A 144,179-nucleotide genomic window follows, 5' to 3' on the forward strand; every position below is an offset into this window, starting at 1 on the left:
TGTGTGATCGAGTCTAAATCATCAGCTGGGCAAGGATATGTAGAGTCTCTGTTGGACTCTGCACTGAATGTCCCATTTGCATGAAGCGCAGACTGAACTAAGCAAGCACCAAGTCTTTTTATTTCTGTATTCTTCCCACCAGCCTCATCAGATTTTTTGGCTGTTCTTCATCCATAGACCGATCTTATCTAGATGACCGGCATTACTAATAAATTGTATAACTTGAAGGAATAGAAGAATGATGTGTGGATATGGATGGCAGTGGAGTTTCAGTCTGTGTATCTCATCTGATGGCTAAATGTAAGTGCTGAAAGAGCAGGAAGAGGTTTGATTCTGGTGTGATCAGTAAGTGCATTTCCCAGTGGAGGGTGTGCATCCTTTTCACAGGGAGGAATCTCTCTCTAGAAGGGCTAGAACCATTTTGGTACATTCCCCTAAAGCCCTGCCACTTTTATGTCGGGCAAACACACAGCAAGTTCTCACTTTTCCTGCTGCTGGATAGTGCAGCAGCAGCACAGAAGATGATGATGAGTGCCTGTCTTCCCTCTTCTGACAACACATACTGCCGGAGTGATATTAGTGTATTTTCAATTCTATGTCTCAGCCTAATTCCAGACAGTGGCAGACCTAAAGTATAAGCTTTAGAGGAACTTGTGGCTGTGTTTGGCAAGATCATTTATGAGGTTTCTCAAGAAGGGAAATCTTGGTAGCGGTGAGCAACTGGGGAGGTCTCTGTGACTGGTCCATCTACCAAAACTGTCAGTAGAAGGGAAGGAAGGGCTTTTCTCTGAATGCTTAAATCACATGATTTAACTTCACTGATGGTATTGGAGTATCTAGCTGCCTTTGCCATTTTATCTAGTCACCACAGACAAATTATTCATCATATATTTTTACATCAGTAAGTGTTTGCTTGTGTGAGGTTTGCCTGTGGTAAACTGGTATTGCTGGACCGTGAGGTCATATTCTCCAAATATATGTGTTTTCATGTGTATTATCTAAAGGGTATGCTGACCACATTTCAATCTAAATTAATCTCATTTATGTTTGTTTTGAAAACATTAGCTATCCTGCCTTTCCTTCTTCCCAGTGGTTGATTTCCTATATTTATTCCTGTCGGCTGATGAATGTCTCTGTGCTGGTTGTTTTAATTGGCAGTTGGGTTCATTTAAGTTGATAGAAGACCTAACTCGGAAGGGGAGCATGTTATCAAAATGCACAGAGTAATCTTATTAGGTGAAAGCATTTTTGTTTAAATAGAAAATTATTAGACTGTATCTTCAGTATCTCTTCAAGAGTGGCTATAGCTGATTGCTGTTCCTGGAGGCTCATATGGTATTTCCTGAGTCATGTAACTGTAAACAGAGAGGCAAAGGAAATTGGTTTCCCCTAATTTTAAGTGGTGAACTGGTTCTTGCTTCCCATGATGAAATCGCTGTATTGTGGTGTTGTCAAATATCACTGGAATAAACAATATGATCTGGTGCACGTTGAGAAGTATATTAAATACCCCCCCTCCTTGTTGTTTTTTTTTTTTAATCCTCCCCCTAACTGAATCCACTCTGTTTTATTCCTGGCTGTGCCTGCAGCTGAAGTCATGTGGTAGGACATCTGCTTTACACCAACAGGACCATTTTACATAATTCATTATGTGCAACCACAATATCAGCTGCTAATCCAGGCTAATCCAGCACTTTCCTGAAGAGCTGCATTAACAAATCTTGCTTCAGTATTTTCAGCTCGGCCCTTAACGGCCAGCAGTCCACTGGATGGCATGTGGTGCACAGAGCTTGGAGGAGGTCAAGCCAGGCTGTGCAGAGCCACCAGTCTCCCCGTTCATCCCTGATGCTGGCAGCCCTCCAGGGCAAGGCTGCAGCAGAAAGCCGTGAGGTGCACTGCTGAACTTGCTCCTCAGCCCTCTGTCTGCAGAGGCTACAGCGACACAAATAGATGTAGTGCCTGGGAGAGCCAGCACTGAAAGCAAAGAGCTGATGTGCCAAGACAGGCAGGATTCCTAGTTTGCATCAGTGACCCTAAAACAAGTCCTGACGAGTGCATCTCTGGGGGAGCGCAGATGGTGCTGTGCAGTATATCCTTGCATCCCTGCCTGGCCAAATCCAATGCTGTTCCAGAGTTTCTATGTTTCCCCTAGCTGAGCAGGGTGTCACAGTAATTTCTGCAAATTGGAAAGCCTTAGTTTGGGGGTGTGTGTGTGAAGGTTGAGAGTGTTTTTGTTTGCTTTTTGGGTTTTTTTTTTATACCTGTGCTGTTAGGAGATTCCTCCTGGTATTTGGGGAAAGGGAGCTCTCTTAAATGGCAGTGAACACCTGAACATATGCTCCTCAAGTGGAGCTAGCAAGAGCTAAGAGCTCCAGCTGTATTCCCACAGAAATTGTTGAATTTCAGGCTGCTGCTTCAGAGCCGCTTCTTTCACAATTACAGGTCTTAGGACCTCTTGAAAATGACAGATTTGAAGCTGTTTCTTCTTAATTTACCTTTAAGTCCTTATTTCTGACTGAATTTTTCTTTTCATATTCTTTTCACCACCCTGCTTTCCTGGCAGAGGCTTTGTATATTTTGGCCTTGTCTGAAAAGAAAAATGGAGCTTATTACTTTTAATTTTTCTTTTGTTTTTGGCAAATACAGACATTTAGGTCTAATTTTCTCCTGACGCTGCTCTGATGGAGATGATGGCATAATCTTATGTCTCCAGAGTCAAGAGCACACAGCTCAGCATAAAGCTGTGCCACGGGTATGGACGTGCAGGAGCAATCACAACCCTATACTGTCTGCTGTCAGGAGCAACTCCAGGTCAATTTGGTGCATTTGTGAATAGGATTTGGCCCAGAGTTGCAGGGGATGTCCTGAAGGTGTCCCCTGTCCAGGCACCCAATTCCCTTGGAGCAAAACTGGATGGAATATCCCTACATGTTTTCTCAGTGTTGCTCTTAGCTATACTTACATCCATATGGTTGTGATGTGCTGTAGCATGTCAGGGTCAACATCAGAAACCCATTGACAGCCAAAGAGTGTGTGTTCTGTTTAGCACTTAATACGGCTTGTACAGCCATGCCGATTTTAGTGTGGCTGCTTGAGGCTGGGAGAAATGTTCTCTCCTCTTCTGAAGTGTTTGTTCAAAAAACAGCAACAACGAACAACCCCAACCACAAGCTGTGGAAGCATGACTTCATCATCTCAGTTTTCTCCATGCTGTGCTGGGCAGAAGAGCAGCTAAGGCATTTGCAGATGCAAAAATACATTTCTGGGACTTCTCCCTGTGGGAAACCATTGCTTCACAGAGGAATGATTTAAACAGCTGTAGTTTGTCTTGATGGCGTATTTTCTTTACTCTGAGCTGCAAAATAACCTTTTTGCCAAAGTTACTCTCAGCTGTGAAAATCAGATGCTGCAGTATATGCCTTTGCAGGTGTTGCATGTTCCTTGAAAAGAGACAAAGATGGTTGAAAAATGGAGAGATGCTTTGAAAAAAAAGTATTCTTTTCCAGCCCAAAAAAAATAATATTGAATTTAAAAGGAAAAAAAAAAAAAAAAGTGTAGTTCATCTAGAAACCAAGATACAATTTGAAGGGGAGAAAAAAACCCCAGCAACAGTATAGGAAATTCTGCTGCTTTGTTTCATGGAAGTTGCTGTCTGGGTCTTCTGTGTACTTTTTGGTTTTGGGGTTTTGTTGGGTTTTGTTTTGGAGATTAGTTTGGTGAGTTTGGAGGGATTTGGGTTAGATTTGTTGGTTTTGGGGTTTTTTTTATTCCTCACATCACCACCACTTTCCCACCCACCCACACCCTTTCTCCCCCCTCCCTGGGGATAATCTTACTTGTCCCACAGTACTTCATATTACTTATGATTGCACCAACACTGTGTTATATCCCGTCAGCACTGAAATTTAGCCCAGACAAGAACAAGAACCAGTGGTGTTACTTTGAAGTTTTGAAATCACTAGACTTTGGTTTAGGCTTGCCTTTGTTTTTTTAATAGAACAATGATGATTTTTTGTGGGGAAACACTTCTTATAAGAAAAAAAAAGGGCTAAAAAAACTTTATTTCTTTACTGTAAAAATAAATTTAATGTGGCTGGTCATTTAAGTAAGTAGAAAGAGATGCTATAAAAGGTATCACTCATAGGGGGGTGGGGAAATATCTGCAAGGATATTCTGTAAGAGATGGGTCAAAACCAAAGGTTATACCAGACCTAAGAGGTGTGGGGTTTTTGTGTTGTCTCTTAAGTGTTCAATTCAGACTGAAGTTCTGCCACCCATTCGTTAGTGAAAGGATAGACAGAGCTTGTTTAGAGCTGTCTGTTCCTCACCTTGCTTTCTGCCTTTTTTTCTTTTTTTTTTTTTTTTTTTTTTTTTTTGCCTTGCCTCAGTTGTTAACATTTTCTGTGTTTGTGTGACTCACTGGCAGAAGTCAGTGTCCTTGTGTATCATGGAACCATTTATTTGCATGCTTCCATCATATTTAATTCATGTAACTTCCATATGTTGATTTTTGGGTGCTTTGTGAATCACTAACTTCATAAAAAGCTGATCATATTGCAGTGTTGTACAATACACAAAGTGGATTCTTAATCCTAGAGAGTTTTTACAGGACAGTGACAGTTCAGAGTATTTTTATTTGAGAGATGCATGTGTTGTTTAGAGCATGCATCTATTTAGTTGGACCTGTGCCTTTTTTGTTTTTCAGATTAATTTTACTATTACCTGTGTCTCTTCATTGACTGAAGTCACATGTCCTAGTTAGTTTCTCTTTAAGTAAAATAGCATTGAGAAATCCAGTTTCAGACTTAATATTGAAACTAGCTAGTTTGCTGTGCTGCCTCAGGATTGAATACTTAACTAGCAGTCACTGTCTGAAGACTTGGGAAATAAAGGAGAACAAATGTTCTGCTTGGCATTTTGTCACTATTTCATAAAAACCATAAAATCTTTAGTCCTGTCACCTTCATCTTACACTTTATCTATATTCAAAAGATTTTCTGTATTTCAAAGGATTTGTGGAAATAACTTCGAATTTATGTTAAAATGTTTCCTATGCCTCATGGTATTCAGAGCTTCAGGAGTTTGTCTTAGGCAAGACCTATTGAACTAAGTATTTCCAGGAAGTACTGTACTGGAGCCAGCAAGAGGTAAAGTACACCTTAGAGATTTCCATGGTGGCTGCAACCCCACTCACCATTTCTTAGGGTTTCCTTAGTATTTTTTGGGGCTGGAGCTCTAAATGACTAATAACGTGATTAGTTGTTCTGGACAGTTAAATGAGGGATGAAAATCAAAGCTGGTACACAGTGATGTATATTTTTTATATGTGTTACTCCTTTAATAATGAGCTCAATTCTTAGCAGCCATTCTCACTTTTAAAACTGCAGAAACATGCTCTATGTGTTGGACCATAAATAGGAGGTGGATTTTGATTAGCGTGGGATGACTTGCATCATTGCAGAGTCTGTAGATAGCCATGAAAAAAAGGAACTGTGTTCACTCAGACTTCTGCACTGTCAACACATTTGCCAGCCAGACTCAACTAAGATGAACCTTTATTGGTAGAGATGACAAAGAAGATAGCACTGTGCCAGTTCAGTTTCTCCCTCAGACGTATGGATGCTGGCTTTGGAGCAAACTGCCTACCTACAGTTCCTTTTCTATAACTATACTTTTGCCTGTCTTGTCTGCTTAGGCTGTAAGCTTGTTAGGGCAGTGATGGGCTCTGTGTGCCTGTACCAAAGGGATGCTGACACCTCAGTAAGAGCCTGGAGGTGCTGCTGTGACACAAGTGCTGTTGGTGCAGAGAATTTGATGAGCAGCGAGAACATCCGGCTGGCACCTAACACCTAACAAGTCAGACCCTTTCCTGCAATAAACTGCTGCTGACTAAAGTTGAATTAAGGCTTTTTAGTTCTTCTGAATGCCTCTAAACAGAAATATTTTAAAGGGAATTATCAGTAAATATTTTGAGTAGTTACCAATAGGGTTTGGTCAAGTTTTCTCCCTCCCCCAGATTGCTTTTCTTGGTTTAACCTTCACTATTGAGCATAATCGGAACTATTCTGGATTAATTTCATAATAGAGTAATATGCAATCTGTAGGTTTCCAACTTAGTATCAGCTGAGCCCCTGATCTTACTCAAGTCTTTGCTCATTCATGTAAATGTCTGTTTCCAATGGCCTGTACGTTTCCAGTGGCCTGTACTATCAAGTCCTTACTGTCTGTACTCTTCTTGTGTCTTTAAATGAGGTCACTGCGGACCAGAACACAATTGCAGGGCTGTGGCTTGAGTTCCAGTTCCCACTGTGTCCTCACATCCACTGCAGCAGCTCTGCTTTGCAGCATGTGTTTTATTGTGTCTGTTTTCAGCTTTGATTTCTTGTCCTCTGCACCCTTCTCTGGCCTCAGCCCTTTCCCCTTCTCCAGCTGCCTGACTTACCAGTGCTTCTGGTGTACGTTTAGGGGTTTAAAACCTAATTATACTTTTGTTTAAAGGCACATAGGCTTTCTTTCTTTCTTTTTTTTTTTAATTTTTTTTCCACCTCATGGCCCAGCAAGAGTCAGTGAATATGGGTTGACTTCTGGGGGTAAAGCTGTAAGGATCGCACAAAAGAAGCAGCAGCTCATTAAATTTTATGTTTCTGGTTAGTTTCCCTTCGTATTCTAATTTAATCCAAGAAACAGAAATGTGAAGTGGACACTGAAAATATGTTTTAAGATAAGGGCTTGGGGCTGAATGTCAGAATTATAGCTGTTCTTTCTTTAAAATTAACTTTTCAGCATGTGTTTTCATGGAGTTCATAAATTAACTCTAGAGCCACATAGGCTTTTAGGGGTCCTGCAGAGCATCAAAAGTAGTTAATAAAATACAATCATCAGCTGGGTATATTATTGTTGATACAGTAAAGTCTGGGAGTAATGTACAGTAAAGTCAAGATAGGTAAGGTTTCTGAAATATATTTTGCTCACATTTGCATACTGTTGCTTTTGATACCCAAGAATACCCTTAGTGCAGTGGGATTTATGCATATTCATGCTTTGGAGGTCTAATCAACCCCCCATGAATGTGGAATAGAGTCATTTTGTTTCTTTTCATGAACTTTTGATCAGAATTTAGATGGAAAACGTACTGTGCTGTAAGTGGAACTTACAGCTGCTTGTATTTAAGTTAACACTTAGCAAATTAACTTAGGACTGCCTATAGCAAAGTTTACTAAACCATTCCTGATATAATATTTAATTTTGACTTTCTTATGCCAACTTGAGCTGTTACGGATTTTGGATTAAATATCCCAGCACTGGATAGTTATCCTGAGTGGGGTGAGGGAAATCTGCTTCCTCTATCTGCTTTTTAAAAGCTTCAGTAAAAAATAAAAATAAAAATAATAATAATAAAAAACCCACCAAAACTCCAAACCCAAAATCTTGGTAGTTTTAATGAATGAAATTTGTGGAAGAAGGGAAGGAGAGTTGTTGTGCCTGTATTAGAAAAGAATCTCCAGCTGTCTCATGGAGAAAGCACTACGAGACACTAGTACTGCAGACCAGAGATGCAACATTTTGCAGGCTGGAGGGTCTTTCAGTTATCACCTTCCTGTGAAATAGCTATCCAGTGCTTGTCTGTCTGTCCTCAGCTGTCCAAACATCTTTGTTTGCATCAACCTACAGAGACATTTTAGATCTGTTTGGCTAGCCTATCCAAAAAATTCCCCTGGCAACATGCATACTGCTTTCTGGGGCTTCAGGGCTGAGCAAGACTTTCTTGCAGGTGTCCTTCCAGGTGACACTGACGTGGTGCTCAGCTGTGGATTGGAAAGCAGAAGGCTGGCTGTTTCTTAAATGCTTCTCCTGCTGAGGATGAGGAGAGAGCCTGACTGAAAGCCCAGGGGTGAAAAACGTGCAGGTGGAGGGTTGTGAAGCAAGTGAAATGAGGGACAGGACTGAAGGCATGCTAACTCAGCCCAAGAAAAATGGGAAGGGAACAAACAAATTGGGTAGGTGGTGGGGAATGTAGGAGGGAATGTGGAGAGCTGAGAGAAGCTGGGAAGAAGGGGATAGGGGTGCAGGGTGGACTGGAGTAGGAGCTGTGTGGAGGGAGCTGTACTTTTCTAGATGGTGGGGAAGACTGCTCAAGGCTGGGACTCATCCATGAAAGACCGTCCACAGCATTGTGTTTAACCGAGGCAGTAACTGAGCCCTGATACCCTAGTTGTTAGTTTTCACTTTCAGCAAGCAGCTGTGAAGCCTACCAGGCAAATGAGCCCCCTGCCACCTCTTACCCACTGCCTGACCACATTGTTTTCCCCATTACATGTAGTTTTTGCATGGGTAGCGGTGATCTCAGAATAAATGCCAAATGTGGGACCATGCTGATTCCCACACGTGATTTATTTTCATTTCCTTCACTGCCATCTTCTGTGGGTTTTGGGGTGATTTTTTTTGTCACTTGATTGTTCAGTTTTTGCATTTGGTCATGGTTTGGGGTTTTTTTCGGGGCAGGGGTGGTGGTGTTTGTTAATTGCAAAACAACATTCAAAACCACTTGGTATTTTACAACACATAATCCCTCTGAATGCTATTACAGAGAGGATCCAACATTATGTGGCAAGTGCTTTGCAAAATAAATCAGCTAGAACATGCCCCCCTCACCCCCACCAAACCAGTCCAATGCCCTAACTTCTCAGTAGGGTTTATCTCCCATGTCTGCATTTCTTGTAGTTATTTGCAGGTTTAAAAATACTTTATGTTCTGCTCACTTGCAAACAGTCCTCATCTCTCTCTAGAAAGGCAACAAAATGGCTCAGAAGACAGCAGTCAAATCCTGCACACCTACGCCCACAGGCACACACAGCAGCAGTGCATATACTTAAGCTGTCTCTAACACACATAATTTTCCTTATTACTAAGTACTCTTCCCTTTTCAATGCCTCTAAAATAAAAGATTTATATGTGCATATATACACACAGGAGAAGAAATAGGAAAAAAGTGCAGGAATTGATTTGTCTGCCTCTGGGTCCCTCAAATAAGTCTTCAGTGATCTCTCCAGATTCAGGTCCATATCCAAATTTTGTGGAGGTTATCAGTCACTAGTGTGGTACACAGAATATTTTAGAGAATAATTATCTTATTTCTAGACTTGAAAGTATCTGTAAAAAGTGTGTCATGTGGCACAGACATCTCTCTAAGGGAGTGCTTTGCAGTTTGCCATGTAAACTGGCATACTTAATTTGCTTCAGAAATGAAGGTTGCTTTGTTATTTAACCCATGTAAGCTAACAAAATTCACATTTCTTAAAAAAAAAATAAACCAGCCAACAGCTCATCAGAGGTTTTTTGAGTTATCATTTTCTGTTATATACAGTAATACCACCAAGTCTTCAAGGAATATTAATCAATTATTGTTGACTCTGTACCTTTACATCAGGTCGATCTGCTTTTCCTAAGATGTGCTCTATCATACTACAAGGTGCTGTTTATTTCCATAGTTTCTTTTCTTGTATTTGTGTCAATCTGGAAAGCTGTGACATTTCTTTTGAGTTTAGAAGCTGTGTGTTTATGCTAAGGTTGGGAATCATTAACATCCTAAAAGTGTAAAGGTTTCTTTGAGGTAAGCCACCCTGATTTTTACTTAGCTTTTCCAGTTTTCTTAGTTTCTTACTGGTGAAATCAGGCCAGGTATTTAATGAAGGTGAATTTTTTTATATTTATTATTTTGTGCAAGAGATATTACACTACTTCTAAATTTTGTTCTGTTGAGAAATAACATTCGAATATCCTTCCTTGGGATTATTTTGATATTTCCATTTCGAGCACAGACTAGGAAAGGAGAATGCATGACATGAAAGAAATCATTAGTTGTGGATTTGTAGAACTCAACAGAAGTTTGTCTTTTAGTTGGACTTCATTTTTTAAGCAAAATTCAGAATAATCTAGCTAGGTAGTTCATTCAGCTATGGCACTTGAGAATATGAAAAAAACATTTCCCTATGACCACCTCAAAACAACACCAATGTGAGGATCTTGCTATGTTACAAACTTGGTGAAATTGCATTGAAAGTCAAGAAATAAGTGCTATTTCATGAAGCTTTGAGCACTGTCTTTTTTTTTTTTATCTCAAACTTGGATTTCCAGATGGCACTGGTACAGAGACAAAAGAAATTACTGATTGGAAAATATGATGTGGTCAAAAGGAAATTTCTTATCAGGAGAAGAAGGCTTTGCCTTCAGAAAAACCTAGATATTTTTTTGTTTCCACAGTCAATGTGACCATTTTATCTTGTAGGAGTTGTAATTCCAGCTCCTTGCTGTGTCCCCTTCCTTCTAGTGAGCCTTGCCTCTCAAGCAGGTAACTGTGCTTGTTCAGCCTCAGGGAAAGCCTGCAGCATATCATGGGATAAAACAGTAGACCAGAGGGGGAAAGGGGAAAAAAAAGGAAATCATAGAATCATTTGGGTTGGGAAAGACCTTCAAGATCATCCAGTCCAACCATTAAGCCAGCACTGCCATGTCCACCACTAAACCATGTCCCTAAGCACCACATCTGCACATCTTTAAGATACCTCCAGAGATAACTCTTTCAGTGAAGAATTTTTTCCTAATATCCAATCTAAACCTCCCCTGGTGCAACTTGAGGCCGTTTCCTCTTGTCCTATCACCTGTTACTTGGGAGAAGAGACCAACCCCCACCTTATTAAAACCTCATTTCGGGTAGTTGTAGAAAGCAATAAGGTCTCTCTTGAGCCTTCTTTTCTCCAAGCTAAAATGCCACTTTTAAGGCAATGTTCTGTTCAAAATGTGCCTTTCCTCTCCCCCCCCGCCCGACTCTGTTGTATCAGAGGCTGCATCAGGGATTTGGTTTGCACGAAACTTGAACAGAAATGGATTGTTTTAAAAAGAAAATGCATGAGATCAAGCCTTTCTTTGAATTATTTCAAGAATAATTAATCCTTCAAAAGTCAATTTCCAAAAACATCAGAGAAATGCAATATATTAAACTTATTTACTTGAGTAATTTTCAGCCAGCTCCTAAGAGACCCTGCATACAGTGGAGGAGGATGCAAAGACAAATGCAATGAAACATTTCAATATTTCTATCCTTTAAACTTTCCATTTGGCAAAAAGTTCCAATAATTTGGGTTTTGATCTTTGTTCAAGACAAAAACAGATGTCAAAACATATTGACTTCCTTCACAGCAAGAGCTTATATTTTTTCATCATCTTTAATGGTTTTTGGAAGTATGATCTTCTTCAGATAGGGTGCATTCTTGTCAAACAGATGAATGCTTCCATTAATATCTTCATTATTTGTTTATGTATTTCTTGCCCTTCTCAAATATCCTTGTATATGTTTGGTCCCATACTGGTGCATTTTCCAGTACAATTATTGCACTCCTTCAGTAGGCTTTGACACTGCAGAATGATAGTGCTGTCACAAATACTACAATCCCTGAATGAACAGGTTTGGAAATGGTCAGCAGATTAGAAATGTTTGCTTCAAGTTTACTCTTTGGTTTGAAGTAGAGGGGCAAAATATTTGCATAAATGAATTTTTAATAGATACTAAAAATAAAAAGCTGCTAAGGAAAACGTAACTTGTCTACATTATCATGCGATTTTAATTATGCAAGCATTTATGTTCTTTGTGCATTTTGACTTAGAGCCATGTGAGACACATGAGTGAACTGTCACTCATGCAGAGTTAATTATAATTTGTCCATACAGTGGAAAAAAACCCTGGGAAAATATGATAACACTTTTCATTGGCAGTAAAGACTAGTTGTTGTTAGTCACTTGAGAAAATTATTCTTAGCAGATCATACAAACTCTGTAGCTCAAAGTGTGCCCTGAAAAGAGGTGTACTAGCACGTGGCTAGATCCCCTACAGCAATAGATTTTATTGACTAAGGAACTGTATCCTTTTGTACTGTAAGATTTATTTTATTTTTTCTTTCCCTTGAATAAGAGAATATAATTTGATTCAGCGTTTGGCAATCTAAGCCAGGTTATTGAAAATAATATTCACTTGGAATGTACTGAGCATAAAATGCTATTTTTAGAGTAGTTACTTTTATACAGTACTGCAAACAGAAATGTTTTAGTTTCTTATGTGTGATACAGAACTAGTGTGTAAGGAGTCTTCAGGCTTTGCACTTCTCCTTTTCCCAGGTTAGAGGCAAATAACTAGTTGTCACTGACACATAGGGCACAAATGGATAAAGCAAGCATGGATTCTGAGATCTAGAATTTTTAATAATTTTTAAACTAGCTACAAAATGTCAATCACTTCACAAACTGACAGGAGACATAAGGAATTTCATATTACATGCTGTAAATGATATTTATCTCACAGTTTATCTAGAGTTCATTCATTTAGGTTTTTTTATTATTTTTTAATTAAGTCAGCTACTAAACATCTCAGCGATTTGGTGTGCATAGCTCTAGGTAAGCAACAGAGAACTGTACTGATAACAAACCACATGGGGATAGCGACTAGTAAGAGAGAGCCTTATAAAAATTACATTTCTTTGCACCATTTCATATGGTAGTCGTTTCCTCCAAAAGATAGTCTTCAAAAGCAGCAGACAAACCCAATATATTACACTTATTTCTTTTTGTCTTTGACATATTTTCAGCCAAGCTTTTATTTTGCTGGCAATGGCTAAATGGTGAGTGCCAAATCCCTCTTTTTTTCATAATTAAAAAAAATTATCATGATTAATAACTATATATATATATATCAACAAGAAAAAAGTGGCACAACTGCGAACTTGCTGGTATAACATATTCCCAAAAGAGTCCGAATACTGAGCATGCTTTTGTTGTCATTGTTGGTGTGCTACTGCCATGGGAAAATTCTTGTTTAAGTAGGAGTCTAAAAGTCTATTTATTCCTCATGCATAAATGCATAAATCACATCACTTTTTAGTGCAATGCTTGTTATAGTAATATAATTCCACATTGTCTAATTATGAAATCATAACAACAGATAATGGCTATGAAGAACTGAAGACAGCAGGTTCAAGTGCTTAAACATCATGATACCCAAAGACAGGAGCATGGCAGTAGCTCTGTGGAATGTCACAGTTTTACAAGAACAATACTGTATATTTAAAGGTTAACAGCACGTTTAGCATTCCAACAGTGTTGTCATTCAGCAAACATGATTAAAAAAAAAAAAAGAGAGGAGAGGGAAAAAAGGAAAGGAACCCAAAACAGAAACAAGGAAAGAAAAAATCCCAAAAATCATCATAGTGAGCTATAGCCATCAAATCAGCACTATGTACAACCTTTGGAAAGAAAGATATCTAGAAAAAAATAATTACAAGTATCATTTTTGGAGAGCTGACGAACTACACAGGACAACATTTACAATGGGGCTGATATGTGCATGTGTGCAAACCTAGTAGATAAATACCATGATAAAAGCATGAAGGTACTGCCCTGTCGGACAGTGATAAAAGGAAATGCACTTTGCTGCATTTAACCACTGCCCAGCATCTTTGTTGCACGCTGGTTGGCTTCATCAATCCTGGTTTTGTTGGAATCAGCCTAGGGAAACACAAAGGAAAAAAACAGATGAATACAGGGCAGAAAGAGAACACCTACAGTGCTTTATGGACAATTCTCTAGTTTTGGCTAGGTCAGGGAAAAGAAGCAGCTTGAAAGTTCCGGAGAGCTGTTTTTTGTACTGGCATTAGGGACCCAAAAGGAAATTGCACCTCTGCTGGTTTTGTGACACTTCAGGTAGCCTTTGAGCAGAGCTTTTATGTTTGTATTCAGCTTCACTGAACTCTCGTAAATGCTGTGCCAGATCTGTAGCTGGTGCTATTGATAGTGCTAGCAGTATTGGTGGTAGTGGATGGCAGGATAAGAACGGATGAGGTACGTGTGGATTTCACTGGTGAAAAGCTTCAGTGCTCTGTCAGATTCAGTGGATCTGGGCGTGTTCTAATTTAGATCATGAGGCATGCAGTCAAAATTAAATAGACTTTTGAGAATTGCTGAAGCAGCAAAGCTAGATGATCTGATGTAGGGAATGCTGGCAAAGATAAATTTATTGCAAAATACATCAGTCTGGATTTCTTTGCTCTGCACATGAAAGGAAGGGAATAAGGTAGGAGTGATGCCATTATTCCTTTCTCTCAACAAAGTTCAACGGTGTAGTTGGAAGGGAAGAGTAACCTCTCTTATTGGGCAGCAGCATAAACAGGAATTAAGAAAAAGCAGGGTTTCTACTGTTATTTGAATCAACCAAAATGGAATTTAGTCCAGCATAGGCTCAACTGTTAACTTCACTGTCTTCCATGGGGTAACACTTGCTGTGAATATAAAATTCCATTAATAAAACACCACCACTTGGGAGGTTTAGGAGCTCTCTTTGGGTGGGAAAAAACTTTGACCATGGGTTTCTGTAGCTCTGCAGAAGTTAGTTTTGGAGACTAAAGATGCTGACAAAGAACTGACAAAGCTCCATTCAAGCCCGTGTTGCTATGCCAACTTATGCTAGCAGAGGGACTAGATAGAAAATGGTTTCAATTTCTAAAGTCAGACCTGTGGGAAAGGTGAGAGATGTGTTACTGCTTTAAAAGCATGAACTCAAATAGTAAACTCTTTTCAGTGGTTGATGTCTCTGTTTTGTTATTTTGTTAGCTTCGATGATTGTTCCCACATCTCTGGGGTGTATCCAAATTGTACAGATTTATTTTAAATCTCCAATTTGCAAAGACAGAATGGTGAAGTGACTTTCCCACATACATTTAAAAATCTTTTAAAATTTGTTTTACTGATGTGCAATAAATCATTCTTAAATATCTTGGGCTTTTCTCCATAATTGTTTTGGCAAATGCTATGTAGACATGTATTTTTAGTACAGTAGCATGTGCCAGATCCTCAACAAGCGTGGATCAGTATAACCACTCATTATAAGCCATACGTCTTTATTTTAGCTATAAGTTTGACTTTGTCTACCACATTATGGTTTCATGTGCTTTTACCTAATGAAGACTACCTAAAAGATAAGATCATGGTTTTGGAAGAAGTTACATTTGCCATGAAATACACGAATATTCATTGAATATTGATGAAACATTATGTTCCTAAATAGAAATACTAAGGTCTAATGATGGTGGATGACATTGCATCAAAGTCAAGGGGAGTCTTTGTGCAGATCTTCCCACTTAGATCAAGACAGAACACTTTGAACTACTTTCTTCCCAGCCTCCTATTTATGGCTCATTTTGGGGCCAGGGTCTTCTGGTGGTGATGTCCGGACCATGTAACCCACTCATCCCATCATTATTTTACTTTTTGTTCCTTTCTCTCTGATCTGAGGGAAGGATACAGGCTTTTATTCATTGCTGTCCTGATTACTATGCCTAGATCAGCTTACACCTCTGCACTGTAGAATTGCTCCAGTTTAACATATATGCTTTAGAAGCACTTTGGTTACCTTTGTGATGCACCCCCTCTTTCACAAAGTGTGCCAGCCAAGGGTCATTCTAATGACCATAATGGAGCAAAAGTACAGTGCTCCAGCTGGTCAGGAAAAGTAAGCAACTCCAGCAATGCTGTATGCCCACCGCCAGCTAGGGACAATGGTCTGTTGGCATATTTCATTGTAAAATGGATGTGCATGCATTTGTGGTTTCAGTACTATCTGGCTAACCATCATTTCTGTCTTTTATAGACGGTTTTTCTAATATATTGAGTTTTTTTCTAGTATCTCATTACTATGTGCCCTTACTCTGAGAAATTTGGCAGATTTTCACCAAGACTGAAGACTGTCTTTTATGCTGCTTTCATGATGATTCCTCTGACTACACTGCAAGTCCATCTTTCAGGAATGTGTCACTGTTCCTTAGCCAGGAGCTTTGCCTGACAAGGCCTTCCTGTGAGGCTGGATTTAATGAATCACATTAGCTTGCGATGTTGTTTTTCCATTGCTGTATGAAATGCCTAACTCCATAAGAGGACTGCATAGATGTGGAAGGCCAGTCCCTCAGTTAGCCAGCTACTCTCCACATGCACTGCCTAGAGATTTGGCCCACGTGCCTCAAAACCCAGAGTTTGCAAGCCTGAACAGATAGGAGGACAGTGACTTGTTAGGCTTGCTGTAGTCTGTGATAGTATCCTGCAGGCACAGGTAGGACACAGCTCATTTCCATCCACATCCACAGTGTCTGCTGCCACTGTGTTATGTCATCTGTAGGGTGACTGGTAACATGTAATAGTGCATGTCCTCATACTTTCTCTGAGAAAATAGTGCATGTCCTAGACTTCTTATTTACAAGTAGTTATGATGTAGGCTGTATAATCTCCCAGTCCCTTCTCACGATGTAGATAGATATGCTGCTTTCTAGTGCCTTTCATATAAATAACAGCAGTAACCCCCACCCACCCCACTCCTATTTTTCCCAGAAATATGAAATGCTGCAGAATGGCATCACAGTAATATTGTGCATTTTTCAATACAGTCAAACTAACAGATGCAGCTTTATAAACCAAAACTTTTGACAGATGCAGAGCCATGTGTTCTGCTGTGTTATGTAACTGTCTGTCTGTCAGAGATGAACTTCCCACCTTGAAGACAATGTATACTCTGCTCAGTTCTCTCTGTAATCAAACTCCAATAAGGAAAGCTATCTGAGTGAGTCCCTCAGTGCAGTATTTTCTTTATTTTTTTCACTAGGCTCTGATGTAGTTAATTGACGTGAAAAATAGGCGTGGGCATCGTGCTTGTGTGAGAAGGCTTGCACGTGTAAGAAGGCTCAAGAGTACAAGCTCTACCACTTAAGGTCAGAATTAACTCTAAGTAGCACATGTAAGTCCTTGGGTTAGATCCTCAGGTTGTGTAAATCTCAGCGGAAGTCGAGTGTTGTATTGATTTTACACCAGATGAAGATCTAGCCTCTTATGTCACTTCAGCCTGGCTGTGCCTGTGCCTGGAGCTCTGCCAGTACAAATGCAGATGGCTTGCAGATCTTGGGATCTGAGGATGGCAGTGAGTTCCCAGCCAGGTTTGAAGGATGCTGCTGTCTGCTTGAGAAATCTGCAATGCAGGTCTGGCACTGGAATGGTGCTCTCTTGCCTTTTTAAATGGTGGTTTTGTAGTACTGCTGAGTTTTTGTATTTCACAGGGGCCATGTAGAGCCTAGGATTTTATATAGATATATATGCACATATCTCTCTTTCTCTCTCTGTCCCCCACCTCCCATTCTCCGCACACACACACACACACCCCCCCCCAAGATTGCTGGCAGATCTCTGTCCTAATGTGATTATAAGCAGGCAGTATGACAAGACTGGCTGAACTGTTACCATATGGCAAAGTCTTGCTTAATAAATCCCCATCCTCTTTTGGGGACTGGTCCTCCAAACAGGTGATCCAATTCTGAATTGCTTATGGAGTTTCCAAGGGAAGGGAAAGTCCAGGAAAGTTTAAAACTTGCCAGGAAGTGTGGGGGTGTTCAGACCCAGGCCCCACAGTTCTGCCTAGCTCAGGGCACTTCTCCTTTCACAAAGCTGTTGCAGAAGGAGCCTCAATTCATGCTAAGAGGTCCCTTTGCCAGCTGTTATCTGGCAAGCACAACATTGTGGTTTCACTGGAGGTTACTGAAGATCCACAGCAGAGAGCTCTGCTTTGGCCCAAGGATTTAGAGGGAGAAGAGAGAAGAGCTCTAGCAGCTATTTCTGTCCCTTGTCCTTCTCCAAACTGAAGACAAACAGCAGCGTGCACAGCCTGTGCCTGCAGAAGAGGAAAAACAGCCCCTTTTTGGTCCTCTTAGAAATGTCAGTTCTTACCTTCTCCATGATCCTGTCAATCTGGCGGTTCTGTGTGTCGATCTCGTTGCCCATGTCCAGGGCCATGTGACGTAAGTTGCCAATGATGCCACTGACCTGCTCGAGGTTCTCATCCATTTCATTTTCCCGGGCATCATTTGTTACCCTGGGAGCAAAAAACCAGTTCTTTTAAGCAGACACAAAGGAGGTTCCCCCTGAAAATCTGATTCACCCAAAACCTCCTCTGCATCCTCCTTCACTTGTCATCTGAGGAGCATGCTGCTGTGCTCGGCTTAGAAGAAAAGGGATTAATAAGTAGCTAGCCTGAAAAACATAGACTTAATTTTTTGATTTGGGGCTTAATTGTCTAGGTTCATCACCACTTCATTTGTACTGCTCATGTCTGCTTCTCCTAGAAGTGTTGCTGTCTGAGCTTGTCTGTACCACATAGTACACCTCTCTGCTAGTGATGGTCCTTCTCAAACAAAGACTGAAAGGGTGCTCCTTTGGGACCTGTGTGTGGTTAGAGTGTGTGGGAAGTGCTGGACGGTGGTGGAATTGGAGCTATACCAGCTCCCCTCCTTGAACTACACATAGCTATGGATACTGTCCAGTCCTCGTACATTTGGGGCTCACTGAAATATTGGGGAAGAGCTGCTTCAGCTGTAAAAATCCTGACTTAACATCCTACTTAATTAAATGTATTTCTGGTAAATGACAGAAGCAGCTTCTCTCAGATTTACTGGCTTTAGTAAAGAACCTTTGTCTCTCATTCTTAGCACTGTCTTTTTCAGTTGTTTGGTTTTTAGTAGAAAAAAATTGTGCTTAGGCCAAGGCCTAGTTCAACTCTTCAGTGACTAGAGAGGCATGTGATGACTGACACTGGGAAAGGCAAGGTCCATGGGTTCCACTCGGAAGATCGCTACTTGAGCTTTATGCGATTTGTGTTTCTGTAGGTGCCAAAAGAGTGCTACAGGCTATTTGCAGAATGATTATGGTGTAGCATAACTTCCTTTGCTGCTATTCTGTTATCGTGCCCCAGCCTTCATGTTGGTGGGGCTGCCATCCAGAAAGAAAGGAAAAAAGTGAATGGCAGACCCAGCAAACTTAAATGGCAACTCCATCCCACGCTCCAGATTGCATGACAGCATTGTTTCTATCACACTGATTTCCCTTTATCACAGCAGCCAAAAAAATAAGTGGATAATAGTTTTGGGAAAGATAATTACTTATTAATCTGGTGTCCTTAATCTTCAGAGATCAAAGCTTTGCCTACTGGTATGCCTTTATCCATTCAGCTGATAGCATTGTCATCTAAATACATGCTCTATAAGCACTGTAATCAGTATGTACTTATTGCAGGATCCCTATGTATTGCTGAAAGTTTGCAGTTTGGTTGTCATTAATATAGCTGTGTGATTCAAACTGGCTTTCATCTGAGTGCGCAGGGGTTGCCACTAAAGCATCAGTGTTTCTCTGTAATTGTGGCTTTACAGCAGCTAGGGAATGGGGCGTCATTTCTCACTTAGTGAGGTTTTTTTGATAGTCACAAGCAGGGAAGTGGTGCACCTCTAGTTAAAAGTGTGCTTCAAGTTCTGCAATTGGCTCAGTGCTTTGGCAAGGAGCCTGAGGCTTTTTTTCTTTTTGAAAAGAAAGGAAGGGGTGCTGGATGCTTTGGTACATCTTCTAGCAAGGATGGATAATGAGCACTACATATCTTGAGACATAATAACAATAAACTAGTATTTATCTGACAATTAATTTCTGAAGTATTTGACAACTGTCATTAATAAGGCCCATAATAATGCCCCCAGGAAAAGTGCAGGCAGTTGGAGTGCAGAAGACAGTGCTTACTGGCAGTGACAGTCTGCAACCTCACATTGCTGCTGTGAAGTAAATAAACGGATACTATTTCTATTTTATTATTGCCCAAATCTGGTCAGTCTCAAGGAGGAAGGTTTAGGGCAAGGTTTTCAAGCATCTTCTCGTTCTCAGAGCTAAGACCCTTTCTTCCAGGATTTCCAGCCACGTAACCATCCTTTGCAGTAGCTCAGGGAAGCACCCACAGGGCCCGGGAAGTCAGTGGATGCGGTAAGCCTTTAGTGCCTGTCTTAATCACTGACAACCTGAATCTGAGCACAAACCACTTGGTGAAAAACACTGGCTCCACTGCATTACTCAGCACCACCGAAGGAGTTAATGAGCGTCACAGAACTCATGACCATATGGAAGAAATCTAAATATATCAGTGACCAGGAGAAAGAGAGAAAACAGTAGATAAAAGGCTCACCTGCGGATAAAGCCACCACTGATGGCCATCTGCTCCCGTTCATCTACAACACGTGCAGGCTGGCTGGCTACAACACCGTCCTGATTATTGCCCCAGGCTTTTTTGTAAGCATCACTTGATTTAAGCCTATGCAAAAAAGATGATGAGTAACAGAGCATCAAGTGGACAAGGACAAACACGAAACTTTACTTCTCCAAGCTAAAAGCTGAATCAAGCAAATGAGTTTTCAGATAAGAGGGTCATTGATTGTATACCGATATATCATAACCCTGGATAAAAGGAGGGGTTTGGTTTTTTGTTTTTTTACTTTACTGCCACAACAACTGTGATGGTCAGAGGGTTTGTCTCCAATAGGATGAATTGCAGTTGTCAAGTCTACAACACCGCACACAGGTTTTTGGATGTTGACTTAGTTTCCAGAAAGAAGATTAAAAAAAAATATAATAAAATAAAAAGGAAAAAGAAAAAAGAAGAGAAGAAATACAGATAAGTAGAAAACATTGTTTCATTTCAGTGACACATACATTTTGACATCAAACACAGAGAACGTACTGGCAGACAAACATAAAAACAGAACTGCCAAGTATAGTGTGTACATCACATCACAGCAACACACCCTCCTAGAGAAAAATGGATTTGGCTAGATTTTAACATTTTACCATGCAGAAGATTGGGCTCCTGTTGATATTATTTTAACATGTATGTGGCATAACAGGCATTTAAAGCCACTACCCTTTCCCAAGGTGATTTGGGATGATTTTATCATAAAATTCATAGGGTTCATTAGATTTTTCAAATAATATATCGGTACTTGAAAATAGTAATCATACATCGACAGTTGATGTACAAACCTTTGTCCACAGAGACAAAAAGTAAAATAGGCAGAAGTGAAATGAGTGCAGGAGAAAAGAAAAGATACGAGCAATCTAGCATCAGAAAGGGAAATTTTTCTACATTTTTCTTCATGCACCAGCTACAGGCATGAATAAGAAGTGAAGCATTCTCACTAAGCACAGTTGCCCCAATAGTTCATCATACTCTTAATGCATCAGCGGTAACAGCCTTCACAATAAGCAAGACACAGGCAAAAATGGATCATCACTTCCTTCAGGAGTTTTAAACCACAGGACTTTAAAATAGCCTAGCAACTTGTTATAGTTGTTGGTTATGACAGTTACATTAGCTTTCAGAGAGCCATTTTTGACTGAGCTGCCATGGATAGAAAATTAAAATCCAGGCATACCTTCAGTGGCAGATTAGCATGTGCAACATATTTAGGGTTGCTGTCATTTGGGTTGTCAGATGAAATGGAACACTTTAATAGGAGAGTGTGAATGTTTGGGGTCTGTAGGTGTAAGTTCTTGATTTTATTCTGGAAATGGAGCAGTTTCCAACAAACCTGTTGGGAACTGCAAATCTCCATGGTTTCCCTGTTCTTTGGTCAGCTCCAGTCAGTCGTATAAACAGCCCTGTGGCTTGGATTTATGGGGATAAACTGAATGTGCTTCTGGAGGATTTGGGAATGGACACAACAAACCCATAATCCTCTGGTGTTATGTTCTCTCCATGCCCTTCGAAGCAGCTCAGCTTCTGTTGAGCCTGAAGATGTGTTGTATGCTCCAATATACAATTAAAATGTAGGTGAAAAGAGGATCTTTCTTACTTATCTATTTTGTTGCTTATTTCTTTTAAACTTTTTGAAGACTTAAAAAGATGATGGTTGGCTTGTTTGTTCTTAGTTCTCTGAAACTATACATCAGCTTTGGCATTTCTAAAAATGAGTGGAAGTAATTCTCATTGCACATACATTTACAGGTTTCTGTCTGTTCTTTAGGCCTGTGCAACTTTGAGAGAGTCAGTCTCTGTTTTTGAGGTGAATGACTTTACACACCCAGAACTTGATGTCCATTTTTTTGTGGACTTCCCATTAAAGTCAACAGATGGAGTCTGGGTCTCCTCATGGTCAATAGCAATTGTCCTTATGAATGCAGTCTGGTCAAAGTCTCATCCCATGGGCATTTTCAATCTCCTAAGAATGTAGGATCAAGCCTTACATTTTGGTAAGGCTTACAGAGTTCTATTTGCTCTGTAAATCGAAGTATAGTTATGTGTGAAATGGTCAATCTTTTTTTCAATATATGCCATTAATCTACCACCAGCCAGAAGAGCATTAGGGGATCACGGTGATACTGATGCCCAGAACTGTATGGATTTCTCTCCTTTCTTGAGTCCTGGCATAGTGATTCAAGGAACAGTCTCAAAAAGCATTGCTCATTCATTCTCTGTTACTGAACACACTGACTGATTAGCAGTGCTGGTTTATGAAATCTGGCTGCAGACTGCAAAGGTCAAAATACTGCTTCAAAGCAGGAAAGAGACACCTCTAAAAATTAATGTCCCCCACATCAAATGCATGCAGTATCTTTCTGTTCTTGCATCTATTGATTTCATGATACTGCAATCACAGTGAAGTGGTAAATGTTTTAAGGCTACATGTCAGGTGCTAGCCCCATACATGCCACAGGTCTGGCTGTCAGTTCTGAGCAGCCTTTCCTACAGTACGGAATATTAAAGCTGCTCTAAAAAATGACAATTCCTGCAAAATACATTGGAATCTTTTGTATTTTGAGGGTGAACTTTTGATGTAGGCATTATGCCAGATTTCTCCAGGAAAAGCAAGCCAGAACAGTGTTCCTTTTTACCCTGCAACAGCTTCTGGAGTGTGAGAGATGTGAAGTTTCTGCTGCATGCTCTTGTGCCTGCAGCTTTTCTGCACTGGGTTCTCTGGTGCAGGACAGCAGGGCTAAAGCCTGTAGCACAGCTGATATCAGTTGCAGGTAGTCCCACTGACTAAGGCTCTGTGTGTGTGTGTAGCTCTTTCTGTTCCTCCTTGCCTCTCTCCCATTGTGCATACCAAGGCAATAGTACTCATATTCTAGGCAAAATGTTTACCCCAGCAAAGTATTTGTGGCTTGGTACAGGAGCAAAATTAATTTTATTTTTTTTTTAATCTAAGGTTGTATCTGTATTGTGTCCCAAGGGAATTAACTTCAAAATAAATGGTGACTGATAAGGCAGAAACCCAGTCCTACTGTGTTGATTTTTGACAAAAGATCCACTGAGCTCCATGACAGCTGTCTTCCCTTTGGTCTTGATAATCATGGTAGGGTCAGGCCCTGGCAGTGAACTAAATATCTGTGCCACTCACTAAGGGAGCACAATACTACCGAACAACTGCACTCTGCTTTGTTTCCTGCCCAATCTCTGGCCAACCATTTATGAATGTTTTCACTGTAGCCTGGTTGCATGCCTACTCACTGTGTGCTGGATTTGCTATTCCTCAAGGACTTCTGGTTGGTCCACTTTGTCCCCAATTTCCTACACCCACATAACCGCACATCACATTTTCATTTGGCATTTAAAACAAGCTTTGCATTACTGGGAGGACAATTTCGCTCAAGTCTGATGGCATGCAAGCAAATTCGATGCATTTCAACATTTCTGTTTAGTGTACGTGCTACCCAAATGAGAGAAATTTGGCATGTTCAGGATTTCTCAAATTTGTTGCCTATGGCAGGATGAAAACCATTTCAAGTTGTGTTCCAATTGTGAAACATCATGTCTCTTCCAAGAGCTCATCAAGGGCTATTTCAGTTGAACAATGAAAAAACATGCGATTTTCATCCAAAATTTTGAGTAATGTTTATTACGTCCTCTTCTGAATTTTTTCAGCTGTTTTTTTGGTTTTGTTTTGTTTTTTTTTTCTCATTAAACTTGTATGTAAATATATGTTTCAAAATTTAGGCTCTCCAGGAATAAGGTAGCCCCAGTGTTTTTGTTTGCTGGAAAATGGAACCACTCAGTACACTTTGTGTAAAATGTTGAAACTTTTACCATTAAAAGGTGTCAACAGTGAAGCTTTCACTGCAGTATGCCTGATTTTAATGCAACTACAGTAATTCCCAGTCAGTTGTCTATGCTATGAGATGAATGCATTTGAACCAGAATCGTTCTTTCTGCATGCCACATGCTCATCCTGTCCATGTGCCTAGCAAGGATGAGCTTCACAAGGCCTTTGGGATCAGCCTTAAGTGCTCAAAGAGATGAGGCAGGCAGCACCTACTTGTTACATGGACAGACACAAAGACCACAGAATTTTCCTAGGTCCGTCAAATTCTTTTCTGCTTCTTTCATGTCCTTATTGATTTGGTCCATTCCCTCTTCGATGCGTTCCAGTTGTTCTGATTAAACACAAGTATTTTATCCCCACAGAATGAAGCAGATGGAAAAGGACAAAGAAAAAAAAGACAAAAACTTCAGACATTCACTGTGACAAAAAAAACTGGACACCACATAGCAGAGCCGGTACCCAGTACCTACTTGTTACAAGGACATATGAAAAGGCCACAGCATTTCCCTAAATCTTTTAAATTTTTCTCGGCCTCCTTCATGTCTTGGTTGATATGGTTCATGCCTTCTTCAACACGATCGAGTTGTTCTGGTCAGGACAAAGGGATGACAGTGTGGAATGAATTGTATTTTTGTTTGTTTGCTTTTGTCTTCAACAGAACATGAAAAATGACCATGTAGAACTGAATTAATAATGACATTACAATGCATTAATCTGAGGTGATGCATTGCTGAAAGGATGTATGCTGCAATGGATGCCAAAGATGTTTTTTTACTAATATGGGAAGAGCAAAACAAAGGAGGAGTTTGTTTGAAATATATTAATTAAAACAAGATGTAATGATGTAGAAAGGAAGGGTTATAAAGTTCAAGGTCCAGAAACATAATACAATACATCCACTTACTAAGACACCAATGACATCCAAGAGAAAGAAAGATAGTGTTATTATTTTGCATTTATGTATGTTAATACAAGAGAAAAGGTGTCCTTCCATGGAAAATACTTCAGTTACTTATGCTTACAAATGCCTTGGAATTAGGTGGTTTGGGGCAGCATGATTGCTTTGATTAGTGAGTGAGAGAGCTGGTAGTAACAGTACCAGAGATGGAGCGAGCTGTTAAGATCCGTGTCCAAGTACTTGTTTTTCCAGAGGCTGAGGAAACTGAGACCTGCCACTTTGATTTGCATTGGATATTAATCTCTAATCCGAGTATGGCTTCAGGGCTGCTTTTTTTTCTGGTATGGATGCTGAAGATCAGGAGTAACCCCAGTGAACACAGAGCAATTGCAACCACTCCAGGAGCCTGATGCTCAGTGAAAGAGGACCACTGGCTGTGACGGTTTTTGCCTCTGTCCCCAAGGGATCTTACAAAAACAAGCATTGGGTGAAGACTCAAGTCTTCAGTGGGGTCACTTCTGCTTTGCTCCAGGGCAAGTTATGAAGCACCAAGCCCAGTAACCAGCCATATAGAGACACTGTCTCTCCACTGGCATCAAATAGAATTTGGCTTATTTCCACCTAAGGCTGACAATGATGTAGGGTTTTCTACTGACTTGGTAGTTCAGAATAATTTGATGTGTTAATTTCTTCACTATTAAAGCTGGGGAAAATGGCCTAGAAGAACAAAATGCCACAATGTAAAATTGTAGGAATGGATCCTCCTCTGATGTAAGTTAATATAGATCCAGTGGGGTCAGGAGTCTTATGTGGAGTCAGCGGTAGCAACAGCATTTTACGGGGGTGGAAAGCCTCACCATTTGTTTCAGGAAGGATATACCCAAATAAGTATTACACAGGATGAGAAAATTACTCCGAGTGTATTTCAGTTCATTAAAATTCATTTAATTTCAATTCAATTCATTCATTTCAATCCATTAAAATTTGTAACTGTTCCTAAAGAGGCAAAGTAAAGCAATCCCAGTAAAAACCAAATACACCCCTATTCCCTGTATTGAATAGAAAATATACAATCACAGAATTAGACCTGACGAAAGGACCTAAGAGAGCACTGGTTATAGGAGGCATTTAATGTCATCTCTGATGTTGACTGAGTCTTATCCAGAAGAAGAAAAAAAAAAGCGTTTTAGAAAAAAAAATCATGTGCATATTGACGTCAGTATAAAACTCCTCTTGACTAATTTGGAAACATGAATAGGCCTACTTTCTTACTTGGGTTTCTAATAACAATTGAAATTTAGATTTTCAAAGCTTTCTGGGGAATTTGGATACCAAATTCCTATTAAAATTAATTAAACAAAATAATTTTAATGGGAAATGGGCATCTCACCCCTAGAGGGCCGTGAAAATCCTGGCCTAAATTATTCAAGCTGAAATAATTCAAATATTGAACTTGTGCTCTTTGTTTAATTCTTGCATGAGGCTGGGCTTTGAGGAGAGCTGCCATGTCAGTATTGCGAGATTCATCTGCTTTTCAGCTGTCAGTTCTCATTCTCCTCAGCTGGATGTGCCTGCCTCCTGATACCACAGGAGTTTTTGATACATTTAGAGGATCAGAGTTACTTGGTACTGTCCTTTACAAGGGGCACATATGATGTGAGCAAAGGATTGAGAAACTAATAAGGAAACCTGAGAGACGCTGCACGAGTTCTGCCAGTTACACTGCTGAGCCAAGAAACTGAAATACAATGTTGGATTGGTTTAATGCACGTTGTGATTTTACATTTCAGTTGGGAGGCTTTAGTAGAAGCTTTGGTTCATGTTTGTAGCCTCAGTTGCCAATATCATCAGAAATGTGAGCATGTGGTAGAAGGTGATACTTCTCTAAATGCTCCTGCTCCTCACTAACTCAGGAGTGCCTGCTCCTGTGTAATTGGGCGCGTGCTCTTGCTCTGGGAAGCAGCTGTGGGAGTGTGAGTTGGTTTTTATGCTGGTTCATGCAGCATGATGGCAACTGCTAAATTTCTGTCATAGATTCCCACCATCTTCTTGTGAGAGCCATGTTGGCAGAGCAGAGCCCAGCTGGTTTTCAGGGCTGTCAGTTAAGGCTATTTCCACGTGTATTTTGGCACTGGGAGGGACAAGAGGTACTGACTTTTCTTCCACTGATTTTGCAGCTAGTATTTCTCTATCTTGGCTGGCCAGTAGAAAAAGCCAGGTAAGACTGCAGGGATCAGTCCTAGATCTGATACCATTGATGGCTTTCAGTCTAAGCATGTTTCCTTGCTTAGATGCACATTCTCTGGAGCCAAGCATGTAGTAGGGCCTTTTGAACTTTCCTTGCCTGTTTCCTATTCTGTCTGAATAGATGAATGCTAATTGAAGAGTATATTTGACATGACTCAAAGAGTTTCATTTAAATTATAGCTCTCTCCAGGAACCTGACTTAATTTATCTGCTTCAGGATTTGTGTGTGATGCCTATGCTATTTCTGAATAGAAAAGCAACCCACAACTAATTTATCTTCCATTAAAGGAAACCTCATCAGTGTAAAAAACCTATGTCATATTTGTAGTCCAGAAGTCTGGACAGCTGGCTGCTGGTCCTGAAACCATTTACTAGTAGTTAATGTCATAGGCTGGATTGTTGACTGGTTTAAATTGGTGTAGTTATGCTGGCTTCATCGGCAACACCAATTTATACCTGTCAAAGATCTGGTCCCACCGGCACGGAAATAGATTTATAAGTCTAACCACAATTATTGAGGCATAAATATTATAGAGGAATTGACTTAATGGGGTCATTCTGGATTTGTTTTGGTATAACTGATATTAAAATCTGGCCCAGAATTAATCACTGCCCATAAGAAATCAGATGGCTATCAGAAGGTTAATTTAATGTCTGTTTTCATCGATCTTTCCTATTCCAAATTTTGTATTTTATTGAAAGTTTTAGGGAAGACAGTCTGCGAGCATATACTGCCATGAACCTGTGAAAATTCACACCTAGAAAAGATCATGTTTTTTATGCCCCATTTAGAGAAGCACTTCAAGGTCAGAGTTTAAACATCTTTTGATAGTTTGTTGCAGTATGGTTTGAATATACTACATCTATATATATGTTTATATCTTATATACGATACATAAGAGAATTAGTGTTGTCTGGAAGCAGACAACCACCAGTGGTATGTTTTATTGAGATTTCCTTCTTTTTTTTTTTTTTTTTTTCCCTGGAAGCTCTGCTAATTATTAGGCCTTTTGGCATATTGATACCCTTTTTTGTCTGAGAATGTAACTTTGATTCAAATGTAGTGGCCATATATCTTCTTCCAGATCTTACAGCAAACTAATGGCATGTCTTAGGATACAAACAAGAATTATTTTTTTACCTGTATAGTTATACTTATGAATTACTTCTGTGCTAAAACTGTAGGCAACTGAGGGACCATAAGCTAGTCCTGTTAGTTATACTGTAGCATTGTAGCCCCTTGCCGGTGGGTCTTTGCCAGGATCTTCCATAACATCCAGCCTGGCAAATCCCCACTCTGTGACTGATCTGAGGAAGTGGCTGGGAGAGGAAAGCTGTAGCAAAGACATCCCTCAGCTGCTCCTGTGGTGTCTCAAGCAAACACAGCTGCAAAAGCATCTTGCACAGCATTGAATGCAGGACCAGGACAGGGCAAGTGTGGTGTTGCTCCACCTTTGCAGCTCCATCTGTAATTTATAACAAAAGTTTCTTGACTAGTGTCTGGGATCTGAGTCCTGTGCTTGAATGTCAGTTAAATGCCTGTGGAGAAGGGAACTGGCTCCTTGGCCTGGAGTATTGTGCAATGAAGCAATTTCCACGAAGGACAATTTTAATTAGAGAAGAAAAAAAAAAAAAAAGGACACCTAAGAACACATTGTAATCGTAATTGCATACAAGAGGGCTGAATCTGAAAGAGAGTCAAAAGATTAACTATTTGCGATGGTACTCCATGATCGCATTTTCCATAAAGGAGAATCATATTGGAGCACAGTACATTTCTAGCACAGCCTTTTCAGAAATCCTGAGTCTTGACCTCGCTTTGCTGTGAAAGGGATTGCTGAGCCCAGGTACAAATGGAAGAAAGCTGGCGGGGAGTGCTTGTGAGCCCACATGTAGCTGGGCTAAAAATAACAGTAGACAAGGCACAACCTCCTTTTGTGGGGGGTTCATTTGTCTTTTGTTCTGCACTACATTTTGAACATAATTAATACTATTTTCCCTGTAGAACCTGGAATAGTTGATAGATACCTTTTTTTTCCCCACTAATTAGCAAACCATTTCTGACTGTGATCAGCTCAGCTTATAGGTGTTTTTGGAGCACCTCTAGCAACTCTGCTTTTAGCATCTGGCTGGCTGTCTATCAATTTTCATGGTAGCTGTTGAATAGGAGATAAGCTGGAGAAGGGGCCTGTGCAAGGGGCCATGATTTTGCTCTCTGAGGGAAAGGAATGGTAATTATCTTTGTATTTACTGCAGTTGTTTCTCCAGTGCCATAGAAGCAGATCAGCCATAACTCATACAAAACCGTAAAACTCACAACTCCTGCAAAACAGCAGAAGTCAGCTAGCTTGGGTACCATCACATGGTGACAACACTTTTGCTTGTGGAGTTGCCCAGTTATTCCAAGTTTTATCTCCATACTTCAATTTGATCTAGAGTGCAGATCAACTGGGTAGATTAAACTGCTCCCTATGTTTGCTGGTATTGCGGGTTGTGCATTTGCTGTTGCCATGGTGCAGGGAGAAAAATTCAGTTGCATTGACATTTTCTTTGTGGCTTATCAAAGTTGTGGCTATTCCTGTATCTTGTTTTAGATGAAAAATGGCTGTGCTGCTACTGTTATTATTGGAAAAGTTTCTCTCCTCCACCCTGTTTGGAATACAAACACAACATTCTTTTGTAATAAGCTGCATGAGGACATCATCAGACAAAAAAATGTCCTTCAAGGCCCAAATTTCTCTGCCTGCTAACACTCCCATGTGATGGGAGTTTCCTTTGGAGGAAGAGAGCTACCACTCTGAGACCCCTCCTATATCAGCAGTTCAGGTTTATCTTCATGTTCCTACTTGGTACTATCAGTTTAATTTCTGCAGTCTGCTTTTAACCAACATACATCCAAGTATTGGTATTTTTCTAAGTTAGCATGTTTCAAATACCTATTTAATGAAGCAGAGTTATTGCCACTGCTCAATAATCTTTTGTAGCATGACATTTTTAGTGTGAAAAGCAAATATTTTAATTTAAAGTGTTATGTACATATTTATATTTAAATAATTAAGGGAGCTGGACTCAAGGCCAGATTTAAAGAAATGTAAACATTATGGATGCACATAGGGTCTGGCAAAGACTTTTTCACTAATGGAAAAAAATCTCAACAAGGAGAATCTAACCTCTTAGCTCTTTCCTGTGGGCTCCCCAGGGGAAGAACTGTGTTGAACTGGTTTGGGTGACAATATCTGGCTCAAAAATTAGTAACTCTTGGTATTGCAAAGGGCCTACTCCAAAAGCCAATTCAAATTCCCAGTGACTTAAAAGGGCGCTAGAGGAGGTCTCTAGTTTTTATGGCAGTCCTATTCTCTGTGGAACAGGAGTAATGAAAGCTCTTGTGAAGGGTTATAACAGACTCTGTGGTCTGCTATGTGGCCAGCTGCGCTAAACAGTTCAGGCAACAGGAGCTAGCCACATTGGCTTTATCGTATAAATACCTAGTACTGTAAAATTATATTGACTTATTTCCTTTTATGATCCCAAAGACTTCTGCTTATTGATGTCAGAAAATGAGTTCTGCTTTGCATTATTTAGATTGAGATCGGATCAAAGAAGTTTTCCTTGTAAAGTCTATTCGACTTCAAAGCAAGCAATTTTGTAAGGAAACTTAGAAATAGAGCTTCAAGCAACTGCGGAGATTAGATATTCTGCTTGCCTCCCACTGGAAAGATCAATGTCATGTTTTTTGTATATTTTAACACCTAATAATCTTAAGTGACTTGTGCAGTCAGCTGAAAAGAGATCACATGGCAGTGTTAACAAATTATTTGCTTAATCTGATTATCTGCTGAGACACCCATCAGTTGCACACATTGCACTAATTACAGAGGGTTCAAAGTCATCATTAGCGTATTTTGCCCAATACTATAATTCCTTTATTGCTAAAATTAAAAAAATAATAATATCAGGAATTATTACAGCTACATATGGCTAAAATGGACAAAACTTAATTAAACATTTAGCGTAGTACAATGGTTACAATATACCCACGGTTTGTAGCATTGTTGTTTCCTTGAGAAACCCATACTGTATAGTCACAGGCTAAATTTGCTGAATCACTTAAAGCATGACCATAACCAATTTAAAGAGGCTCTCAAATTGTCTGATTCTTCTCTGTAATTATTGACTAACTCCATCTCTGGCCATACAATATACATCTCAGGTTTCACTGTCAATAAGAGTTTAATACTGAGTTCCCTGGACTTCAGCGAGGTCAGTGGGTCCAGTCTCAGCTCCTTGGCTCACACAGACGACTGTCCCTCCTAGCACGACTAGAGAGCTGGTTGGACAATTTTTGCATACAGAGGTTTAGCAATAGTAGAACTCCAAAATAAAAAATGAAATTCAGGGTTAAAAACAATATAAAACCCACTAGCAATCTGTGGAAAAAGAGCAGTTAAAGAACAGAAACATATTTTCCCAAGACTAAACACAAGGGAAGTTATCGGAACCACTAAAGTTTCTGCTTATCTACTTGTGAATTACATTGCAAGACGCAACTGGGTATTTATGGACTTTCTTTGACAATATTTGTGATTTATGTTAACAGTATAATTCACTTCTGAAACAAAACACATTATTTAGACAGGTGCCATATTTGTTTCAACATAAGTAACTTCTGGTTTTCTGTATTCAGTGATAGTTCTTTTACGGTTCAGAAAAAAAATATATTTGAAGACAACCAAATATTCTCTGTAATATTTTTCTTGTCAAGATAAATTGATGTGACAAGATTTGGTTAGATTAAATTCTTTTCCCTAAAGGGGGAGGTGGGGGGGAAGGAATGAGACATACATAGAAAAAGCAAATAGGAGAAAATACTTTCTGTTTAGGTCTTGTTACTACTTTCCATTCATTTCAGCACCAGTGAGGTAGAGACATTACAGATGAAAAGGGCCTGTCAGGTTCTTCAGTCCATTTCCCAACAATGTCATACCATTGCTTATAATTATTGCCTGGGCTTGATGAGTAATACAGCATTACCTCTGTAGAAAACATTTCCTAATGCAGATTTGTATCATGCCACATAGTAGATAATAACAAGGACTTTATGAGGAGTGGTTTGATATAGAGTAGCAAAAATTAAGACTCTGTTGATTTAACTCCTCTTTGGAGACACCATTTTGCTGATGCTGTGGATCTGCAGCAAACAAAGACTTATTAGCTTAGGGGGGGCAGGGAAGAGGGGGAGCTCCATACTTCTTTGTAATATTATGAAGGGCAAAAATGTAATTTCCTGGAACGTATTGGATATATCTAGCTCTGCCTTTGTCACTGTCATCCACAGACAGGAACTTGTCTAGGCTTGAAAGATCCTATATGGTCAATTCTAATGAGCTGATCATGTCATAGCTTTTAATCTTAAATTCCCGTTATCCTTACTGACATTTCTATTCAAAAAGCAACTGAATTTTGCACAGACTAAGCCTGTTTTGCCTTCTCTTGGGATGTATTTCTTGCATGCCTTTCATTTGTGGCTAAAACAAGTGAGAAAATTACATAGCACCTGCGTAAATAATGTTGGATTTTACACTTATGTAGGCAAATCTTCTCATCATGCAGCTGGATCTTGACCCCAAGCTTGCTGAAAAAAATGATGATTTGGATGAGTTCAGCCTGCGGCTCTTTTTGACATTAACGGGAAACAGATCAAAAGTAGTACAGACTCTTACACAGCTATTGTACATTCCTCTGTCAGACAATGAAGCTAAAGGCAAAGAGGTTTTGGGGTTCTCATGCACAACCACACCTCTTTTGTGGCCCTCATTTTCAGGATTGCACACAGTCAGTACAGTACTTTGAGAATGGTTATACTTCCTTACTGAAGCAATCTGAACTTACCTCCTTGCTCATCCAACATAACCAAAGTCCTGATACCAGCATCTTTACTCTACATCCCAATAGTGGTAGCAAGGTAAGGAGGGGGGCGGGGAGAAGAAAGAGAGAGAGAGAGAAAGAGAGATCAGTGAGGGAACACTCAGCCCTAGGTACGGGACATAGGAAGACAAAAGAAAAACAGTGAAAGGAATGGCAAGGTCATAAGGGGCTGGTGGCACAGTCCAAAGACCTTATGTGCCTGGATAATGTATAAGGAGCCAAGTACTCTCAATTGTACCATCATTCCTTCAGGATTCACTGGGATACTGAACTGCCACAGAAAACACGAAGTCCTGGACCTTGAGATTAAAATAATCATTTTACATGAGTAGTTTCTAAAAAGAGTGGGTTCATCTCCAAGTTCTCTGAAGCAGAAGAAGGGAAGAAGGGGGTGTTGACATTGCATGTGTATGTTCATCCCACAGGAGAAACTCCCAAGGAAAACAGATATGACACAAACATGTTTGGGAAGGAGATATAGTGGTTTGTACATAGCCCTTGCAACACAGAAGTCAGAAAGCTTACCTACTTAGGAAATCCATTTTAAATCGGGCTAAAATTTAATAAGATTAAGCCACACTTTTTGGCTCAGAGATCTAATAGATATGGGTTTGAGCCAAGTTTTACTTCAGCCAACAGACACCTTTAGCAACACTGAACTTTGGATTAAGCTTGAAGGTCAGGTTTTTAAAACACCTACATGCTGAATCTGCCCCTGCTCCCACAGGTTAGTGGGAGTCTTACGATCAGCATTGCTAGATACAGGGTTTGAGCAAAGCCTAGCAATTCTGAGCTCCCACCTGCCTGAACTAGCAGCAGGGCACCTTTCACAAGAACAGTTTTTGCATGCATTATCATCACTCTAGGGTGTGATCAGGTGTCTCAGGTTTCTGGGATGCTGTGATACTAAGCTACATCACAGATCAGATTAGCTCCTTTTTAATTACAAAGGGGAAACTAGTTGCATTCTGCTTGGAGTAGTGATAACATCTGTGAATAATTAATGGCATGAACAATCTCCTGGCTGTTGCATGTCAATAACAGGTGAAGTAAGCACTCTGTAACCTGACAGTTTGCAAACATGGAGTTACCTGGACATGTGCAGCAGTAATTTAGCTTTATTGAACTGTAATGAACACAGAGCCATCCATACCCCTGTGAAGCAGATAAAGTTGGTGGTGTTGATTTTGCAGAGGGCAGGGGAGATGCCCACAGTTGCAAAGGAATGTGAGGAACAGAAACCTGGGGTCCTGACCGTCCCTCTTGCTTTTCAGGCCATCCTCCCTCTCCTTGAGGCAAATTAAGGACTTAATATTATCCTTCCTTCCAACTGCCCTGCAGACTGCCATCACTTGTCTCTTTTTCTGGGAGCAGTGGAGCCTCTGGCCATCAGCTGCCCAGTCCATGCTGGCAGGGTGCTCCCAGGCAGGCTGGCAGCAGGCTGCCCACATTGGCTCAGCTGCAAGCCTGACTCTGCCACACTTGAGGGCTGTCTGGCCAGTGCAGCTGGTGCTTCTCTGCTTTGCTTCAAGAGGATTGTGCTCAATTCAAGACACATATGAGATGCCTCTTGTTGCGCTCTCCTCATCTGCCTCTCTTTGCCTGCACTGCCATTCTTGTCTTTACTGTCTACATCGCTGTAGAAACTGGGAAAAATGTCAGATGTGTGCAGCCAGGTTTTCTCCCTCGTTTTAAAAAAACCCTGTGTGAGTTGCCAGGTGGAGACAAAAAGCCTCCTGCCTCTCCCCACGGTCTGTTGCACCCTACTGCCCTTGGGTCAGCTATCTGCCAGGTACCCAACTGCTGCTCTCTCTCCCTTCAAGCTCATACTGCATTTACTCGAATCCCAGCCAGCTTTGCAACCTTTAGAAACTCAAGGTCTAAGATCTTAGATTTGCCTATTTAAAGTAAGTAAACTGCCTTTAATTATCTTACATTTTCTGTGGGGCAGGTGTCAGATCTGCTAAGCACTGGATGTGCAATAGCTTTTTATTGTGCTCTTTCTATGCTCTTGGTACCCAGGGATGTCTTACCCCCAAAGGTGTGCATGGATTTTAAAAACACATACCTCATGCAAACATAAGAAGGCTTCTTGGGTCCTGAGTCATCTTGTGTTTGACTAAATACAGTGCAGTCTGACACGGGACCCTTCTAAATACTGGAATCAGAAACCTGCAATTGGTGGTGTGATAGTTGTTGGCTCTCAGTGAATCAAACATAGTAGGGTGAAAAATGTTTACTGCTCCTTAACCCTCTGACCTTGTTTTCCTGCAGTTTTTAACATCTGAGCAAACTGCTTTTATGCAGCTAAGATGTCCAGTGACCTGAGTAAGACCTATGCTGAGAGATGAACTCAGCAATCAGACTTTATGGGTTGTATCTTATATTAAATCTTTGCACAGAGGGAAAGAGGTACAGTTTTCTTTTACTTACCTGACTATCGGTGCCATTTACTTTTATCAGCCAATACTCTATCTCTTAAGAGCAGCCTGCCACAGTGTTAATACTAATGTGAAAATACTAAAGGGTGTGCATTGAATATACTTGTGTGCATCTGAGGTCTAATCATATTGAAGCTAATAAAAAGATGCTGACTGACAGAGATGAGAGGTGATTCAGACATCAAGTGACAATCTCCTCCTATTCCAAGCTTCTTTCAAGCATTGATTTTCAGCTTTTTCACAAAAAATTAACCATGTAAAGCCAATTTTAAAAAAATAATCACATTTGTGCATTTGAAACAGTCTAGACTTTCCTAGAAGTTCAGTATTTCCATTGTGACTGATGTTTTAGATAGCTCAAAACCAAACATGTCTATAAGAACTGTTCTAAAAATGTGCTCACCATCCAGATGTCTGAGTAGGAGAGAAACACTCAGTAACTGACCCTCAGTGACAACAGACTGAGCCATCTCCGGGAACTACAAACCCTCTTCATTTAAAGGAATAGAGAGGAAGATATGTGCCACACAAGCGGGGCCTGAACACAGACAATGTTGGCATTTTCTGCACTGAAAGTATCACAGGACACTTAATCTCAGTGGGAGCAGACACACTCAAACTGGTTGCTTAGTAAGTGTGTAAGAGAAGGTGACGAAGACTGTGTTTGCAAAATGCCAGCCCAGAAGAATATGTTTTACAACTACCAGTCATAAAACCTTGATAACAGGCTCCCAGAAAAGCCATGGTCAGGGCAGGGACCTGATGACCATGCTTTGATTTGCCTTGTCCTGAGGGCCCAGGAAGGCTTCCCACCCACATCCAGTGCTCACCTACATCAGTGAGATCCTACCTGGGAAACCACAAACAGGTAGAACTAAGAAGGTCTGTCTTGTTATGGAAATGTGTGCTGATGGTACACTGTCACCAGGATTAGTCTGTCTTTCTTTCTTTCTTTCTTTCTTTCTTTCTTTCTTTCTTTCTTTCTTCCTTTCTTTCTTTCTTTCTTTCTTTCTTTCTTTCTTTCTTTCTTTCTTTCTTTCTTTCTTTCTTTCTTTCTTTCTTTCTCTTTCTTTTTCTTTCTTTCTTCTTGTGCAAGGGAGGAATTTCTTAAGACCTACCAGCCCTTGCACAGGTGATCATCTGTTTAATTTGCAGCAAAATAAGGATTCTTTAAAAATGGGCTGCTTAGGGTAGTTCAGGCCAGAAAGAAGAAAAATGCCTCTTTCATAGGACTCTACAGAGTTCATGCAGTACATGCCATTCTAATCCAGGTCTTAAAACTATAACAGCCTTCTCTCTACAGAATTACTTCTTATTCCCCTTGTCTTCTTGTTGCACTTGAGAGAATTTGGACCACTGGATTTTTCTGTGGTACAGCAAACATCTCACACTCTTGTCCTTTAGAAGAAAATAGCACAGCATGAATTGCTTTTGTTGAGGCATTAAATTGACAGCTCTGGAGTTCCTCTGTTTATCCAGGAAACAGATACACTGTAGATGGTAAAATATATAATCTTTCCCATGCAGCCCTTGAACATACTCAGCCCTGACTCTAGGAATAAGCAGGTCAGCCAATGTGTCCTCCTAGACTTTGATTTCCATGGAGACTGCTGTGGGTCGCCAACCATTTTTCTGCAAAGATCTGCCCAACTTCGCACACAAGATAACCACTCAGAGCAGGAGACCATCACTTTCAACTTAAAAATGAATCACATTAGATGAAACAGCACCATGAATATAGACCCCCTAAAGTTTATGGAAGCTGATGCCCTTCAACTTTTCAGTAGCATTAAGCTCTAGTGTTTAGGTAAACCAACAAGGCGTACTGGTTTGGGTTCAATGTACTTTCTATGAACCACGTGCCCAGGTTCCCCACTGGATCACTAGCTAAGCTACTGATCAGAAAGACGGAATACATGATTTTAAAACTCTGGGCTTAATTCAGCTCTTGTATAACCTAAGTCTGTCAATGCTTCAGTGAAACCAGTTTAAGAGCATAACTGGGAACCCGTTTGGAGGCTTTAATTTACCTTATCCTCAATCTTCTGTAACAGCTTTTTAAACCCTTTTTTTTGTGAGGGTTTCACTCAGAGCAAGTCAGCAATGAAACATTCCCAGCGCTTTGGAGGGGAAATGCATTGCTATATCATTTCTTCTTATTGTTGTTATGTCACTTAATTTCCCAAGGTGGGAATAAATCTAGGAAGAAAATTGGAATGACTTCTCAAAGGGCCCATCAGTCCCTCTAGGAACACAGTTTGTTGCATCCTATCCATGCCTGCTACAAAAGCCAGCTACTCCAACTTTAGGTTAGCCCAAGGGGTGATCTTCCTAACAGTATAAGGGAATAATGTATCTGATAGAGAATCCAAATTCTAGAAATCGCTTTTTCTGCATTTCAGAAGATACCCTGAAAAACAGATCTACACTCTCAGTTATGTGAAGAACACATAAACTTCCACTTTGCTAAAAAGTTTTGCTTTAATCGATATGGATTATAGAGTTTGTTCTGAATAAATTAATATGGACAATTATGTACCAGGACAGGCTGACATTGCTAACAGTTCCCAGAGACATTAAAGAGAAGTGTCAACACCCTAAAGACAAACATGTGATCAAAGAAACATTTTTTAGTCATCCATAGTAATGCATTTCCTCAGCTCCCACTCCAAATTCACTGTCAACTTGTTAATGCTTCAGTGTCTCTCCGTAGCTGATTTAAAAGCCATGTTACTTCTCAGCCTCTTAATTCACCCTGTGGTTCAGATCCTCAGCTGATACAAATCTGTGACCCTGCCATTGAATCCTGTTTGCCTGGTGGTCATCTACTGCAATGACCCTCCAGTGCTACTCCACTGGTTTACATAGACAAAGGGGTCTAATCCTTGAGACCAAAATTATGAATTGCATCCTCCTGTGCCAGATGTGTATTTCTTTCTGAGCAGAACTGTTCCGATGGCTAATGGTGTCAAAGAGATTTTTCAAATTAGCTTTGACAAGCTTTGGACCAAACTCTAAAGTAATAGAATATTTTTTCTTTTATTCTTCAGACTAAAGGACATTTGACTATGATAATAATGTTGGGATAAACTCACTTCCCAATCACAAATGAAGGAAGTTAGTAAAATGGCATACTGTGTGTTCAGTGTCCTGCGTAGAGCAGCATCATGAGGTTATAAAACATTTTATAGCTTACTATTTCAGCTTTGATATGTTAGTAAATTTGACTGTCACCCCCAGCACATGAGAGGACAAAACAGTCCTGTCTGGATTTAAATGTACAAACCAGACCATTTGTCTGTATGTGTCGCTGAGTGCTTTCTTGCTGGGCTTTCTGCAGTACTGATCTAGTTGTCATTTTTTCCCTTGCTGCCTCATATCTATAAATCATCTATTTTTCCATCCTACAGTGACTGATTTTACTTAAAGACCATGGTGGTTCCACTGGAAGATGGTAGTAGACTCATGTCTTTTCCTTTTCATGTGTTACTCTGCATTTCATGAAGTCAGCTCAGAGGTAAAAAGCTTGAACAAGAAGGTCAGCTGCAAACTGTGTATTTAGTTTCACTTCTCCTGCCTCAGTTCATTTCTATTTTATGTTTTGGCCCAAACATTGCACAGCATCACCATAAAATATAGGTATTTACAGCACTGAGTAACCTGAGTAGCTCAAGTAAGCATTGGTCAGTGTAGATGTAACTGTGTTGCATGGGTATGTTGCGCACCACAGAGCAAACTGAGTTTTGTAGTCTACCATCCCAGTATACAGCTGCCTTGGCACAAAGCAGTGGCTACTTTACAACAGCCACTCACTGCTTCTTCTTGCTTCCGCTATTGGTCTAGGACTAACAAAATCAACTTCTTGCAAAGCTGGTTTATAAAAACAAGAAACAGTAACAGATTTGGTTTTCCTTGCCAACGTTCCCTGGGAATAACACCAGGGCTTAGTCTCCAAGCTCAACCTAGTCCTCTCGAGCAAGGAAGCCACAGTCCTTTGGGGACATTGATTTTGTCTCCCAGGCTATGACCTACATTTCAGCATTAAGGATGACTTGTACAGCTATAGGGTTTCCCTGCAGCACTCTTCTGTCTCTAGAGTTGAGCCAAGTCAGTCTGTTTACTCTGTATTTTCCTAATATCTAACAGAGTGGAGCCAACCATGACAGGAATCCATAAATATGTATGTAGTAATAATGCTTAAACATGGAGGCATTCTTTTCCTAAGTAAGGAATAACAGATTTGTGGTATCAAGAGAACAGAATAAAAAACACTCTTTCACTGAGGAAGAATATTTTCTATCTCTACAGACTAGACAGGTTCTGCTAAGCAAGAGAGTCTAATTGGATTTTTGGGGTCTATTAAATCAGAGCAGTGCGAGTTCGATTTCAAAGACACCATTTGTCCTTTCAGTATAACATCTCTCACTCCCTAAATGCTGCATTCTTTTAAAACTAGCTAGGAAATGGGATCGGAGCAATCAACCAGCTGTTTAGACCACAGAAGAATTTTAAAGGTCTTTTGTAGTCACGTTAGGAAAAATAATATTCAGCTCATTTTAGAATTCCCATGACTACTCAGTGCCAGTTTTAGAAACTTCTCTATTTAGACAGGAAGATATTGTAGCATCTGAATAAAAGCCAGGTCCAGAGAGATGCCGAGCCCTTCCAAGAAGCGCCACAGTCCTACATAAATTAATTGGTAAATTCAGCAGTCCCAGTTCTCTTCCCACTTTGCCATTTGCTGTGATTTAATACTGAAATTCCAGTGGCATTCACAATATGCTGGTTCAATATGTTAGGAGGACTCAAGCACTACATAGGTCACACAAATACGACTCAGGAGAGACAGGGCTGATATTTACTGATGGCTTGGCCCTGAGCAAACCACTTCCCTTTCCTGCACCTCTCTTTCTTCCCACTCATCATCTGCCTTGTCTATTTAGATCACAGGCATTTTGGGGCAGCAGGCTCTCCTGCCTTGTGTTTGTGAAGGCACCCGTATGAGACTCTCTTCCATGTCATTGAATTGATTTCAGCAGGAGCTGCATCACATAAAGTGATGGTCAGAAATGGCATGTCCAGGGAATTGAGCATCAAAAAGGAAACAGATTGTACTCATGAGACAAGAGCAGGTTTCCGTTGCAGGGGGCTCAGATCTGAAGTGTTTGTGGAGGAGAAGTGATGCTGACTATGCTCAATGACCCATCTCTCTGTCTCTCTGTACACAGAAATTTAATTTTGTTTCCACTGGATTCCATTGATCCTCACCATTGTGATTGATTTCAGGACCATGGAGCCTACGGCTCAGCTTGTGTTTGTTCCTGAACGTGGGACCTGATATAATTTTCTTCCCGTTGTCTCTGCTGGAGACTCCTCTGGTTGTCAGGAGTACTGGGACTGTCAGTGCTGATGACCCTGATTAAAAATGTCACCAGCTCCAGAGCCAAGGCTCACATGGTGTTTGAAAATAATGTGTCCTGTCAGGCAGGAGCAAAGTTTTCCACCACCTGATGGCTGAACACTCTGAACTAAACCGAGTTTGGGAATCTCCAACTTTTAAAACCCTTTATTATGAAGAGGGTGAAATGCCACCTGACTGAATTGTTTTTTCCCTTCTGGGAGTGACCCCTCCAGGCAGGTATAAGCTGTATTAATTGTGAGGACCAAGTCCAGGTCCCCTTCCTTGGCACTGTGGAAAATCAGCTAACTTCCTCTTCCAAAGCTGTCAATCTAGGATATCTCATGAGCCTTGAAATACTAATGTTTCAGAGATACATAAAGAAGTGGCATTTAAATGCTATGGTGACCAATAGCTGCAAGTGTTTATAGAGAAGAAAGTATTTAGGGATAACAGGGCAAACAGATCAAGGGCCTTTCTCAGCTTCCCCACTCACAGTGTTATGGGAAGGATGTCAGAGCAGTGCCAGCATGAGGTTTCAGGAGCTCTGCAGCAAACTCAGCTACTTGTCCCTGACTACATGTCACCTTCAGAGGCTGTTCCCTTGGTTTATCTCGAGTAGCCTGTCTCAATGGGTGCTCAGACAGGGGCAAAACAGTGCCTCAGCAGCCCGTCTGCCGTGTGACATTTGCAACTAGGGCACAGTGTCTTGAATGATCCTTGTGAGGGGTGAGGATAAGGGGGGATGGAGCGGCACATAAAGCCATGACCATGCTCTAGCAATGTGAGTTAAAAAAATGCCACTTCCAGTGTCAGTCTCCATCACTTTTGCTCACAACAGATGTGCAAACGAAATGCAAGTCCTTACCTCTTCAACAAGCTGCAGCATTCGACGGGTGCTCTCCAGGGACTGAAAAAAAACAGAGGAAAAAACACTTAGATTTGGCAAGATACACCTTCCAACACTAATGTTCAGGCTCATGCTGGCAGTATTTTTTTCCTGCACTCTTTGCCTTCCCTCAGAATCAGGCCATCAGCAGGGTACTGGTGATCTCTTCATCTTCAGCTCTGCATTACAGCTTGCTAATGCAGCAGTTCCCACCACATCTCGAGGCAGCTGCAGTCTCTAAGGTTTGCACTCCCCTTGCTCACGCGCTGCGGCAGTACTGCTTGGAACAGCTGGTGTTCCACTTTAAAAATAAAGTCTGTGGTTTTCAGCTAAGACGGACTTTTAACATTTAATAGGTTTGGCAAATTGAAGGAATCCTCAGAAAATATTAAATTGATGCTTTTTTTGCTCTGAGGACAGTCAAACTGATGCAGACTCTAATACCTAAACCAAACTCAAGATCAATAAATGCCTTAATCTAGACTAAACATGACATTAAATTTTACCCCAGCTCATTTAATTTCCAATTCTGCATTCAGTGTAAAGCTGATGGAAAACAGAATCAGCTCTAGAAATCCTTTGCCGGATCAGCTCCTATTTCTGGATGTGCCTCTCACGCCAAACCCAACCCCAAGTTTCCTGTTTAGCTATCGGTCTCACTTCATCAGCAAGCTGGTCGGCACGCCGCTGCATTTCTTCCAACTCATTGCGCATATCAGCGTCTTCCGCCATTTTAGCTGTGGGTGTGTTTGTGGAAGCTGCAGATCAAGGATTTGCGCTCAGCTGCTTGTGAGCCTGGAAGACAGCAAAAAGGAAAAGAAACAGTGTGGTTAGGCTCCCTGACTAAGTGAATTGTGCTTAAATGTCAGTCCCACAAAAGTGCTTTTATTACACTAGTATGCTCACCCAAGTTCTTTTATTCTAGATAGCAATTCCTACATAGTAGAGACCACACAGGATTGTTCAAGGTGGTGCTTTATTCCTGTATTATTAATCACTCTCAAAAAACGTGATGTATCCTTGTCAGGCTCTTTGGGAAAATCCTTCCTTTTTTCTTAATCTTTCAAATGCTATTCATAGCAAAACTGGAGACACAGGAGGTGTTACTTGCTACCAGAAACAGTCTTGAGACCCATTCATTCTTCTCTAGAACTAAAAGCCTTAATGTGAAGGAGGTCAAGGTCAAGGCTACATGTCAACCCCTCGCGTCCTGTTTCAGCTGCATTGCTTGGAGGGCTGGATGCCTAGCTAATACATGTGCAATGAAATTAAAGACAATGAAACTTTGCGGATTTTTGTTGGCTAATGATTTGTCCACCATGCTATAGTTCAAACTCTGTAATAATATTTACAACTAGACTGCAAGAAGTCGTCTACTGGGAGAATCCTTCATTTCAGGGGAAGTGATGGCAGGACCTAACTGGTATTTTCAACTTCTCTCCAAAGCAGGTCAGATTCTGGTCTTTGTTATCCCTCTCAATACAGAACAACGCCACTGAGCTCATCCTAACCAGAGATCAGGATGTAGCCCATTAATCCTCATTTGGGTAGGTTTCTTTTTGTTATAAATTTGAGCTAGCTCTGATTACTAAGCATGACTTGATTAAGAAAGGCGGGTCCTCCTACCATCTGTCAGGTCTTTATAACAACAACACTGGTTTATTTCTTTACTTGATTCAAGCATGGCACATTGCAAATTACTGCACACTGAATGTTAGATCTGTTCATTGCAGGAAAACCTAATCCCAGGTGCAGAGGAGGTGGGGAAGCTGTGGGGGACTGCAAATAAACAGCCATAAAGCACATGCCATCATGCTCAATTACAGAAAGAGGACAAAAGCAGCCCCTTTCACCAAAGCTGCTCTAAGAAGGCAAAATCCCAGGGGCTATTTTCTGTCCTGTCTTTGCGATACATGTAGACTTTATGAAAAAAGATAAGTCAGGGCAGAGCTTGGCTTTAAAATTTTAGCAATAATAGCTCTGTTTAAATGGAAGTTATAATCCTTCAGAGATTAATCTGTTCCTCACTTTGACAGTGCTCTCCATCAGAAGTATGGGCTGGACAGGTACAGCTGTGTGGCAGGGATATTTCCTGGATCATGCCCTGTTTGCTTAGAAATGTATAAGGAAAGCAGACAGCTCCTTGCTTTTTCTCTGCAGCTTCAGCAATGGATTTGCTTTTTTTTCTTATCTAAGAGGGAATATGTGACCTTCATGCTTTCACATTAGCTGTGCCCTCACTCATGGTTGCTTTTCCTCTTTGAAGCTACAGCAGAAAGAAATCCATCTCGAAGAGTCAGCCCCGCAGCTACTGGCACAGCATCCTACTTTCATCACTGAGCACATTGCCACATCCTTGTCAAAGGGAAACTGACATTTTGTGATGGGTCATACAATGTTTAGGAACCCAAATGTACACTGGAGAAGCCCACCCAGTTCTGCCAGCTGCATGGTCACAGCGGTGCAAAGGACCAAGCTTAAGAAACTCATCTGCAGCCCCAGCTGGTGCAAACAGAGCTTAATTTCATGGCTAATATTCAGACTGATATCAGACACTTCAAGGATGCTCACAAACAGCAGTAAATAAGCTTTACAAAAAATGGCACACTATGAGGTTTAGAATGAAAAGATGACCCAGGAATTGGTCTCCTCCTGAAGGGCATGTAGAAATGTGGGGATACTCTCAAGGCCACCCCAACCTTCCCACCATGCTGCTGCACTTGTGTTGCCCTTTCACAGCTCCAGGAAGACACTGCTCCTGATCAGTAATGGAGCATGCTCAGCTGGAATAAAAAGAAGTTATTTTGGTAAAGAACTGCTCTCCGAACTCCTGTCCCACTTGGCAGGCTGGCAGTAGCACTGGTCACTGCTTCACAAACTGTGGTTTTTAGCAGATCAAGGCAAAACTCAGCATTTAAATATTTCTGGCAGAGCCTCTGTGACAGAATACCAGGATTAAGTCTGTGGACCTAAGAATATCTGGCTAAAATATTCTCCACTGCCTGGATCCCTTGCTACACTTGTGCTGGCAGAAAAGCAGCACTGAGCTTTAGCAAAAATCAGGAAAATTTAGACATGACTTTGGGACTGACCTAATTGGTAAATACATATAGCTGTGAGGGGCAGGAAACCGGTTCGATGTTGTGTCTATCTAGTAGCATTTTACTAGCTGTGAAGTGGGAGGTGATGCATCAGTGAGAGGATGGGATGCTAACAGGGGATTTGGTTCAGTCTCTAGGCATATCCAATGTGAGCTGAAGGATTACAGACCTGAAAGCGAATGAAGGTGAGGTGAGTGCTTCTACTGACAATAATGAATAATAACAGTCTGTTTGTCAGTCACTGCAGATAATAAAAATTGCACAGATCATTCAGTTCTCAAGTAGATTCCAGCCTGACCTTTGATCTTTTACTTATGAATTTACGATCATGAACCAGTGGTGGCATTGTGTCATTCGAAAAAGAAACAAAGTGGAGAAACTTCGTTATTTTTCTTTAGCGCTATCCTTCTTGGTTAGTTAGAACCATCAGTTGGCATCCTAGTGACAGATGCATCCTATTTTGCATCAAGCTAAAAAAATGTCAGAGGTTGTAACCAGAAAGATGTTTTGTAGCAAGTGACCAAACTTGACAGGTTTATTGAGATTGTTTGGTATTTGTAAAGTACTTAGAATGAATTGAGAAACAGCAAAAAGCATTCTTCCGTACAAGTCATTTTACATCAAGTTTTAGTCATAAACGAAAGTGCCCTGCAGCAGTGCTGATTCAACCTTATTTAATAGAAAACTGTGCACAAGAATCAATAAAGGTTACTGATTTGCACACAGTATGATAAACATTTTGCAGATGGCTGGGAATGGGTTTATTTTTTTTGCAGATTTTGCAGTTTAAAATGTGGAATAGGGCAGATTAGAGATAGGATTTTCCTTGCAAAGTCCCATTTAGGCTGAAATTCCATTCCAGTATCATGAATTTTCAACAACAAGCCCTCTTGTCAATAAAATCCTGTAGGAAGCAGATTTGTTTTAAAGGGAATGATTTCTCTGCAGTACCAATTAACAGCTTTCCCCCTATGGTGTTTCTTAGGAACACCTATATATAGTCCTCTTGATGTACTAAAACATTGAAACTGAATGATTACAGGAATGGCCAAGACAAGGTAAACCATAACAGATTTCATCTCACTTATTACTGGACAGACTTTCACAAGCAGAAGGTATTGGTTTGTCATGGACCCACTGAAACCTGTTCTTGTTTTATTAGAATGAGTACAGGCCAAAGATACTATATAAGAACTCTGGATAATAAATTCCTTGTGGAATTTCTATTTTTGATAGTAGCTAATAGTTTTCATTCTGTTCTCATTCAAGCTAATTTGAACCAAGGATCAAAATTCTGTAATTGCCTTAGGAACCTCTAACCTAACTGGAAATAAACTCTCCAAAATGTGCTCTGTACTTTCAACATAAACTACATTTTGTTTTGTCTATAGTCACTGCAGAGATGACAGATCAGAAAACTAAAATTGTGATGCAATATGTTAAGCTCTTTAGAACTAAAACTTTGATTAAAAAAAAAAGTTGCTACAGAAGCTATAGCCACTAGCACACACTCAGTCAATTTGTGTTTACGCTTGCAGTAATTGTATATACAAATGCAAGCTCAAATTTTCACAAGGACCTTGGGTTTTCCATTTCAGAAAAGGGAAAGGAAATCCTCTGCGTTCACACATAAACATACACGGTGCTCTCTTAAAAGGAGACAGAAGCCCAAATGTTGCTACCAAAAACTGTGTATGTCATGTACCAAGATGTGCTCTGCGTCTTCTAGTTTTGCAAGGAACTTCAGGGACTTGGGCAACTTACATCAAATTCCTTTTGAGCCAGTCTTATATGTTATGCCAGCGCTTGTACAAAAGTACAACAGACTAGGAGTTAAAGAAAAATACAAAGAAAGACTGGCTAATGGAAATGCGTAGCCTATTATACTTTGAATTCTACATCTGCTGTTTTAGTAGTGCTCAGATGCAATAAAGAATCTCATAGCAAGAACATTATATATCCTTATGGGGTTATAGTGAAGTCTAAGAGAGACCTGCATATCTCCCCAGAGGAAGAGAGATACAATGAGTGACCTTTGAAAGCAAATATTTGCTTCACAGTGATATAAACACTTCAATGAAATAAATACAGGAAAATAAAAATGCTGCAATTTACTGTGGTGAAGGCAACAGTGCAATAAAATGTTCTTTTTTAAGCACTCTCTCTGTTATTAAAGGACACATCTATTCTTCCCATGGATATTTGTAGCCAGAGGATGACTGCATTGGCGTATTCTACTTAAAAAGTCAGAGCTGGTCAATACCACACAATGCTTCTTTCTTGTAGGATAGGAAGAGCACTACCGCAGTGGTGTGGCATTAGTAGAAGTGCAGAAAACCTAGAGAGAAACTTGGATCAAGCATCTCAGGATGGATGTTGAGCCATTTAAAGCTGGAAGTTGCATTGCAGCTCTTTTCCTTTCATTTTTTAGTCTGGTTGTAGGTAGAAAGAAAACATATGCTGTTAAAGGGGGAGGTGAAGTTCAGCTACAGATGAAGGGGGTCATCTTTGCTCCCCAGTTTGCCTTGCGGCCATTCAGTTGGCTCCCTGAGTGCTGTGCAAGGCATGTTCAGCCACAATGGGGCCAGGCATGAGGCAGTTCTGGAGCTTCCAACAAGGATCTTTCCGTCAATAAATCCCTTTTTCCTGATGCACAGCCTTTTCCCTGCTGCACCTTTCTGACAGCTATCACTACCCCCTGGAGGTGTTATCAAGAGCTCAGCTGCCCAGCACACTGGCCATGTCTTTCACCACCTTCACCAGCCTTCTCTAAACAAGGTTTTTGCAGCTAGGTTATAAGAACTGCACTGGCATTAACTGCAAAGCTCAGTCTAGACCAGAAACTGCCTACTAACATCAGTAGGGAATGGAATGACATCAGCAGTGATAGCCTGCTGCAAACGGGTGCTTAGATACCAATACCTCTGTGTGTGCTGCTGACACCAGCCGGGTCCCCCTGAAACTGTGTTGAGCATGTAAGTTCAAAGGCAGATCCAAACAGAAAGCCAAGAAAGGCATGTGTGTGCTGCCCACAGTCAGTGTGACAAACAACAGCAGGTGAGAAATTAAAAGGAGTTGGGAGCATAGTTTTTATAGATTGTGGGCTCTCAGCAATGTCCCTCACAAGCTCTTAACTCTTCTGAGTTTCGACTTCTGTCATCTCCATTTCACCCAGAGCTCACCACAATTAATACTGTCTATAACAGAAACAATTCCTGCTTTTGCTCTTATTGTATTTTAATTGATCTGAAAGCACTTGGAGAACAAAACAGCTAATTTTGTAATGAAGAATCCTATTTAAAGATTTTTTGCTATTGCATAAAATGTAACAATGAAAAATTACGCAAAGTTGTTATTTAGATTTAAATTTTAAATAGCTCTGAAATAAAATCTTGAGGAAAGTCTTCTTTTTATATCATTCTGCAGCACAGCCTATTGCTTGGATGTAATTTATTCAGAAGATTTATTTTCAGCAAAGTTCTCATTTCTAATGAAACACCTTTGTTATGTTTGTGTTACTGATTAAGCCAAACAGCTGCCTCTTTGTTTCCGTAGGGTATGTTAGCATTAACCTGTGGCACAGACACCTCAGCTTTCTTCTGTTGCTGTCCTACAGAGTGCTGCTTGCAAGCCTTTGGGCCCAGCTCCAGAGCGCAGGCTAGCAGAGTACAGTGATAACTGATTTCACTCTCGTTTTTGCTTGCTATTCAGTAAAGAAAAATGCCTACTGATGAGGGCTTGTCTGGGAGTGGCTTCAGAAAAGACAAGCACTGAGGTCTTGCAAATCTGAATTCAGGAGAAGCAAGTAATTCCTAGTTTGTCACTGTCTTCTTGCATTGCCTTAGACAACTTATTTTACTCTCAGGGCTTGCTTGCGTTGCCTGAAGATAGGTCTCTAGAGCTATGTGAGATGCTGTAGGTATTTGGTATCCTGCTGCTGGCTGTATCTGTCAGCGTCGTGCAGATGTCTTGGATACCCTCTGATGGGACTGCTTGTCCATGTTTAACAACTGAATCTGTCTCCCACCTATGCAATACAGATAAAAATTTTCTTTTCCTTCCTATTTTCTTTTTTGGGGGTTTGGGTTTTTTTTCCCTGCTTAAATTGCAGGTGTTGCAGGGCATGGACTAGCACTTGGTTTGGAGATGTTTGTGGTGCAAGACAACAGGGACTTTTGGATAAACGCTAGTGAGCATGGTGTCATATTCTCACTCTGCATCTCTGTGTCAGAACCCATACCTACCTGGAATGAGAACTCCAGTCAGAGGCCAAAAGGAAGATGTTAGAGTATAATTAAACAAAATTATGACTCCTGACTATTTGCTGAATGTGTTGGAAAAATAATTGGAAAGCAGTTTTCATATGGCTTGTGTTGCTATAATAACAAAAAGTGCAATAAAATGAATCTTAGTGTGAATGCAATCAGGCAACGTAAATGTGCTGCCAGGGGGAATTACTTCTTTTTGTAGATGTGGGCATCTCTACCCCTGGCGAACCCCTGATCATTAGCGAGTAAACGAGTGTGATCATGCATATACACAGTTGCAGTGCAGCAGACAAGTTGTGTTGATGCAACCGCTCCACGCCTCTGGTTTCTGCAAGTAGTGAGGTTATGAGCAATACATCCCACACATCCCCCCAGGCGCTGCAGCCAGGGGCGATGGCAGGTGGAAAAAGTTGCCGTTGAGATCTCAGAGAATAACAGGCAGTCATAAAAGAAATGCCTGGAGCCACCCCGTCCCAACACAAAGCAAGTCATTGTTGTCCTGTCAGTTGTCAGACAACACTGCTGTTTTATGAGGCTCCAACATGTGCATGTCACTTTATCAGGCTCCTGCACTGGAAAAAATAAAAGCACAGAGGAGCCATTTTGTAACAATTTCACTTCAGAGTAATAACAACTTGGCTTTCTATCCATTTTACTGCTAACAAAACTGCTTTCAAAAATAAACCTTTCAATGTGTTATCTCTTTGCAGTCGCTTCTACAGCTATGTACCCACACATTTTTCCTTTTTTTTATTTTATTCCCCAAACAGCAACTGAAAAACATTTCAGGCAAAAATGTTTGTTTTGTCTGTCTGGGAGAGCAACTAGCCAGTGTGGTGGAGGGTGAAGAAAGAAACCCTCTTACCAGGAGCGGGCACCTCATCTGGAGGGACCTGCTGGCAGTGCAGAGAGCACCGAACAGAAACCTGGACCAGTCTAATTCCCTGTTATTACAGGTAGCTGCCTCATACAGCTTCATTTATAATCCAGCAGGCTATGTCCTATGATTCCCCAAGTTCATTGCATTCCCACTAGGTCTGAGTCCAGACCCTTACTTTTTCAGTAAGCAGAAAATATTTCACTTCTAGCACAAATTAATTCACAGCTGGAAGATAGCAGCTTGTTCCTGTGCCACTCTTGTCCTGTGACAAAAAATTTCTCTCCTTCCTTACTCTCTCCTTCTCTCTCTCTGAGGTACGTAAACAGCAGTCATAACTTTTCTTAGCACTTCTTATGATGTGAAAGATCAGACTCTGTTAGTCCTTTCTTGGTAGATTGACTCTTTACTACCCTCATCATCCTAGCAGCAGTTGGTTATGCCAGTTCCAGTTTGAATTAGTCTTCTCTGGAAAAGAGTGGCTGGCACATCACAAGGTATTTTAAATGAGGATACAGGCTTTGCTCGAAGGGCTTAGTGCTTCCCCGTCCCTTCAGGAGATACCTGCTCAAAAATATCCCACAACCTCACTTGCCATTTGCATAGCTGGATCTTGGTGGGTCAGGACAAGAAATCCAGGTATTAGTAGAGAGGATTAAAGAAAATGTCTTGACTCATGACAAAGCTATTTACATTCTATGGCCAGAATCTTGAAGAAAAACAAAAGGTATCTGCTTAGCTGGAGGATGAGATTTCTGACTATGTCATGATTTCCAGTGAAACTCACACCCTGAATTCAATCAGATCTTCCTCAAAATATTCACTCACCGTCACTGCAGCACTGACAAGCAGTCAGCCTCTCTTCTCTTTGATTATATTCCAACCTGAGTTTCTTTATGTTGCTCCTAAGCCACTAAATCTGATTAATGGTCAGTTTTAGAAGCTAGGGGTGAATGTCATGCCCCATTTCCAGTTGGAGGAAGTTTCCCTGCTGCCATTATCAGAGTGAGGCTTGCAGGTGGGGCTACCAGCCAGCAACATCCTAGTAGGTACCAGCAGTGTGCGAAGGGTGAACAGCAGAGCATGTGTGTGTGAATCTGTGAAAAAACATAAACCAGGAGTGCTTGGCATCTTAAATGATTTCTTGCCAGGTTTTCCTGAGGCTACCTGCCCCCTTCTGTTTCTCTTAGATGAATAGATGGATGGATGGATGGATGCATAGATAGATAGATGGAATATAAATATAAAATGGAATTATTGAAACATTTACGAAAGGATTCAGGAGACAGCAAAGTATAAGAAAACTGTGTGTAAGATTTTCCTGGGGAGCATACAGGGCATTTCCACCAGGCTGCATGAAGCCTGTTGTATTTGTTATTCCTAGGTTAGTAGAAGGAAACTGTTTACTCTGCACAGTCTTCTCAAGACTGCACAGAGCTCCTGGTCCAGCTCCCTGCCTCCATATACATATCCAAGCCTCTTCCACATCTGGTTTAAATTAATTGTCACCTCTTCTGAGTGTCCCAAGCCAAAATGATCTTATGGGGTTAGGGCAGAAGTCAAACCTGGGCAATGTTTGGGAAACCGGTGTGGGGCAAAGGCAAGCACAGATTTCCTGGGAAGCAGAATGGGACCTGCATCCCCTCTTGGCTCATAGAACCAAAGATGTTCAGCACCCATCTGCAGCAAAGAGATATTGCTCCTTTTCCTTACTGTTTAGAGTTGCTCATGGACCACAGCTATGAGGTGCTGAAGTTTTGCAGGTAGTATGAGACATCTACTTTCAGTGGGCTGCAGGAAAGGGGTTGGTTATAGCCTGGGAAGTCAGTGGGCAGTTAGCAACAGCCTGTTTGCTCACGTCTGTCACACAGAGACTGAATCAATCTGATTCAGCTTTATAAAGTCACTGTAATACAGAAGATGAACTGTGTCTGCGCCTATTAACTACCCCCTAGTGCTGCAATTAGTGTCTGTGAGTCAGGAGCGCTTCAGCTACGTAACAGGTAATGCAGCATGAGAAAATTACAGTAAATCAGCACTGTCTGCTCATTCTTTTGCTCTTAGTCCTGCCAGTGCGGATGCCTTATACATCGGTGTGGTGGCAACCAACTGGCTGCTGTTGGTTTGTGTTTGTGGGTGAAGGGTCTCCCCTCTGTACCTGCATAAATCAAGAGGAGCCAACCCGATAGCAACAGAGAAAGCAAACTGAGCTTCTGCAAGAGAGAATTAAACATGAGTAGTTGTTCACTCCACAGTGCCTCAACCCTTTCTAAGTCTTCTCTGCCTTTGCAAAGTCAGTGCAAAATGGCATTGTGTCAGAAGTTACACACACGTGACATGCAGATCAAATCATGGCAGAAAATGCAAGCCAGTAGAGATCACCCTCAAATTTCTTGTAATGATCCAAGAAGGCAGACAAGTGAAGACAGATTTTTGTAGGCTAAATGGATGATGAAAAGGAAACCCACAAACTGGAGAAAGACTTTTTTTAGGCTAAATGGATGATAAAAAAGAAACCCACAAGAATTAGAGGAAGAAAAGAGAGCACATTTGCATTGGCATCTGTCACAAAGTGGAGCTAATTTCTGCTGCATTCTGTGGAAGTCTGCAAGTCAGGGGGAAATTTTGTGGTAACTTTTTTTCAATTTGAAAGTTGTTTTTTTTAATTATTGTTATTATTAATGGAATGGAACAATGAATAACTCAGTCATTAAAACAGCAGTGAAATTTTTCATTTCTATGTTAAAAATTGGTGCTATTCCTTCTTTACTATTCCTGATGCTCTTAGGACTGGGTGAGGCAAGCTGTGAATATAACAAGCACTTTTACAAGTTGAGTATGGAATGGCTGATGATTTTGGCACACAGGAAAATATGGAAGAAGATTTTTGTGGTGAAAGAACAGTAACTCAGTATTTTATTTTAAAAGATTGGCAGTGGCATAATTAACACCATCAGCATCAATATTGTCATAGCTGTCATTTCAAAGCAATAGACAGGAATAAGGTGTTCCCCTGATGGTGTTTGTTATGGGCTGCCAGCAGACTCAGGCAGACAATTCACTTCTTTCTGCATGGTTTGTATTTGCAAGATTCCTTTGCAGTCCACTTACACCTACTCCTTCCCTTGAGCTCTATTACTCCAGTAAGGACTTACTTTTCCTATGCTGAACAGGACTTGATAACTGTATTTGTTGAGCTGAGTGCTGCACAAGCCCCACTCCTTCACTTCTTCTCAGCATTCAGTCTTAGTTTTATGCTCTTTTTACCCTCATGGTACCGCTGACACCTTGTAAGTGCTTTGCCAGTGAAGCATGCACATGCTTGGCTGCTGGGCCAAAGGGCTGTGACTTCACTGTGGCTTTTGCGGGCAGTTTTCACTGGCTTTCAGTGCATCTCTGCGGGCACCGAGGCAAATGCATGATGCCAAAGAACAGCTTCTTCTAGCAAGAGTTGGTTAGTGTAGATTCTGGCCTATGCAGCTATGACCTTAATAGAAATGAATGAAAAACAATTAATGTAGGTATTGCTACATGTAAACATATTAATAGGAGAGTAAAATTCTATATGCTGCAATCATGAGGGTATTAGGAATGTAAATAGTAAACTTTGCCCTATTAACACGTATTTGTGGTAAACAAAGCAGTTCATTGTGTTTATAATTTTCATCTTTTCCTTTCATTTCTACCTGATGGTAAAAGTGTGGCTATGTTTCAACCAATAGACTGATAGATTTTTAGCAGAAATCTTCTTTAACTTAGTCACCAGAGTCAAATCAGCAGCTGACAAAATATAAGCATTATGAAACTGGGCTGATGGTGTTATTCGTAGAATGGAATTTTAGCTGAAGAAGGGCAATTTTTTCAGCTATGAGGGACAGCAAAAAATTTGTTAAAGGGAAGATGTCATTGTCTTTGAGAGTCGTGGTTATCACTCATTATTTATGTTCTTTTCTTTTTCAAGTAAAGAGCCTTATCTTTAAAGAAACCATTTCGTTATCCATAAATCCATGTATCAGCCTGTCTGTCTGTCCATCCTTCTGTTCATTATATCACACAGCAGGAAGCAAGAAGGAAGGGAGCTTGCCAACTTGAGGTTTTTTTGTGTGTGCAGCCATTTCTGGTGAGGGCACTATCATGTGGAAATGCAACACCATAAGTAAAATAGAAAGGGCACGAGAGATCATAGGCCTGAGTCAAAGCCCCATCAGCTCAAAGAACTGCTATCCAAAATGTGTCTGAAGAGTTCAGGAGACCATCTGCACCTCCCCACTACTACAAATGGATTTTCTCTAGGGCAGAAGAGCTTTAATAATGAGTAAGCAAAGAACAAAAAATAAGGTTGACATTTCTGAGGGTGCTGCGTTACCCCCAAGGACATCTTGTGTTTTGCAGATCAACAGCAACCCTTGTAGCTCGGGGTTTATTTTCTGCTACATCCAGGACAGCCCGGCCCTACCCCTGGCTCCACTCTCCTTTGTGCTGTAGTCTCCACTGGGAACTTAAATTCTGGAAGCAGAAGTTAAAGCTGAAGAAAGTCCATGAGCTTTGAAAATTTTAATTCCCTTCAAGAAAGAAAAAGAAATAGCTACAGCCACATTATAAAAAGAAAGGACCCTACTTAGTTTTTAAGTACCCTCATTCCCTGTTTGTATGTAGGTGATACACAGATAGACACGAGTACGTAAAATGCAGCTGGCACAATATAAAGACACAGCAGAATATATTTTTTAAATGCAGTTTGTATGCTAAAAGGCCTGGGAACCCAATTTTAAATCAATAAACCTTTTACAGATCTAAATTTTATTATTTCAAGGCTCTTCTATAGAGTCAATGACAAAAAATTCTGCTGCTGTTAAACAGCTCATCCCCTTGAAGTGAAGCTGGACCCTTGAGCAGCCCAGACCCACTCCCAAAAAGCTGCAGTATTGCAGATGCCATTCAGATGAGGGAGGGGATCTGGCTGCTCCCTTCACTGGGCACAACTGGGAGATTAAATGGGAAGGTCCTAGTGTCATATCTACTATTTATTACTGGTGAATATTTATACCAAAACCAATAAACTGGGAATGACTGTTTAAGATGTATGCATACAAGTCAAAAACTGAAAACATCTGATGTTTCTAGGCTAAGTAAATTATATTAGCCACAGGAATGCATAATAGCACCCCACAGATATGCAAAACTTATTCACTCATTTTCAAAGGCCACTGCTGCTTTCTGACTCACACCTACAACTAATTCCTGGCTGCTACTCATTTCCCAGGAATCAGTAATATGAATTCGAAGAGGCCAAGGGCACACATGCACACTGGCTTTCCCTGGTGCAGGGTATGAGAACTCCTCATTATTTATTACAGGCTCATGAGGCTGATTTAGAAACCTTTCTTCCTTCTGAAGTCCGTTTCAGCCTTCATAGGCTGATGAAAAAAAAACCCAGCATGCTCCTCCAGTAAAGATTACCCAGACTTGCAGGCGAGGATTTAGCTGTACTAATATAAGAGCACAACTTCTATTTTTTTTCCTCCTTTCTTTTTTTGTTGACCAATCAATTCAACAACAGGCTAGATAGTGCCCCAAGGGCATCACTTTCAACCATGTGATCAGCAGATTAACAGAGAGGCTGCAAAATCCTTTCCGCTCAAACTGTTTTAACAGAGGATCAAAATCTTTCTCTCTGTGTGGGGATTTTTATTTAGCTAGTTCTTTTTATTCAGTTTGCACATGCTTTTGAAGGAATTAAGGCCTGCAAGGGCTCACAAGATGGTCTGGTTTGGCTTCTAACCTTTTCCTTTCAATTTGTGCTTGAGAGTAGCAAGTTTTCCAGTTCCTTGTGGGAATGTTGCCCCTTCCCTGGGTCTTACAGTTGCATCATTACTGGCTGAATCTCATCAACCCACAGGTGATGGCTCTGAAAGGTCAGAACTTAAAACATTTTGCAAAAGCTCTCCCTTTTCCCTGCTGCAGTTCATGTTCTCATTAAGGGAGATGGACATATCGAAATAGGCTGTGATACAATCTGTAGGCGAAAGGTTTGGGAAAGACGAGCTGGGTAAGTCCAGTGGGGTTACATGCAGTTTACAGAGCTCTGCTGTACAATAAAACATGAGATTAAATTTGATCATGTACATAAAATAAATGACAATTGACTATTCTTGGCCTCAGCTACCGGGAAGCTGATGTGCTTTTTGCAACACAGAGGTGCATGGGTGCTTTTTGCAACACAGAGGTGCATGGGGGATTCCTGTTGAAACCCTTTATATTTAATGCACAGATCTCTAAGGTATGCAGGTACAACTACTGCTGGTGGGAAGAGGGTACATTTACTGTTGTAGCACAGGAGATTTTTTACTGGAGAAAACAGGACTCAAAAAACCAAAAACAAAAGTAGAAAACTAGACTGCCTTATATTCATCTAAAGCACAAAAGCACACCGGGAGCTAAGTAGACTGAGGATCACATGTGAAGGTCTACGTACAGCACGGCCAAGAGGTTTCTTTGGCTACGGAATGTGTTGAAAGAAAACTAACCCACTTGCTCAGCTGCTGGATGATGAGTGAGCTGCAACAAGAGCATTTCATGTACTACCAACAGAAATGGCAAGAATAAACTCAGGAAAAAAAATTAATAGCTGACATTTAAAAGCAATCACAGGTTGGTCATCAGCAAGTCAAAGCATTCAGCAAACAGAGGATTTCCCTGGAATTGTGCTTGGATGTTCCCACAGTCTCCCTGTCAATATCCTACAGCTCCAGATTTCAAGCAGGGAGCAAACCATTACATGGCTGAGGGCAGAAGGATTTTGCCTCACTGCCTAACAATGAAAGCTCCAGTTCTTTTTTTCATTTAAATCCCTAAACCTATTTCTGCCATTGCTGGGACCTACATGGGCTGGCTTTGAGCCTTTCAGACTAGAGGCTTTATAAAGAACCATACCAAAGTGAAGGAATAAAATATTCGTTGCAGTGGATGAATAGTGACAGCCAACCTGATTCTTCTAAACATTAAAATATACATATTTTACATAATAAAAAACCAGCATTTTCCTTCCAACTACCATCATAAGACTCTCATTTCTTTAGGCAGATCTGCATTTATTCACCTGAGCATAAATCCAGAGAAATTCTGGGTTTCAGATGAGACAATCTGCTTTTCCAGTCCTCTATATGAGAGCACAGCTTGTCCCAAGGACAAGCAACTATCAGCAGTGCTGCCTCCAGAGCATCACAGAGATGACTCACTCAGACTCAGCTCTCAGCAGACCAGGAGCAAGAGGCACTGTTGCTTACGAAGCTGCAGCATGACAAGGACCACAGGGCAAAGCCCGTGATAAAACTGAGCTGGGGCTGTACAAGTCAAAACGCTGAGCACATCTGGCCCAGCAGGGTTTATAACACAGTGGCAATGCCAGATTAAGAGGGACAGTCCTCCCAAAAGGCATGTTCAGCAGTGGTAGGTGGCTTCTGGTGATGCCTCCGGTGGGGAGTTAGGAGTTGGTGCATTGTAAAGCCTCTGAGATTAGGCATTGTAAAATAAGGAAACTCTACCCACAAGGAACTTTTACACTTTTGTGTAAATGGTATGTCCAAGTGGTCAGTGTTCAAAGCTAGATGTCTCAGGCAGATGGTGTACCCAAGCATTTTGTAGAGCTGTTCAGGAAACAGGCATTGTGTCTGTCCTCTGAGACCCACTAGTAGAGAGCTACCTTTTCAGGTTTTGGTAGACATGCTCTGGTCTTTCAATATCAGCCAAAACCCCTTTATTTTTTCAGCTGGTTTTAGTTCGGAGAGCTCTCCCTCCACTTCTATCCCTCCTGCAAATGTATGCTTGAGGATTTTTAGCAATGGGAATATTTTGAAGACACGAACAATACTTGCTAATGAAGTCATTTGTTAGTAAAATAAGTTCCAATCAAGAATATTGACATGCTTTACTATATATTTATAAATACTATTCCTGTAAGTAAAGACAGCAGGATGGGGCATGAACTTCTCTTGAATGTAATCCAATTTAAATTTAAAGCAATCATTTTTTTCTTGTGTGTTTTACGTAATCTAAATTCCTGTATGAAGAACCAGAGAGTCTTCATTCTTGACCTAAGAATAATGTGGGAACAATTCTATGCTACAAAATTTGTTTTCTGTAAGCAACATTGCCCAGGTCGGTTATTTCAGACTGAACTGCTTTCACAGTGCTGACACTTATTTCTCAGTAAATGAATAAAAAGAGAGAGTTGAATCCTTCCTTCATGAAATCCCAATGACACTTACAGCAGAAAATCCATGTAATGTAAGAGATCTTGTAGTGCAGCTGCTGCCTTCATGCTTAACCCAAGGATAAATTGAAGACCAGAGATTTAAATAAAGTTACCGTCTTAAGCTTTGAAAGTGCATCTAAAGAACATCTCAAGGACATATAGCCTGGACCCATCTGGTAGACTAAAAGCCCCTTGTTCAAGCAAAAAATAATTTAAAAAAAGCCATTGTTGAGAAAAAAAAAAGGGATATTTATGTCACTTAAATCAGTTAATGGCTTAAGAGAGCTTCGGAACTGTATTTCATCCCCTGTAAGCACAGAGCCCTGTGGCTGACAGCCAAACTGTGGTCTGAAATGCCCCAGGCTTAGCCCAGATACAAGATGCGATGGCCAAAGACAGCAAGACAGCAAGCATGTCTGTAGTCACAGCCCTCAGGCTCCCTGGTCTCCTCCCTCATGTGGTGAAATACCGTAGCGCTAGTGAAAAAGCTGCACTTCCAGGTGACCTTGAGCTAAAAAGAATAGGGGCAAGAGATTTATTTAAGGAGCTTGTGGGAGGGGCATGCTCTATTTTTAAAGAAAAATAATCCATTTTGGAGGTTTATTGCACTTTGGATCTGGGTGGCTGCCAGAGGAAAAGGAATGCCCTCCTCAGATGGATGTATTGCAAACCCACCATTAGCCTTCATGTCTTCTGCAGCACCTGCCTGTCCTCACTGGGCTCTTCTGCTCCAGAACAGCCCCATCAGCAGTGGGATGCCTTTTGCCCTCTCCCACCACTCACAGCCAGACCCACAAATCCTTCTTTCCCAGTATGTCACCTCCTTGCCCTCAGCAACATCCCCTGGTTCCTGCAAACCAGAGGGCACTGCAGTCTCTGCAGTGAGTGACTGCTGCAAGTGTTGCTTCCAAGGTTGCAGTGGAGAGGCTGAGAAGGAGGATTCCTAGGTGTTAAGTTCAGGCAGGAATAAAACAGGGAGGGCATGCTGCAATATCCATTTTAATATTTGATGCAATGAAGCTCTTTGCCTCAGGGATTTGCTGTCAGCTGCTGCAGCATGTGTAGTCTGCTTCAGGATCCAGCGCTGGTGCCCTGCAGGAACCAGAGCTGAGCGCATGTGCCCAGGGTGTAGCAAGCGGTGGGTAAACAGAGGAGTCAGGTGGGTAAACAGAGGAGTCAGGTTCGGCAATCTCCTTCCCCTCAGGTGGAGGGAGCTATGCAGCTGTTAGGAGGCTTTGTGATCTGTCCTGCTTATTTTTTCACGACCCAGGTGAAGGAGGCACGATGACAAGCTGACAAATTATTTATTTTCTTCCCTTTTCCCTACATTCTCTGGTCTTCACCTTGAAACCAGGTTAAGTACTACAGGATAGCACAGTCACAAAAAAGACGAATTACTTCGTCAGGTTTCATTAGACGTTAAGGGTAATCACTGTCTGAAACTTCAGACAGGCGCTGGATGAACATGAACCATCATCAATGCTCAGCAGACAGATGGCAGCAGTCTCTGAAGCAAACTTAACTACAATCTGAATTTCAGGCAACCCAAAAATACAGGCCATGATTTAAAACTTTGTCCTGGCATATGGAAATAATTGTAGCTGTGGCTGAAACTGGCAAAGGTGGAAAATTAATTTTAGATTAATTCTGTATTTAAGAAAAAAGCACCAGCTTGTGAGGAAGGGCTCTGCATGCCTCTTTTTCTTCACTGCTGGAAAGCAGTGAAGTGCCTTGGGCTGAGTGAACTGAAGTATCGCTGGGTTCATTGGGGGAAAGAATTTAAAATCTGTCTCTTCTGAGGACTTGGCCTAAGAGCTTGGAACAGGTCAGTCTCTTTAATGAAACACAATAAAGATCCCTCTCCCTGTCAGACTAAGGTGAGAAAGAAAGGCCTGCATAATTTTTCTCAGTGGAGTTCACCTCACTTCTACTGAAGCAATGAAGTCTTCCTTATGAGCCCAGTGGTAGAAAATTTTAGCTCATAAGGCTAATGTCATAGTAGCTCATATTGACTACCTTGTCTAACTATAGATATTTCTTATTAATGAAAAATCAAAGTTTATTCATATTTAATAACCATTTGTTGAAAGCAGAGATTTCCCCTGCTTATGAATATCAAGTAATGTCCCCCTTTGGTCAAAGAAAGTTCTCTGCTTCTGAAATGTGGCACTTGCTATGCTGCATCGCAGTATGAGTTCACTCAGTCCAGTCACCTGTCTCCATAATAACCTGTGCCATCTTCTTCTGAGAAGCCTATAAAATTCCTTGAGATGGTAAGTACTAGACTAATCCATTATTCCTCAGTTAGAAGTTGATTAATTTCAGGAATGATCATCCACTAGGAAATTTCTCCCAGTTATTTTATGTGTCTGAGCCAGGTTAGTGACACAGTTGACATAGGAATCCTAGTTCTTTGGCAAGACTTGCTGCTTCAAACCTCCTCTGACTTAAAACAGGAACAAGAATTAAAAAATCTACCCCAAAGCTTAATGAGGCTGTTGTATTTCCAGGATATTTCAATAGGTCTTAAACTAAGCACTAATACAAGCTCACAAATAATACAGGCACAGCAGATGCTGTGTTTTATGGCACAGATACGGAGAACAGAATAGAAGCCACATATCTTCACCTCGTTGTGTCTCATTGCAACCATAAAATTCATATGAAAGCTCATTCCCAGAATTAATAAACATATTGAACTGCAGCGCTGGGAGCATTAGGTCAGGAGCAAATTAATGTCATTGAGCCAGTGAAGCTTGACTAGGTAAGGCATGTGCCACATTTGGGTTGCTGGGAAGGCTCCTTTGTTCCACTGCTGGTTAACACTTACCCTTGGTTAGCAGGTGTAGTAATGGTAAAATGTGAAGATGGCCTGTCAAACAGTCTTCCTCCTGAGTCGGCACATGAAATTGTTAAGAGACACTTTAGGGGTCCCTGCCCAAGAAGTTACCAAATCCAAAACAAAATCCAAAATTAGTGTTGTCACATACTCATTTAAGAGGAAAAGCAATGAGTCCTAATGTATACTTACTCCTTCCCCCTACCTTGCAGTAGAGGTTTGACCACTAGGATTTACTGCCTTAGCTCTTCTGGATGTAAAGACCATAACGATGGTATCAGTCACACACTAAAGGCCTGTGGACAAATTACCAGAAGTTCACGGCATGAGCAACTACTCACAGTCACCCAGGAATGAAAGTGGATACCTGTCCTCTGACCCTCAGTAGTTTTCCACTCCCAGGGTAAGGGCAACCTCTAAACACAAACAATTCAAAAGCTAGACAGAAGGAGATCACAAACTATGAGCCTTTCAGCTACCCCCAAAATCACCTCCCAGCAAGTGCCTTGGCAACCTTCCCTGACTGATACATAGCCCCAGACAGTTGCTGGCCCCATCCAGGGCCACTAAAGAATAGCAGGGCCTATCAGCTTGTTTTCTTTTAAGACAGCCCAAGGCCCACAGGCAGAAAAGGAACGGAGTGTGTAGCAAGCCCTGGGAAGGAGAACTGTGTTAAGCTTTTCCAGCTGTTGTGGTGGGTGATTTTGTCCCATGAGAACCTCAGACTTGAGCAGGTGCCCAGAAGGCACCATAAGGGATCAATTTCAAGTGTATGCTGTGATGCAAGTGAAGTACAGAACTCAGTAGGACACCACTATTAAAATATGATTTCTCCAGCTATTTGTTTTTTTAAAAAGATGCTTCTTTCTGAAGCATGGCATAGCATTTGCTATTCCAGACAATAAAAGTTTCAATGCCATACATTTGTGCTTAATGCTAGTTCCAGAAGAGACAAGAACCTGCATTAGAGGCTGCCAACCACAGCTTCCATATTATCCCAGACATCTGATGTATCATCTCCAGAAATGGCTCAGCCACGGGAAGCCCAGTCAGTCTTTATCTGCTTCATCTCATACAAAAAAGAGATACAAACATTTCCCACTTCCACTACATTTCTGTCGCCAAAGTTATGAGGCTAGAAAAGCTTTTTTGACATCTCCAAAGCACAAACAAAAAAACTTTGTCCCCTTCCCTTTCCAGTTCTGATTGTGTATCAGTATTTCTTGGCTCTGAAGTATATAATCAGTCTAAATGCGTTAGGGGATTTTGGACTAAACAACAGTACAAATGTCATTCATCAGTATAGACTCTGGCAGGAGTTGAACTAGACTCATGCCAGACACAGATAGACACAAGTAAGCAAAGAAACAGAAAAAAGTTTGCCATTTCATTAGAAATGGGCAATATACTGATTTTATAAGCTAATCACACAATGATCAAAAAGCTTACTAAGAAGATTAAAACTCTTCATTTCTTACATAAATGGAAGCTTTGCAGCAAATGAAAAATGTGCAAGTATTTATTTCTAAAAAATACTTTTATGCTTTTCAAAGCTTTGACAAAAATGATTTATTTTCTTTCCACTAGCAAATCAAAATCCATTTTCACTGCCTAGGGATCTGACTACCTTATCACGTGTTCTGTACCCGTACTTAGTTAACCAGCTACTAAAATAAATGCAATAGGTTATGTTATTTCTGGAGGGAAGTACTGTTCTCTTTGGTATTGAAACAGGTAGAAAATGGGTAACCTCTTATTTAAAATACTGAATTTCCCCCAATATTTCACATTCTGAGCTTTCAGATTTTACGACTAAATAGTTTAAGCAGTACTGGAGACATTTATACAGAGCAAGGTGGTTGAATTCTGAAATAAATTAATTTCAACAGCATTGATTAAACAATATTTCTATATTCTTTGATGATCTGATTTATTAAGCAAACAATTTATCTCTCAGTAACCTATAGTTAACACCCACACCAGGATATCATCACGACACAACAACAGCATAGATGAATAAACTTTACTGGCAGTTTACTCAAAAATCTAATTAATCACAAACAATAATAATTGTATCTACTAGAACAAATATTTACACTTTTACATACCCAAAACTGGTAATATTGGTTTTCATAGTGACAGCAAATAGTTGCAATTCTTTTCTTCAGTTTCTCTTTTTAATTGAGTACTAGAGAACCTCATCCTTTAACAACTTCCTTAGTTCGTTAACTTCTATAAAGTTAATTCTTCACGTGGTTTTACAATGTGCTTCCCATAAAAATGGTACTTGTCCTTTGCTTTTTTATGAGTTCTAGACAGAAAACTTCAAGAAAAGTCAGAGATATTTGCAGTAATGGCCAACTAAGCTGTCATCTGACCTAGAAATGGAACTTCGTGAATCGCAAGCACAAGTGAATGGCTTAATTTCCTATGACATCTGCAGTTACATCTGGACATTTCCCTTCGGTCCACCTGTATCTGGCCGTCCTGCAGTGTGTATAATTTGCTCAGAGAATGCCAGATTGCTTCTGACCCTTACAAGTCCACATGCATACGTCTTCTCTGCCTTTGAAGAGAGGTCCTGGCAGTTCTGTTAGAAATTTTAAATAGTGGATCACATGTCTCTGTCTCAGCTCAAAGTAATACACTCCAGGTTTGAGATGGACACGTTTTTGATCTCATGTGTCTTGTTTGCTACATGCCATCTCAGAGCGACCATTCGGCCATGAGTTTGGGAAAATGAGACTGTCACCCAGGCAATAAAAACATTTTACACCTCACTGGTTCAAAGCCAGTTTTGTGGCTCTTCCCCATGTTACAACATATGGCAGCACAGAAAAGGATTTTCTAAAATTCAGATTGAATGTTCTTGTTCCAGCATTCCCAGCAACTTGCCTAGAATTTTTCATGTAACTGTATCATACTGTATTAGCCTTCCTGCAATTGCTATTTATTCCTCTATTTTACTCATGGCAGACCTGAACAAGCTGTTTCCTTCCTTTAGGAGGCCTTTTAACAATTGCAAAGCATCTATGAGAAACATTATAATCCAGACAAGCTAAATCGCTGTCCTAGATATTTTTCTTTGCTCAGTGTGATTCTCTGCAGGCTGCATCTCTTGCGACTGTTGCTAGTGACAGTTGCTATTTCTTCAGAGGTGAACATGATAGCCTAGCTGAAGAAATGTGACCAACATATATCCAGCTGCAATTCAGCATTTTTAATAGCATCCTCCTGGTGCCTCAAAACAGTATTATTTCACATGACTCTGTTAAGACTCCTATCAAAAATCTAGTGAACAAAATTACTGGAATAATGCTTGCCAAACCATCCATTTTTGAAATGTTTATTTAAGAATAATCATGGACAGCGAATTCTGGATTTGAAACACAAGCCTTTCACTCTTCCCACATCTGTAGCCCTTGCACACTCAGTAAGGGAGCAGAAAGCCCTCAGTACAAAATGGAAGGAATGCAGCACAGGTGGAGCTTTGAATGTGTGCAATGAGCAGTCTGAAGATCATTATTTTCTGAGAAAAGATTCGACAAATCATTTCAGATGAAGAGGAAGTCAAGAAAAATCAAACTTTGTGGTGAGCATTCTGAAAACAGAAAAAATATGGGGATTTCACTATATGATTGATTTGCTGTGAACTGTTCTTTCTTCTTCTACTCAATCACCTGGAGGGTATCTCAGCCAAGTGATTGCTGAGGTGCCGATGAGCCATTTTTCTCAGTCTTGCCCTGCTTTGGACTTGAGCTGATTCAGATGAGTCAGTGCTGCTCTGCCATGCTGGACACAGGATCTGACCAAGTTCTCCTTTAGATATATGATGATTCATAGCAAAATTCCTATTATGCTCAACTGATTAAGGGTTTTATAGAATAGGCTATGTTCCTGCCTTGTATAAACCACTATATGCTTGTATTTATGTAACTTTCTACCTAGTTTCTCAGTCAATGAATTAAATTGTTAACTCTGAGACTTAGGCAGGGGCTATGTTGTTAGTTCTTTGTAGCGTGCAGAAGACCACAAGTGCAGCCCCTGTTTCCTTAGGGCACATGAGGAATGGTGTTCAATGCTTCCTGAGCCTCCATCCTATACTGTGCACTCCAGTTGCAAGCTGCACTTCCCTTGGAAAGGAGAGGCAGCTCCACAGCTTGTCTTTTGTGTAATGCAGCTATGCATTATTAAGTGTTTGCACTTAAGGCATTTGCTTTTTGAATAGGTTCCTTTGTTACTGTGTCCAGAGAGTTAAAAAGTGCTTAATTACTGCCAAAAAGACCTGTCTCTTCCTCTTAAAGTGTATTTTTAAGTCACTTGTTGTTAGGATCTCCACAAGCTGCCACTCGGGCTTGCTCTTCTGATTGCAGTGGTGCCGTACTGACTTACCCCAGCTAAGCATCTGGGACTAAATACTCAGTTGAACTGGGAAGCATTCTGCCACTGAAACAACTTCCTTTTCTTGTAGCTATTGGTCTGATTATTTCAACACTGTAGGTTGTCTTGTTACTGGCATGATATGTCAGCTGAAGAAGGGCTGTCTCTGGCTGGTAGGACCTACCCATGGCATGTTCTTAGCCATCCTGTTGCTACAAGTCTACACAAGTGTTTTTGGCACATACCTATAGCTCTTTATGCATCAGGACACCCCTAGTCCAAGTGCTGGTCTAAAAGACTTTTCAAAACTGTTCTTACTCAGTTTTTTGAAATGTCCCATTTTTGCTGAAGACTTGACATTTGAACATTTTTCTATAATCCTTCCTCATTTTTTCCTTGCCCTATTCATAATTAGCAAAAAAAGAGTTTTTACTTTCTCTTTACCCACTGGAAGTGGAGATGAGATAGGAAGAAACATTCTTCCTACCCAAGTGAAACATAACTGAAATGTTTTGAGAAATATCTGTATTAAAGAATTGCTTTCTTAATGTAATAACTGTCATTTTTCAGCAACAACACCCTTAAACCTGGAATTTTTCTGACAAAGCTCCCTGTTGCTCCAGAAGCTGACCCAGTTAGCGCTGTCTCAGCTCAACAGCCTGCGGTGGGTTGACCCTGGCTGAATGCCAGGTGCCCACCAAAGCTGCTCTGTCACTTTCCTCCTTAAATGGACAGGAGAGAGAAAATACAACAAAAGCCTTGTGGGTCGAGGTAAGGACAGGGAGAGATCACTCACCAATTACTGTCGTGGGCAAAACAGACTCGACTTGGGGAAATTAGTTTAATTTATTACCAATAAAATCAGAGTAGAGTAATGAGAAATAAACCCCTAAATCTTACATCATCTTCCCCCAACCCCTCCCTTCTTTCCAGGCTCGACTTTACTTCTGATTTTCTCTGCCTCCTCTCCCTGAGATGCACAGGGAGACAGGGAATGGGGCTGAGGTCAGCTGTGCTGTCACACATGTTGCCTCTGCCGCTCCTTCCTCCTCAGGGGGAGTGGTCCTCACACTGTCCCCCTGCTCCAGCATGGGGTCCCTCCCACGGGGCAGAGTCCCCCACAACTTCTCCAACATGAGTCCTTCCCATGGGCTGCAGCTCTTCACAAACTGCTCCCCGTGGGTCCCTCCCACGGAGTGCAGATCCACAGGCACAACCGGCTCCAGCCTGGGTCCCCTGCAGGGTCCCCGCAGGCGGGGTCCCCAGCCCTGTCCCAGCTCGGGCCCCTCTCTCCATGGGGCCACAGGCCCTGCCCAGAGCTGCTCCAGCACAGGCTGACCATGGGTCACAGCCTCCTTTGGGCACCCCCTGCCCTGGTGTGGAGCCCTCCCTGGGCTGCAGGTAGGGTTCTGCTCCTCTGTGGGCTCCATGGGCTGGGGGCACAGCCTGCCTTGCCATGGGCTTCACCATGGGCTGCTGGGGAACCTCTGCTCTGGCACCTGGAGCTCCTCTTCCCACTCATTTTTGAAGGCCCTTGGCATCTGCAGAGTTGTTCCTCTCACATAGTCTCACTTCTCTCTCTGGCTGCAGTTACACAGGGTTTTTTTCCCCCCTTCTTAAGTACATTATCCCAGAGGTGCTGCCACCATCACTGATGGGCTTGGCCTTGACCAGCAGCAGGTCTGTCTTCGAGTCAGTGGGCATTGGCTCCATTAGACACAGGGGAAGCTTCTAGCATCTTCTCACAGAAGTCACCCCTGTAGGCCCCCTGCCACCGAAACCTTGCCACACAAACCCAATACACAGCCACATTTATTTGACTGCTCTGGCAAGCTCCCCTGCTCTGGCAGCTGTGAGCCAGCCCAGGAGGCAAAGCTCTATGGTATTTAATTGTAGCTTGTGCTGCTGGACATCTTGTCCTGAGCAAAGCAGTAAACTATGAGACATGATCTTAAAAATGACTGTGTTTTTTTTCCCTCTCTCTCCCTCGCTCTGGCCCATAAAACCATTCATCTGAGCAACTGCTTATAAGCACAAGCGCAGTGTTCACAAATCCCACCTCGCAGTGGGATCTCATCACTTCTGGTGATACCCTTTTTATAGTCTACCACTTTCATTCTCTCTCATGTCTTCAGCTGTAAGGCAATAATTTAACCCCCTATCTGGCACTATTAATTTGCACTGATAACTTCATGTCTCTTCTAAAATAGGCTTCTATTTCTGACACGCTTGAAAAAAGTGAGTGCCTTTTTTCAGTTTTCCAGCTAAAAGAAAAAAGTCTGAGCTCTACCTTGTGGTATCACAAACACTAGTTTGCTTTTATTTTCAACATAAGTGCTGCAGAGCAAGTGCGTGTCTCAAATACCACAGTGAGCAGATAGCAGCCATTAACATTTTGCTCAGCTTAAACACTAACTACAAGGAAAAAGTTCTCACAAATACTGCCAGCCTGGTGTCTTGGTGTCTGTATATGCATCTATAAGACTTCACTGTGACAAAACTCGGGCTAGTTCTTAATTCTCCCCTTTTCTAGCATGGGCTACTTCATAATTTCCCTCTTTTCTCTTAACTTGCTGCAATCCTTAAGGGTAGCATAGCTTGAATACATGAAGAACATGTATTGCCTGCATAAACAATGTTGTGATATGTCTATGCTGCTCCTAGATGTCATGCCAAGTTGTAGGCCTGCATGTGAATGTCACCCCTCTGCTTCACTCCCTAGGGTCTGCTCTTCCTCTGTCTGGCAGCAGGGCAGAGGAGACACAGGAGGAAGAGGAGAACATCCCCTCTCCATTTTTGCCCGCAGCTGGCAGTGCAGAGATCTTGAGTCAAGAATCAGACTTGGGGTAATAAGCAGCTAAGGTGGCTTTGCTTTGTCATTGGCCTGGCTTTTTTGCTAAGAGATCTGCTGCCAGAAAGATTGGCACTTGAGGAGAGTAGCCAGCAGAAAAGTTTAAGGTGAAGTCAAACACTGGAGTGTGAGCTTGGGTCGTGCTGCCTGCTGGTCAGGACTTTTCTTTCTCAGTCTGAAGCAGTGGATTACAAAGCTGTCCTTTAGGGTTTGTGCCCATCAACTGCTATAGGTTTTCTTCTCTTAGTGAAAGAGGTAGAAGTTTCTGCCCTCATGAGATTAGGAGTAAGGGTGTGCCTCTGCACACCCTCTGCATTTTAAACTGCAAAGATTGAACAGAGGGTCGTGTTTGCTAAAGGGATGCAGACTGGACACCAGGACTGAGAAAATTTTATAACCTAACACTTCAGGGCACCTTTTAAGATGCTTTTACCAAACACTCGAGTATTGAAGTTTACTTTTAAAGTCTAGGTAATTGTCACTGGTGTACTGATAGGGAAAGACCAGCAACAAGGAGAATTAATCAAAAAGTCCATCCCGTCCTTTCTGCTATTTCAATTCACCTGGTTTTTGTCTTTTTTTGTGTTTGGGATTTGTTTGTTTTGGCTTTGTTTTTTCATTCTCCTAGTTATTGTCTCCTCTTTTTTATTCTCTGGTCCACTTCTTCAGACTTACTGGTACAGTGGATCACTGTTTGGTTAAGATACAAGTAACTCTTCTAAGCCCAGGATGTGGCCTACCGTGTTCGACAATAGTAGAAAGCCCGGTTAAATTTTGAAGGCTCTCTGACTTCTCTACTATGGAAAGTAGATTGTTTTGAGAAACAGATTCTAGATGCAGGCATGAAAGGAAGAGCTCTTTGTCTGGAGACCAGCTCAGTGTACAACACATTTCTTGGAAATGTCACCACAAAAACAGGCTAGACCGCAAAAAGAAAGTAAAGAAATTGAAATCCGTAAACAGCTCTGGAGTCTCACATTCTGTGTTTAAAAGTCTAATCTCCAGCACCAAAGAGTATGTCCTGGTCATTGGATCAGTGTCTTATCTCTTCACCTGCCAGGCTGCAGAATGTTTTAAAAGCTTTGTGACTAACCTCCTAAGTGCAAGGAAATTCTTTCTGGGGACAAGGAAAGAACAGAAATATAAGGGGGTCCTGACTGGGAAAGAATAGAGCTTTCAAGAATATGAATGTTGAAGAGGAAAGCAAGTGTTACTCCATGAAGAAATAGGAGTAACAATGGGAAAATCCACAGTAGGGCAGCAGCAGAGCTGTTCATCAATCTAAATAGCAGTTTAATAGCTTTGCAGATAAATGGTTGCATCCTCAATAAAAAAATTTATTGGATTTCACTGTTCAATTAAAAAACATATATTGTCGCATTCTCCACCATGGGCGATATTTGAAATCAAGATTGGATAATTGTACTGCTGGAGAAGCAGTTAATACAGAGAAGCCCTGTAGCCTGTGGGATGTTCTGTTTTATAGGGGGTTCAGCTCACTCATGGGTAACCTCTTCTGGCCTTATACTTAATGAACCAGTCAAAGAAGATGGAAATACTGGGGTCCTTGTAGCTGAGGGTGCTTATGTAGCCAGGACCTAAGAGTAAACACTTCATCACCACCTGCACTGTGTTCCCGTGTTCCTACTCTCTTGTAGGAGTTTGTCCCTTTGTGTTCTGGGTGGCTCATTGCATCTGTCCATACCAGCATACTGAGACCCCTGCCTTTGAAAGGAGTCTTTCCTTGCACCTCCCTCGCTTGGCAGGGTGCTTTCCCTCAGAGCATTTGTGGAATATTAGGAGAACGGAAAGCTGAGGTTGGGTAAGGTGAGGTGGGCCTAGGAAGAGACCCTAGACTCCAAGAAACAAAAAGACAGCATAGTTACTGAGGCCTCCAGAGGACAAGAGGTGCTGCTAGGCTCTTCTGTCACATGGTAACATCTATCATCCTGTTCAATACTGCAACATTAAGTGCCCCGGGCACTAATCCGGGAGTTGGGGTACTACAGCAGCCTAACACCTTTTTTGTGATGTCTGCAGCTCTCTTGCATTCTTATTTGTCAACCTGTTGGAAATGCACACCAGCTCTTGTTTACCAGGGTTAGAAAATAATCTTCAGAGCCTAAGAGTTGCTTCAGGAGCAGCTATTTTGTACTATTTAGAACAATTAATTAAGAAAAAGGGAACTAGGCAATGCACAGATTTTAAAATGCCCTGCTAATGTTAAAAATTTGAGGCCTGCAGATGGTCCTACTCTTGTGTAACACAAGTGGTCTAGGACATTTTCAATTATACTTAGTGCATTCCTGGCGCCTTGAGGGTTTTTTCTGCTGTCTCTTTCTTGATGTGCTCATCTCTAAAATGAACTGAACTGACAAGCCTTCACCACACCAGAGCCATCCAGGCCTTTTTTCTCTCCTCTCTTTTTTTTTAAATAAGAAAAACCTCTTAGGAAAATCAGACTTTAAGAGACTTGCCATCTTATCTAGTCTCTTGTGACCACCAACAGCTATGTCATATAATGCCCTTCATGAATTCAGGCAGCACCATTTTGAAACCTTTTGCTGCTGTTGGCCTTCCTGTCTCTTGCTCCTCTCTATGAAAAAGACATATATTTTCAGGAATTGCAAAAACAGGTACCATATCCTAAGAACATGTTTTTAATGGCAAAATCCCATAGGAAATCCTTCAAAAGGCTAGGCAACAAATACACATTTCCATACAGCTGAGCAAATAAAAGAAATGCTCCTCTGGGGAGAACAGCTGTTAGAAGTCAGTGGTGAATTTCAATTTAATTGGGTTCACATACCTTAGATTGTTTCTTCAGGGCTTTTCACATACTTAAGTGTCACTTAGGTGAATACTCTCTGGAAAAGCAAATGTTTGGCTGAAATACTCAAATAGTCACAAAACGTATCCTGGCTGTATATTCAGCTGTCACGTTACCAGTTTGGAACCAGTGCTGTCGAAGAGAGAGGGCTCAGTCCCACTCTCCCGTTGCAGCTTAATGCAGCCTTGGCAAAATGCATGGCTCTGGCAAACTCATTGTCTTGTGTTATACCAGGCCATGAGAGCACGATCAAATGCGTGAATGTTTCATCTGCCTTCTGGTCTGAAATCTCTTTCTTCTTTTGCTATCATGAATGTAATACTAATAATCTGGGTTTATATGGCACCTTCCAGCCAAGCCTTTTACAAACCTGAAGGGGTTTGTAAACATGTGTAACAGCCCCTTGAATGCTAAGCAAATGATAATCACCTATGTTGGGAGGATGTTGCATTTTACAGGTACCAGTTTTTAGGTCAGCATCCCCAGGCAGTGGAGACTGCTATGCCCTAATAAACATACAAATACCTTTCCAAAGATACACGTACTGGTCCTAAGATGAAGCTGAGGAATGCAAGCCAAAAGTTGTTTTAATCTCAAGTCTTTCTTCTGTGGATGGAGGTAATTGAGACACTTGACAGAGGTTACATTAATTTAGTATCTGATACTTGCACCTGACTCCAGATATTCTGGATGCAGCCCCTGTGATTTAATCACTAAACCACAGTATCTGAAGCTAAAGTGACTGTTACTGAATGTCTCTAGTCCAATAAATTGCAATAGCTTTCTTACTGTTTTCTGCGAGAACAAATTATTCCTAAGAGATGTCTGTGCCTAATAAATAGAGAACAGAAATTTCTCTCCTAACAATGTCAGTCACCTACGGGGTCAGTGCTGTTCAGCACAGGCAGCCCTGAGCTCAGAGAGGTGTGTGTCCATGTCCATACCACGTGGTGCAGAGGCGTACCAGGCAGGAGCAGTGCTGCACTGAATCAAACAGCAGTTCCCTGATGGCTGCAGAAAGGTAAGCTTGTCTAAATCCTTTTGAGGTGTCTAAGGATGTGAATGAGGACCAGACTGAACCAAAAAATACTAACGTAGAAGGGAAAAAGAAAACTTTAATTTGCATCTAAAGCATTGGTGAAGCTAATTTTAGTACCTTTTCTTTTAAAAGATGCTTAAATATGCATGGAAGACTTCTGTTCCTGTTTAAGAAAAAAATCAGTGAATGGTAACAGTATTTTGACAGATCAGCTTTTCTGAAGAAGTATACTTTTGTTTCATGACATTTTTTAGAGTAGCTGGAGGAAATATATTTACCTCTGTAGGGCGGATCAATGAACTGGCATCTGCACAGTTCCACTGTGAGCTATAATTTCCAGGAGAGGGGAAGGAACCAAAGGAGCAGTTGGCACATCTTCCAAATAACTGGTTTATACAAAAGGAAAAATATATTACTTCTTCTGGTACAACTGTATTGCAACCCAGAAACAGAATTCTTCTCCTTCAGGTGGAGAGTAATTACAGCAAATAAATACATCATGACAAACACGATAGCTGTGATGTGATTGGAGCCTTTAGTTTTCAACCCACGCCACACTAGCCTTCCAGTCTCTTTGACAGGCTAGTGACTGTGAAAGCCTTTGGAGATTTGCTGCCTGGGATTTTTAGTAAGGGTATGCTACTGAGAAAATGTGAGAGATGGAAGTGATCTATGTTAAATCACAAACGTGCCCTACCAAGCACTCTGCAATGCCTTTGTATGTGCAGCTCCCTGTTAATTGCTAGGTTTTGAGTAAGAAATAACAAATCTTGCATTCATTTCAAAAATCACCTACATGAAGCATCCTTTTGTAATGTCTAGGATGTACATTTTAGTTGTTAACACTGACACAAGCTATGATAACTATCATTTTGCTCATGGATTCTACCAGTAAACCCTGGCATAATAACTGTGTCATATTAAAAGCACAAGGAAAACCATAATTATAATAAAAATGTATACGAACTGTTCCCCTCTTTTTGTTTTAGAAATGTGTACAGTGACACTTGACTTCATTCTTTCCTACTTCTAATCTACCGATAATATGTCTTAGTAGTCAAACATTAAAAATACTGCCTTAAAGAACATGATGGAAGAAGCATAATTTTCCTGTGCATTTATTGGAATGCAGGAAAACTTCCCAAGACTTTCCAATTTGGAAGAAAAATGAATGGCTACTGCCAGGAAGCGCAGTCTTTTAAATCGAACTGCACCTGGAACTGCAGGCTTGGTTTTGTTCCACATCCAGTGATACAGTTCTGACTTTTTCTGCACACTAATGGCCTCTAGGAAAAATTCAGCTGTGTCCTGGGTTTTACACCATGTAAAAAGTTCTGCTGGTGTTATGTACCAGCAGAGTGCAGCAGAACCCAACCTGAAATACAGCCATAACATGCAGTATTCCTCCTCTGCTGCTTCATCATTGCTTACTGTCACCATTTCTGAGGCAGACTAACTACGTGAACCTTGTCTGTGGGAATCTGTGACAATGAAACCGGGCTGGTAGAAAGTAGGGTTTGGGGGGATGGCATTTCCAGTTACTTCTGTTTACAGAAAAACCTGCTCCTTCAGCAAGTATACCCATTTCTGTTTTAAAACTTGAACGATGAGCCCCAGCTTTGGAGCTTATCAGCCTGTAGTATAGCACAGCGCTCAGCTACGCTAATTCACACCAATCGACAATGTGGGCCAATAATAAGTTAAATCCCATTTTAAAAGTGAAATAGAACATTGTTAGCTATAAAAAAAAAAAAATAATAAAAAAACATTTTCCCTTTTAAATAGCCAGACAGAACACAGGTTGGCCAGTATTAACTTCCAGCTTTCAAAGGCCAGGAATGGCCATGATTAATTACTTAATATTTCCTTCTACTTCTCCCTGTGCTTGTATTAGAACTCAGCTTTCTCCAGCAGGTAAGATAAGATACCATATCTCATCTTATTAAAAAGAGAAGAAAAGAAAAAGGTTATAATGCAATGATTGAATTATCTTTAGAATTACAGCATGTCAGTATATTTCAAGAGGATATGTACATAGCACTTATTTCCCTTTGAAAAACCTAAACTGCCAAAAGTTCTCTTTGTTACAAGCCCCATAAAATCATGTGCAGGGTTTTCTCTTGGACTGCAGGGCTGATCAATATGCACCCATTGCTGGGAATAAAAAGCTTTCCATACCCTGCATTCACCTGTAGCAGCACACGGCCTGACTGGTGAGCTTATTCAGAGCCTCATGCAAAGCCTGCCTCACCAGTGGAAGTATTTTCCCTGATTTCAACTGACTTTGGATTAGACTTCTTGGAAAAATCAAAATCAGGAATCTGCTCATCATCCTTTACAGCAGGGTCCTAATGCTTTGCCCAAGTTTGTGTTTCTTTCACCACAGTGCTCTTTAGCGGTAGTCAAAAAAAGGATTGTAGGTGATGGTAGATGAGGTAAGTGATGAGGAAATAACAAATGAACACAATGAAAGATGTAAAGGCAAAGCTAAATTTCCTTTGGAAAAAACAGGCCAAGTGGTTCAAACACTCCCTCCAGGCCATTCAGATCCACTTTTGAGTGTCACAACATCAGCCACAGGGCCATCATAAAGCAGGAAAAATAAATGGAGCCTATGAAGTTGACTTTCTTTATGCTTGGTGGAAAGTCCTAGAAAATTTAGTGGGATATGGGGCAGCATATTGAAAACTAGGATCTGATGAGAGGAAGATTTTGCTGGTGGATATGTGTATCTAAGTATTTCTGGAGGGAGTAACAATAGGGTGATAGACAAGAACTAGGAGTATAACTTGTGCATTTTGGAGAAATGCTTGTTGCAATATAATGCAGCAAGCTAAATCTGCAAGGTCAATAGGGAAGAAAGCCAGAGTTTATTGAAGCTAAGGGCAAAGATATCATTTAAGGTTCAAAAATAATAAGGTAAAAAGAAACTATTTTTGATAACTGCTGGCCTTGGCAAACTATATCGAGCACTCCCAGAAGTAGATATGTAAGCCCTGGTGCCCGCTCCAAAGTCCAGCTTCCTAGAGGTAATTGTGATCTGCCTGAGATCTGCATTCTGCTGCAGCTTTCAAGCAACGCATTATTCTTCTCTCTGTTAGATGCTCTAAAATGCTTGAACAAGTCTATTGTTACAGCTTGCCTGGCACTCACCCAGCCCAAAGGTGACTGCATCGGTAATGGTGGATGAAACTTCATAGATAGAAAAATGCACTCTTTCCAACGAAGGCTGCAAAGTCAGTCTATATTTTTTGTGGTTTTACCTAGCTTATAACCCTAGAAATCTCTGAAATTTGTGTGTGTGTATAAATATGTACAGATGAAAGTACTGTGCTTATATTATAAAGAGTTGTGACACAGATTTAGGAAAAAATACAAGAAAAGGAGTAGTTGTGTGACAGCAAGCCGAGGCAAAGGTAAATCAGTTTCTTTTCCTAGGCTTCCCTACATTCCTGAAAGAAACCATTAACAAAGTGAGTGCTACACTGTGCCACATAGTTTCAATTTTTCCCCAAGGGTTGCTACATATGCAGAAGCTATAGCCTTGTGACACAGAGACATAAAAGTTTCTGAAATTGTTCATACTGACAAGAAAGTATGTTGTTTCATTACCTTGCTCAGTTAAAACAGTGCAAGCATTAGGTAGAGACCGTGCTTTATTTACCTTAGCACTTCAGTCTTGCTGTTTGTTGCCATACCTAAAGCATACAGAGACAAATGAAAAGCTTTCCGTTGACCTGAAAAGCAGCTCCCACCTCCAGTGCAATAAATCTGCAGATTGGAGCTGCGTCTCATTAGATGTATTTTGATGGTTCGGTACTGGCTGGATTCTGCAGTTCTTTCTTTCATTGCCCCCGTGAGTTCAGTGGTCACAGAGCCTGGTCCTGAATGCTCCTGGAAATGCCACGCTAATTTTGTAGTCCGTGGTAGAAAGAAAGTTAAACTATTTATTTGGGGGTTGCTATTTAGCTGCATGTTGTTTCATAACATGCTGAGTTTCTGCAACTCCTCCTGACTTCAGAGGCAGCCTCAAGCTCTTGCTTTTGCAAATCAGGCCTATTTGCACCTTTGGTTTTGTCACCTCTGTTGTCTTTCTGGCGCTGCTCCTAGGTATCAAACTCTTCAGTGGTCACCTCCTGGCTGACCCCTTCTGCACTATGCAGTAGCAATGGAAAACCACTGCTGCTTTTTCCTAGATTCCTGGCATCTTCGCTCATGATGCAGGGACATGCAGGGAGATGGGGACCTAGGGAAGAGTCGCTTCCCCAGCTATACCCACCCCGGGCACTCATCTCCCAGATGGCCCCATCCCTTCCCTTGCCACCCTCAGGGATGGCTGCGCCATGCCGTCCTCATGTTGCCACGGTTGATGGGAGAGCTGCTCCATGACCAGAGCTAGGACAGGGTGGGGGGTATGGGACAAGCATGTCCTTGCGGATGCTGCAGCCAGGACTGGCAGCAGCCAGGTATGGGTTGTGGGGCTGCTCTGCCACCCCCGGGCTGCACTGCAGACCAGCCCCCCTTCCCCCCCCCCCCCCCTTCCCCCCCCCTTTCAGCTGGGAATGAAACCAGCAGCAATTATTCAAACACGTAAATCTGGCAGATCCCGAGGCCCTGGTTTGACGCAGCTACGCAGCACAGTGTCTGGACGCACAGCCTGACCCCCCCTTCTCCCCTTGTTTATTTGCCCCGCAGAAAGCAGCGAAGTTCCTAACTTCTCCAGCAATGAGCCGCAGTGAGGGGGCTGGGGACACTGGGGTGCTGGGGAGCAGAAAGGACGGCTGGGGGGAGGACTGCCAGACCAGAGGAGCCGGGGCCCGCAGCGCGGTGCGGCTGGTGCCTGGCCGTGATGGGGCAGCACGTTACATAAGGCGGCGGGCTCTGCACCGCTCTGCAGCGCGGCCGCGGAGGGCGGGGGGGACGGACGGGACAGGGCCCAGCCCCCCCACCCCCCCGCGGCTTGGCAAGCCCCCAGCCCCCGGGCTCGCAGAGGCACCAGAGCCCGCGGCAAGTGCCGTGCGGAGGGGTGGGCGCCGAGGGCCCGGAGCGCGGAGATTCCACAGGCGGGGGAAGCCCCGGGGGGCTGCTGCTGACCCCCGCGGGCAGTGCCCGGCCCCGGAGGGACCCTGCCGGCTGGCTGTTATGTAACCCCCCGTTTCCCATACAGAAATACCTCTCCACCTGAGAAAGGGCAGGGAGAGAGGCCGATGTGCTGAACGCCGATGAATTTCAGGAACTCAAGCTATTTGCCTTTCTTTCTTTTTTCTCTCCTTTTTTTTTTTTTTTTTTTTAAATTTCTTTTTTTTAAATTTCTCCCTCTTCGCACTCTGAGCTGCCGGGGGACCGCGTACAACCCCAACTGTTTCTGCCTGAGGTCCTATCCCGGAACGAGTGAGCACCGCCGCTTTCCCATCGGGGACGGCGCTCCCCGTGTGCCATGGCCGGGTCTCGCCGGGGAGGGCAGCCCGGGGGGAGGCGCGGAGCCGCAGGGCGCTGCAGCACGCCCGCCTCCGCGGCGCGGCCAGCCTTGCGCGCTGCCGGCGGGGGGGCGCCGCGCCAGCCTCCGCGGCCGGTCAGGGGCCACCGCGGCCGGCGCTCTCCGCGGTGCCGACCCGCGGGGCGGAGGGGCCCGGTCGCTGTCCGCGGTGCTGACCCCCGCCTCCTTCCCGCCTCTGTCCGCGGTGCTGAAGCGCCGCCGCAGCCCGGCGCGGTGCGACGCGGGAAGGGCGCTGCAGTGCCCCGGGCGGCATCAGCCCAGTCCGGCCGAGCCGGGCAGCGCGGTCGCGGGCCCTCCTTCCCGCTCCGGGGGGAATGGCGCTGGTTCCCCTTCTCCTCCGACCTCCCGCGGGCTTCCCTTCTCCTCCGGCCTCCTGCCACCCGCAAGCTAGCCTGGCACGGCGGAGAGGCAGAGCCCGACTCCCTCCCCTGACTCCAGCCGGCGACGAGGCTGGCGGAGAAATTACACCCCTTTTCCCTGTCTTCCTCCATCCCCGTAGCAGCCCAGAGGCTGGAGACAAAAAGCCGAACAGGTCCCTCTTTAAATATATCCTTTTTTTGATTTCATTTTCGTAAATACCGTCCCCTCCCCCCTGCGCAGCCGGTGCCCTCGGTGGTGTCCCACCCTTACCTCTGCTTATGGAGCGCTACGCCGGGCCGCGGCTGCGGGGTCGGTGGGTCGGTGCCGCAGATGGGAGGCAAGGACAGCCGCTGCTGACCTCCCCGGGTCTCCTTCTTCAATGGATCGGGAGCCGTGCCCTCATCAAAGATGGCCGTCCGCTCCTACGTCAGCAGCTTTTAATAGCCCTCCCCGGCGGGAGGAGGGGGGGGGGGGGGGGGAGGCGGGAGCGGGAGGGGGGCAGAGCGGGCCGGGCGGGCTTGAGTCATCACCGCCGCCGCTGCACCGCTCCGCGCATCGCGCACCGCCGGCGAGGCGGCCCCACCGCCTCTCCGCAACCGCCCCTCTGCAGCCTCCCTGGGCGCGGAGCGGAGCGGTGCGGTGCGGAGCGCAGCACCCGCGGGCCGGGGCCGGGGCCGGGGCTGGGGGCTGAGCACGGCTGCTGGCGAACAGCCTGGGGAGGGGGGAAGGGGGCCTCCTGCAGCAGTGATTTCCTCCGCCAAAGGGGTGGTCCGAAGAGGGTATCCCTCTGAAGTCCCCGGTACTCCATATATGGCCAACCTACGTGGGCTTCTATTTTTATGTGTGAATTCTTCCTTCTCTCCTTCTTTTTATTTCTCAAAACATGCTGCCAGGGGTCTGGGTGTGTTGATCTGATTATTCCCCCTCTCCTCCCTCCCCTAAGTAAGAGCAGCCAAACACGAGCAAATCCACGGTTAAGGACATGTGTTGTAACTGATCATTTGAGGGACGGGTTCAAAAATGAGAGAGAGAAATTAAAAACAAACAAAAGCCTGGGCACGTACATGCATACACACAGCAGAGTGAGCACATCCCACTGCTGCCGAGGAAGAAAACGGTAACTCTGTTCCAGGAAAGAGCCTGGCTTATTTATAACGGATTAATTAAAATATTCATTCAGAGCGTACCTAATTTAGAGCAAATGGAGCTGTCTCCACTGTGATTTCTAATGGGGAGGAAATCCTTTCATTTCATACAAAATGTTGTATTTTTGTAAAATTTATCTCTTAATGGGAATTTTAATGAAGGATGGGGATTGCATCTGAAGTGCGACGCTCTTTCATAACCTCAGTCATCCCTTCCTTTTCATTCCACAAGCCTTCATGTGTTCATTTATGGAACCATCCAGACCTACAGACAAGTAGCAATGCCTCCCTCTTCGCTGTCTGAGCCTCTCCTGTGAGCAATAACTGAGCACTGGCTATGTTTAACTCTGACACCATGCATACAGGCTTTTCTAAATAGTCTGCGGACTGACGGAGTCAAAACACCAGTCCCATATTAGCAATAATTCTACCCTTATCGTATTTTTCCCCCCTTTTGACATGACAAGGAAAACCGGAAGAGAGGGAAGGCTATGCAGCTGAATTTTGGAGTGCGTTCATCTCGTGTTATGGTTGTATGGGGGTGGGGGAGGGAAGGGGAGGGGAGGGGAGGGAAGGGGGGGGGGAAGGATAGAGAACTGCGGGTGATTCCTCCTCCCCTGCTCTGTAGTTCCCCACAGAAAAACGTGACTGTAGATCGTGCTTTGCAATTCTCACCCTCTCCTACGAAAATATGTCCTTCAGTCTCATTTGGAAGGAAGCAGTCAAAAGTTTGCTAAATATACAACAAAGGAATTCTCAGGCAAGAGGGGCTCCCTGCTGCATTAGAGTATCTAATGAGCTGTGCACATGAAAACCGCAGGGAAAGGGAGAACCTGTCAGGTTTAAGGGCTGTAAATACAGACTAACGGTGTAAGATTAACACTGTGCAGACACACACACACACACACACACACACACACACACACAGGTGAGGGGTCTGGAACAGCAGTCTGATAATGAAACAGTTTTAGTGTCATAAATGGCAGTTTGGGAAAGCAAACCTTTTCTGGCCAGCTCATGCATGGGTTAATAGTACCCAGCACTTCAGTTAGGTATGCACTGCAGATGGCGAGAGGAATCCCAGAGTGAGTCTTGGTCTGAAATCCAGGCTGTCCGTGCGCACGCATTGTGCTTTGCGAGTTCCTAGTGCACACAGAAAGTTAAAAAGAAATTTTCAGTCAGACAGCTTGTCTGATAGGTGGTTTTGAAATTAAGTATGGTTTTCAAAAGAGCAATACTAGTACTTGTTAATAATTCATATTAACAGTAGATAAGGAAAGGAAAAGAAGAATTATAAACTGTTGTTTTGACTAAGCCACTAGCACTGCAAAATGCTGGCTGGGTTTGGATTCAGCCCAGTAATGCCTTTGAGAAGAATTTCAGTCCATTGGATACCAGCAGGGATGAATTTGGCTCCTCGTATCAAAAGCTAGGGAGGAAAATGCAGTGGAGGCAAAGTAAAATGCAGCATAACTTAGGGAAAGAGGGATAAGGGATGGTAAAAGGGAGGGGGTGGGAGCAGGATAAAAGGTAGATTTCCAGTGAGAAAACTGGGTTCAATTTAAGATTCATTTTCAAGCTCTGCTGCAGCAGAAATCACATATTTTAATAAAACAACATAGGGCAGAATCATTAAATAAATCATGAACATTGCCTGTAAGGTTAGGAGGACCAACTACCTTTCCTACAGTTATTCTTAAAATGAACAACGGAAGGGATATATTCTGCGCTGTTCAGGAACGCGGATGCCTCTATCCCAGGAGTTGCAGAGGGGGGGCAGCCTTTTGCACCGCAGCACTAGGATTTCTGTCGCAATAAGTGCTAAGCAATTGTAGCTGATTCTCTAGCATCCTTTGAGGTGTTTTTTTGTGGGGGATTTTTTTTTTTTTTTAAAAAAAAAAAAGCACATGGGGAATTTATTGACTCTATCTGATAGTATTTAAACACTCATTTCACACTGTGTACAGGAGAGCTGTGAGAAGTGAAGCCTAAAAATTAAGCAGGAGGAAAGAGAAAACCAGAATTTGGTCTAAGAATGATTCAGCTCCCTCCTAATCATTCCAGCAAATATTCAGTAAGATGAACAACCAGTACTTATGGACACAGCTCGTGAATTATGAGACAGGGAACATGCTTTCCTGTATGTGAGTGGCATGAGGTGGGTTCCCATGTTACTGGCCAGGAGCCGATGAAGGGCAGAGACTGCAGTATGTTAGTAGGGAGAAAACGACAGCCCTTGTTTTGTCCACAATTTGAGGTCTGATCGCGGGCAGTGGAAGCTTTCTGGCTGCTCACAGAATCACCTTCAGCCTCCAACACGCAAGCCTGTATGCTGCAAAGCTGGGCTGTGAGGCAGCTAAGCAAGCAAAACACCAAAGTGCTGAGCAGTGTCACTGGGTCCTGGATGTAATTCATGGGCTCTCCTGGAGTCAGTGATAACACAAAGACCACCTCAATACCTTCCACCTTCCTCAGACATTTTCTTTTTTCTTTTTCTCAGCAGAGAGGGAAATACCTCATTTATCCAAGTGCTGCTCATCTATGCCTGAAGTATGTGGCTGGGAGATAAATTGAACTAGGGCAGAAAGCAAAAAAGAGAGGAAAAATATACCTGCTTTGGCACTGAACATTTCACAGCCTCTCTGATTTCTGCATTTTCCCAGGCTTAGATGCCAAGGCTTGTCCCAGTCTGTTAAGGGCTCTGCAATCAGAACAATTTGAGGATCAAACCCTCTGTGCCAAACTCCTAATTATTTTGTGTCACTCACTGTTGTTTATGCAACTACTGAATTTTGACCATCAGTGGCACTTGCGTCTATGTGCTCTAGGCTGCTTCTAAGTAAATTTGGGGGAATATCTAGGCCTAAGTTTCATTTTCCCCCTGCATTTTCAGTATCTCTAGATACACAGTTAAGCTGTGGGCTTTTTTAAGGACCTGTCTGTGTTAGGGTGCTCCAATTCAAGCCAAGCCAAGATTCCCCTGAGGCTTACATTTAAAAATAGGGAGATTTAAAATACAATTTTAACATAAACCCTCAGAGATGAGTCGCCACCAATTTCCTGATTTCTCTCTTAGATGTGCAGAGCCAGATCCCCAAAGGTGTTTTGGTACCTGATTCCCAACTAGCTGCTTAAAGAGCAACTAGGACTTAAATACTCAGTGAATCTGGGTCTCCACTGCTGACCCCACCTCCCCCTGCCTTGGCTGGGTGCCCTCCCACAGCTCCACTGTCTGGTTTGACTGAATCATTTCCAGCAATGCCAGACTGTGAATACCTATTAACCGATGTGTAAAGGACAAGTAGTCACAACATAATCAAATCTCAAGGGTCTATTATCTGGCACAGAGGTGTGACTAGTCTGAGGTCTCCAGGAGCCTTGACAATGGGGGTTTTAGGCCAAGCTCAACTGCCATGAGAAGGTGGCTCTGGACAAATCCCACTAGCACAGAGAGAGTCACAAAGGTATTGGACATGGAGGAAGGAGGAAGAGGATCACTTGCTCTATGTTTTATGGAGGAAAGGAGATACAGACACGGGTGTGTCCATGTGCTTGTGTCAGAGACAGCAAGTAAGGGTTAAACTCCATTTTTCATGGAATAAACCATCATCAGATTTGAATTCTCCTCTTGCGCATGTAACCTTAACTAGGGAACCATTCAAACACTTGTCTAAAAGCTGAACGGAAGGACGGAAGACCCACAAAGCAGGATGCAGGCTGAACTGAGAGGTGTGAAAATCAAGCCATGGATAAAACTCCTTCTGGCTGCTGTGTAAACCTAAAGGTATCTAAAGGCATGAGGCATCTCTGATCTGAAAATACCCAGTGCTCCTCCAGCAGCATTTCTGGGCATTGCTGGCACTGGCTGAGTAAGGCCAGTTTCAGTAAAGCTGTTGTCAACTAGGCGTTATGTTCAAGCCTAGGAAAAGGAGGCAGATGCCAAGCCCTCGGAGCCCAGCTCAGACTGCCTCAGGCCATGGGTGCAGAAACAGACTCAAAATTCAGCTAGCTCCACTGCAACCAAGCAAGCAGCTGGAGCAGGGACCCCCAAACTCCTGCCAACCACAGCGAGTCAGTGCCTCGTTCACACACAGTGCTCCGCAAAGGAGCATCACAGGCATTTTTTGCCTGTAGAAACAGCAACAACAAAGATGTGGGATAACAGTTTGAAAAATCCATCTTCACATTTGTCATTTTAAGGCTTTTTTAGTGCCTCATCACTGTTTAATTTTACAGCGTACAGAGTAAAATTGACCTTTGTTTGGTGCTGCAGTCTCCACTTGTTTCTTTTGCCTAACTTTTCTGTGAGCATGAAAACACAGTAGTGCACACCAATGTATTAGCACACAATGTAATATAATATATTTGTAGTTCCCCACAGAATTTTGGCCATATGCTCTGTTCAATCCCTAAGCTTTAAGTGAGTGCAAACAAACAAGCCAGTTTAATCCATGCTTAGAATGAGGTTATGCTTTTGGGGGATATTGCTAGTTTGCAGGAAACAAAGCTATTTACAACTGTGAGCAGACTTTTGGAACTGAGAAGCGCAATTCTCTCTGTTTGCAGGCTTTGAAATCAATGGAGCTGTGATGAGTTCAACAAGCTGGCTTATGATTTTTAATAACTCACCTGGAGATGAGGGTATGGCTAGTCCTTCCCTTATGGTTATAATTGCCACCCACATAATGCATGTATTTATTACACTGTTTCACCATTTTTAAATGGTGTGAAGTGGTACAGAAGTACTAACTTCATTCAAGTTGTGTCTGATTATACCAAGTGAAGTAAATAGGATTTAAGGAAGAAAATAAAACCCTCGTGAATCCTGAAGCAAAAGACAAAAATGTAAAGCAAACTAGAACACCCCTTCTCCTCCCAGATGTTGGTTTCTGTCTAGAAGGTAGATACCTCTTAGGCTTCCCTGCAGAGTTATCAGTTCAGGGCCACCAGTTGTCACAGCAAATGGTGAAAGCCACAGCAGCTGACGATCTCCTGAAGATGCTGGCCCAAACCAGTATGAAGGCTAGAGCTGTCATGTCAGATCATGCCATCAGGTTGAGTGATTTCCTCTGACATTAACATGTGTTGCCACGTGTGTTATTGGTTCTTTTACAAGGAGAACGATGTACCATTTTCAGTGGTTCCCGCCCCCACCCGTGAGGGAGCCTCAACTAGCGCACACTGACTGAGCTCGTTTGGCATTGGTTTTTACCACCTGGCCCTGATTTGCTCCATCCCAACCAGGATGCCTTCTGCTGCTCTGTCCCTCCCTCATGCAGGTAAAAGGGCTGATGGGAGAGGTGTCCTCTTTTGCTGTGGAGCTTCCTCTGAACAAATTTTGTCCTGGAGGAATGAGTTTGTAGCACAAAGAAGTGCTGTAAGCACTGAGTTTGTTCTTCTCCCTTGCTGCTTCCTTTCCTAAGAGTGTGTGGGAAGGTGTTGACTGTTAGTAGGTCTAGTTCCTGCTCTTCCTTTAAACTGGGTCATCACAATTTACCCTCCTACCTTCTGTAAGGTTTTTTTTTTTCCTTCTCTCTCCCCTTTGATATTATCCTTCTACAACTTTCCCTCTCCTCCTCTTCTTTCCCTTCCCCTTGTTTCCTCCTTACGCTAAACAGGGGGAAAGTGGGTCACTTCATAATTGCTCTTCTTTGTTTCAGAGAAACCCAGAGGCATAAAACAGAACAAACAGGTAAGTGTCACCAGTTCAGGGGAGCTTTAAAGATGTTTTCCTCTTGGCTGTCTCCTGGGCTTGCTTCACCTCCTCCTTTTCCTTTGCTTCCAAACCCCTGATGTAACAGCTAGTGCTGCTGTCTGATTGTGTAGTTAAAATTCAAGTTGAGACTAAGTGACTCGAGATGCTGTGAGTAACATTGTTGGATTTTTTTATCTCCTCTTAATATTTTTTAGTTCAATGGAATGCCAAAATTTTGCAAAGGGGATGGGTTGTATTTAGACATGCAAAGGAGGGAGTGAGTCAGTGTTGATGCAATAGTTTGCAATAATCTCAGGCACCCATAGAAATGATCCAAGAAAAGAAGGAAAAACTTCCTCGCTTATTAAGTCTTTATCTGAGCGCTGCTTGCTGCACAACAGGACTTTAGATCATCCTCTGTTAGACTAAACAACAACAAGAGATGTGCAGTCCAGCCAGGCACACAAGTGTGTGTTTTAAAATGGAGCACAGTCCCAGGGATTCTTTTGCCCCTGAGGCCTTGCTGTGTGAGGGCTATCTCAGCCATCATCTCTGCTTTCACTGAAAAACCTGATGTTAAACTGAGTCCCTCTCTGAGGAGAGAGTTGGAGCCTGACTCCAGGTGTAGTGTTAGAGGACCTCCAGGGTTATGCGATTCAAAAGCTGAGGGTGATGGCTTTGACAGATGGGCGTAACCTTGGGAGATGTCCTCGAGATCCAAGGTTTATGGATCTAGGGACTGTACTGCTCATCATAAGCTATTACTCCAGAACAATTAACTCTGTTATATATGTCAGACAGGTTGGTTTACTGTTCCTTATAGAGTCCACAAGTGTTTACTGCCCATCAGAACAAGCTGCTTATTGTACTTGCTCCATTGTGACTTTTGGTTAACTCCTCTTGCTCTAATTTTTACTGTTGTGCAAGAAATGGTTCTTTCGCCTTGGCAAATTCTCTTGCTATTTGCTGTGCAGAATGGTGGAAGAGACCAGGCTCTAGAAGAAGGGCAGGAACCTGGGTTTTGCTCCTAGCCTGGCTATTGAACAGCTGTACTCTTCTGGAAAAAGCTGTTTCCACCTTGAAAATTAGTGCTTTGGACTGAGGTACACAAGTGCAAACCTCCCTCTGGGCACTGGCTGGCACAGTCCTCAACGGTGTCTTACAGAATATGCTGCATTGAGGTTGCTGCATGTTTCTCTTTCCCTATTTAAACTGAGGCTGAATCTATCTCTGTCCCTGTTCCTGTTGCTTTCCCCCTGCCATTAAGGTGGTAAACATTTTGATTCTCACTTATTGTTTACTATATATCTGCCCAGTGGGACTTGATGCTGCCTCTGTAATTTACCTCTCCAAGGAGAGCCCGGAAAGCCAACAGGGCAACTGCGTGGAGAGGAGGATTCTGTTTGTTAGGTGAAGATGTAAGCTTGCTAATCCTTTTGGAGAGTCATTTCTGTCACTAAGGGCTCTTGGGCAAGCCTCATGTGTCTGTTTAATCTCTGCCCAAAAGGGGAGTACGTCAGACAGGGAACTCACTCAAGGGGAAATGGCAAGTGCTCTTCTGGGCCATGATGTCAACTTTTTGTCATGTGGATGTGCACCTGGACAGGGTGTCGCCTTTCAGATGACTCAAAGGGGACCAGGTTTACTCTATAAAATAGAAGGACTGAGTTTTGAGGCAGACCAGCCAGATACTTAGCCAAAGGTGTTAACCCTTGTGTTCCTCAGCTTCCATATACATAGCAGTATGTTTAAATTACTTCTGGCAGTATTTCTCAGCCTGGTTTGAGGCAAAAAGGACTCTTATGCATCATCAGTCTAACAGGAAGACTATCTCTGTGAATTTATGGGTCAATGTCTTAATATATCTCTTAAATGGGAGTGAAAACTGCCCTGGAAACTTCCTGAGAGTTATTTCAATTTCCCTTCCTCCCTCCTAGTGTTCTGCAAATAATTGATTTTTATTTTTTTTTTTAATGGTGAAACTTGTTGAAAATTGCAAGTGAGGGAAGCTAATCTGTCAAGAACTCCCCAGCTTCTGAATATGGAATATTTTTCCTCTCCTCTCCTGAGAAACTAATAAACATTCAAAATATTTTAAGGAACCAGAGCTCAGCTCAGGAAAACCTCTACTTCTGTCAACCTAATTCTTGCCTCTAGTGTTTTAAGGAGTGTTCTTTGACCTGCTTGTTTCTAAAATATGCACAATACGGACTCCTCTTGAGTGATTAGTAAGCTTTGCTCTCACATGAGCTATATGAATAATACAAAGCTGAGTTTGAGGATGTCAGCTTACTCCCTCGCCTACGTTTTTCATGCAAGTACCAAACACTTGAATGTGATAGCACTTGACACCCTGCACTACTGCGAAGCCCAGTCCTGGCTTGGCAGGGGGTGTTAAAGGTCAGGCTTGGGTGTGTTAGCATACTGAGGAGAAAGCTTTCATGTTGCCTGATCGAGGTGTGTTCTTGCAGCGCAAGAAAACAAGAAGAAAGGACTGGAGAAAGAGAAGGCCTGATCCAAAATCCAATGGAGTTTTCCTGTGGACTTCAATGCAGGTCTGTAGACTGCTTTGGAGTGAGGGGTGATATGGGTTGCTATTGGATCACTTAAAAATAGTTCCTTAGAGATTGCTTCCTAAGCAGGAAAAATCCTCACTACTTGAAGACTGTCTGAGCAACCACCCACAAGTCAGACTGCAGTGCTTTCACTTGCCAAAAAAAAGACCCTTTATTAAGAGGAGCCTGCACAGACCACAAATGAACATGCCCAGGTGAACATGGTGCCTACCATGTGACCCCCTATTAAGCCCATTACAGCCCTTACCAGGCTCAGCTGCCTTCCCCAGCTCTCATCAGTGCCCACAGCAGTGCCACCTCTCTTGCTGTTGTCCTTGGAGCAGGCACGTGGCATTTCTGTCTCTGACTTGTGTCAAAAATGCTTGTGAAAGTGTCCAGAGACTTGAGCTTTCTCAGTCATCTCCCAACACCTTTCAAAAACAATGAGGTGGAGATAAAAGCTGACTAGAGAAATGATGTATTTTAATTATGTATTTGCCTTGTACTTTAGGGTTGCTACTACAGCTGAAGCAATGGCTCCTAAGCTATGGCTCATGAGTAATATTTTCCTCATGACCATGATGATCCAGGTAACAGGGAGATCAAAATAGGCCATTGCCCCTGGCACTTTTCTTATGGGCTTGAAAGATGCTGCAGGCTGGGGAATGCTCTGCTAGGAGCTAGCTGTTACTTTGACTCTGCAGCTGAGTAGAGGAGATGAGGACTTCTCGTGTCCCTTAGGCAATGTGAGTCTTGGTGGAAGAAAAGGCCCAAGGTAAATGGACCTGATATCACCTCTATGGTAGCATGCTTAGCAAAGGGACAGTGGTCTTTTGCTGGTCAGCTAGGAAGTGAGAGGTGTAGTGTGGGCCTTTGGAGCACCTCCAAGGCACAGTGAACTGCAGAGCAGCTTCTTCCCCACACCTGAACCTGACCTTATCATGATCTAGACTTATGGTTTTCTCTTTGACTTTTCCTGTATCTGAAGGATGTGGTTTAAGTCTTTGTGGTATGTCTGTCAACCAGTTATTTTTCTCCACTCTTAAAGGAAAGCCAGAAATGAAGGGTTTAATGTATAGGCTGACCCTTAGCTGCTGGGTGATAGACTGCCTCTCTGCTGCTGTCTGTGACTTGGCTGCTCAGCATAACAGGCTAAGGGTGCAATTTGGTGTGCAGGGCAGCGTTTCAAAAAGGCAGGAAGAGGCAAAGAGTAGAGGATGGAAGAGAGCCCTAAAAAAGCAACTGTGAGCTGAAGCTGTGAGGTCTGTCTGACTCTAAAGAACAGCTAATGAGAGAAAAATTATTTTGGTCTTTGCAATGGCACAGTGGTTGGGGGTGAGGGATGTTGTCTGCTCAGGGGCTTAACCCTGGAGTACTAATGCTGCCTCCACTTCTCAGAACTGACTACATCAAGCCATCATGGGACTGTCACTCAGTACCTGACATGCTTCAGTCTTGTCCTTACTCCAAACTTTGTGAGTGCTTACTCATCAGGGGATCCAAAGTAGACACCAGATTCATTCCTGGGAGTGACTTATTCCTGTGGGATCAGCAGCCATGCAAAAAAGATAAAGATATGGTGAGGTTTATATTTGACTCTTGTTTGTAATAGTTCAAGGAGAACAGGAGACACTTCTGCCTGTCCCCATAGCAGATGAGACATTCAGCTGCGTAATGCCCAAAGTAATTTCTCTGCTTTTCTGCAAGAAGAGTCTGGATATGAAAATAGCATCGTTGCAGCTTGTCTTTCTCCCTTCTTATGCGGGGATGCTCCTCCTGCCTCTCCAGCCATGCCCCAACATGGTGCAGATCTCCTTGGGGCCAGCAGGACTGTGGCTGTTGTGCTGCAGCGGGGAGCTGAGCTGCTCTTGTTCCCAGTGGGCAGGAGCCTTCAAAGGCAGTGAGCCTTTGAGTATGAGAAGTCTGCAGGGAAGGCCCAGACGGAGTAGTTAAGCTCTTTCATTTGGTTTCTGAGTGTCTCCTTGTTCCTGTGAGTCACCTGGCACGTGGCCCTAGTGCCTTGCTATGTACATTGCTTTCTGTCTCAGCACCGGAGTCTCTCTGCAGAACGTACCCTTCAGTTGATCCAAGATCTGCACAAAAAAGGAGCAGGTTTGCAGAATCGATCATGCTAAGGCAGAAATAGCTTTGTGCTACAGCCAAGGTCCTTTCAAGGCAGGAATCATTCATTTGGGAGGTTTTAGCAGCACTGTGCTTGTTAGTAAACTCATCTGTTTGAATTCATTGGGAGTCCAGCCCCAAATACACAGTACTCAAAGAAATTAAAACTGATCCCTTTGGAGCACACTCTATTTGCTTTCTAGCTTTCAGCTATTTAAAAGCTCTGCTTCTAGCACTTACGCCTCCAGCCACAGGGGGTAGAAAATGGACTGAAGATTGCAACGGTACAGAGCTTGCCAGAGTAGGAGCTGCCCTACCAGTGTCAGGGGAGCTGGATCATATGCTAGGCTTTCTGCTTGATTAGCTTTGTGGGCTCCTCCCAGGAATTTTTTGGGCTTCTCAATTTCTTTCCCTATTCCCCACATAATTCTCTTTCCGTTAGGAGCCCGGACAGGACCCTGCATGGACAGGGCATCACTGCGGTGCCCTCTTGTGTTGGCACAGGGGTTACCCAAAAAGTCCCACTCTTAACTACTTTATTGCACAGGTCATCGCACAGCCTTGTTTATATTAAAAGCTGGAGAAACATCTTGGGTGTGAGCAAGGATATTGGAATTTGACTTTTTAAAGTGAGCTGCTTGGTGATATTGGCTGGTATTGTTGGGGGGTGTGGTGTGTGTCAAGGCTCTGTACAATTTGCTGGTTTTTATCTTCCTCAATAACAAACAGAAAACAGCATAGCATAGGCTGAAGGGAGAAGCAGCCTGTGTGTATTAATATCTGGCATGACATTTCCTTATAGAAAAGGAGATGCCTCTAGTTTACCTGTATGAAGAATTAGCACTGGCACTGTTTTCTTCCTGCATAGAGATTGGGACTGCTGCCATCCTATGCACCAGTCCCACTGCTTATTTGGCAGTAAGCTAGTGAAGCCTTGCCTGATACTGGGTATGAATCCACAGTAGGGAGGAATTCTCCCACACGCTGCCAGAGAACAGATTTATTGCCATATATCCACACAAGGTGCTGAATTCACCTAAGTATCTTCTAATGTTCTATTTTAATTGCTTATCTCAGCCAGCTAATAATAAATCACTGCTAAATTTGCAGTGGGGATTTGGGGGGTAGAGATTGAATGAGATTTTATTGATATTATTGCAAAAGGTCTTTTCTATCTTCTGGGTAAATGAATTCTATTCTTTTGGTTGTATTAAAGATCTTTCAAAATCAATCTGCTATCAACTCTCTCTGCATACCCTGAGCAATCACTGTGCAGACTGCTGCATCCCTAGCCAGCAAAATGCTGCGTGCTGGCTGGAGCCCTCAGCTCCACCTGCCTGCACTAAAAATCAGAATACAGGGAAGAGCGAGAAGCTTCTAGCAGAGTATTCTTTTTGTTGCAAACCATCCCATAGAGCTAAACTGTAGTTTTGCAACAGCGAGTGCTTATGGGACAGCTTCTGAAGAGTAACAGAAAAACTGTATGTGAAGCAGTTATCCCTCTCTTTCAGTGCAGGTGCACTCAGCAGGCCATAATCTGAATCTTAAGAGTTACAGTTCAGCTAATGAGTTTTATAAGTTGATTATTTTTTTTTTAACACTATAGAAATCCTATATTTTTCTTTTCTGGTATAGAGCACTTTCCAAGGGGGGTAGCACTGGGGCTTTTGGGAGGGTGGGTTGTATCAATTTTAATATAATGCTGCCATTCTAAATAATTAACAGGACAGTAGTGCCTAAAGCAAGATTAACATAGCTTCTCTTGTGCCGTATGCAAATATAATGACTGAGATACCATGTCCCCGTGAGTTTGTAGTCTACAATAGAAGAGACTGGCAAAAGGCAGTAGAATACAGCCATTTCTGATCTATGCTTTTCTGCTTTCAGTAGACATTCCCTGTATGCTGAGAACTCCAAGGCTGTACAAGGTAATGGCTATGATTTTTAACCCAAGAGACCTGGGAGGTACTTAAACTGATGTGCTTCAGGTCATAACCTCTCTCTGAGGAAAAAAATGTTTTCTGATCTTGATTTTTCTTTTTCTAGAGATAGTCTTGTAACTGACTAATTGGGGACATTATGGCAAGATACACCAGTTTACCTTGTCTGCTCATTACAGTTCCTACTTGGCTTATTTGGCTAGACTGCCGTCAGTGTGGTACACTTTCCTGTGCACGTATGCTGCTATATACAGACAGTATTGAGAGCATTCTGTGGTAGGAATGCTGGGTAGAGCAGTGTACTCATTGCATTGCTAAATGGCCATGCAAACATGAACCAGAAACTGGGCAGTCCACTGGGTAAAGATGCTTACCCAGTATTTTGTACGCTCCTAGCATCTCATTGCAAGCTGTATGTTCTATGCAAAATGCAACTGCACATAAGAATAAGATTTCAAATAGAAAAACCTCCTCATGTTAGAAATTAGTTCTAACCACTAGTTCGGACCACATGGTAAACACCCAAGGACTCCTTTGGAAAGTGGTCAGAAACACTGAGGATACTCCCAATGGCCATCGAACCTAAACCATCAGATTGAAGGAAGACTGAGCCAATGGCTGCAGTCCCCAAACCGTAGGAATGCCACTACTTTGCTGTAACAACTCTAAGGCGATCTGCAGGGTTGGTGACTTGGTCCAAGAGTCATTATCAATTTTTCTATTAACTTTGCTGTTACAGAAGACTGCTTACATGGATCATTGGGTTTTGGTACTCTGTAGATATGTATGTCCAAGTGAAGTATCAATATTTTATAATATTTATTTTAGATGAGGGAAAGGTAAGAAAGAATATCCAAACTCAGTGTGGTTTTTTTATGTGGGAAAAGCCCATAGTCATAAAAGCATGAGCTTCACTCACAGTTCTTAAACTATTTGCAGGAACCTGCTTTGGCAGGACAAAGCATGTGATTCATTAATTAAACATTCTTTTCTAATCTTAAAACATTTTTTATTGTTAGGTCTGGAACTTTTCAAGAAAGACTACTTAGGTATCAGTAGTCAAACAATGTCAATGAAACCCTGAATTCTTAATGCTTATCAAGGCCAACAAAGTGAAAATTCTCTTTCTGATGTCTCCCTTCCTGGAGCAGTACATCGGGTCAAGATTGGGTTCAAAACTACTTTCATTCTCTGTGGAAGCTGTGAGGAGATGGAAGGAAGGAGATCATGATATTCCTGTCTGCTACATTAAGCTTTGCAGGTAAACCTGTCTACCTGTGAATTACCTTTTGTCATCTGAGAAATGGGGATTAGATTTTTCTTAATGGAAAGTCTTTGCTTTTGCCTTGCTGCACATCTTGGCTGGAAGATGAAATACCTGACCATTGTGTGGAAGTGAAATTCAGTGCTGTTTTAGGGAATCCATCTGTGTATGGCAAAGTTCCAAATTTTATTCTTCCAGAACTACTGGTTATGATACAGTAGTCACAACAATTATTTTGCCTATAATTTTTAAAAGGGCTGAGCTAGTTTCTCTGCTGTTCCGTTTCTGTTTTGTGCAGTGAAAAATGAGGGCTCTTCAGGATACCTGAAAATATTAGGCAAGGTAAAGCAAGGTGGAGAACAGAAGTGTGTCATACAAGGTGAAGTGTTAGGTCAAGTTTTGGGTGGGGAGAGCTAGTCACGTTTGTGACAAATATCTTGTTTGTCTGAGTATGAAGTGGCCTACTCAACTCAATAGTTAATTTTGTACAAGAAAATTCTGGGGTGAGGGGGAGAGGGAATAAGTGAAGTAGGAACACAAATTCATGTGCCCAGTCTTCATCAGAAGTCAAGCAAAAAAATGTCATTATATTGTGGAATCATATTCTGATCTAAAGAAAAAACACTGAGGATCCATGCATGGAGGGAGAGATTCTGGGGGATTGGGGAGTCCTCAGATATTACACCTCAAAGGTAGAGGCAGAGATCAGCTAGGGCAAATGGTTGTTAGCTTTGATCGGTGAAACAGTGGTACATTAAAATTAGTAAAACCATTGCTTTGTCCTCTAGGGGAAGGCAGTAACCCATGAAGGGGTGGGGGGGGTGTGTTCGCCATCACTAGCTGCTTATTTCGAGTGCAACCTGGGATTAACTTAAGCCTTCATCTTCCACCAGTTCAATGAACTTTTGAGACAGAGAGGCCAGTAAGAGTGGAGTTGACTGAGCTGTCCTACCACGCCACACAGTGATGGGAACTGTCCTTCTTGAGCAGAGGTTACAATGTACCCCTTGAAAAGGAGAAGTTGTAGGATAATGGTCTTGGATCACCTTGGTGGGAGGGCTGGAAGAATCAGGAGGATGTATTTGTGGTGATTTTACAGCTGCTTCTCTACTGTGAGACACAGTATGGTTAAAGAGCAAAATATTGCATAGCCTGGTACTTGTGGGTACTGCTGCTGTCTTTCCATGCAGAAGGCTTTGATGCATGGTGTTTGATAAGGACTATAGAATATTTCCCACAGTGCTTTAGTCAAGTGTGAGAGACAACAGTGATGGTTAAAGACCAGAGGTTGCTTGGTGGTTGGTTACTTGTTTTCAGGCTTAGTTTGCTCTTCCATGAGTCAAAACCAACTAGGAATATTAGATTGGAAATATCTTGATGAACACGCTGACTTCTTCATAAAATACAAGGGTGGTCTAATGAGAAATTATATCAACAGTAGGTAATAGGATTAAGATCCTAAGTGGAAATGAACCAAACAAAATCTTAACTTGCCCAACTATCCTTTCTTCACTTCCATGGCATAATTTATCTTATGGACAAAGTCCTGATGCATTATGTTTGCCATTTCTGGAGCACATGGTCCAAGAGTGGTTTGTTTGACTTGTGCTGAGGGAAGGGATCGACTTAAGTGCAACTTGTGCTGTAGCAGAATAGACTAACCAGCATCAAAACTCTGGTCAGAAGAAATAGGACTGTGTGTACAATGTGGCCCTGCTGTCGTTGTGACTTTGTTCAGAAGAAAGCACTTTTCAGAAGCCTGGTGAAAATAAATAATAAAAAGGATAATGAGGTCAAGAAAAACAAAATAATCTGTCCTGACATTTTCATCCAAGGATTGAAATATCACAAGAATCTGAAATCCACTGGGGGAAATGGGTCTGAAATGACAGGGGTGTGCAGGAGTTGTTCTGAAAACTGGAGGAAGACATAAAACCAAAAATAAAACAAAGCAAGGGAAGATGCTGCAGTAACTTAGCCCACTCTCTGTATTGCTTTTGTATAGGTGTGGGGGAGATGGCAGGCAGCAGCTGGCTGCTTCAGAAAGCTATTTTTATTAAGTCTTGCAAGTATTCGGAGGAAAAGACAATAATTTCAAAAAGCTAAACCAGTCAATATTAGGTGAAAAACCTTTAAGATATCTTCTCCTGTTGGTGGAGGATGTATTTTTCCTCTTCCCTTGCACTTCCTGCCCCAACAGGAAAGGACCCAAGTGCCTCTTCCTACAGCATCATTTTTCTGGAGTCCCCTTTAGTTCTCAGAGTACACAACAGGTTGCTGAGTCTCTCCCTTTCCCCTGGGAGAAGCCAATTAGAGATCTGACCCCTAATGAATTCTTAATTGCAGATTTCACTCAAGTATGAAGGGGACTGCTGTTGTTTAACCAGGAAAGGAAAAGCGCCAGTACTGGCACCAGCCTGCAATGTCAGTTCTTTGCGATGGTGACAGCTAGCTTTCCCAGGAAGAGTGGGCGACAGCAAGGCTTTTAATGAAGGGCAGGTGGCTGCTTGCTGTGTGCAAACCCAAATGCATTTGTTGGGCTGGCTACAGCAGACTACATGGGATGCTGCATGTCCATTTGTCTTCTGTCCTTTTCTTAAGGGCTCTGCAGCTCTTAGCTGTAATCCCACACCAGCTGTAGGACAGTGATGCAAAAGGAAAAAATGCTTCACGCTCTCCTTGTACGGGCAACAGGTTTGTAATAAAGATCTGCTGAAAATAGACTTTAAATGAGCTTTCAGGAAAACCTATTGACAGTTACTAACTGGTGTTGGGGCAGGATTACTGTTTAGCTTACTTTCTGGGGAAAATCCATCATGATAGCACCTCTTTCTGTGACCCCTATTTTTGGCAGTTTTCTGTTTGCTTATGTTTATCTCTGAACTGCTCTCAGTAGCAACAGAGGTGTCTTTGTGTTCCCTGTGGTTCAGTAGAGCAGATTGCACAGATTACTTCACTTGTAGAGTCTTCAAAAGCAGTATGGATCGAACAAGCCCATTGCTTTGTTCCCTCTTAGAGCAAGAGAAGTCCTTTAATACTTCAGAAGATGTTCCAAAGCACACAGAGTATTGATGAAGGTTGGTATATAGACTGGGGAAAAGTTGCCTAGGAAGGGAGTAATCTGTCTCTTGAGGGAGGGGTATGATGTTGGTTCCTTTGTCATTATGCTCTGCCGAGGTATCTTATCCTTGTTCTCAATCCATAAAGTGAGGAGAGTTCACTTCTTGCATCCATTTAGTATTTGGCCTCTCCCATATAGAGACAGGGAGGTGGCTAAGGCTTGTAATGAATGTTAGTGGTGTGAATGTCTTTCCTTTTGAGTATCTCCAGCTAATTTCATCAATTGCTGAACGGATATCAATTATATTAGACAGATTGAAGTGTTGTCACAGCTGAAAGACCCCAGCCCCGTTGCCTACTTCCTTTAACAGTTGTTGCCTTTACAGAACACCTCCCTATTACAACAATATGCAAAGTTAGTGTCCTACTGAACAAGAAGAATGAAGAAGAAGATGGGATAGATTCTCTGCTGGCTTAAAAGGAGCTGCACAGATGGCATTGGAGGTGGGATGTATTGTGCCCTCAGGGGGAAGGGACTTAGTAGATTGGCTCCTCATCTGTGTCAGAAGCAATGGCTGAAAGCCCCTGTGCCGTGTAGGGTACTGGGGTTCTGTATTTGCTTACATACAGGTTAGCTGAACTGGCCCAGTTTCCTTTTGCTTAGTCAGATCTTAACTTATAGGACAGATCGTCTGGGAGAACAAAACCAGTCTTGGCTACCAGCAAAGTGATAGTATCAAGGTCTGACATGTCTCCCTCTCAGAGGGCAAGTTTAAAGCTGGAGCTAGCCTGGACCTGATGCAACCCAAATCCCTGGGCACGGCAAACCAGCAAGGCTGAGCTTGCCAAATAGCTTGGAAGTTTAAACTTTCAAGTTGGCTGAAACTGTTCTTGGGTCTAGTTTGGTAGAGGATCTCAAAATGTTGGTATATGTATGTGAAGGTAACTGCTGTCTCCTCTTCTGAAGTTATCCAGCTTCTGAGGGTCTGTGACTCCTATAGAACGCAGAGTACCAAAGGCTACTCTGATAAATTCTTAAGTGGGCTACAAAATGCCTTACTAAAAGCAACCTCATCCTGCTCCAAGTGATGGTTTGAAGGTGACACGTGGTAGTACCCCTCAGTGCTCACCTGGGCACAGGTAAATCATGAGTGTGGCAGGTGAAAACACCAGGCTAAAGTGGGGTTATGTAACAGTCTTTCTAATAGTTGTATTTGCCTTGTAAAAGGGGGTGGGAGCTGCTGATATAGTCTTTCTTCCTTTTGCACCCTTACTCATCTCTTCCCATGTGTTGGAGGAGCTGTCCTGTAGGGTGGTGAGAAAGTATGCAGGTAAATATTGATCATGTATGTCTTTGTAGTAATTCAGCAAAGAGACATTTCTTCACTTCTCACCTGAATTGCATCCCTTCTCTCAAATGAATTAGTTACCGAGGAGTATCCTTAGGAGAGAAATCCTTACATTTGTGAATGAAATGGGCCTTGAAAATAGAATTTCTGATAAGTGATCCCCAGAGTCTTATAACCATTTTGCTGTCTTCATTAGTGCCTAAACAACAGGGGCTGTTGTGTGGGGGAAGGAAAAGGAGGTGGGAGGCAGCTGATGAGAGGAATGATGTACCCTGTTAACAAAATAACTTGTCTGAATCTATACATCCAGGATCTCTGTGTTTCTTTTCAACTGCCTCATTCTGTGCAACCATGTTAAGGAGGAAGAAAAACATTTGAAGCTGTACTAACCAGAGCCCCATAGGAAAACAAGATACATATAGGCAGAGTTGGTGCTGCTATGGATTGGAAACCTGCACGGCACTGGGATCAGCACATTGCTGCCACGTGGCAGCACTGATTTGCTGCAGTCCTGGTTCAGCACATGTGCCAGTGCTCCTTTGCACAGTTTTTCCTTTGCTCCAGCATAGTATTCAGCAGCAGGTGCTTGATTCGTTTTTTTCCTCTAGTGCTGAAGAAAATAAGCACAGCTGGAGGAGGACAGCTGGAGGGGAAGGAAGAGCTTGCCTGAGAGACTAGATATGGGGAGAGGTGTGGCCTTTCTGGGAAAGGCCCCAGAGGATTGCTACCTCTTTTTAGGGCTGCTCTTATTCTCTCCAAAGTGCAGCACTTTGACAGGATTAGTTCCTTCCTGAGAGACATGAAGGGCTACTGAGGCACTAACATGTGTGCGTGTGTTCTGAGGCCAGCACTGAAGCACAGTTCACCAGAGCCTCAGCCCTTTCTCCCTCCTGTTCCACCCTGCCAAAGTCAAGGCTGTTTCTCATGCAGTACTGCCCTGCTGGCAACTGTAAATCTCTACGGCTTGACATAACCCAAGTCTATCATCTGAGGATGTAGTAGTTTAATAACAGTCTGAGTTTCTGCAAAACAACTGTGGTAGTCCCTCAGGTCACCAATGCTGCTTATTCCTCCCCCAGGGTCCAAGGAAGCAGATGCGATGGCTATATAAAGGACTCTGAGGACAGCAGTGTAAAAGCAGCTCATGCAGTGGTTGACAGGCTTCAGTTTTGTTGGAAACTGCCTGGTCCTGCATCAAATGCTAGTGTAGGGGAGATGAACTGTGCAGACCGCGGAAGGGCAGGAAGGATAGTAGATGTGAGAAAAAGACCAGGGATCTCCTCCTGACTGCAAATCAGCCAAACTAGGGACACAGTTTTAACCTAGGTGTCTGGCTGTTCCCCATGGCAGTAGTTCTTTCTCACCAGGATTTTTCAATCAATCAGTTCTCTGCTCCAACTTTGTCTTCAGTAAGAAGACGTAATCTTCCTCATGCTTCTGATGGAAGTTTTACTCTTTGCTCTCTGAGGATGGTTTCCCCCCGGGCAGAGTATTGACTTCCCTGCTTCCCTAAGGATGGCCTTTCCCTGCTGCTTGTTCTCTTCCCTGAACGCCTGTTTCCAAGGGCGAAAGCTGTGTTATACTCCACTCTTGCCAAAGCCCTGGTGAGGGCTGTCACAGAGTCCTTCCCAAACTGTCTGCTGATGTGGACCGCAGGCAGTGATTACTACTTACACTGGTGTTTTGTGGGGCTTTCAGGAGCAGAAATACTGTTGTGTAAACTTCAGCAGAACATTGGCTGTATGTTGAAATAATCAGCATCCTTGATCTTCTCCACTGAGACCCAGCAGTTAGCTTATTTAAAACGAGTTGTGGCAAAAACACAAAGCTATGAAGAAAACAAATATGAAATGCTCTTATTTAATGAACTCTGGAAATGAATAATGAATACATCATTTCAAGTGGTTCTTCAGTCTGCCACAGTGTGTGCTATCCTGAGATGTGAGAAAGCACGAATCCTGGGTAATATGAAGGAGGACAGTGATTTGGTCGCTGAATGAACAGATAACAGGATGAATGGAAGAGCTAATTGTTTCTTGAAGTAAACTTTTCAGACCTTTGTGTATGTAAGAAGAAAACTTGGTGGTGTGCTGAACCTTAATTTTTAAACACGGTGTGAAAGATGGGCTTGCATTACAGTTGATTTGAGTTGGTGTGATGCCATTGACTTCAACAGAGAATTTACAACAGTCACACATCACCTCTGTGGCAATTTGTTGGAACTGCAATAAGAAATGAAATACTAAGCAAGGTTTTGCAGCAAGATTCCAATTTTCTGGAAGATCCCTTAAGTGACAGAGAAGTAGAATGTATGACTGACTTAAAATGATTTGTTACATGTCTTGTGTTAAACACATTAAGTATCTTTGCCATGATGTCTGAGTTTAGGCTTTATTTAGAAACAGAGAAAGCTGTTTGGGACCTTCACCTACTGGGAGACTGGCTCACATTTCAAATAGGTCATACAGCATTTCTTCCTAGCCCTGAAAGATTCTTATGGCTTGGTCTTCAATTATTGCTTCTATCTCAAAAGGTTTTTAGGATAGCTATTCATTTGGGTTTGGTCTCCCTTGGAGTTCTCAGTGGATAGACTTATGATAGTGAAAGCACTTTATGGATAGATGACTCAAGTAGTGTTTCCTTTTTAGTATGCCTTTAAAATAACTTTCTCCAAATTATAGAATCCTTCAGACTCTATAAAAATGCGAATTGTATATAAGAATAGTGTGAGTGTGAAAATGTATGACTAAAAAAAGGCTAATTTAAAAATTAACAATCCAGGAAAATTAAACTCAGAGTTCCTATAGTGAAGGTGCAATATTTTCAAGTTATCAGAAAAGAGCAATTGTGCAACCAGCAGCTCAGCCTTATCACGGGGACTGTTTATTGTAAAGGCATCTTTCTCACCTGCAACTTGCAGATTTGCCAGGAGACTGAAGTGAAGGTGATGATGAATGGTGCAGGTCTAGGAGCCTCTGTGGGGATAAGGAAGTACTGCCCATGTTAGTTTGTATAGCCCTTTCTGCCCTATCATCATGGTGCTATGCCTGATCCCTGTGATGTGATGGCTGTTTCTCTGGAGCTCTGACAGTTTCCTACAGGAAAAAAATTCCTTACTGAGGCTGTTTTCCATTCCCACTTAATACAGCAGGCATTGGTTAGATCGTGTGGAATTAGGTACCTCTTGTGGGGCTCCCTGCCAAGCTTCCTGGGAGCCAGATGTTAGTGGCAAGTGAGTTTAGATAAAGCCCTTTACTGAAACACATGTGATGTAAAGAAAGTTTTTTCCCACACTTTACAGCCTATTAAAAATGAGTAAACTCTTTGCAACACGTGGTTTTTATTGTGACACAGATATGATCAATAACCTGCCTTTCACATTAAAGCTTGCATCTTGTTTCAAGGTCAAGTCTGGTTTTCTAAAATTACTCTGATTAATCTTATAATGCTTTCCCCCCAGCCTCCCAGCCTAAAAATCAAGGGTGAAATTTGTGTATTGTTGCATGTAAAGACAGAGGAGTCTAATTTTTAAAACATGTCAGACATCTTGTTGAAATTGGGAGCTAGGTCCCTAAATATCTTTCAAAATCTGGAGCTGTGCACCAGATGGAGAATCAGCATTTAAAGAGTAATTTCACAAAGGAAGCGGAGCATCTTGGTGAAATTATTTCCTTTAGCAAATAGTTGCACAGCATGAAGAAAGCAAGCAGAGCCAGCATCTTGCGCAGGGAAGTCGTGCCTATTCTTTTTCTACTCATGCCTCTTTTCTAGTCCTTTTTTTGCTATAGATGCATCCAGTCCACACCCTGTTGCCTTGCACAAAGCATACCAAACTAGGTATCAGTTGGTCTCTTGTTGGTACCGTGCAGCAGGTCAGAGTGCACACTTTGTCCTATGAAAGGCTGAACACTTCTTACATCCTTAAGTGATTTTAATGTAGATACAAATTATATAAATATACTGAACAAGAATTACTGACTTGCAGAATTAGTCCAAGATAATGTCACTCTTAAAAGAAGACTGTTAACATACTCTGTCAGGCTCACTAACTGGATGCTGAGCCGTGTTATCTACATATGCACCTGAGGTTATGTGCAAACATAGGGGCTGCACCTGGCGTCAATACCCCAGGAAAAGGACAGGAAAATCCCATCAGCTACTGATGTCCATGTATCAAAGATTGGTAATGTGCACAGTAGGGAAAATTCAGTCCCTGATCATCTTTCAATAGTGACACTGCAGATTCTGGGTAATGTGTCAGGAATTATCATAGAATAATTTAGGTTAGAAAAGACCTTTATGATCATCAAGTCCAACTGTTAACCTAGGACCACCAAGTCAATCACTAGAACAGTCTAGAACAAATCTCCAAAGCTTCCTTATCCTGGGTACTGGGAACATGTGTGATGTGCAAACAAGCTTGCAGTGTCTGGGAAGGAAAAGAAACTTTCTAGGCAGGTGGAGCTCATTGGTTTTCAAAAAACTGTAGCTTCTGCTTAGAGATCAAACAACTGCCATATGGTGCTGTTTTTCCTATAGCACCCAACATATTTAGCTCTGCCAGGAGAAGTCTGGGGAACTGATTCTTAGTGGCCGTGTAGGATATGGCTAAAATTGGAGTAAAACACTACCAAAGCACAGGACAGCATTGGAGAAAAGAGGCTGGGCAGCCACATGTGGGAGGGAGCAATGCAGTGGGTCACTTAAGGAAGGAGGTACTGCTGAATTTGACCTCTGAGTTCTGTGAAAGCTGCAAAGATATAGGTGTAATATATATATATATATTTGTAGAACCCTTTATATAACTAAACTCCTCCACAAAGCTCTGAATCAACATTATTTAAGTTTTAAAAAAATAATTGCATGCTACTGCTCTGATTCTCAGTTATAAGATCAAATCTCATTAGGAGCTGTAGTGACAGCACATCTAACTAAGCAAAATTTGGCTCAGAACCCTTTCACTTCCACAACACCCCCTTTTCATTTGAGTGTTCAAAGCTGCTGCAAAACATGCTTTTGAAAATTAGCTATTAACTACACATATAGTAATTTTTTCTAGTGGCAACTCTTCTATTATACATCTGCACTGTAATAAACTTTTTGTGGTACCTTACGTTTGTCTTGTTATTGTCTATCAAGTCTTGTTAATGCTAATCTTGTTCTAGTGCTGACTCAGTTGATGAGCATAATTTTGTGGTGTAGGCAGCCCTAATTCGTGATCTTCTGGGGTTTCACAGAGTATCTAGAACCTTCCTCAAAAGCCATTTTGCAAGTGATTAAAAGGTCATGAAAGGTTTTGGGCTTAAGATTGTTCTATAAATATAAAACAGTATTTATTATTTGGGCATTACAAAGGGAGTTTTAAATTTGACTTTATCAATACTTCATTAACGAAGTGATCCACGCAGGAACTATTTGTTACTTTGTGCTTCTAAGCAGCTTACTGTGTCACATCAGGAAACCAAAAAAAGCAAAGCTTATAGCATTAAAGAAAGCCTGAAAAATATTTTTTCCTTTGTCTCCCTTCCCCCTTTCGGGCTTTCTGCTCCAGTAGATTGTATTGTAGTTGTAGTATACTCTGAGTGACTTGAAAGCATCTGTAATGCTGCATCCCTGGCACTGTAGGCAAATAAACTATTTTTGTGCAGCAATCTCTAAGCTGCACTTCAAGAAACATTTCCTCATCTGCTGACAGAGACTCAGGAAGGTTCAGTGAGGACTGAGCAAGAGTGCACTGGTGGAATGAGGAAACTTGCCTCATCTTCCTTGATGCATTAAATTCAAAGCAACTGGAGGAGGGGGCTACGCTTTCCCCATCTGGCCATTACTGCTTTAAGGGAATGATTCTGCTGTTGTATTGAGCCACTGTTGTCCATGGTTTGTATGCAGTGCGTGAGCCGTAAAGGAGTGCAAGATGAGTGGGGAAAGGCAGTGGCCTCGCAGGATGGCTGGTGCTGATGACAGACATGCCAGTGTAACCTGCTGAAGTGTATGAAATGGAGTGTCAGAGGATGACACCAGTGATAAAATGCCCAAACTTCCCTTGGTTTTCAGTGAGTCCTGTTTCAAATTTGCTCATTTTACAAGTTAGGAGATAATTTTCCCTTAACACACCCAAGTTTTGACCTGAAGAATAGGTTGCTTTCTGTCTCTGCCTCTTGTGTCATCTGTGGTGATGAAGGTGGTGAGTGGACATCTTCACATCTGCTGATGAGAATGCAGTCAGCTGAGGGCTGGCAGCAACAGGCTTATCCACCTGGAGTGACTTGGCACCAAAGTTAACTCCACAGAGGATGTTAAGCACCTGCAAGGCGTAACCAACAGCAGAGTGAGCTTCTACATTAAGCTGGTTTGGTTTACCCTTAGATCTGTCACTCCTGGGTAAAATCCTCTCCTTCCTGGAAAATCATGGACTGTCCTGCCCTGAAGTCACAGCTGGCAACTGGGAAAGTTCCTTTTTCTTTGCTTTCATTTCAAAGTGGTTTCCTGTAACTCGCTTGGGATTAAAGCTGGGTTTGTTCAAGACTTATGTTCTTTCCCTTCCCCCCACCCCCCACCCCCCCAGTATTTCATAGAAACCTTCTCTTTTTGTCTTCTGCTAAAGAACAAATCACTTTCCCCTGCACCATTGGAGCTGCAGTTTGCTATGTTCTCTTTGTATAAAACACTTCCAGAGACTGGAGGATTGGATCAGACATTTTGAAGACTGTCCCACACACACCACTTTCAAGGTTTCAAAGTGCACCTGCTTTTCAGCAAGCCAGAGTTGACACCAGCTTACTTCAACACTGATGGAAGCTTTCCCCTTATTTCTTGGTCTTCGTGAATGAGCTGCTGGCAAGGGTTCCTGACTGCAGCTGCTAAAGCCTTAATCACTCTATATGGAGATACAGAAGTTGCCTTTAGCAAGTCCCTGAAGTCTATTGCTGCAGCGTCGAAAGCTGGGTTCATTGTAGGAGCGGAGCAAAGTCTGCAGAAGGCAAGTTCACTGAACTGATGTTAGACCTGGCTTTGCTGGGACCCATGGGGAATCAATACCCAGCAGCATCTTGCAGTGTAATGTGTGGGCTGCAGTCGGAGATCTGGCGTCCCAGTTAGCTCCAGTTAACGTATGAGAATGGTAGTACTATTATCTAGGATAAACCTAGCCTGCAGCCTATAAAAAAAAAAAACAGCAACACTCCCTCAGATGAGGAAAAGCCAAACTGTTTAAGCTGAGATCTTTTAAATACTGATGTTACACTGCTGACTGCAGGTTCTTGGAACTGGTTTGAGCTGCAGCCTAGGAAAGAGCCTGGAGGTGGAGGAGAGCTGCTCTCCCTCCCAGAATCGTCTGACCTGGGGTGAAATTAACCTCTTTGTTCAGTGCGGAGGAAAAAAAATATTCAAAGGAGGCTGGGCTTGACCTACATTTGATCCTTGCAACCTGCAAGTTCTGCTTCCTGCGCTTTTTCTTGTGGTGACCTTTTGTTCCTAGGATGTAGGTAAGAACTACTTTGAGGCATTGCTGTATGCTTTCTACAGCAAAACTTTCCTTCCAACAGAAAAGGATAATTTTAAGATCGTTATTTCAGTTACAGGAAATCCCAAAGTCAAATTTAAAAAAAAGGAAACTTGTTCTTGTGAAGTCTTCAAATACCACAGGATTAAATCTCTCTTTAGGTTCTGACATTATGGATGGGATGATTGCCATTGATATCTCATATGTGCCGTGTGCTTTGGAATAGGATGTTTTGCCAAAGTCTCTCTTACCACCAATCAAATCTTGGTGAGTGGGGAAAGAAATGTGGTCTGCTTTGAAACTGGCAGGGTGAGGGAAGGCCAGGGTGCTGGCGTTTGAAATGTCAGATGTTATGGCTGAGAAAAGTATGGATATTTTCCTCTGGTATTTTGATGGCTGCATGTGAGAGAGCAGAGAACAGAAATTGGTTATTCCGAGGACGAGAGGAGATTCAGAGTAGCATATGGTAGTCCGAGGCAGAGCTGTGCCAATGCGTTTTTCCCCCTCCCTCCCTTCTGTTTTCTGGAGGAATGAAGGCAGGGGTGAGGGAGGACTTGAGGAAAGCTGTTTGGGGTTAACAACACATCTGACCTGAAACAAAATATCTGCTTTTATCAAATGAGGAACTGAGGGTCGAAGAAATTGGGAGAATCATTCAGAAGCCCTAAGTGATGACTGGCTCCCCTGTACCTTCCCCTCCCCCACCCTTAGCTGCGCTTACCCCCAAGCTGCTTTGAGTCTTCAGTTGATGGAAATAAGGGTCTGAAAAAGACCCTTGTTTAGGGGGAGTACAGACAGCTGCCTGAGGCCATGTGTTTCTTCCAGCACCACTGCCGCATGGGTGGTGCTGTTAGATGTACTCCAACAGATGCACAGTACGTCTTGCACAGCTCACACAAGAGGAGTCAGTGGCGTGGCTTACAGGCAGTATTAGAGCTTTCCAGGGATGAGATCCACCAAGCAGTGGCTGGGCCTCTAGGTACTTATCTTCTGAGTCAACATGAGAAGAGCATGTCGTGTTGCTGTGTAATTACATGTCAAAGGATGTGTTTGGTTTTACTTTCCCAGTGAAGAAGTGGGGATGGAGAAGGTGCAAGTGAAGATGGGCAGAAGTGGCTATTCCTGGTAGCTGCAAAATCTCCATGGTGGCACAGTGTATGTGCGCTAGCTGGCGCATCATGGTGAGTGCAAATATTATTCATCACAGCTGACGCACTGTGGAGGGAAGCAAAAATATTATGTGCAAACCCCAAGATGTCTGCAGGCAGCAACATTTTCCAGAAGGTTCTACCTGTAGCAGGACTCAGCCATAAAGCTGAGCTGACCTATTTTACGTTGCTTGCTCTTGACACAGGCAAAATGCTATCCAGTCACAAATTATTTTCATGAGGGCACTCGATGTCTTTTGACTGTGTTTTTTCAGCCAGGCCCTTCTTCCTTCTGCTATGCATTCTGCCCAGGTGAACTCATCTGAGCAGCAGTAAATACCTTTGGGGCAGAGAACAGCTTGACCTTATCAGTGGATCTGCCCCTTTTATTTGAAGGATTCGGAGGTTACTAAGTCAAAGGTAGGAGATAGCAAACCGTTTGCTGGAGCAAAACCAGCTCCCACCACGTTGCTCCTCCTGCCCAGTGAAGTGAAGCAGGGAGCTGCAACTAAGACAAGGGTGCAACTGTGGGCAAACTCAAGGTTTATTTATAATATTAAGAGGACTGAGTTAAGGTTACTTGTGCAGCCTTACTTCTGATGCATCCCAGCTTCTGAGAGCTTAACTGCTAGGCTGCCATGCCTTCTCTGTGTGCTGCTTAAAAAAAAAAAGGATGGGAGGGAACTAGAAATCTGTAGGTCGCATTGTGTGGCATTGCATTTAACACTCACGGGGTGGCTGAGACCTTTTGATTAATTTTACTTGCTTTTATGGACTAGCAGAGGAGTAAACTATTCAATACTGGTCTAGGCATGCAAAGGCAGAGACTCTTTGCCAATGTGTTTTGTGGCTACAGGGTAATAAAGGGTCTTTCATAGCTGATCCCTCTAGGACCACTTGTGTCTCTGTCTTTCCAGGACTGCTTCTTTTTCCTTTTTCTTTCCCCTCTTGCTTGTCCCATTCTAGGCTTTCAGTCCTGCTGGTCCCATGAAGGTGGCCCTGAAAAGATTCCCTTCCTTTAGGTGCTGGCTGTGTTTAGGGTGTTTTTTCTCTCCATAATACCTCATGCTTCTGAGCATCTTTGCTGGGATCTTAAACAGTGTCCTTCCCGTGTCCAGCTCCTGCTGGATCATGAGCAGTCAGCACAATTTATTTGCTGTGGAATACAACTTGTCAGCACATTTTTCTCCTTTGACATGAAAAGGCTGAATCTAGCACAGACAGTACTGCCACTAAACTCATGCGATAAACTCTCCCAAGCAGGGATTTGCACTTGCAAAGTATCTTCCTTTGTCCCTCTCTAGTGGTCGGTACATGAGCATAGACGTATGAACTATTGCCAAAACACCTTGCAGAGTAGTTGGGCTTGCTATCAAACGTTGTGATTGCCCCTTGATGGTAATCATCCAGCGCAGAATATCAAGTTATGGCCGCAAAGGAATAGCGAGTCAGAGTCTCCATTGATATTGGTGTCTGCAATCCCACTGAAGGCAACACAGCTACACCATTTCACACCACACATGGTGTGTGCCAGTCTTTATCCGGCATCTATAGCTCTAATAGGAACATACGCTTTGCTAAATTAAGGAATATTTTTGTGCTTTAGTACAAGCATACTAACAATTCTGGCTTATATTAAGGATGTGTCTTAAAAGCATTAAAAGGGGCATAAAATAATAATATATGTAATTTACCACTGTGGAGACTGTCAAGTGTTGTCATGCTACTGGCATTGTATTTAATACACGAGCTGCCAAGAGGCATCACTAATAGAATTTGCATTAATACACAGAGCTTCTTTAAAAATTAATTAGCCAAAGTAGAGCATCATGTGCCGAGACTCTCAAACAGGAGAGAAACATTGAAGCAATAGTGAAATAAGCAGTCTTGAAGCTGCTTAGGAAGCTGAGGGTGGCCAGCAATATTGCCCCAGCTGTTCTTTCCTGCCCATTGCATCATGATGGGGATGTAAACATGAACCGACAGCATGAAGCATTGCCATGGAAAATTTTGAAGGAAATTGTAGATTTGGACTGGGCCCAGAGGCTGTTGTGTTGCAGCTGTAAGATGGAAAAGCTGCAAAGAAATACAAGGAACCTATTAAGTCACTAAAAGAAAATGTGATCTTTTATAATGTTTTCCTAGAAGCTGGGTGGTGCCAACACTTTGCAACTTACATGACATGTGTCAGTGTGGGTCACACATTTGTGTGCGAGCATGCACTGGAGATAAATATGTTGCAGAAGATTTGCGTAGGTTGAAATGACCACAGCAGCAGTGAGGCACTGTGGAGCTTATCAAGGGAAATGTGTGATAACCCTTATCCCAAAGTCAGTCCCCTTATGTTTGTATTCTTTCATCGGCCTGCAAATGCAATGGCAGATTGACTTGGGATGCTGCTTATTTGACTGATTGAATAAATTAGCAGCAGAAATGCACCTTTGGTCTCCAGCAACTTCAGTTTCTTTGTGTGTTGGAAACGGCTGGAGATGCATTTCGCTACTCTGTATGGAGGAGGAAAAGCAAACCTTTACTGGCTGCATCTCTTGGGTACCTTTTGTCAGAAGCTGAGCGAAGTTAATGATATTTGTGCCAACACCTCGGCAGCTTGTGGCCTGCTCTTCTTTTGTACTTTAGCCCTGTTGGTTGTAAGTCTGAGCTGTGGTGTGGGCATGAGGGATCCAACCTCATTGCCCATAGGCATCCTGATGTAACAGCTGATTAAGGGGAAACAGGCCCAGCAGTTGGGTGCCGTACCTGGGCTAGGCAGAGCACTGCTGGCAATGAATTTCATCGCTGAGACCTTCCCAGCTTTACAACTTCCCTACCAAGAACTTCCCCCCGCTATAGATATTTTCCTCCCTTACTACCTGTAAGCGAATGGCTCTCCAACTGTTGAAATTATAATTCCCAGCCCTCTCATGTACTGTCACCTTGAAGATATTTATAAGCTGTGATCCTGTCCCTTTGGAGCCAAGGCAGTGCCATTGTTTCTATTGCAGTCACATATGTCTCATTGTCCAATTTCAGGGTTCATTACTCAGTAGTGGAAGTTCTGTCTGGGCTGGAATTTAGAAAGTGGAGTTTCAGATTGGAAGTAATTAAAAAAAAATCAAATACAGCCTTTAAGTGTTATACTTATGGAAGAGCAAGGGAGATTAACTTTTTTAGCTGCAGTCTGGCTGATTTTGGTAAGTTGGTTTTTGTAAGTGAAATGAGTTTCAAGCAGTGCAACCTTTCTGCTTTTGCTGCAGCTGTTAGCCCCTCTGCATCTCCAGCTGCATGATGCACACATGCAGCATGGGAAAGGGAGCTCGTGTTCAGGCACTGCTGCAGTCTTGGTGGGCAGTCAGCTCTGGGCCAAAATACTGTATGACTGAAGACCTTAAAAGCTGCCCCCTTTTAGGACAAGTCCTACAGTTTACCTGAATCCAGCCCCAAACAGTACTTGAAGGCTCTTCTCTCCGGGGATGCAGAGGAATGCCAGGCATAGACTCCAAGAGGGGATTTTTTTTTTTTTTAATGGAAGTTGTTACCATGAGATTTGATGTATTTAATGAACACATGTTTTTCTGATGTATCATTTTGGATCTCTGTTTATTCATACAGAGGTCTGAGTTACCTACCCGCTCCACTCTCCAGGAAATCATGTTATTAATGATAAATGCTCAGACTGCCAGTAGCATCTGAGGATTCACTGCACAGAGCAAGCTCAGGGGACATAAGTGTCCCCTTGGGAGGGCTGAGGGGGTGTTTGGCAATGAGAAAAACACCTACACTCAGTTCTGCAGCAAAAAGAGACACACATCAAATGCATTCTCGCCAAGTGGGGAAAATCGAAGGGCTCCTTTGATGACCAGATGTGCTGAGTAGCAGAAGGGAAAGGCAGAGTGAGAGAGAGTATGTCAAGGGATCCATTGATTTTCATCCAATGTGGAATGAACTGGTAGCCAGGATATGATCAGAAGCCATTAAAAATGAGGGATATTAGAGACTGGTTGAGGTGGACTCCAGCTCTCAAAGAGACTGAAAGCACTGAAGTGGGTCTGAGTGAAATAAGTTAAAAAGCTCTAAATCTAGGAAGGTTTTGCTTTTACATCAGGATGAAAATAGATACTTTTCCTTTCTTTCTCCACCTACGCTTGTGGGAATACCGCTCTGGTGACTGCTCTGAGGACCTCCTGTAGCTATGCTACTTCATCACCACCCTGCAGCCCTGCTTCCCTAGCCAGCATCATCCAGAGCAAATGGGATGGAGGAAGGCTAGTGCTCTGCTCCAGGCATGGAAACAGGTACTACAACTGGAGTTTGGGGTTTGTTGCTGCTCCCAGTTTTTGGTGGGGGTAATCCACTGTGTTACCACGCAGACTGCCCTGTGTGTCTTCCAAAGCCAAGGTCCAAAACCTGCAGGTATAGTGCTGGCAAGCAGTTGCTGCCTAGAGGATGATGGTCTTGTTGAGATCTGAGGAAGGAGGATTTTGGTGGAATGCAGTGAAACAGGCAATTGAAAATATCCAGGTACATTGTAAGAGGGTGAAAGAGAGGGCTGAGACTGAGATGTTGGGGAGGAGGGCAGGATGCTTTCTCTGTGTGTGAGAGAGATCATACTCTTGGGACAGGGATGCACATCCTCAGTTGCTCAGTGCATTTCATTGAGCATAAGCAGTGTTATGGAAAGGGTGTTGCGTGCAAAGTATCTGCTTTCTGCTAACATTAAGGATATTTATCTTGGTGCCTCGCCATCTTTGATTTCCTCAAGAAACAAAGTGAATCCTGTAAGGTGTTTCTTTTTCTCGCCTTCCTCCTGAAATGTGATTATCTGAAGGGATTCAGGAATTACATAGTATAGGAGAAGATTCCTAGGGAAAGCAGCTTGGGGAGCTGGGCATGCCACCTTCTGTCTGCTGTGTGCTGCACCCCAAGAGCGAGTCAGGAGCCCACTGGGAAATACTGGTCTGATGCTGTAGCAAGTGTCTGCAGCTCCATGGTAGTCCACAGGGATTTAAACCATCAGAGGGTCAGAAGCAGTGGCAAACCGTTGTAGCAGGGGGCTGAGGGTGTAGCTTAGTGAGAGGTAAATCCTTGTCTTCCCCTCTGTTTCCAGTAGCATCAGTTGTTCAGCCACAGATTTTTCTTGCTGCCAGGTCCTACCTTCAGCCAAGCTGTGGGACAGACCTGGCCTCCTGGCAGCAAGGGAAAGTGTGAATCCAAAGAAGACCCTGCCCTACATCTACAGCAAAGCAGCTGGTGTTCCCACGGAAATCCCTGTGTTGGGGCAGCAAAGCCTGGGGCTATCACGGCGTGAGGGATTCAGCAGCGTGTTGAGTGGGAGAGAGATGGGGTCAACGGAGCAGGTGTGTACCCCTGAATAGCCTGGTCCTTAGTTATATGAAAGGCAAAATGGGGGTTGAGTATTTTTATTTTTATCTTTATCTTTTATTCTTTTCCCCAGGTCTTAGTAATGCTCTGCTGCTGTCACACAGGTGGCTGGGGGCTGCGTGACCCTGGCTGTCCCAAGCCCTCCTGTCCTTAGCAGATGGCAGCAGGCTTTGCAGCTGGGACTTAAACTCATGTGCTAGCCGAAACCTCAATAATACTTTTCTGAGTCAGTGTCTCTGTGGGAGCATTCTCCAATATAATTTCAGTACTGTAAATACTAGAGATATTTACCTTCTGTTTCAGGGGAGTGAGGGCTTTGGTATTCCAGCACGGTTTTTATTTCCTTAGCTTGGCTTAGCCTTTATTGGCTCTGGGTTGTTGGACATGGTAAGGGGAGTGGTAGCAGATTTCTGCTCATTTTCTCTGAGGTATGTGAGGTATCACCCACACAAGCAGATGGCTTTGGAGGAGACTGTCTCCAAGGGGCACTGCTGACATTGGATGTGGCAGAAGCCACAATGCAGAAATATTAGCAGCCAAATCACATTGCAGATGTTATCCTCCACTATGTGGGGCTCATAAGCAGAGAATTTATCAAATACAAACACTGCCATTGAGGCATACATTGACCCAGAGGCTTTTGCGGAGTGATGGTCTACAACTCTCATAGGCCAGCATAGGGTTGGAGATGGTTAAAGATGGCCAGGAGGTTGTTCTGGCTGAGGACAGGGCCAGAGGAAGGGCCTGTCTCTAGACTTCTCATGGAATCTTACTTTTTGTTTATTTATTTATTCATTCATTCATTCATTTACTTATTTACAAAATATGGTCATCAAAATTTTTCTGTTTTCTGTAGCAACACATTTTTAGAGTTCACCAAACAATGTATGGATCTCTGAAAACGAAATTCAATTTTTTATCACTCCCCCACCTTCCTAGTTTCCCATTAGAAATGCAGAATACTTGTAACAGAAAGTAAAAATACTACTAGATTTTTAATTTTGGTTGAAAAGGCATTTGCTTGTTTTGAAGGGTTAGTTTTCATTATTAATCAGAAACAGTGGCCCAGAGCCAAGCACAAAGTTTAGGCTTGGCCTGCTCACACAACATATTACCATGCCGATCTATTAGCCCTGACCATCCGTAACCTCTCACATGGCCATCGAAGGTGAGTGCAGACTCAGTGCCACGCTGCAGTGTGTGATGGAGATGTGCCTGGATGCCACCAGCTTTCTCATCCTGGCCTGCACCCTGAAAAATTCTGAAACACATGGCTGAAGGGAGAAGGGCTCCTGGGTGAGGCTGAGATGCTGCACAGACACCGGGTGATTTACCCACTCACGCAGTGGCAGTGCCAGAAAGTGAGTCAGGTCTCCTCAGCTCCTTAAATTTAGACTTGTCAGCCTTCATCTCTCTCCACAGCTTTGTGAAGCGTAACAGGATCCAAGGTAGTTACAAAACAATGTCAAAGGTGTTAAAATGATTACCATAAAAATACATCTGTTTTCTGCAGTAATGCCTTGAAATGCTACAGAGCTCTTGGAAACCAGAAGGGTGGCACCCGTCTGCCAGAGCCTGTCTTGTGTGGACTTGGAGAAGTCTGCTGAAATGGTAGAATTTTCTTTCCTTTTAAAATCATTATTGTAGGCAGTTATGAAAAAGCAGTTCTATTTCCCATGTGATGCAGATCTCAATCTAGCTTCTAAATCCCTCTAACATGATTAAGGCCTTAAGAATTTCGACTATTGAAAAATATGAGTTTTTTCATATAAATATCTCAGATTAATGTCCCCAGTGCAGGAAATAAAATTAGGTGCCTAAGTCTTATCTTGAGAAATTTAAATACCTCAGCTTGTAGGGATCATTCAATCCTACCAAAGGCTTTAGCATGTATATGTACATAAATATACTTTCATATATATATATATACATATATATATATAAAGCTTACATACATATATGTAAATGTAGTTTATGTATATAGCAGTTTACATCCAATCTTGAGAAGGGATTTTTCTACCTTTTCATGATGTGTGGTTGGGCAAACAGACTGATCTAACCAGGCCGTTTTGAGATGTCTGTTATCTTTGACATCTTTTGGATCACACCTTCATTAAAGGAAGGTGAAGCTCAGGCAAACAGATGGTGATTGCAGAGACGAATCTTCACCTGTGATAACATTTACATTATAATGCGTATTGGAAAGGGTGTCAGTATAGAAGAATACAGAAATGCAGGACCCTGATAAATGCCTGTGTTATATATTGTCCATTGGAAGGGAGTGTTGCAATTTCCAGCTAAAGTTACTGTGCTTTTGTGGCTTTCCAAGTCCTTGTGTGCAGTTTGCCACACTCTGCTTTCTCAGTGCCACATGGCAAAGGAATGTGACCACCCCAGCTTCTCACTTGCACTGTGCCAGCCACAGGGGTGGGGCGGTCACTTGAGCTCCTAGAGTTGTGTGACCTCTCATGGTGGGGACAGAGTGGAGACAGATCTTGGCAGTGCCACCCAGTGAGAGCAGGAGGGGCCAAATCTGGCCAGCTTTGAGTCCTGTGATGGAGGTGGGCTGGCCCTGGGGACCATGGACCTTGGGGAGCCACCGCTCCCACCAAGGAGGGAGTATTGACCTTCCTTGGGAGTAGGAGACCATGATTGTCTCACTCCTGTACTAATTTCTTCACTACTCCTGGGGGTACAGCCCTGGATGTTTGGCCTTGGAGTGTGATGCATCCAGCATGCCTGCAGAGCAGGAGAGAGGAGCTGCCCAGAGCAAAATGGATGTAGCACCAGCACAAGCAGTGACGAGTGGCTTTGTCGCTCTCCATGTTTCCCCTTCCCTGCCTCCCAACACTTTGTGGAGTTGTAAAGGTCAGAGCACTTAAACACACCAAAGGAAATGCAGTATATACTATTTGACTTTTCAGAAATACAGCGTGATGGTGATTGTTAAACCTGCTTCCTTTCATGCACCAGCAGCCCTGCAAAATAAAATGTTAACAGAATATATTTAGGAGCAGATGGTGGAGCAGAAAGCGAGCACCGGAGAGCAGCTGAATGCTGCAATCATAGCGCTGTGGAGGCCTCTGCAAAGCAGGAGGTGATGGCCGGGGCTGTCCTGCAACCTTGGGGCAGGCCTTGTGGACGAGGTACCAGGGTGTCTGCACACAAGGAGGAGAAGGGGGGTGACAACTCTGGTTAGAGATGTGTCCACAGGGTCTCTTGGGCTGTCTGTCCTTCCGCATGCCTGCCCTCACCTCCCTGGCAGAGTGTCGACCAACCCCAGCAGCTCTCCCTGAAACCAGCCCCAGGGGAATTTGGTTGCTTTGGGTTGATTGGTTTTGACACAACCTCCAGGTACATCCTGCTGGTCTGATCTGAAGATGTGAACCCAACAGGCTCCTGTCACAACGTACAAAGTGGGCAACACATCAATCACACATCTGGATTATTTAAAAAGTTGGTTTTACCAGTATGTTTTCAGCTGGCCCATGGTGGCACCTGCATTTTGGCAGCACAAAAGCAAATTGTAACTTTGCCAATGAGGCACATCTTTGTGTGTGCCCTGGTGCATTCAAAAGTATAAGTTTCCTCGAGATGTTCCTGGTTGCAACTGCGAGGTAATCAATGATCACTTTTTGAAAGTCACAAGATTCTGGCTATTTTGTCTTTTCTCATGGAAAAATACTAGGTTATATGATCTTGGTATGTGGTGGTAGCAATGGAGGAGCTATCGACAGAAATAGAGAATACTCCTGAGGATGCTTGCTAGCTGGCAGCTGAAAACTTGTCTGCTGAGCTCCCTTTTGGGTAACCGAAGGAGACTGGCTGTTAGCGATAGGAATTCAAAACCGTACCTAAGAACTGTGCTGAGCACTCTTCCTCCAGGGTGGGAATACCAACTGGCTGTCTGTTTTAGTGAAATGAGGGCCAAAAAAAGAAGACAACTGTGGGGAGGAAGAGGCAGATGCAAGAGGGAGAAGCATACGGCGCTGGAAGTGATGTAGCAGAAACACTGCTGAGAGTGCAGAAGAAAACCAGAAGAGTGCCTGTCCCGGGAAGGGAATGGGAAGCCAGTGGGAAACCAGCATGTCGGGCAGCCCAGGAGGTAGAGAGAGATGGATGCAGCACAGAGGTGGAACAAGGCAGGCCCAAAGGGTTTCAGCTGTTGTGATGAGGCAGGAGGGCACGAAGAATAAAGCAATGCCAAAGGAAGGATAACTGTAGGTAGAAGAAACTGTGAGTCTGCTCTGCAGCAAAAATTACAGCAGGAGGAGGCCACTGTGCTATTGCCATCCAGCTAAGCTAGGAAATTCAGGAGGAGATCCTTGTGGATGTAATTTAATAGCCTTTTGGTTGACCCAAAATCTCCAGCTTATTCAGAAGCATCTTGAAACACCAGGAATGAGCATAGGATGATGGTTTTGTTAAGACATTCTCACTTCTTGTACTGTCTTCACATCTGTGACATTTATGGGTAAAAATAATTCAGTACAAATATAATTGTGTCTGTCTTTAAGAAATAAAAAAAAAAGTTGTTGTGATGCCTGGGGCTGTGACAGAGAGAGCATTAGAGAAGTGCAGGCAGAAAGCTGCTGCTGTAGGGAGGCAAAGAAATCTGGAGTTAAATAAAGAAACCAGCTCCAGCATCACACTTCCACCCAGCCCCTCTCTGCTGGGCTCACAGTAAATCAGCATGTGCTCCCAACAGCCCCTTCTGATATATTAATTAGCACAGCACCCTAACAAGGAATGCAGAGAATCGTGTTTCAGCAGCGATAAGCCAAGCCATTCTGTTTGTTTCAAGGCAGGCTGCCTTGTACTGAGCTTTCAGCCACTGTCGCAATAAGGGGTGGAAGCAGAGAAGCTCTGATCTTTTGGTGGAGAGACAGGAGGCTGCAAAAGCGCTCTCTGCATGCTGGCAAAGCAGAGCGAGCCAAAACGTGGAGACATCCCCCAGCAGAGCAGCAGCCGCGAGCTCTCCAGAGAATTCCTGCAATAGCCTATACTGCTTTTAAATCTGGTCAATAAGCATTAGATGAAATGGATGTTTCTTTGTCAATGTGTTTATCTGAACTTTAGTTACACTGGGCGCTAGCCGGGAGCCATACAATATTTTGTGCTGGTTTATTAAAGAGGAACTTTAATTACCTTATTAAGAATTGACCATTCTCTCCCAGTACATGAAAATCAAAATCTGTCAGTGCGGTTCAATGATGATTTCTTGCATCCTGAAGAGCAAAGGGCCCAGCACTGCTGCGGAGCTGTTCCAGCATACACAGGCTCCCATCATGGTGAGGGCTTTTTCACGCCTCCTGCTGTGATGTCTCCTGTCTGCAGACACTGTCTGTCCAGTGTTGCTTTGTGAATGGGATTCAAACAAACGTGTTTGAATGCAAACCCAGCTTTTGGGCCTGGGTTTGCATTCAGCAAAAGCAGAGGGCTGAGTGCTTTTTGGGGTTTGATTTGGGTGTAAAAGCAACTGTAAGGTAGGATGATGTGTTTGGGGGCGGCTTGCTGGCTCTGCTGGGATTAGGAAATGGAGAATCCTGCAGCATTGCCTCCCAGCCTAACCAGCTTAATTCAGACATGGGGGACTAGGGACAGCACAGGCTCTGCTGACCCTGAACTTGCATTTTTTCATACCAGACTTGGAACTGGCAGCTCGGCTACTTGAAGGGAGACTTGGTTTTGTGACACTGGCCAAATGACAACTGCATAAACAAAGCAGAAGTGCTGCCAAGTGGCTTGATGTTTTTATCTGAGCTTCCTGAGACCTTTCTCTTCAGTGACTCAGGCTCTTGTCCTTCACATGCTCAGAAACACATGCGCACAAGGGATGTTCAGGCAATCTGCTTGTGGTGAATTTGCTTTCTTTTTTTTATTATTTCTTATTAATCCCGCTAAGCCAAATGGTATAGATATTACTGAAGGGGAACAATTGCTTGTTGCTATGCAAGTAATGCAACTTACTAAAGTCTCAGAGGCAGGTGTATTTACCAGTTATTAACCCACCTCCTCACCCAAACCCAAACCCCATACCCTGAACAAGACACCTGTCTTTGCCCCACAGCCCAGATGATTAAAACAACTCCTCCTTAAGGATCAAAAGGTGCATCAGCTTAAAGAAACCCTCCGCTGCACAACCCATAAGCCCTTCCCTGGGGACCGCAAGGCAAAGCACAGGGCAGCAGATCTCAGCAAGGGGTGTTGAACTGGCCACAAGTCATAAAAGCAACAGGACTGATGAGGAATGACCTACTTCAGGGGCCACCATCACCTGTTACTTTTCACAGAGATGATCAGAGAAGGAAATTTCATGCTCTTAAATATTGCATGTGTTAAATACGCCATTGGTGGTTGTGTTTTTCACTTGTTGCAAGCACTGGTCCAACAGTATAGTAAAAAAAAAAACAACAACAACAAAAAAAAAGAAACAAGCTTATATTTAAGATCTAATTTAGACTGTAAATCCACAGGTGATCATGGCTGATGCTCCTCTCTCTCTGTAGCTCTGAGTGACAGGGTCCTCCTCCAGAAACACAACGTCCAGAAGCCACTGAAGGGTCAGTGTAATCGGTAATAGCGGCAGGAGCCACAAAGTCTGCGAAGCAAAATCAATGGAGAAGGATCTAAAAGCTGTACTAAATAACTCCTCAATAATCATAAATCTTGTTACCAACAGCTCTCAAGCTGCTTTACAGTGGAAATTATGCCCTCACTTTGCAGAGGCGGAAATTCAAGCATCGAGGAATGAAGCGATCGTTCCTAGAGATGCAGGAGAGAAAAAGGGTCTGGATTCCTGGGTCAGTGTGTTATCTACAGGGCTACGTTGCCTCCCTTCCGTGACCAAGTGAATTGGTGTGGGAATAGCCTGCTGGCAATTTTCAGCACTCTGGCAAGTGCTTTAGGAAGACATTTCCCTCTGGGCCCTGCTGAGCAGCCCTGGGCCACGGAGGCCAGCCAGGGTGATGCTGAGCGGCTGTGGAGGAGCAGGTTTGACAGAAGGCTCACGGTCTGCCTTTTCAGCCAGGAGCCTTCATAATGGATTTTGTCTCCTCTAAACTGGTCTCTGCACATGCAGGAGAAGCAGAGCAGTCTATGCATGGTTTAAAGATGTGTTTTGCAGGAGGTGATGGGAATAGCTGAGCCTGGGAACAAACGATGCCCATAATATGCATGCAGCACTCTGACTCCATCCCTGCTCACTTGTCATGGCATTTGTCTCAGTAAAAAAGGTAGCTTTTGTCTTAATTTATTTAAAAAGCACATCAGGCAGGGATTAGAGAATATCCCCACCCCGCCCCCGCCTCAGTTCTTCCCCCAGAGCCCTGCAGAAGGTCTGGCTGAGGCCCTGCAAGAGGCAGTTTCTTCCCTGGGTTACTGACGGGAAACAGATGCCTGATCTAAACATGGATTTGTAAGCAGCAGTGGATGGGTCAGGGCTAAGTTCCCCAGAATGATTTCTGGTGCAGGGTGAAATTCAAGTGAAAAATCCTTAAGTGCAGGGACCCCGTTTCAAGCCAGAACCTTTAACCCTCATCTTACTGTGTTTTTTTTCTTTTTTTTCTTTTTTTTAATATTGAAGTCTGTAAATTCTTTAAAGCAGTACTTACCTGATGTGAGTTAATGAGGACAAATTAACCCCTCCTAAATCATTGTGGTGTGGTTAAACAAGAAATCCTTACCCGAGTGACATGCCTTAAGGCTTCAGAGTTTGTGCTGGCGACAAAGCAGAGGAAAACACAGGCTGTGCCTATGCTGGTGTTTTGATGAAGGTGAGCTTTTCCAGCAAAAACCTGAGGTTTTGGCTCATCGCGAGGGCTCTCCTCTCTGCCGTGGCTTTCCATCAGCAGAGGGCAGCAGAGATTGGAAGAAAACATTGCTATAACGATCCTGCAGCAGTGGCCAGAAAGGGGGAGAAAAATATTCCTCCTGTATACTCACATGAGCAACCTGTGTGTGCTAGGTGGGCACAGAGGTGGGTGTGCATCCCCCTGCTCCCTCACCAACCAAGAAGCACCGGCGAGGCTTCGCTGAGGGCTCGTGCCTGCACTACTGATGCACCTTGAAAGTATGCAAATGTATTTTTGTCCTTTTGGCCTGTGCTCTGCACCAGGATCTCACTCCTGTCAGCTGGCTGGCAGAAGGAAAATATAGTGGTTAAATATTTGCAAGGAAGGCAAAAAACAGTTCAGAAAGACATCTGAGCCCCAGGTCTTGCTCTGGGCTGCAAAGAAAATAGAGCATGCAAAATGCTTGGTCCCTCTTGCCCAGTTGAGGCAAAAGCCTCGTGGAGGGACCTTTCCCCTGACAGTGACTTTTATTCACGGCCTGTCGGCAGGCTGCCGCTTTGCCTCCTTCTGCCACAGCCACCACGGTGCCCCCAGCCCCCAGGAGCAGACCTTCGCTTCCCTTACGCCAGCAGACTTGTCTTTCTGCTTCTCATCACCAGTGGCTTTCTCTCTGCATCCCTTTGCTCTCTTCATGCCTTCCCCTCCATGGCTAAAGCCTGTGGGTTATAAAACCAGCAAAGAGACAGCGTGAGCCCACTCACATGACAGGTTCCTGCCAAACTCCGGCTCTGTGCTCTCCTGCCCACCCAGGGATCAACATCAGCAGCAAACACCTGACTGAGATGGTGCCAAGAAGTTTTATGTTGCCTCCTTAGATTGATCTTGGACAAATTTGCAATTGAAGGCCAAATTTTCACAGCACGATTAACCACATAGCAACAATGAGTGCCAAAGGACATCACCACCATCCCATTTCTCAGGCTGCTCTGGAGAAGCGGATGGAGCATTGCTTTCTGGGGGCCTTGCCCACCAAAACAGTTCAATTTCACCAGAAACCAAAATGAAGGGGCTAGGTAGCGATCGCCCCCAACTCCACTCCACTAGCTGCCTGCTACCACGAACACGGGGGATTTCCTCATAAAATAATTCAGCTTTACGGATGGGGAAAGCTGCTTGCTGGACCATGGCTCCCCAAAACAGGATTATTAGGGATCCAATTATTTGTGTTGCATTGCAATTGCTACTGCTACCTTAAATAATTATAACTTGTTATTATGAGATGCTCCAGTGGAAGGAACGCACCAACATTTGCTTTTCTTTCGAATGAACCTCTCACTGAAGCAAAGCTGAGGACTCGCAGGTATATATTTGGCATATATTGGAAGGATTACACACTCAAATATCCACCGCTCTGCTGACTGCTTTGGCACAATGTCTTGTCTGTTCAGATGTGACTTTCAGTTGTGCCTTTCACTTGTGCTTTATTTTTTTGGCTTAGTTTATTGCTTCCAGGCAAATTTCTGACTGTTGTCAGTACCCTAGGCAGAAAATCCAGTGAAAAAGTATTCATATCTCAGCTGTCGTAGCGTAGGCCTTTTTATATTATAAGGTGGATTTTACTACAAAAAGAAGGAGCAGGGTGTTTCTTGCCTTGCTGCGCTGTGATGGTGTATACCAGGGTAGCATCATAGAATCATTTTGGTCTGAAAAGACCGTTGAGATCAAGTCCAGCCATCAACCCAGGACTGCCAAGCCCATCACTAAACCAAGTCCCTAAGCACCACTTCTATGTGTTTTTTAAACACCTCCAGGGATGCTGATTCTACCACCTCCCTGGGCAGTCTGTGTCAATGCTCGACCATCCTTACAGTGAAAATTTTTCTCCTATTATCCAACCTAAATTTCCCCCAGTGCAACTTGAGGCTGTTTCCTCTTGTCCTGTTGCTTGTTATCTGGGAGAATAGGCCAACCCCACCTGCCTACAACCTCCTTTCAGGTGGCTGTAGACAGCAATAAGGTCCTCGCTGAGTCTCCTCCTGACTAGACACCCCCAGTTCCCTCAGCCGCTCCTCATAAGCCTTGTGCTCTAGATCCTCCACCAGCTTTGTTGCCCAGCTCTGGACACGTTCCAGCATCTCTATGTCCCTCTTGCAGTGAGGGGCTGTCATGGTTTAACCCCAGCCAGCAACCAAGCACCACGAAGCTGCTTGCTCACTCCCCCCCACCCAGAGGGATGAGAAGGAGGATCGGAAAGGACTGGATCCAGCCTCTCCCAAGCACCTGAGACTGCTGCGAACTCTCCCTGTGAGCAGTCAGTAGTTAACATTCAGCCTTGCAACTGAGACGTTAGATGGTGATGGGTCAGACAAGTCATGAGCAATTGTTTTTCTTCCCTGATGGGATAAGCATGCAAATAAAGTCAAGTAAACAGAACTGTCCAAAGCCCACTGGTATTTTGTTATTTATTTTAGTGAAAACTATTAATGGCAATTCTGAAAAGTCTGTTAGAACAGAGACATTAAGGATGGAGTTTTGGTTCTTTTCTTTTTGTTTACAACCCTATCTGGAGTTTGAAGGAAAACGGTCAGTTTTGAAATTTTGATTGTGAGCTTCATCAAAATTTTATTTAAAAGGAAAATATTTCGCCATTTTTCAGCATTCCCCCAGCAGATCTTGCTGTGAAACCTCAAGGTTAATTTTAAAATTGATTTCTGTAAGCAAAGCAACATGAGATTTTCATTTTCACTGAATATGTTTTTATATTCAGGAAAAATTTCCTCCCACAGCTGTTCACTGAAAGCACACAGCACAAGGTTAGAAGCCTGGCCTCAGTAAATCAATTTTTAAAAATATGCAAATCAGCGTTTCTGACGTGGGTGGTGCTTTTCAGTACACAGAGGCTGGACTGTCAGAAGGCAGATAATACTTTTTACTGAGAAATTAAAAGTTTTTCACCCAGGTAGGCTTTAAGAGTCACAGGGCGACTACAAGAAACCATTCAACTGTCCGGCTGGTGAGGGAAAACACAGCTGTTGGAAAATAACAGCCAACTCAAGTTAGCTGGGAGAGGGAGGGCACCTTTATAAATGTGATCCCCTCAGCTGGGGCAGGAGAAAATGGTGGGGAAAGTGAAGGGATGGGTGGCTTTAGCAAGCTGAGAGTGGTGTGCTACCAGGAGGAGTAAAAGTATGGTGAAACAGGGCTAAAAGGTATAAGGGGATAAAAGTCATGATTAAATGATTCTTTAGCTATTTAAGTAATGGTTATATTTGATTTCTTCTTGTCCTCTTTAGTAGGAGCTGGGTCACTCTGGCCCATCAGATAATAACTGCTGACAGACAGTCAGAATTAATAGGCAATTTGAAGCTACTTTTGGCTTACGTGGATGTTTCTGGCTGTTCCTCTGTAATGGCTGTATGGCTTAACAGCAATTCCCTGTGATGTGCTAGTCTTCTTTAGTAACTGGGTAGGAGCTGGATCACACAAAATTAGCAGATACCCATTTGTACAGTCTGCTCTTTGACTTTCTACAGCTCTCCCATCTTCTCCTTTTGGGGTACCGGGGCTCCGTTTCTCCTGTAAGCAGCATGTTATAGGCAGTAGTAATTGGACCGATACAGCAGCTCCATAGTGTCTGACTTCCCTGCAAGCCCTGTGCTACAGGAGAAGAGCTGTTGGGTCGTATAAGCACTGCTGGTAGCAGAAGAGGACTTACTCACCCCACCCTTTCAGTAAGATCACACTCAGCAAGACTCTGTTGTTTTATTTTACCCTTTTGTTTTGGGGTTTTTTTCCCTTCCTTCCAGGGGTTTTCCAAGGCTTATAATGACAGCAGGCCATGACTGAGCCTTGTCGCAGTAATGCCCATTGCAGAGAGAGAAAGCCCTTTCCTGGGCATAGGGAACCCTCTTTACTCCAGCCCTTTACAGCTAATTCAATTCCTCTCGCTGGAACTCTTCCCTGATTTGTTATTACAAATGAGATGTTTCTTGGAGCTGTGGTAAGGGATTTGTAGTAGTAGTAAGGCTAAATTAAATTTCCTGGTGTTCAATCTCAAACAATTGATAAACTCGGCTGTTCAGGAGCTGTTCAAAGGTTCTAAGCTGTAACCATATTTATTACCCCCACTGCACTTAAAGCAGCTCAAGAATTCCACTTTGTAGTGTCCGTTTTGCATTAGTGTAAAAGCGTAGATTGCTGTGACTAGAGCAATATTTGTGTTGCAGTTTGCCTTGGGGAAAAAAAAAAAAGTAAGTAACTGGGAAGTCCATTAAAAATGGGGAGAAAAAGCATGTTCTACTTCATTAATAAATATGTATTTCATGAAACATAGGGTAAATCGGGGAAAGAATACATGTGCTGGATGTAGGAAGCCTGTAAAATAATCTGAGGATAGAAGTGAGAGGACTTCTTGTCAAATGCATCTTATTTTGTGGCCTTTCCTGAAGCTGTCATCATATCGAAGTGATGATTTGTTGTACTGTCTGCTGGACTGGATTATGTCTTCCTCCTGGATTGACAGTGATAGCAGAGGCAAGCTGGTGAAACTATGTAGTGGCTTAGGGAACCCTCGGGGACAGAGGGACTGTGCAGAGAGACATATCATGCATGTTTGCATTTTGGGTAGAAATGTGTGAATTGCTGGGGTGGGGGGCATGGATGAAATGGGGAATTAGGTGTGTGTGAATCCAACTGTCCCCATACGTGAGAAGAAAGGAGCACAATGGTGAGGGGTGTGTGGTTGTTTTTTTTTAAAATAGGCTGGAAGCAGTTGATGATTCATTGAGGTCTGGTCCATCCAATCTCTCTCAGTGCACGGTTACTATCATGTCCTGTAGCATCTGATGAATTTGAAATCTGTTATTCAGCACTGGGGCTTCCTACATAACGAGAAGCCTTTGAAAAAAACACTCTGGAGTTAAAAGAACTGAGTTTTGAGCACATAAATGTGTGCTAATGGTATCTACAACGGCAATACCCAGCTCTAACTAATGTGTTTTGCAAGCTAACTTAAAATAGCACATGCTGGAAATCGGGGATGAGAAATTTAATTGCCTGTTTTCCACAATGGAGTGGTAAATGAAGCACTTCTGGGTGCCAACAGCAGCTAGCCTGAGGTACCTCACACTGGTTCAAAACAATACTTGAAGACTATAGAAGTGTCTTGAACTTTAAAGGCAAGTGACAAAGGGTGACTAAGGTTAGAACACAGCTGGACTGTGAACCAAAGCTAGTATACAACTCGTCTAGTCTCAGGTTGTGCAGAGTTCATCTTTCCTTTTCCTCTCAGTGTTGCTGCGTTGGTTTCTCCCTTCAATTTGTTTTTTTTCATTTGTGCTACCTGTCTCAAGAGACTGAGTCACAGTTCGTAATCTGTTTGAACTCCCACCTGCAAATTTCCTTGTTCTCGGTACACTTTCTGACGTACAACTGATTCAGCTTTCCAGAAGGCACTCTTACTTGAGAGAGGGGTGCTTTGCTCTCTGTTACTGAGGTGTCTTTGGCACTTGGTGCCCTTTAATACCGTCCACCAAATCGTCACTCAGCTTTTCCATGACCAGTCCATTAGCACGGCCTCTCCCCCTCCCTCACAGCTTGCTCCTGGCTCTGTACTCGATACCTTTCCTTCCGCTGGTGTCAGTTTTAGGGTCTGGAGCTTTATCCCTTAACTCCCCTTGTGACATCCATTTTCACATCCCTAAAAGCCTCCTACACAGCTATTACTGCTCCATGCAACAGTTTCTCCTACTCCACTTCTGGTGTACAAGGGGGGAGTCTCTAGACACCTACTCACCGCTACGCTCGAGGAGGACCATCTTGAAAGGTACTTCTTGACCCCAGCCAAGCCCCTCAGTTTGCTCCCATGTCTGCCTGGATGCCCCGGGACCTGAATGAGTTGACTATTCATGCAAAAACTTTTTCAGAGCACTGTTCGTTTTGATAAGGAGTTGGATATCAAAATACCATTTAAGCCAATGTTAGGTGCTTATTATATGCAATTCTCTGAAAATGCCACCAGGTAGTTAATTTTTCAGTATGTAAATGAACACACAAATATCACTGCCTTTCCTCTGTAAAAGCAACTGTAGGGAAGGCTTGGACATACAATAGTGACACTATTGATACCTTCAATGGACAGCACTGAGCCCCCTCAGCTGGTAAGATCTTAATGTTTAGACAGATTTTGACAGCCCTAACCAATACCATAGTCCTGTAGTAGCAGCAAGAAGCACTAACCAAGCTAGCCTAAGAAAATGGTTGGGGTGGGGACAGAAATCCCTGGAACGTGTAGTCATGTATAACATCACTGGTGCATGTTTGGTAACTGTTTCTTCTTTTGCACAAAATGAGCTGTCTTCGCAACTGAGTGGCTAACCTTGTGTTGTGTGTGGTGATGCTTTGCCTTGCTTCTGTCGTTTTGCACTGTGCTCCCATAGAAAGCCAACCCCGAGCTGATGACTGGGTGAGAGACAGGACCGTAGCCTGCAAGACGAGTCTGCCAACTGTTTGGGCAGCCTGTTACGGAGAAGACCAGGGAGCCAGAGAGAAGCCAGCAGGCCAAAGCAGCACAAATACTTCTTTCTATTCTGCCATCATGTTGTGTACAGCTGATGTGCAACTCTTCCCCCTTACTTTTTGTGGGACTTGTAAAGACTGTGAAGGCCTGTAGCCCATTCGGGCTGAGAAAAGAAAGCATGAGGATGGTGTGCATATGGATTTCCTATGGGAACAGAAAATAGCCCCCTCTCAGTGCTTTCTCTTCCAAACAACCTTTTCAGAGGCTACTTGCCAACAAGCCTGATTCTACACTGTGTCCCAAACTGATGCAGGAGACAGGCCCTTCTGCTGGCCAGCTTAGCTCATTCCTGTTGCATTCAAGTTCTCTTCCACTTGCTTACAGTAACCCTAATGAACGCAGCCAGCTGAAAACATCCTGTACCTTGGTGGGGCGGTGGTTACCTAAGTGAGGAGTACTTCTGCAGTACATGCAGAGAGGAGAGCTGAGCAACTGGCTCTAACAGCAGAGAACTCTCCTAGCTAATCTCCATGACATAATCCTGCCAGAAACACAGTTTTACCTTACAGGATGAGTTAGGAGTTTCTGATTGTGCTACCTGATTTTATTTCAATGGTTACTGTTCAGCAAATTGACCCCCCCACCTCTCCTTCTTTTAGAGCCGCAGTTTTCTTTACAATTGTTCATAGGCATTCTCCTCCTTGCCTGCGTACCTTCTACAACTAACTTTAATACTATTATTTTTGTTATTTATAATCATCTGCAACCAGCAGAAGTTTTATGCTGACAGGCAAAGATGATATGCTGATATTAAGTATTCCAAGACAGCTGAAACTTTAAATGGTATCTCACTTGCCTGTAAAGACTTATATACATATAGTTATACTGAACTATAAAAATGCTAGACATATCAGGATATTTTCTTAATGTCAGCAACTTGCCATAAAATACTCATGTACAGCCCTATTCATTCAAACAATATGTTCAGTAGTGGTATTTGAAGATAGTGGCTCACTAGATTAATCTACTTGCTTTGGATTTGTCTTGGTTATCACTAAATATCACATTTACATTTGGATGCGCAGCCAGAGTTAAAAAGGGTTCACTGCACGCTGTGTCATGCAGGCAGTGGTGGTGTCTTTAAGAACATGACCGTGCGGGCTTTGCCCAACAATTTTCCACTCTGCTCTCTTCATACCTAGGCAAATCCAGGCATGGAAATGCTCTATCGCATGCATCAACAAGGGCAAAACTTAATTCTTATTACAAGAAATGATGAACCAGAGGGAAAGAACCCAGACTTGCAGGTAAAAAAAAGAAGAAAAGTACGTTTAAAAATGAGCTTTCCAAGTAGCTGTACTCTTGTGCCAGAGAGCTCTTGGAGTCTCACAATATTAAAATAAATTTGAAGAATGCGTACTATCAAGCTGATTTAATTTACCATGTCTGTCTAGTCCAGTGTCATCTTCTCTTCTAAAGGACACATGCATCACCACACTGGGCAATCGGGAAGTGAACTGCAATGCTAGAAAACCTTCTCTATCATATCCCTATAGTAATTTGCTGAGGTCCTGAAACACAAGGGATTTTCATCCCTTATGTATTAACTACCTAGACTCTTCTCACAATCTATGTAAATATTTTCTCAAGTTTCCAAGGATAATTGGGCTAGAGCATTCCACAGGCTATTTATGCATTGTACAGTATTTAATGTGTGCTGCTTTCCTTTCTTTTTTTTTTTTTTTTTTTTTCTCTGTAGTCTGAATGTTCTTGTATCCCATGAAGGAATAGATAGGAGGCTTCAGTTTACTTCTCCACACTTTATGCTTCTTTAGGTATTTTTTTTTCATGGCATCCCCTCCCACTTACTTCCTCCCTAAGCTAAACATTCCCAGTACATCCAGCCTCTGCTTACCCCAAATTTATCACCTGTTGCTGCCTTTTCGAAGCTCCAAACTGGGCTTACTTTTGTGCTGCCAACTATTTTGCAGACATACCCATCAGCATTCAACTCATGCTGTTTTGGCCTGGTCCTATCACATGAATCTTAACATTACACACTTCCTAAAATGAACTTTGAGTACCTATTCTTCATAGTAAATTACCGCAGCCTGGTCAGTTCACATCTAAGACACCAATTCCTTCCCAACCAAAGAACTCATTAAAATGCAGGGACAATAACTGTTGGCTTCACTGTTGGGGGGGGCAAGCACTGACTTGGACTAGCTGTGGATGGAGATGTTAATACAAGAACCCACATTCACAAAAATCTCTAAATGTTTTTCAAGTTTTCCAAAAATATCTAAAGGGCTAGATAACAGCTTTGCAACGCTGCAGCTGGGGAATATGTTCTCACTGAGTGAGAAGAAAGGTTTGTTCGCTCTTGCAAGTGTATGGGAGAATATGATAGTTGTCCTGGTTGTAAATTTTGTCCTTTCTGTTGCCTCTATAGACAACCAAGAACATTGCTGTCTTAATTACTGAATGCCATCTTCGTATTTAATACCCTTTTAGTAGAAAGAGTAGCTTATCTTCCGGGAAGAAGTTTTATGTTGCAATGGAAAATAGCTCACAAAGCCATACCTTTACAAAAGGCATGCATGTGTGATGACAGTGGCCATTCCATGAAGTATGCTGAGCCAGCTCCAAGACAGAATCACATGAGGATAAACTTTTTTCCAGACTAAGCCCTTAGTAAAAGATTGTGTGTAATCAACATAATTTACAGAGGAAAAACTTGTTACAATTTTTTTATTCATAACTGAGATACATTTACTGAGCACTGCATGATTCCTTCCTTACAAAGGGTGCAGCCTTTTAGAACTTTGTCACTGCAGAGTATGTGTTGAAGTAGTTCTTCCAACTGGTGTGCTTATTCCATAACTTTCCTATTAAAGGGGGTCATGAGGCTTTCTGAGTGGCCACTGAGAGCAAAGCGTTCATGGAGCAATTCTTGCTTTCTTGCTAGCTCTTCTGTTGCGGCATCAGGGGCCCAAATCTACAAAACAAAGCTATTTGTAGTTAATTTGGACATGACTTCTGTAACTGAAGCATTAAGAAGATACTGTCAGCAAAACGGAGCCATTTTAGAGCACTCCTTTCCATCCTGAGATGTAGAAGAAAACTAGCGTGGCCTCCCAGCAGAAGATACACAACAATCTGTGTATGTATAAGCAGGGCACTCTCTTGTTGTCACTTCCAGTCTGTAACGCTGTGGGCTCAGATTAGGGATAATGTGACAAAGATGATCCAAAGCTAATTGTTTAGAAGGACTGACTCAGGCCCAAGATCCTCAGAGTTGAAAATAGTAATTAGCTGTTAGAGTCGCTGACAATGACGCCTTATTCCCCTGAGACCACAAGTCAGGGTTAGGGAAATGGTAAACAAACGCCAAACAAAACTCCTCAGTCAACAATGGTATTCTTTTCCTTTTTAAGGAGAAAAAAATACTCTAAAAATTACTTCTCTGTGATTATCTCTTTCTGTTTCTTGGTTATTTGTGAATGAGTATTAACAAGTCCCTGATGCAGAAATTATATTTCTAGTACTCTAACTTTAGGAAGTAAATATTTAGTGTACTGTGATTCATTTCGTTCAGTAACTGTCACCGACATAAGTAATCATGTGATAAATAATTGAGAAGGCAAGTTAGAAGTTGGTGTTGGTCCCATGCACAAGGACTCCTATCATTTAAGTGCAGGAAAATCTGTACCATGAAAGTAGTTGCACTTGTATTTTACTGCAGGTCCACTTTAATACTATTTTAAAACCTGGTAAGACCTTGATTTCCACAATGACTTGTTTTATATAAATATATATGTGTATATATAATACATATACACATATATATGAACTTTTTTAGTGTACTGGTCTTTTGTGGCAATCTCTCTAGCCTGTGCCATATCATCTATAAGCTAGCTGAATTGTGAAGTCATCCCATCGGACTGTTCTGGGTTTTGATTTACAGCAAGGTCTGCCTTTAACGTGCAACTGTGCTCATGTTTTGCTATTGTACGTACTTTTCTGGGTTTGAATGCGATGTAATCTTCCTTGGTAGCACTACTGGTTATCAAAGACTTCGGATACATAACACTGTCCTTAAGGGAATGTGTTGACTTTTCAAGAATGGACTTTTCTACAACTGGCAGAGATACCTGTGAAGGCTGAAAGAGAAGTTATCAGTTACACAAATACAGCATGTTTGGAAGCAGGGCACATATCCTGCATCTTCTGATACTCCTTTTGCTGTCTATCTGCTGTGGGTGTATTTTTCTTAATCCATTCAGAATCTTTTTCTCTTAAAGCTGATATTTTATTTTTTTTTTAATAACCAAAAATTGTGAGGGGAAGTCTTTTAAAAAGTAGAGGATGACTCTCCTTCTTGGACACTAAAACATTAACTGCTCATTAAGTCTCACAGGACTATCACTAAGTACTGCTGGTGAGCCCATCCTGTGCCGGGTGATGAATAAATAAGCACCTAAGGTTGTCACCCTCCTGCCTATGAAAGTCCTATACTATCCCTGACATTCAAAACATTTTTGAAAGGGGAAAAACCAACACTTGGCTACTGGGATATATTTACTATACCATCCAGGGCAGGACTGCTGAAGGACACTTCTAGCAATGGAGATACAATTGCATTTTCTCTCTAAACAGCATTTTGTGTGTGGCTAAAAAGTACCACTGGTAAATCAGGAGTATCTCACCCATGTTAAGACAACCAGGATGCAGTCACAGAGGCTGATGTCAGCTTGGGAACTGGGGCAATGGTAAGGTATTCAAGGCTCCAGGGGGTGCAGGAAAAGCATTCAGAAGTACAACAGCCAAAGATTAGTGTGGGATTTTAGAAGCAGGACTCGGGTCAACAGTAGGAAAGGAAGGATATGAGACAAGATGGGAAATGAGAAGTCAGCAAGCCTGATAGCACCATCACCTTGGTGAGTCTGATTAGCAGAATAGAAAGATGTTTCTACTAATTTGAAAGGCCTTGGGCTTATCCTGTGAAGAAACAGGTGTTCCCCTTAAGAAATTAGTTACCAGTTGTTCAGTATTTACCACAACAGAGCTGGATAATCATAAACTTTGGGAGGAATAGGAAAAGAAAAGGAAATATTTTTCTCTGTCCTGTCAGTGATATAGGACATAATTCTTAAGTGGGACTGGGGAATCCATGAAATTCATATAATTAACAAGTCAAAATTTCAACCAATGAACAAGTACTAGTACTGGGAAGAACAAGTACTGGCTTCTGAAAATACTCTAACAAAACTGCCTGATTTAGAGCTTTAGAGAGACAGGGATAGCGAATAAATGAAAGGAAGCAGCACTCCACTAACTACTAGCAAGTCACTCCTTCATTATCGTGTCTCATACCTCTTTTTTCACAGCTTGTACCTCTACAGGCATCAGTGCAAAAGGTGACTTTGGCTTCACACTTTTTTCTTTCTCTGCTGCTTTTTTTTCTGGTACTTGCGGCAAATTTTCCAGTTTATTTTGGAGCAGGTCAATTATACTAGAATCTGCAAATACTTTAGCAATATCAAGAGCATTTTTTCCTGTATTTAAAAAAAAATGAATACCTGTATAAGCCATGAAAATGACACGACATTTGACACTTGTTATTGCAACTGGATAATGACATGAATTGAATTAGGCCTCTATTTATTAACCACTCATGTGCCAGCAACATGTTTGACATAGGCGTAGGACTGGTAGTCACCAGCACTGCTTGCAGAACAAGGCCATGCAGAAATGAGCCTTGAAACCAAATATTGCAGGAATTCTTGGAGTGGTTGCTTTGCTCTTAATGCTCTGACATTTGAAGCTTAATATGCTGGTCCTGCAGGTTGTAATTTTGATCTTTGAGGTCTGAGAGCATTTAGCACTAGGAGATGGCTAGCACAGCACAAGGTTAGGAATATAGGCCAAGTTACCGTAGGTATCTACCTCTCCCAATATTTGGTCTGTGGCTGGCAAGGAGTCAAGGGAAAGCCATTTAAATGGGGCTGAACACCTTCAGTGCTTAATAAAGGAAAAACTCTCCTGGATCTTATGAGATGAGACCCTGTGGCTGTAAAGTAGTTGCAAAACTAAACTGCAGTGTGAACTAGAATTTCACGTGGTAACAGAAATAAGGACTACACATCCCTCCTACACACAGGGTTTCACCTACTAGGCATTTGGGTAAGGAAAGTCTCATTGTGTAGCAATGTTGCTTGCTATGTCAGAGCAAGAGCTTAACATGTGATAGATGTTAACTGTTTAAATTACTCTGAAAACAGAGGATATAATACTGAATGAGGGATCTGCTGTGGGGAGGTAACACTTCAGTAACAGTTCAGATTTCATTTTCTGTTCAGTGTTTTTTTTCTTAGGGAGTAATGTTTACACGTGAAGCAGCAAGAATTTTTTCTAACCAGAGCTGCCTATGTATAAAAATAAGTGATGTAAATGGGTGACAGAGTATACACTGGCCACAACAAAAATCTAATTTTTCATCAAATAATATTAATAACTAGATAGTTGTTTCCATTAAAGCCACTTATAACTGTCTATATCTTGTGAGGAGCAACAGTCATCCTACCCACGTAATTAAGCATGTTACTTTATTTTCTAGATGCATAAACCCCAAGAAAGTTGAATACTTACAATAGTGATTCCACATGTAGAAAACTGATTGAACATAACTCTTACCTTCATCCTGATCCTGATAGCAATCACAAATTCAGAACACTTCTCGAAGTGTTCCAAGGTGTTTGTGGGTTTTTAAAAATAAAATATGTATACACATAAGGAAACAGGCCTTTTTGGAGATGCTGATATTTACCATTGCTGTTTGTAGTCTGGATGTTAGCACCTGCACTGATTAAAAAATAGACTATATCCAATCTGCAGATCTCAATGGCTCTCATTAGCGGGGTCGCATTGCCTATTGCAGGTGCATCCACTGCTGCTCCAGCCTTTACTAGCAGTTCAGCAGTATCTAGGTGTCCGTTATAGCAGGCGTGATGGAGGGGAGTCCACATGAAATTGTCTGTTGCATTTATATCAGCCCTACAAGAGTAACAGAAGTTGTGGCAGATGAAGCTAGCTACTAGATACAATAACGTCTGCAGCTCCAAGTACAATCAGTGTTCGCTGCCCACTGCAATGGCATATTCGATATAGATATTTTCATATTGCTACTGCTACTCTGAACCCATTTTAGTGAATGACACATAGCTTATCATGAAATATTGATTGTAAGTGTGCCTGGGTGGTGATCATATCCCTCTGTAAGCTAACACAGTGTCCTCTACATGGAGGTTTTCAAAGGTACGTAATAAAACAGGCATTCAAACAGCTTAGTCCTATAAAACACTGCTAACGTTTGTGCTCCAGCTTCACTGAGAATGGCAAAAAGCAGATTAAGGAATTCAAAAAAAGAATGCTTCTGGGCCAAGAACAGGTGCTTAAAAACATGTGGCAGAATTGACTACTGGCCAATTGACAAATGAGTCAGAGCAGCTCTGTCTCAAAAAGCTGAGGATTTAAAACTTTCAGCCACTGTGTCGCTAAACTAGATCTGTTTCTGCTCCCAGGTTAAAAAGTGGCATGCTATGGAGGATGCAAGGGCTAGTTTGGAAGAGATGCTTGCAATATGCTGCCTTTGGACAAAGCTGAGGGGAAAAGCATTATCAGCCCTTTAGCAACTGGTTGCCTTGGGAGCATTTTGGCTGGGGTCATGCAAAAGCAAGGCTTGGGGAACAAGAGCCACTAGAGCCCCTTCACAGTGTTAAAAGGGAAGAAATATGGTTCCCTCGTATCTTTGAAGAAAGCACAGTCCATGCCCAGATCTGTGATCTCCCACCTGTGCCATGCACGGGTTCGGGAGGGGTCAAACCCTCATGAGGGGGTTCCCCAGTACTCAGAGTGAATTATGTCGCATTGTATTAAAGACAGCCTAGAGGTCCTGAACTGAGTTAGGGTCACTGTCTCACATACTCTAGGGACAAAGAGCTCATCTTCCAAAAAGTCAGGGAAGGAAAGAGAGAAGGAAGAAAAATTATGAAGGAAGCTGTTTCCAGGGATAGCTTTTTGCTTTTCAGGTCAGATTGTTAATAATTTAACTCTAGATCAAAAGAACAGATTTATTTGCTCTTTTCCTCTTTTAAATTTTTAATCTTTTTTTTCAGAATTCTACCTTTGGTGAGATGTTACTACAGTAAATTCCCCTGACCTACTGGTTTTACCTTTGTTATCTTTCAGTTGCTCAGCCATTATGGTTTATTTGTATGCAGTTTTCATTTCCTTTATATTTCTCATTAAAATAAGCAGTTCCAGTTATTCCACTTTCACAACCCAACCTCTGTGCCTGTACTGATACTCTGTCTGTCCCTGAACCCTTTTTGCTAACTTTGTTCTATCAGAAACAAACCAGTCGAAGGGAACAGGGACAACGTAGCACAGACTTAAAAAGTTTTTCAGCATTTTCTCCTGATAAAGCATTGAATTTGCATTTAGCCCAAATTTAATTTACTTCTGAGTCTCTTGGGGACAAGATAGAAAGTAGATACCATCAGTTTATGTTTAAACCTCAGCATTTTCTATAGCTCAGGGTAAATCCAATGTTTTGTTTTCTACTCAATATAGGTTTGTGATACTGTATTGAAAAGGTTGTACTATAAAAAGTATTTGAACTCTCATGCCAAACTGAAAGCATCTGAAAGTCCATGCTGCCGAAAGATGCAAAGCTAAACGCTGTACTGATAACTTTCTATTTTCTGATCTCTGTCAGTTTAAAATCTCAATAGGTACTATTTTTTTAAACTAAGTTATTACTTTTCTAGGTCTAAGTGTTAAATATGATGACGTGACTCCAGTGCTGTCTAATGAAGCTTGACAAAAGCAGTGGAGACTAATCTGCTAGATAAATTTGCTAACTCTTGCATATTTATCTCTGGAAGACCCGAATATACACATTTACACAACTTTGTATATGGTCCAGGAACGTCAGTGCAATTAACAGGGTGTGCAAAGATCCATGTACCGTTAAGTCTTCGCAGGAACCCGAGCAACAACTACAGCCACTTACCCTGAGTAATGACTTAAAATGAATTCTAGGTATAGGTAGAGAACAAAGCTAATGCAAACATCTTTGAACAATGTTCATTTAAGAGTTGATGTGAATGACTGTACAGGACTGCAGTAGTCTGACAGTAAAAAAGGCAAGATTATGGTATTCCACAAGTATGACTGAATCTTTCTTAAACTGCTTTCATTTTTAAGCTGTCATTGAAATTTTTCACAGGTGTGTCTGTAGGCTACAAAATTGCTGAAACACTTCTAAAGTGAGGAGCAAACTAAATAGCAGCACATGATTCTGGTGTAAGTGCTGCTGCCTCAGCCTGCTGAGGCTGCAGAGGAAAGTGATTATAAGGCTTAACCCCTTAAGATATTTGTGTGCAAAGGCCCTGGTATGTGGAACAGGGAAGTCCAGGATTGCCTTGATGATTTCAGAAAAAGTCACTTAAGCCAGATTTCCCCAAAATCATTCATCAGATTTTGAGGGTTCTGTTTTGAGGATGCACTACGTGAGACATGGGTATGAACTAACTGCATTTCCAACAGGCTGGATTTGTAGACACACTGACTAAAGTGTCAACAGCCCAGACACCACAAATTTCAGACAGGGGAACTTACCTCTTGCATGTTTCTATTTCATTGTTCCTAAAATGTGAAAAATCATAAACTAACCCTCTGCAACTCAGGAAGTAATATTAAAATCTTATGGGGTCTTATTAACTCTTATGGAACTAACCTTAATATTACATGTTATGTAAATACAAAACCAAACCATAGTCTGTTGCATCCAGCTTTTAACTGGAAATTTATGCTTTTGAAAGCTTTTTCAGAGTACCAAACTGAAAAAAATCTCTGAAATGATCTTACCCCTTTTCCAGAAGATACTGCACAACATCCATGTTCCCACTTGCACATGCAGTCATCAAAGGTGTTTTGTAATATTTATCTTTTACGTCTACTTCCACACCCTCCTCAAATGCTTTCTGTAGAGACAGAACATCTCCTGCTCTGACAAGGTAGTTAATATTCATGTACATTTTCCTTGGCTCATCCATATACCAGGCACGGTCATCATGCACAGGATGGGCAGATGGGTGGTCTCGGTTAAAATGGTAGCTATCAGCAGTGTACTGAGTAGCCTCAATCATGTACGCAGGGAAGCCATCGTCCCTACGCTGACATGCACTCTTTGGAATAACACAAATTGGCACGGGGATGGAGATTCCTCTTTTTTGTCTTCGTTTTTTCCTTTTCTTCCCCTTCTTCCCTTTGGGTCCAAAGGCTGTTATAAGACAACTTTTCTGCAAGTATTTAGAACCTTTAAAAAATTCTTCGGTGTTAATTCCCTCGGGGTAAGATCCTTCATGCATTTCAGCAATAGTTTGTATTTGTTCAACGTCCACAAAGGCACACTGCTTCTGAATAACTGATACAAAATCATCTTTAGCTACTGTCCCATCTCCTTGGTCAACAGCCTCAAATGCCTTGCGGAGGGCAGCCTGGTGCTCTAAGGACCAGTCATACAGCCTCAGTGCCCAGCGGGGGTTGTCCTCCTCAGCCCCAGGCTTGGACTGTTTTATAAAGGATTTTTCAATTTTACGCAATGCTGCTGCTGCTGCTTTAAAACCACCTTCCTTGGCAACGGCTCTTGGAGTCTTTTTTAACAAGTTTGTCCATGTAGGATCACAGCCTAAAAAGATGGACACAGTTTCTCTGATACTGCAGTGGCATTCCTAATTATGTAATATTAGAGACTTGTAACATACGTGCAACTAACTGCCACAGGTCTACAATTTTACTCTGCCTTAACTATAAACTGTGATAGTAAATGGAATCACATCATCGATCCCCAACTGGAAGGTCAGCGACGCATTCATGTTTGCTCCCCAAAGGGAGATTCATTGGGCAACCCATGCTCTGTTTATCTATCCACTCATGAATATGTATAGAAAGGCAGAAGTTCAGTGGAAACTTAACCTTTCCCACCATTAAGTAAAAATGTAAAGAAGAAACAAGCTAAGATTAAAGTACAGCTCAATGTTCTATATCCCAACCTTGCCATTTGGCAATGGATCACTAGTTAAATGTTTCAGTCACAAGAACAAAAGGCTAGATTTTGCATGGTCCCCTTGAATCCAAGCTTGAAGGGCTATGATCATTTGATTAAGTCAGAAAATGATCGCAGCAGCTTTGGAGTATGTTTCAATACCCACGGGCATGAAGTTTTCCCCATGACGACACAGAGATCCTTTTTTTAAGGGATCAGCAAACCAAAAATTAATTTTTTGTTGGAAGCTTCAATGCAATATGTCTAAAACCAATTCAAACCAGAACCACTTAATACAGTCCAATTCCAAATTATACAAACCCATGATGTTTCTGCTGCTTTCTTTGAGAAATATTTTATCTCAGCCACATGAATAGAAATAACTCATAATAGCCTATGTTAGGCACTTCCTAATGAGATTTACGTTTGCCACACGATACCCGTGAGTCAAATCCTTCATAGATACCCAAATAAGATCTTTCCTTTAGCACAGAAATAGAATAGATATGATAGTTGCAAAGTAACTTGTTTTTAATGTACCTCTTTGTCCTATAAACTTGCAGCAATCTGCAAATCCTCCCTCTGCAGCATAATGAAGCGGCGTGTTACCATTCATAGCAATCAGGCCCAAGTCTCCGTTATAAGCTGAAATAATTCTAAGAATCTAGAAAAACAAAGACAGTTTGACAGAAAAACAAAAATCTTCTCTGTTTCTTAAGAGGGGCAAGTGTGAGAATGATTTACAAATAAATGTGATATCATATACTCCCAGCTTGTCTTGTGAAGTTCTCTCCCATGCCCAGCTGATGGATGCACACATACCGTTCATGTTTTCTATAGTACTATGCTTACTTAACATAGGACACAGAAACTTTGTTCAGTTGTAGACACCAAGGACAATCTTCATTCCTGCCAGTATGCTGCAGGCCACTGTCGTAAAGAAATTCTGACATTGCATGCACAATCAAAACTGCATAATTTTATGTACTTTAAAGATGATACAGGGGAGCAGGAAGAAAGTGCCTACCTGTAACTGCTTGCATCTGCCCTTGTTATAACGGTAATGTTTCACCCAAGTTACACAGCTGTGACATGCTACACATTGAGAGAAACAAGCTCTCCAATGGAGAGCTCTTCGCACCAGTCACACTAGCACACACACTCAGAGGTACCTTGGCAAAAAAGGCTCTGCAATTATGAGAGAAATTCTATCACTGCTGGATTCCCTTTGATACTTAAAAAGAAGCGGCTCTTAATTGCTGATTATTATGCTGATCAGCTGAGGTACTGCTCTCAAAAAACCACCCAAAACCCACCATCCAACCCCAAAAAAGCAAACAAAAAGCCACCCCAGGTTTAGCTTTGCAGCAATGCTTTAACATCACAAATGAAGATACCTCAAAAAAGCCTCCTTTGGCTGCGAAATGTGCAGCACTGTGTCTTTCGAGGTCAAATAGATTAACATCGACGCCTCTCTCAAGTAGACCACGCACCAGCTCAAGAACACCCTCTCTTGCGGCTTCCATTAAGGCTGTACGACCCGTAGCCTGCAAGGCAGCAAGGAAACAACTCAGAATTCGTTTTGTATGCTAATTCAGGTTGGAACAATATGTTCTGATTGTTGCAAGGTGGCATAAAACTGAAGGTCTTCTTTCAGGTACTACCAAAAAAAAGGAGGCAAGTCTTAATATTTTCAAAGATACCTGTAGGTAAACTTTAAGAATCTAGTCATAATGCTCCTAAATTATGGGTAGCCAAATCCTAGTGACTCAAGTACATTAGCAGCTTGAGTCCCTTGAACAGTCCCCATGAAAACCAATTCCTTAGTGAAGGAATCCTTTATTCTGTGTGCATGCTCTCATGCATGTTTACAAAATTTAACAAAAAAACCACCTCTATCATGAAACAGCATAAGGAGCTATGGCTGGAGGAGTGCTATGGGGAAAGCAGAGCAGCTGGGGAATTTCACTATTGTTCTGTGAGGAAAAGGTCACATTCTAATACATTAATGCTATGTCTTTTTCTAGATACTACTGATTAGCAGTGCCTATTTTCTTTGTAATGGCTGACTGGTAGATCTGGTGACCTTCCCAAGAACAGAGTGCATCTTGGATCAGGGATTGCCTGCTATTAACAGGTTGGCCCACAGCAACACTTAGAATACCTGTCTTGCCACTCTACAGAGAGGTAAAGACCAATGAGCTATGGATATTGTTCCACCGAACCATACATCCTTCCCCAATATCTTTCTCTGGGCCTAGCAAAACCATTCCTGTTACGTGACCAGAAAAATGCAGTTTTCTCATACTGCAGGTAGACTGAGTGCCTGAAGTGGAGATGTGCATAAGAGGATGGGATAGGGATGTTCAAACACTGGGTTTGCTGTAGCTACAAGCTAGGGAGGATACTGCAAAACTAAGACCAAAGCAAAAGCCAGAGGCAGCTTTAAGGGAAAGCCTGAGCTCCTTGACTTGATCAACAGCATGGAGCTTCAGTCCTCTAAGTCTTTGTTAAATTAAGGAAGTAAAGAAATAAATGACTAAGACATAGAAAAGAGTTTCTTATGCCTCATCCCTGCCTTGATTCCCCATCAGGTTTTGCATGGTGGACTCACCTTGTAGTGAGTATTATTTCAACTCTGAAAACCTTAGGGCATATGAGGCAAAGTACAAATCAGCACTGCTCCACTGATGTACAGTGCACTGAAACTTCTAAGAGCTGGCCCAGTTAAATTTTGTTTTTGTAAAATATTTGCACTCTAATCTACAAAAATCTAAATCAGGATATGTGATTTAAGCAAAAGACTTAAATTCTTGCCCCTGCAAAAAAGGATGGTACAAAAGAAGGGGACAGGTGTGGCCACAGAGTTAAGCACTTGCAGTGCTTTATTATTTTAACGTGAGGATTTAAGGTCATATACTCTAGCCAGCTGGTAACTCTCCTATACTCCAGTATATACGTTCTTAGTTACAGAAATATCCATACTGGGTTTCTTGCATTGGGATTTGCTCCTCTTTCCAAGAAATTCAGACATATTTCTTTAATATCATCAGCTTGCTCACAGGCTTGTAGAAATACAGGCTTCCCATCAGTAGTACAGTTGTTAACATCTGCGCCATAATCCAGGGCAAGCTGCATGCAGCGGTAGTGCTGTCTTGTAGGTAAAATGCAGTAAAACAAAACACCTGCAGAGAAAACCAGCAGGGATTATGGTGCAATACTAAAATGTTGGAAAGGTTACTTAGCATGTAAGCTTCACAGCTGAACGGACCAACTCCTTCAACAGAGACCCATTCACTTCTCTTAGGGTATAGGGATGCAAAAAACCCCTTCTAGCTTAGTGCCTTTGAACTTGGGGAGTTAACCTGAATTTATAATGTGACAGGTCATGGGAGGAACCTGATTCTCAATCGCAAGTTATCTTTCAACAACGTACTGGATAGACCTTTTATTTAAATGTCTAGACTGTTTAGGGACAATTATTTTCCTTTTCACCCAAGCTCTTGTGGCCAATAGCTTCCATTGAGCTGTAAGGATTGCCCTCCACGACAGTTCCTCTCTACAGCTGGGACGCAACATATGTAGCAAGTGTGTAACACATTAAGGGGTCATTTTATGGTATTTCTGGTCTGATAAAGTTCCTTTTTATTTACCTTTCCCTTCGTTATCCACAGCAGCCATGTCCGCTTTAGCTTTTCCCAATAAATCCAAAACCAATTCATGGCCTAGCTCAGCTGCCTTCATTGCTGGAGTATGTCCCATCTTGTCCTGGACATCTGGATGAGCTCCCTGTTCCAGCAAGAAGCCACACATGTCAGTGTCATTTTTAATGCAGGCCAGATGAAGGGCGCTATATCCTTCCACAGGCTCTGTGAAATTAATGAGATTTGGGAATCCGTTCTGGACCAGCTTTTTTATTTGCTTCTTGTCTTTCTGGTGGATGCACTGAAGAAGTTTGTAGATCTGTAAGTTTAGAAGTCTGTTATCTACCGGCAACATCTTGGAATAAGAAAAAATGGCTTCTTTTGAGGAAGTGATTTCTGCATGGGGAGACAAGAAAACATGTAAACTCAGAGATGAGATTATAATTACATGCCAGTAAGAACAGGAATCAAACTATGTTCAAGGCATGAAAATATCCACTTTAACTTGGCAGAGCACTAAGCTTTGAATGAATTTATCTCATTTAGTATATACAGCATACATATAGACTACATAAACACATGCAGCACCTTGAAAAAGTGTTCTAGTCTTCAAACTGTTCTGAAGAAGTTTCATTCTGAGTGAAAATTAACTGAAGAAACTGTACAGTAACTGCTTTCCATTCAAGGAACCTTTATAATCTACAATTACTTGGAAGCCTAGGGGGAGGTTATCATCCGTCACTTTAGTACTTCAAAAGGAAAAGAAGTCACAGTGCCCTCTGCACCTGCTGAAATATAAAACTGATACTAGCATCACCTTATCAGTACCCAAGCACCTTCTTTTCTCTGGTAGCTGTTGCATGAACTTCCTGCTGTGCCATTGTACATAAGAGTCGATTGCATTTCCCTGCAGTAAAACCCTTGGGGAAAAAAAGATGTGGACAGTGGGGCACTGGCCTGGAAAAAGGTTCCCCCAGATGATGCAACACGCGCTTCTTGAGAAAAATGTGGTACAGTAAACCAGCTTTGCATATGCCTCAATTCTGATTTTTTTTTTTAGGCTTTTTTTTAGTTTGGTGGTTATTGCAATTTAACCACCAGCGAGATCCTACCCAGTCTAAAGTCTTTGCTTCAAAGCATTAAAAACCAACAATTTACACGAAAATAACCATAACATTTTAACCTTGACAGTCAATACTTCTTTGCTGTATTTCTTTAAAGTGACTGGATTAAGTTTTAATAGAAGCTTCCACAGAAACAGAATCAAAGACAGGTGGGATAGAAAACCCTACCCCAGAGTCAGGTAAAATTACAAGCAAGCAAAACATGCTTCTGTAGAAAACCTTGCAAATTTTCATTAAGTAAATACTACCAACAGTACATACTTCATGGAGTTTTTATCACTTAACCTCTAACAGTTGAATGGAAAATGAAGGATTGTTAACATGGCTTTGAGACAGTTGTGCTCGGGTGAGGGCTTCATGAAGCTATTCATAAATCCAAAGCTTGTAACATCTGCTGAGCTACAATTTTATCTGTTGACAAACATCAACAGAATCGCTACCTTGACTCTGCCAGCTTGTATCATTGTTTTCATGGAGAGCATGAACTCATTTCAAATTCAGATTAATCCTTTTCCCAGTACACCCAGTATTAAGAAAATAATGTTGATCAGGTTCTTCTCTCACAAAGCATTCCAAGCTGTGGTCGAGGTACACTGACAGAGGGGGCAGGTCTGGCGGCCAGTGCTCTCACTTGCTGACTCCGTCGATGCCCTGACTGCTGCTGGAAGCACTTATGACTCCTTTTTTAAAGTTTTCAGCATTTTTCAGTTTCAACATTTCAAGTTGAAAATGCCTCTTTAATTATCACTATTCACAAACCAGTAAACAAATTTTTTATGTGTTTTATCTTTAGCGAAAGAAAATAGCTTAGCACTTTCTAAATTTAATCCATTTGCATGCTGGCCATAGAGATAAGCATGAGCCTATACGCTGGTATAAAAGAAACGAATATGGTAACAGTGCCACGCTATATTTACAGCTTTATACAAATAATTGCACTGGATTTTTGGCTGTGACTGATGTTTAGTAGGAGTGATGCAGCAAAATCCTCCTAAAACTGAAAGGCAGTATAATGAATAGCCTATAATGCTGGGTTTTCTCTTGGAGCCCTCCTTGCTGTCAGCTCTCAATAGATGCTTTGCCTTGGGCTGAGGCATAGCTTATTGCCGAGTGACGGGCGCTCCCCTGGCGCTCCCCGTCTGAAACGAACAGGTTTGGATCCCACGTTGTGATCTCGGCCCAGGTTCAGCCCTCTGGGAACCTGTGCCCGGTCCCGAGGGCTGTAGGCAGTCCCGACGTTACGGCGGGGTTACACGTGCCTTCTTCTGCCTTTGGTTTGCCTGGTGACTTCCAGCGCGTGAGCCCTCACCCAGACCGCTGCGCTCCGTGGCCCGCAGCCTGCAGCCCCGGGCCCAGCCAGCACCGGCACCGGCTGCGGGAGCCACGGTGGGCACGGGCCGAGGGGAGGCTGGGCCGGGGCGTGGAGGGGAGCCCCTGGGCAGCCGGCGGTGGGGTGCTGCGGCACCCAGGGGCATGGCACAGGGCGAGCGGTGGCTCCCGCGAAGCCTGGAGCGCTGCGGGCCCTGGGAAGCCAGGTGAGGGGTAAATCCGGTGCTGGCCGATGTTTGTTGGGTTGCCGCTCAGAGGAGGGCGGCCTGGAGAGCAGGCCGGCTTTAACGGCCGGGAAGCTGCCGCAGCGGGAGCATGGTGCAGCGCTGGCGTCGGCCCACGGGGCGCTCGGGCCGCCGGGCCTCCCCCGTCTGACCGCGCAGAGCGGCAACCTGAGGTGAATTCCAGCCCGCGCCCCGCCGAGCCGGGAGCCAGGCGGGAGGGGCGCCGATGGCTGCCGTGAAGGAGCTCCGTTCGCGCGGTGAAGCGGGGAGCCCGGCGGCGCCGTGCCCCGCCGTGCCCCGCCGTGCCCCGCCGTGCCCCGCCGTGCCCCGCCGTGCCCCGCCGTGCCCCGCCGTGCCCCGCCGTGCCCCGCGCCCCTGCCAACCCGGCCGCTCGCCGCCGGCCCGCCCCGCGGCAGCCCCCTCCCGCCGGCCCGCCGCGCCCAGCGCCGGCCGCTCACCTGCCGGGCGGCGGGACCGGGGGAACCCGCCGGCGGCGGCAGGAGCCCCCCGCCCCGGCGCCGCGCCCGCCATTGCCGCCCGCCGCCGCCTTGGCCACGGGGCGCCGCCGGGCGCTGCCCCGGTAACGGCGCGGCGGGCGGGAGCGGGGCGCGCCTGAGGCGGCGGCTCCCCCAGCGCGGCGGGGAGCGGGGCAGGCCGGGCTGGCTGTGGCGGCTGCCCGCCGTGCCTCCGGCCCCGGGCGGGGAGGGTGCTGCGCCGCGGGCAGGCCGCTGCCAGTCGTGGCCTTGTGTATTTCTTGCTGGCCGCTCAGCTTCCCGCCCAAACCTTCTTTTCCTCCCGGGAACGCCATACCACGTCGTTGTTTCACCTCTAAACTTTATTAGAATCGCTGGCCGCAAAAACGGAAGGACAAGGTCTGGGCCTAACCCAACCGCCGAGCCGTCCCCGCAGGGTCTGCGTGGCACAGTGCTATAAATGAGGTGTGTTGGGCTTGGATCGAATCGTAATTGCTCATAGACCTGACTGGAAGGAGAAACCTATTTATTAACAGTGGGAAAATGTCAGTGCCAACACAGGAGGAAAAACACTCCAAACTGTTTCTGTGAGTCGTAGCACGAGTCTTTCTAGAAGGCCAGCACCATGGACACTGGGACTTCCCAAGCTCCCCGTTATTTCTTTTCTGTCCGTTTCCTTTAGTGTCTGCTTTCAGCCCCCGAGTGGCACAGGCCGGCTGGCCCTTCATCC

The 144,179-nt window shown here is 42.8% G+C and overlaps 2 protein-coding genes across 3 annotated transcripts; both read right to left on the reverse strand.

Moving 5' to 3' along the window:
* Positions 1 to 12,231: 12,231 nt before the first annotated feature.
* SNAP25 (synaptosome associated protein 25) lies at positions 12,232 to 78,498 on the reverse strand. 2 transcript variants are annotated; one of them, XM_056357554.1, is made up of 8 exons: positions 78,346 to 78,498; positions 42,440 to 42,574; positions 41,759 to 41,800; positions 33,016 to 33,064; positions 24,452 to 24,569; positions 20,072 to 20,197; positions 17,803 to 17,947; positions 12,232 to 13,551 (listed from the first exon to the last, which is right to left on the reverse strand). In XM_056357554.1, exons 2-8 carry the CDS (start codon positions 42,509 to 42,511, stop codon positions 13,483 to 13,485), a joined length of 621 nt encoding a protein of 206 aa, XP_056213529.1. In that variant the 5' UTR covers positions 42,512 to 42,574; positions 78,346 to 78,498; the 3' UTR covers positions 12,232 to 13,482. The 2 variants fall into 2 exon arrangements, with proteins under 2 accessions (XP_056213529.1, XP_056213528.1); XM_056357553.1 differs by lacking the exon at positions 24,452 to 24,569 and adding an exon at positions 24,195 to 24,312 and having other exon boundaries at positions 78,346 to 78,490.
* A 49,916-nt stretch (positions 78,499 to 128,414) lies between these two features.
* ANKEF1 (ankyrin repeat and EF-hand domain containing 1) lies at positions 128,415 to 140,683 on the reverse strand. Its single transcript, XM_056357506.1, has 9 exons — positions 140,309 to 140,683; positions 139,641 to 139,840; positions 138,053 to 138,202; positions 137,196 to 137,319; positions 135,476 to 136,298; positions 132,372 to 132,598; positions 130,919 to 131,100; positions 129,562 to 129,705; positions 128,415 to 128,540 (listed from the first exon to the last, which is right to left on the reverse strand). The coding sequence occupies exons 1-9, from the start codon at positions 140,652 to 140,654 to the stop codon at positions 128,415 to 128,417; spliced, it is 2,322 nt and encodes a 773-aa protein (XP_056213481.1). The 5' UTR covers positions 140,655 to 140,683.
* Between the last annotated feature and the right edge of the window lie 3,496 nt (positions 140,684 to 144,179).

This window comes from Falco biarmicus, chromosome 12 (genome assembly GCF_023638135.1).
Source record: "Falco biarmicus isolate bFalBia1 chromosome 12, bFalBia1.pri, whole genome shotgun sequence".
Lineage (NCBI taxonomy): Eukaryota > Metazoa > Chordata > Aves > Falconiformes > Falconidae > Falco > Falco biarmicus.

Coding starts and splice junctions, on each gene's coding strand:
- SNAP25 (XM_056357554.1), bottom strand. CDS start 42,511: ATGGCGGAAGACGCTGATATGCGCAATGAGTTGGAAGAAATGCAGCGG. Junction 24,570..33,015: donor TATGTTGGATGAGCAAGGAG/GTAAGTTCAGAT, acceptor TGTCCTGACCAG/AACAACTCGATCGTGTTGAA. Junction 20,198..24,451: donor TTCATATGTCCTTGTAACAA/GTAGGTACTGGG, acceptor TTTTTTGCATAG/GCTTAAATCAAGTGATGCTT.
- ANKEF1 (XM_056357506.1), bottom strand. CDS start 140,654: ATGTTGCCGGTAGATAACAGACTTCTAAACTTACAGATCTACAAACTT. Junction 137,320..138,052: donor CCAAAGGAGGCTTTTTTGAG/GTATCTTCATTT, acceptor TTGTTTTTCTAG/ATTCTTAGAATTATTTCAGC. Junction 136,299..137,195: donor CAAGTTTATAGGACAAAGAG/GTACATTAAAAA, acceptor CCATCTTTTTAG/GCTGTGATCCTACATGGACA.